General features: G+C 28.4%; 1 protein-coding gene across 1 annotated transcript; it reads left to right on the forward strand.

Moving 5' to 3' along the window:
- The first annotated feature begins 2,444 nt into the window (after positions 1-2,444).
- On the forward strand, positions 2,445-78,682 carry LOC148233861 (alkaline phosphatase-like). Its single transcript, XM_088188901.1, has 12 exons — positions 2,445-2,658; positions 38,823-39,023; positions 43,490-43,571; positions 51,527-51,707; positions 53,953-54,124; positions 54,188-54,366; positions 63,569-63,776; positions 66,137-66,277; positions 68,135-68,317; positions 69,963-70,175; positions 73,210-73,340; positions 78,379-78,682. The coding sequence occupies exons 2-12, from the start codon at positions 38,924-38,926 to the stop codon at positions 78,586-78,588; spliced, it is 1,800 nt and encodes a 599-aa protein (XP_088045027.1). The 5' UTR covers positions 2,445-2,658; positions 38,823-38,923; the 3' UTR covers positions 78,589-78,682.
- Positions 78,683-144,179: the final 65,497 nt, after the last annotated feature.

Below are 144,179 nucleotides of genomic sequence, written 5' to 3' on the forward strand. Positions count from 1 at the left end.
ATTATTATTATTAAAAATCGAAAAAAAATCTAATAATGTTAATATTCGTAAATATACACTTTTGTGAACTTCAATATTAATCAATGTTTATAAATCACTGAGATATTATATTTAAAATTATTTAAAACACTCTTAAGTAAAGTCTACAGCCTATTTTATAAATTTAAAGTCACTCGAAAAATAAAAACTAAATAAAACTAATATATAATGTATCATATGTCTTTTACTTAAATTTTGAAAAATGTAAGTAAAAAAAAATGTAATAAATGGTCAGTAATATCAAATAGCTATTAAATATATCTTGATTTTTAAATAATATTTATCATATAATAACTTTAACGTTTTTTTGCCTAGTTCATAATTAGTTATATTTATATATATTTAACATAAATATCAATTATTTATTAATTTATTTTACGAATTGCTTAAGGCATTCTTTTTAAATATATAAATCATTAACGGATAAAACATTTTCAGCAATTTAAATATAAAAAAGCACAGGATTATTTATGCTTGAAAAGGCCTTCGATACGTAATCGCATGAAGGTTTAATACATAAATTATTTAGATATAAAGCCTCCGATTATATTCTTCACATAATACGCTTATACCTGGAAGGTCAAAGCTACGTTTTTTCGCTAATTACCTCTCGTAAACTTTTAGCTAATCCCATATGAAATATCAATCAAAACTAGTTTTCACTATATGTTTTATCTTCTATTCTGTAATAATAATCTATTACATTCAGGCAGTGTGATAATTACTTTTACTTCTTGAAAGTAAAATAGGAATACACGTTATGGAAAGCAGCGTCAAGTAAATGAACTAAGGTAACGATGGTCTTAATTTAATTTAAACCAATATTTATAATTTCTTGGTATGAAATAAAACCAGATATACATTTATTTTAAATTATTTTAACAAAAAGGTAAATAAAATATTCGTTTGTAATATTTAAAAATAGTGTAATAAAAGACATTTGGACAAAACTTCCCTGACAAAACAACTTAAAAAATAATAAATTTGCCACAAAAATTATATATGTTTTAGTAACATGAAAAATGCAGATACAATATTTTTAATTTATGAATAAAGTTATATTTGTTTTTGTTGAGTCAATATTTAAAGCCTTAATTTGTAAATATCGTAAAAATATAATCCATGTATACTTGACTCCAAGCGTAAATTTAATAAACAAATCTAGGAATTTTGCTATAAAGGGTTTGCAAATAACATCATAACATATACCTGTTCGTTGTGAAGTAACACAAGTTTTAAAATGTTTTAACAATATGTAAATCACAAAAAAAATATATAAATTTAATATGTAATACACCTTCTCATAATAGTCGTGAAAATTTTAAAATGAGATTTTAAATACTTACAATGAAAGAGCATTGTAATTTGCTTCCAAAAAAATACTATGAAAATATTTTGCATAACCACACTAACCCACTAATCTCGTGTATCGGAGACAACGATAATAAACAACATTAAATTTAAGTATAAGCACAAAATCTAAAAACACATATTGCTTTAGATGCTGAAGAACACATATACTTTTTTTTATATCTTTAGCTTAGTGAACTTGAATAATCACTTTCATTAATATTTTCTTCCTTAAATTATAAAAATTACTGTATTATTTTATATTTTTTTTATTGTAGCTAATAAAAAACTTGTAAACATAAAAATAGTAATAAACCAAATGAGGAAGAGACAAATATAAATATTATCCTCTTTTTGTGGATATTTTAAAATAAAAGTCTGCTCGGCACCTCAAAACAATTATTTAAACTTTGACATTTTGATAATTACTTTCATTATTCTAATTCGACTCAGAATTGAAAAGTAACTTTTAAATTAATTAATAGTCAGACAGGCTACACAGTCTACATTATACATGTTCCTGAATTTGTTTTGTTTGGCAGAATATTAAATAGTAAATTTAGAATTCTATACACTGTATAAATCTACATATAAATATTCTTTAATATTTAATATATTTCGTCTTTAACACTGACATAATAAATATGATAATATAAAACGGTATTTCAATAAATTAAAGTCAAATATTCAGTTTTTTGTTCTCATATAATTATTAGGTAAGCAAATTTACACTTACTGTCATCCATGAGTAAAATAAATGGTATTCGATAATATCTCAATTTTCCAACTAAAGTTTTTTTACTCGGTCTCAAAAGCTTTCGATCAGTATCAACGACGATAGCGCGACCTCGCGAATTTTCCCGCACAAAATCGTAAACGTACATTTTTCACATCCTAAAGTCGGTTTTTCAAATGACATATATAAAAAAACCGCTCAGAAAAGGAGTTTAATTTGTCATCCGAGTTATCTTGTTACCCCAATTTTTCACGCCGATACGTTTGTTTCCTTACATGCGGCAGAGCTTGCGCACTATGCGCGCGGTGAAAAATTAAGCAGTGAACGTTCGACTTCCTTCAGACGCGGTCCGGTTTTTCGGTTATTCCTATTTACTCGCAAAATAACTCAAAGCGAAACTTTTCACAAGTGTGTGTTTGTGTGTGTAACAAGTTAACGTGACACAACACAATAAACAAACAAACGCCATGACGAAACTGTGCGACTTACGGTTCGAACTCACAATCGTAACAAAGTTTCAAACTTGTTTTTGAGTAAGTCTAGTTTTGTACATGTGTTAATAATACATACACTTTATTGGTTTATTATTTGAATAGTTATTTTGTGGAATTGTTTAATACTTTAAAGTTTGATTCGGAGCTTATGTATCAATTTTTTTTAAAGATAAAAGTAGGTGAATTTATAATCAGTAAATTAAAATTGTAATCATATAGAACATTGCCCACATTCTATTTTAATATTTAAAATATAATATTTATTGAAAAATCAATATATTACAACAAACATTATTTATTTAGAAACAAAAACAATATTTCTGTGTGTCTTTTTAAAAGTAAAATTTTATTTTTAATATTTAAAAAAAAATTAAAAATGACAATATTTTCAAATAATGAATTAAATAATAATTAACCTTTTAATTGTTCGTTTAAGTCTGCAATACTAATGGTAATATAGTATATTAAAATAGATTTTATAAATTTATTTCTACGAGACTTGAAATCAGATCTAACATACTTATAAATTTAAGATAGATATGGGATTACATATTTAAATTTAATACATCTGAATACTATGCGATTTATTTGCATATATTAGTCTAACACGTTTAAATTTATATTAATATTAGTTTCTTAGCCAAAATATTTACTTTAAATATATATTCTAAAATAATATATTTTATTTAACTAATGTTTAACATCAAATAAAAAATATGCTAATTGATAGATTTACAATTTATCTTTATTCGAAAAATTCAATTTTAAATTAAGGTATTACGTACATTGTACCCTTCTTAAATAATTACAATTTTATTTTAAAATATATATTTAAAACGAATAAAAAACTCAAACTTAATTTAAAAAAATCAAGACATATATGAAGAAAATTGTTTTATTTTTGTGGTGAAAAAACGATGATTTTTTAACTAATTTTTAAGCTTTGTGTACAATATGCGAACAAATTATAACAATTTGTAAGGTCTGCAATATGTAATTAATATTTCAATTATTAGTTTGCTATAACATAATAATTTGTTAGGGTTTATAATAGGGTCTCATAATTGGATGGTATTATGCAAAAGACATTTGGCCCACAATTGAGTTTTCTGCTAAAATTGCTTTAATATAAAGCATACAGCAAGATTAATATTCCATTATTAACGAACGTTCTGATTTTAAAATTATATTATATCACAAAAAGATATTTTTTTAATAACAATAACAACGGTATTAATAAATGCTCTTTGTAAATTTTCAACCTTATATTGTTACAACAAACAAAACCCTAATATGAATATAAATACAAATAACAATAATACTCGTGATTAAATTACGGTAAATAAAGCAGCGGCCAAAATAATTAAATTTTAAAACATGATCAAAACAATTCGTAAAGAATAATTTTACCCACTTTTAACGAATGAAAACCATTCAACAAAATCCAAACCAATAATTTGTTTTGACGAAAGCACACGTAAATTAAATTTAATTTACATTTCGAAACAGATATTATTGAAATGCAGTAATAAATCGAAACATTCCGCCATTGCGGTTTATGCTTTGTAGCATATATAAAATTAGGTTTTCCGCTTAAAAATTGTGTATACGATTGGTCTAAAAGCATCCTACCTAAGTTTGATGTTGCTAAAAAATGCAATACTTATTTTTAAAACTGACGTTTGGTTTTTCCTAAACAGTAGGAATGGGGTCTTCAAACATTCTTTGTGGAACAAATCTTTGCCTCAAAAATTCTTAAATGTACAGTTTAGTATATAGTTATATAATTCAAAAATATGTATTAAAATGCGTAGTTAAATAAATACAGGTATATTAACCATCACTAACCCAAATAAATATTTTTTTCCTTCACTGTCGGTCATGCTTTGTTATTTTTTATTTAATTAACAATAAAGCCTTGTACGAATAAAAAATATCCATAAAAATACATAGTCATCTATTTGGCATATTACTGATCCAGACTAATGCAAATATAAAAATAAATATATTTTATGACGAGCAGCATAGAATTGCTAGCAGATAAATGTTCTAGACTTGCTAGGTGTTTAAATTGTGAAAGGACTGATGTATAATAATTAAAATTTAGTTAGTATATACAAAAAGTTACTTTTCAGTTTATACACGTCAGTCACTTTTGCACTTTCCCGTTTCTGTGAAATGCGTTATAAATTTGTCCGACATTAATGCTCGCTAGAAAAAAAAACATTACTGCAATAAAAAGTATGTTTTATTTTATACAGTCAAATAGTTAAAATAAACTGCTAGAGTTTTATGTAAGTGTACTCGTTTTGAAAGTTGCTTTAGTGCGTCATAATACCAAGCGCGTTTAAAATGAGTAATGTTAGTAAATCATGTAGTAAAAATGCTATTTTTTATGCAGAAAAAGTAATAATTTATATAGTAGGTGAGTTTTTAAAATTCGAAACGACCATTTTATTGAAGTAGGATTCTCTAGGTTTAACCATAAGCTTAGTGTTAGCAATTTAATACAACTGATTTAGTAATTAGTTTGAATAAAAATATGCTTAGGCATATTTTCACTAAATTTAATTTAATGTAAATATTACTAAATTTTTACATTATTAATTACTTAATTATACTCAGCGTGGCAAATAGATTACAATCAGAATATTAAATGAAAGTTTATTTATTTAATATCATTGCATTGAAATTTATGGTTAATTTTAAATTAAATTTATAATCAAAAATGTATTTAAATAAATACTTCCATATTCATACAGTAATTTGAATCTTATAAAATAGAATATGTAAAAAATATATTTTAATATCAAAAATATGTTCTATAAAAATTGAATAAGCCTCACTAAAGCATGAGAAGTATTATGTGATTTTTAGGTAACTATATACCTATTTAAAATATTTTGTAATATTTACCGTATTGTCCAGGAGTGAAATTAGAGTAACGAAATCTTAGAAAGATAAAAATATTATTTATAATTTTTAGGAAATCATAATATTGTAATCAATATCATTAGAGTATTAAATTATATTGTTATATTACAAGTATTGTTTACAAATATTTTATTATTCTATATAATTAATTAAAAAAATAAAGACGTAATTTAGTTTTAATTTAAGAATAACCAATGGTTACTTTAATATTTGTAAAAATAAATACACCATATTCTTCATTAACTGTTGTAACAGTTTTAGAATTTATATAGTTTAGTATGTAAAATTCTACATTATCATTATCTTTCATTGCAATTTTATATACCATATTTAAAATAAAATGTTAAGTAAAGACTTTTGATTGATAGACATCATAAAAATTATGATTTATTGTGCTACACTTATCTAAAAAAATATTATATTAGGAAAATAAATTTATATCAAAGTGAAACTTTTATTACATAGACCATTTTTTTAATAAATAAAATCACAACTAAACTTATATTCATTAAATCAAGTATGTGCATATATAATATACTGATTTTTTTTTTAATAATAAATAAGTACTAGTAGGTAGTTAAAAGTAGCAATAACCAATCTTAGCGCAAAGTTAAGATTTAACTTATTTTAACAATAATAGCATATATACAAAAAATAATTTATAATATCAGACTTTTATTTGAGCATAGAATGTCTACATAAGTTAATTATTTATATATATGTACTTAAAATAAATATATAAAATAACTACTGATGCATAATTGAACTGCTCAATTTAAGATCAACTAAAATAAGGCAGGTGCAGGTTTGCAAAATATATTAATTAAGAAAAATATTTCATGATATTAAGACGTATTCTTAAATATATCCCAAGCTTATAAAAAAGTGTACCACGCTGGACTGTTCTAAAAAATTAAAAGAATGCCTTTAGATCTTTTTAATGATTTAATCTTATCTAAATGATAGGCACTTCTAAAGTAATATCGTAAAACATTTAAACTGGTACTGTATTTGTTATATATATTTGTTATATTCTTCCTATACAGACCCAAAATAGCATCGATTTGAATGCAAGATAATCTCTCATAAGTTTGGCTCTCTAAATGGCGAATCAGAGCTAATGAAACTAAATCAATCCGTGCTATATTTACGCTAAACAAAGATACATATACTGTGTTATCTTTTAATGGACAATTATTACCACAAGGGAACTATACAAAATATATTGGAATTCATTTCGATAGAAGACTGAAATAAAAACCTCATATTTGGAACAAAAAAAAAACATCTAAGACTTTGCAGTTTGTATTGGCTCCAAATTCAGGTTTATAATTAGAAAATAAAATAAAAATTCATGTTTCTATTATAAAACTAGCGTGGTCTTATAAAGCTCAGATTTAGGGTGTGGCCTCTATATCTAATATTAATATTCTTGAGAGATTTCAAAGTAAATTCTTTAATTTAATGATCAAAGCTATTTTGTTTGTGCCTGACAATTATATAATAAGTGACTGAAATTGTGTCAGTGTTAAAAAAACATTCAAAAAGTTATATAAACAATATCTGAACAAATTTGTTAGTAATCTATTCAGAGATAATGTTATAAGTAAATATATACATTGGCTTGTATTATGAAAAAATAAAAAAGGTAATGTATATGTATGTATAATACAAAAATTGCTTATTGTCGAAAAAAACAGGTTCTATTCAAAAAAATGTAAACATGTTGTTTTTTTGTAAGTTTTTCTTATGATTGAAGTATTTTTTTGGTATAACAATCATAAAAAATATTAGTTTGCTATATTGTATTTAATATTCAGGATTGTTTTGGGTATTATAAAATAAAATAAAAATATATTACTTTAAAAAAATTAGCTCACATAGTAAATTGTTTTAATGTTTTATCAGGATGGTTTTCTGAGGTTTTTTAAGCATTTTTTTTACATTTTATTCAGAGCGTCTAACATTACATTTTTATGGCGCCATTTCTGCTCTCGTCCATTAGTGTTACTCCCTTATAATAATAATAACATTGAGATACCTCTCTTTTTTAAGACGCGAAAGAACTTGAAGCGTTGAAATCCTATATATTTAGAGGCCTGTAAAGAAAATCGACCGCCTGAGTGTGTTTATTTTGCTTTAATTTCTGAAACGGGTCGCTTGATTAAATTGCTACAAGAAAAGGTTTCAATCGAGTCTAAACTAAAGCGACAAAAAATATATACATATACAAATTTGTTTTTTAGTTTGTAATTAAAACAATCTCTACGGCATTGTTCTAAAACTGTTTTTAAATGAAATCATCGTAGTTTCGTTTTCCACTTAAAGCGCAAATAAAACTACGTTCAAAATGTGGTATAATAAGCTAATTTGATGTTTTCTCTGCTCCTTTGCTCATTGAAAGCTCACACGCGAGAGTGCTTTAGTATTATGTATAAAAATAACATGGATATAAGATATATGTATTAACGATTCGATTTGGGTAATACATTATTTTAAAAAGCAATATCAGAATACATAATTTGTATATATGCGGTATATTCTTAAAAGCGATCATAACTCTCGTTCACAGACATTTTTTGTTTAAGAAAATTTACGATAAACTTCAGACATCTCAAAATTAATTAAATTTTTTAAGCAATATCTAAATTATGGAGCTTCATTAACTTATATAATTTATTATATATTATAGATATACTATCTTTGCTATCTTAATTATTTATACTGTTATTTTCAGAAGTAATTTAATAAATAAATTGTGTATTCGTCATCCAAGCGTCGTTAATCTAATAATTAATTATCAAGGGAAGACCTGTGACAGGTTGTTATTCTCATCAGCTTAAGAATTGAATATTTTTTTTTGTGAAAATCATAAGGCAATAAACTAAAAATAAAATCACGTAGATATTTAAAATTATTTATAAAATAATAAGTAATAAATGCATATGTTGCTTCAAATATAACATCATCATGAGCTTTAACAAAACTCTCTATCTTAGACTTGAGTATTTTCACCCTCAAGCTTTGACCAACGAGTGGCAGCAGAAGCAAAGCAACCGCTTCCCTCCTCACGCAATTCTAGTTAGCTGAAAGTACAGAATTTATAGTTTAACCCGCTGAGAAGGAGAAGGTCGAGATTTTAGCTGAGACATTTTCTACATCTTATCAACTTACGCAAAATTACATTGACCAAAAAACCCAAAATAAAATAGACCGGGCAATTAAAGATGTTAGTAAATCTCCAATAGATAAAAAATCCATTAACCAAGTCGGCATATCAGAAATTCTTAGTATTGTTAAACGATTATCAAATAGAAAGGCTCCAGGTATAGATAAATTAAAGAATGTATTGATTAAAAACCTTCCTTTTGTTTGCTTTAAGTACTTAAATAACATTTTTAATTCATGCTTATCTTTTGGATATTTCTCAATAATCTGGAAAACGGCAAAAATTCATCCGATAAAAAAACCTAGCAAAGCAGATAACATACCAATTAACTACCGCCTGATAAGTTTACTGCCCTCATTTAGCAAATTGTTTGAAAAAATTATATTATCTCGATTAAAGGAATCTCTTAATAGCAAACTCATTAATGAGCAATTTGGTTTCCGCGAAAATCACTCGACTACGCATAAACTTAATAGATTAACAGAGCACATATCTGCCGATTTTAATATGAAAAAAAGTTCGGGTCTTTTATTATTAGATATGGAAAAGGCTTTTAATACAGTATGGCATGATGGATTAATGTATAAACTTTTAAAATATGGAACTCCCTATTACATTATTCACATGTTACGGTCTTACCTGAAGAATCGAAGCTATGTTGTTTCGCTAAATAATACACTTTCGACGCCGCGTAAAATACCAGCTGGTGTTCCTCAAGGAAGTATACTTGGCCCGTTTCTCTTCATTCTATATACTAATGATATTTCAATGTTAAAAAATACTAAACTCTCAATGTACGCTGACGACACCGCAATCCTTACTAGTTCTTATGGTCTTAAACCTATTGCAGTCAAACTTCAAAAATCCCTTGAAAACTTAAAAAAATATTTTATGAAATGGAGAATTTAAATTAATCAAGACAAAACAGAAGCTATAATATTCACTAAACGTAGACAACCCTTGCCTGCACCCATTAAAAGTGAACAAGGGCATAACATTGAATGGAGAGCGAGCGTTAAATACCTGGGTATACACCTGGAATCCAGACTAAAATTCAATAAACATATAACTGAACTCCGGTCGAAAGGGCTCGGCGCCATTGCGGCTCTAAAATCAATATTTAATAGAAAAAGTGCGCTTACAATAAAAAATAAAATTCTAGTCTATAGACAATTAATCAGACCTGTTTTAACTTACGCTTGTTCAGTGTGGAGTAACGCGAGTAATAGTAATTTTAATAAACTTCAAGTAATTCAAAATAAAGCCATAAAAATAATTTATAATACACCGTTTTATACTAACCTTAAAAAACTCCACACCAAACATTTAATTCCCACCATTAAAGAATACTGTTATTATCAAACCGAAAAATACTATAAAAAAATCTCGCGAGACCACACAAACCCACTAATTTCAAGAATCGGTGATTACGACAAAGCAAAACTTAAATTTAAATACAAACATAAAATGCCTAAGCACATATTGCTTTGATGCAGTTAAGCTCATCGCAGTGTCATCAGTTTCAGGTCTACAGGGCTAGGTTTATTTACCTTTGTATGTGTTTTATTTTGTATATTATGTATTTTGTATAATTGGTTTTTCTCATCTGCTTCATTCTTTTCCAAATTTTTTTTTTTTTTTGGATTTTTTAAATTTGTAAAAGGTTTTATGTATTTTTCTTTAATTTAGTATACTCTCGTATAATTTATTATTCTTTTTATGTTATTGTATAACTTAACAATTTGTAAACAATGTAAATGGTTATGAACCAGTATTGTGCATTTAATATATCTGTATGCTATTTTACCTATGTCTATTTAAGAAATAAACTTTTATAAAAAAAAAAAAAAACCCGCTGAGAAAATGATTAAATTCTTTAGACATAGATACGGATTACCATAACTTAAATTGATGCATATTGAAAAGTTTAAATAAAAATACGATGTCTTTTGTCAAAAATAAACACAATGGCTTGTAGGTCATGACAAAATATATAAAGAAATAACAACTAAAATGTTGACTTTTCAACAAACATATATGTTAACTAATTCCTGATCTATCTAGGTGTCAGTAAATACAACACTTTTAAAGAATAGATATGTATATGTATTTATTATCTATAATCCTATGCGTATAAAAGTTAAAAGTATCATATTTATTACTAATATATTACAAAAAATATCTATTATATTATCTACTTTAACAAAAACTGTCGTAAAATTAACATATATTATTATTATCATCTATTACATCAGATTGTTGTGGCTAATCAGATCAAAATCACGTTGTTATTAAATAAAACACAGTTATTCAATGGGGTATGCTCTTAATCAGTCACAATCAAAAATCAAATATAAGACGATTTTTCATAAGAAATATTACCATTTTAATTACCAGTCATAAAAAAGTTATTAATTAAACACATTTTAGTTTATTTAATTTTCTCGCTTTGTAAACGGTTCTCCATAAAGCTTACACGTTCTTTGACGGTGGTGTTCTCAATCGTGGCGAAGTTAATTCTGTTTCCATGTTTTTTACGCTTGTACCGAAACATACGACCATTTTCGTTGCAATATTTCTCTTTTTATTAACACATAATATATATATATATTTAAAATCATCTTTTTTGTTTATTCGTCGCTATGCTGCTTCAATTCGTTGCTACATGATTTTTTATATTTCTAAGGCACGTGTTACACAAAAGCTTTTTGTATCGAGCGAATGGAATGACTCGACGTAGCAGCGATAATAAAACAAAACAACTTTTATGAAAGCATTTACTGTTGTGTGTAACACACGCCTAACGATGTTTACGAAGTACATGTATATATTATACATATTTCGATATGTATGTATATACGTGTTTGTGCTCCATATTATTAAAGTGCTGTAGCCAATCAGCAATCCGATTCCATTTTGCAGAATATGGCATTCAAAAATATTTTATCCGTACAGACGTCAAAGGAATATTCATCAGTCTGTACAGAATTAAAACCGTGTGCTATCATTTTTACATTGCATATTGTTAGTTTTCGATGAGTATTTAGAACCCTTTGATATTTTGATTCAATAAAAAGCAATATTTTAAGACAGATACTACTATATATGACATCGTAGTACACCTATTTAATATCTCAGTTCTAGCTACTAACATTTATATTATTCACATCATTTTATTCCACAGTATAATTTTAAGCTTAGATTTCCAAGTCAGTGATTCTATGGCAATTTGTAAAAAAATTAAAAAACAAATACTCCTATGTACATATATTATTATTATGAACAACACATAAACTATATAATGTTAAACAACATGCTCAACATTTAAATAACTTAAAGTTTTCTTTATATTTTATTCATATAAAATATAATTTATCTTAAATGTATTTATTGCTCTCTTTTAATAAAACATAAATTGGTTATAACCCACTTAGTAAAATATAGCACGTAAGAATAATATTGTATAAATAAAGTATATAATTTATGTTAAATAATTCATTTTAATATCTATAATATACTTCTGATTAAATATAATCTCTCTACATATATTAACTATCGTTATAAAATTAAGTTAAATTCCTTTAAAATAAAAATATTAGAATAAGAGTTATTAAATGTATAAGGACAAATTAAAAACCCTTTATTTTACTTTATATCGTGCTTTAATATTTTATGTCGTGCTTTATTATTAAATACACTACAACAGCTGTAGCCAGTGAGTGTACAAATACTGGACGGACCCATAGGTGGTCAGTGAAATACTTTCCCTCTCGATCGCAAGCGTGTTAGTATCTAGAGTGAATGAGAGATAAAAGCATGCACGGCATGCCTTTATCTCTTATGAAGTTTATCTCGTGTGCAGTTGATCCTAACACGTTTTTGACTATTCCAGCGTTACTGCGTGAAATATGAACTAACTTATTTTTTAAACCATTTGTTAACAAGGGTCTATCTGTGGACTAACTACATCTCATTTTCATGTCTTTTAAAATTAGGTTTGCACCTTAGATAAATAATTTTAAAACTTCATATATAATATAAAAAAATAAGTTTGGAACCAAAGTAAATATTTATAAAAATGACGTTTAATACCAATTAAAAAAAATGTTCTCAACATAGCTAATTAATAACAAAAATTGCATCTGTATCTTCGATGAAAATTATGATACTGAAATTTATTTATTTCTACTCGACTAACATCTTGTATATTTATTTTATTGTGATTAGATATAAGTCATTGATTGTGTTGTGACGTATTTTGTTTGAATGTTTTAATTTAAGTATATATCTGTTATATAAATGATATATGATCTAAGCAAAATATAATATACTATTTTAAAAAAGTAGCTCACATTCTTGCCAAAATTAAATTTAACCTTACTTCGGTATCAAGAAATTAATACAAATCCAGAGTATTTTAATAATATTAAATCATTAAAAAATTAATTTTACTTAAATCTCCATTTTGTAAATCTTTATTATTTTTTTTAAATTTAGATTAGTGTTTTGCAATTTTAATCGAAATAATAAATTGTGTAGTATTTGTAGGGTGATTGCAGCGCCGCGAACAATAGGTTAAATTTAATTAAATAAACAGTGAACAATCATTCATATTCACAGTGAATTTTACAGCGTTTAAAAAGATTATGCAAAATTAGTTATTACTACAAATTATAAAAAATATTAGCAAAACTTTAAATTATGAGTGCGCTAGTAAGTATTTTATTTTATTAAAAATATATCACAACTATTTCAATAAAATTACTACTAATATTCTATGATCTATGATTAAAAGACAAACAGCAGTAATTCGTCACTATAGATATATGTATATATAGTATAGCAATTTCATTCAATATATAGCACGGTAGTAGCTAATATTTATTATAAATAAAAAAACGATTATCCATTATATGGTAACGTTGTACAATAGGAGATCTGATTACATTTATGTATGGCAAACAATAAAAATATGATGTAATGATACAATGTATCGGGTAAAAAAAAGATGCTATATATTTTTATTTTGTTAAAATTACATTTGCCTAATTAGTCGAAGAGCTCAAAATAATATTATTCTACACGCATTCGATATTAAGCCTTATGTATTTGTTTATGAATATAAATAGATATAATTTTTTAACAACCGTGCGTTTACATTGAAATTTTAAATAGACATTCCACGATGTATAGAGCATACGACGATGAAGCAATTACATTAAAAATTATTTTGTACTGTGCACTATATGAATGTGTAGCTACACAAAAAATATACTTGAATGTAGCAAGGGTTACTGATAAATAACTAACTAATTTTTTCTTACATATCTTAATAACTCTAGTGTAAAAAACAACCGACTAACTGTATTTAGTCAGTCCGTTTTGTATTAAAAAAACACAATAGATTATTTTAATATTCCGTTCACATTGAGATTAATCTTTATATGTTATTTCAATAACTCTTAGTTTATGATAAAATTAAATTTAGTCGCTTAATTGCTAGAATTATTATTTATATAAATAATAGAAGCGTTACATAAATAGCATAAACATGTCGAATGCAACCAATAATCCAGGCTAAAATAATAAATATCATATAAAAGTTGGCAACTAGTTATACACAGTAAAATATAGCGATTTTGGGTCTTATTTTTAAGAGTCCCAAGGTTGCCATAATATATTGTTTCCGAATATTTGCAAGGTTATTGTTAACAAGAGGTATATAAATCCAAGACACATAATTAGAATAAGGCTTGTTATTGGAGCAATGCTTTATATTACTATAGGGTATGTAATGATAAATGTAAAGAGAGATAAATACAAAGCAAAATATTTTAATAAATCAAATGTTACCAAATAAATTTTCAAATAAAAGAAATCCATAAATGAGAAAAGTAACAACAAAGATATTTACAATTATTTATGTAGTTACATTTCTACCTTATTCTATACACGCGTGTTACCCTTTAAAATTATGATTTGTAGTTTTATTCATGACATAATTCCATAGAGGATATTAAATTGATAAATAAAATTTATGTAAGTGAAATGTATACTTTATATTGATTTAGAATGTTTTTCTCGGGCTTTCATTGCTTATCACGGTCCACAAACAAAAATGAAAACCGAAAAGCCCGTTACCAGTTTTGAATAAGGGGTCCGGCCGTAGGTATACGATTAGTCCTTGAATATAATTCGTCTCACGGGCAAACAAATGTTAATAAGGTGTTGAAATTCGAAACACGTCCATTCGACTTTGAGCTTACAAAGAAAACCCTTGTCGGAGCGAAAAGGAAACGTCCCTAGAGTAAAACACCTAATCGTAAATTTTAATTTTTCATCCTTGCTGAAAATTTCGACAATATTTTACATGTTATCGAGCCGCGGGGACGTAATTAAAATAAATGGAAGAGAATCTTGAATATCAAATATATATTATAATATGCATGGATGAAACGTTCATGACTAAAATCAATATATGATAAGGGTCTCCTTAAAGTGGAACTGTTCAAGTATTCGTCGTTTTGTAATATATTTTATTTTCTTAACGCAAAAACTTAAATCTCGCACCCTCTGAATAAATATATGCCTGGTTTAAATAACAGCGATTAATGATAAGTATTTTTAACCATTTGAGATTTTAAAAACAGCAAAAATATTGAAATTAAAAAATAAAATATTTTTAAATTGCATAACTGATTTTGTCTATTAGATCACAAGCTGTTTTCTATTATATTTTATTGACAAGCTAAGACTTTTAATCTTTGTGACAAGCAACAAAAGTATTTTACATACATCATCCATTTTTAATTAGTGTTATTTCAATGCAATAAAAATTCCTTAAATGTTCTATATACTAACTAAAATTAAAGTTTATTCATACTTTTGTCAAAAAATCTGCCCAAAAACATGCTACATTTTTAAGGCAAAAATATTTTTTATAAAATATTTTTTTTTCTCTTTTCTCCTATCGACTAGACCATGGTTTCCCAAACTATGTTCTAGTCGACACCTATTTTGGATCCGCGGAACACCAGTGTTCCGCGGATCCAAAATAGGTGTTCCGCGGAGCCTAAATAGATATTTCACAAAAATTTAGAGTAGATTAAAAAAATTGTTAGTCTTGCTAATACATAAAAATTGTTCATAAATCTGATAAAAAAGCTTGAAAATATGTGTTAAAAATTCAACATTGATGTGTATAAAATCTGGAGGGAAAAGTTTCATAAGTCGGTGTTGTTTTGTTTAACTTTAAAATTTGATCCTATTTAAACAACTTTTTTTTTGTTAATTAATCACACGATATTAGTGCTTGTTATACGAATTTTATTTATGTGACTAGATATGCTACTAGCAGTCATTGTATTTTGCATAGGCATGCACTGTTGACTAAAAAAATTTCCACAAATTTAAAAAATGTTATGAAGTAGCCGTGAAAATGATAAACTATGTAAAATCTAGACCACTTCAATCCAGATTATTTAAAATTTTGTGCGATGAAATGGGTAGTGAACATGAAGCACTTTTATTACATATTGAAGTGAGATCGCTATCCAGAGGAAAAGTACTATTAAGACTTTATAAACTTCGAAATGAATTATTAGTCTTCTTGAAAGCACAAAATAATTTGCAACATCATTTTATAATTTTTTTAACAAATCTTTCCTGGTTGATATATCTGCATATCTGGCGGATATTTTTACAAAGTGAAATGATGTTAACTTATAATTACAAGAAAAAAGTATTACAATTTTTAATATGGGAGATAAAATTCAATCTTTTGATAAAAAATACAATTTCAGATTTTATCGGTTGAATCTAATAATTTTGATTGTTTTCCTGTCTTGGATATGAATGTTTAAATGAATTGAATTTTCAAGTAAAGAAAAAAGTTTCACAAGTATTTTTAGAACACCTATATTACTTGAAAATAACTATTTCGGAATATTTTCTGGAAACTAGTAAGGACGATTCCTGGGTTCGGAATCCATTTTCCGTGACAGTAAAACCAGTGGGCTAAAGGCATTATGAGATTTTAGTTAATGACTCTGATTTGAAACAAAAATATCAGCCATTAAATGATTTCTGGGCGAGTCTGACTAAAGAGTTCTCCAAGGTGTCAAAACAAGCTCTGGTTTGTTTACTTCCGTTTTCCACGACGTATTTATGCGAAGTGGGATTTTTTAAGTATATTGCAACAAAAACAAAATACAGAAATAGACTCCACGGTACGGCAGATATGAAAATACAACTAACCAAAATTGTGCCTGATATAAAAAAAATTGTTATTTAAGAACCCAAAATCATCAGTCATTAGGAGTTTTATTTATTTGTATTTTTATGTTTATTAAATAAATTTAATAACATTTCATTAAAAACATGTTTTATTTTATTATGAATTACCCAGCCTAAAAAATAAGCTAAGTGTTCCGCCAAAATTTTCGGATTTGCCAAGTGTTCCGTCGCTGAAAAAGTTTGGGAAACCCTGGACTAGACACTTAAAAAGGAAAAAGTAAAATAACCATGTAGGAAGTCTCATACTAAATGCTTTAATAAAAAAATTAAAGTAAAAATTAGGTATATTTAATTAAGTTTAACTTATTATACGATAGTTGATAGTACTATTGTTAGTGGCAATGAAATTGATTATGCTAACAAAATATATTGGTTAGTTTTTAACATATTTACACGCTTAAGTCTACTTTTAGTTAGAACACTGTATTTTAGTAGATCTGTATATTTAGGACTGTTTCTTTATACTGACACAGTTGCAGTTACTTAATACATAATTGTTAGACATAAAACAAAGAGCACCGATCATGAACCAAAGGAATATATTCTGGAATTTCTTGAAAATATTGATATTAGATATGGTAGTTACGCCCCAAATCTGAGCTCAATAAATTAGAGTACTCCAGTTTTATGATATTTTTAAAGTTCTATATTATTTTTATCAGTTTTATAAGTTCTATATTATTTTTGTATTCTTTAATAATTATTCTTAATTTTCTCCTGTAATCCAGTACAGCCTTTACTTTTGTTACAAACTTGAATTTTCTAGGTCAGTCTTCTATCAAGATGATTTTCATTATCCGTTAAGATATACCATAGGACACGTATATTCGTTAAGCGTAAATGTAAATGGATTGATTTAATATCATTATCTTTAATTCGCGATTGCTTGGATTATTAGGAGATTATATTGCAGTCTCTTCGATGCTATTTTTGTGTCAGTATCAAATGCCATTTTTGTAGTGTCGTCGGAAAATGTGAAATTTTTTGTTAAGTTCATCCATGAAAGATTTATAGTGTATAACAAATACAGCATCGGTCCAAAAACATTGCCCTACAGCACATCTGATGATGTTTGGTACAGTTTTGTGTTTGCTTCTCCGATTTTAATTTCTTAATTTTGTAGAGTAGGTAAGGGTGCTACACTTTGTCAAAAGCCTGGGTTATATCTAACAATACAGTTAAGCAATATTTTTATTTTTACTCTTTATTGATATATAATGCTAATATATACACTTGCTCTATAGTAAAAATTTTATTTCTTGAGCAAAATAAGCAATGTTGCTTATGAAATTACTAATAGAATATAAAATATATGTTGAGAAAAACATTAAGAAGTTTACTAACAATACTGTTTTTGACCTTTGTTGTTATTGGGTCAATTATAGTGTGATAATTTATTGCCCGTTTAGTCAGCCAATTATTGTAAAATATTTTTTTACATGAATGGTTAATTTTTAAGTTAGGTTAGTATCCTAAACGATGCTAGAAACTATTAGATAAAATAATCATAAATAATATTATATTCATGTCTGAAATATTACCGTTTGATCAAGGTCTCTTTTATTTGGAAATGTTTAAGATGAAAATTTTTCAAAGTCGGATATTTTTTCCTAACCCTTGGTTATATATCGTGCGCCCGTATTCTTTATCCCTGAGACGAGATTTCTCATAGATGCGAAGGGACCCTCCGATCCGGAGTTATGGCCAGTGCTTTCCTCTATCGAGAATGGCACGCTTTCGCTCCTTCATCAGATAGTCTCCTCAAAGCATTTTATGATGTGTGCAAAGATAAGTTTTTTCTTTATGTATATGTATTATATAAGAACCAGCCTTCTGGCTGACTCGAAAGGGCCTTATTTCTTCATTTGTCATCCTATCTTCTTGGATCTTCACGCCTATTACTCCTTTGAAAAATTTCAAAGTGCTACTCTAATCCTCCAATATGCTTTAGCTGGCCGGAGACTTGTATTGAATTATATATTTTGGCAAAGAACACTATGTAAACTTTGCGCATTGATAAAAAAATATATAATTTTGAAACAAAGAATAATTTATTATTTAACATAAATACACATATTACTTTTAATAAATTTATTTAAATAATATATATTTTGCAGTTACTTAGACATTACAAAGATATTGTTATAATATGTGTATATATAATAAATATTAAATACTACATATATCATAAAAATAAATTATATAAAAAAGTTCTAAGCAATTTTTAAAGCATGGCATGCTCAACGATGATCTATTATTTTTTTCGCACATTTTAACATGAATAAAATGAAATAAAAACGACACCTAATAAATTAAATTAAGATAATGTTTCTATACGTATTGTATGTATAAATCAAAATGCACATTTTATTTAAATTTATGTCTATAATAATTAACATTATGTTGGACAATAAAATGCGATATGATCATTAATTTTTATCATCAAAAAAATCATAACGGCAATCGTTAAATAAATCACTCTTATTTATTCGTAAATCTGTACACAATGGACTGGATTAAATGATGCTTTCTAGGGGCTTTTTGTTAGCGCCAAAAAACGAAATTTATTAAACAAAGTGTGAAATTGAGACTAAGAGACAAAGGGCCATTCAATTACGCCACTCTGCCGTGCGCGAAGCATTAATTAACGGCCTAATTATTTAAAACGGCTGTCTAAAATTATTTTAATGTACGAGATGATTATGTAATTTCCGAAAAAAGCAACGCTTTTATTTCGCTTCGTCAAATCAGAGGCACGTCTGCGCTTATTTAACCTTGACTACGGACTAACATAGGGAATATTAAACAAGCATAAATTTTGCTCTGATAAATTCAATATGATTTATTTAAGGTTGTTTTTCTATTTCAAATATTTAAAAAGTTAATTTTTAGATACAAATGTTTTTTAGTAATTAAAATTAGTTGCTATTTTGCCAAAATGGCAGATAAAGATGACTTTTTAACAGATAATAAATGGTAATAATTCAATTACATTGTGATCAAATATGGGAGACCTTAAATGATTTAGTGATTTCAATTATTTATTATTATTTATTTTAATAAATTTAAACAAATCATGACCTAACAGGTTACCCCAATACGTCACGGTAGCCATCCCCAAAATATAACGTAGGATTATTTCAATTGACAAAATATATATTATTTTTTAGAATAAAGATGCGCCAAAAAATACTGTCTTCGAGATATGTAGTGAAACTTACAAATTCCATTGTTGCTGAACTAACGCAACCAAAATAGCAGACGATGAACATTAAGGACCAATCCCGTCAGCGTCTGACCACTTCCAATATTTTATTAAAAATGTAAGGTTCAGCAAAATTAGTAACAGTCTCTTATAAAGATTTAGTTTAAATGCTAAAATATTTTCATAGCCCTCTTTTTATATCTTCTGCCTTTTTGATTATTTTTCCATCCAAGAAGTGCCGCATCGATGAAAATAAATAGTAGTTAGAAGAAGCAGGATTTAAAAAAAATGGATGAGAGTTAATTTTACCACATGAGGACGCGCATTGTCATGTTATAGAACTATTTAACCTCTGTTGGCAAATATATGCCTTGTGTATACGTCCAATTGAACCCGTTGATAGTAATGATTGCTTGCTGTTACTATTTGACCAGGTTTTAGATTTACGTAATGCACAATCTCTTTGCAATCTCACCATTCACATTAAGTATATTTTATATACAGTAGACCCGGGCATTGAGATCTTAGGATAACCATTGTCTTCTACGATGCTATCATGCATCACGTATATCGCATCTCTGGTTGTCAAATTATCGAGAAAAGTAGACTCAGCCTCAAGTAGCTTTTGGAATATACGGATACACGCTTGTTTTCTTTGATCAATTTGTGTGGAGCTCATACATCTTGATTTCAAACTTTTCCACGCTTCTAAATTTGTCCATGTACTTCTGAATCAGTCTGCTTTAGTTTCTCGACTAGTTGATGTATGGTTTGAGTAGAATTTGCTTCCATTAATGCTGCTAAGACAAAATCTTTGCTGATCCCCACATCAAGGACTATTAAATTTTAATCCATCTTTGTAATTTTCAATATATTTATATAACAAACAATTTTGAACAAACTTTTTACTTAGTAAAGATTCTGCCATTTTAAATTTTGTGGCCGATTTTTCGATAAGTTTCATGCGTGGTTCAACACAGATATAAAAAACGTACTTATGCATTAACAGACCAAGCACGACTGAATAATGAATAATTTTAAGAACAATTGTCATTCATTTCAGGAAATAGAACATACTTTCTACTATGACGTTATTAAGTTATACTTATGTATAGGTACGTTGTTTAATTTACTTGCATTTTAGCATCAGTGTAAACAGTTTTAATGTACCCAATACAGAAACCCAAATGCGCTCATTGTTTATCATAACAGTCTAATTACATATGAAACTACCGAATCCGTTCAACAACGCCATTGAATATTGCGTTTCGAGCCGGTAGTACTCTTTTCAGCGGATTTGCATACATTTGTACGATAAGCTTATTATTATTGTGGCTAACGTATGGTTTGAAACGCCGAAGGGATTTGCGCCCAGATTACCTAGCGCATGATACATTGTTCCGAGTTCAAATTTGGCTAACACAATATTCATTACTTAGTTTGTGCCGTTGTTATCTGCAAATAATTTATGTCTCTTTGTGTGTAGTGCGTAATACACAATGGAGAATGATCAAAGTGCGACTGAAACAAATCACTTGTTTGTTCTTTGACATCTGGTAATAACGCACGACAATATCCGAATTAATGATGTGTGCCACGAAAAGTTTGACAGATCACACGTCGCCCCTGTGATTTCTATATATATTGGATGAAATTATTGATGGGATGATATTTATTATTAACGCAAAAGATAAAAAATAATGACAATAAATAAATATCACGTAGAGACGAGAGAAAATTGTATAGACGCAATAAAGAGCTATTTTAATTAAAACACTTGTATAAAATTAATAAATAGTTCAGTAAAACTGGGGTGTTACTATTTTTGGCGTACGTTTTTATTGAGAATAAAATAACAACTAATAAGCATTTTTACGTTACATTAGTTAATTTTCAGCTTTATAAATGTATGCAATACAACATTAATATAATTTGTATAAGTGAGGAATCGTTAGTGCCTTTGCATTGCGTCGAAAAATCATTTAAAACTCGCGTTCACTCTTAGTGACTTAAATTGACAGCCTAGCTAGACCAAATTTAACGATTGAAGTGAAAATCTAGTATCGTACTGGAATATCTGTGTCAATTTAACGTGTGTAGAGATCTCGGGGATAAACTCTTTTGTATTTGTAAAACTAAGAGTAAAGTGATAAGGGCAACCGTTCTTAATTCCATTCTAAGATTTTACGTTATATATTTTATATGCTCGTAGAAATGAGAGATAAATAACAAATATATTGTTAAAATCTTTTTAAGCTATTATAGATTACTTTGGCTGTACTAAATTCTTATTCTTATCTTATAAAACTTCTAACACGGCAAGTGTATTGCATTTTGCTTTGTTCAAAACGGACTTTTAACATAAAAGTAAGAATTTATATACTATTCAAATTAATTTCATTTAAAAACGTTAATTGCACAAAAATGAAATTTTAGCGTCATATCGCTAGTATATTCTACTCAAATATTGCTTTTAGTGGTCCGCTTAAATTCATTTTTTTATCTGTGGCGACTATCGACCACCATGAATAGTAACGGACAAAAAAAAGGCAATTGTTTCATTGTTAATGCCCGTAACCAAGAATGTTCACTGTTAATAATGAGACAAACATCATGGCACAAGAGGGATTTCTTTTGACCACAAAACACGGGTCGTTAAAAGTATCCTTTTTGTGACTAAACGGTGCGGATGCAATTAATCATCACAACAGCAAATCCTTTCCGTAGAATTCGAAAGTCGGAGCAAGCAAAACTCGCTTCCAAATATGCAACATCCGATTTCTCGAATTCTACGAAGCGACTCCAGCGATTGGCTAGGAGATCGACGCACAAGCGTGATTGGCCAGCAAGGGTGCATCCCCTAAAATAATATAAGCCCGGACTCCGACGAGGAGACGGCAGTTGATCCGCAGTGGACACAAGACCTTGGTATAGAGCCCGAGGCAGTCAAGCGAGACGCTGAGGCACGAGACAGAGACCAGACGCCAGAGAGCGGAATCAGCGGCAAACGACGACCAGCAGCCTTCCTGAGGAACCAGCTACGCGCCCCCACCTGACACTCCTGACACCTGTCGCATGCAGCTTGAGCCATCCTGAGCATCATCAACTGCACGAACTCCGACATCACGAGAAACGTCACGCCATGTTCGTCCATTAACAAACTTGTAAATATAAAATAATAAACAGGCTAATAGGATTCGACCAGGAGTCTCATTGGCCGCGAGATCAACCACCCCTAGGGTTACGCACCCTAAATATTTATAAATCTCGTATAATTTAAAAACAATGCCACATTAATATGCATATCTAAGAACGAAGACTAAAGATTTACTACTAAACGATAAAAAAATATGCCACAAACAATAAAAATAAATATGTTTTTCACTTTAAATTAATCTCAACAAAGTTGTTAATGATTTAAAGTAACAAGATATGAGAAATATTGTGTTAAGCATAAAATCATTACAAGTAAAATAGAATTCATCAATTTATTGCCACAAGATGTATTTATTTATTGTACATATTCCATTAGAATAAGATAGGTGTTATCCCGATACCATATAATATAGTAAAAACAATCGACACCAGACTAAAATAATAGTCTGTAAATCAGTGATATTTATTTTATCATTTATAAACTGGTATTACAACTTACAATCAATACATACTAGCTGTCGGTACCTCACTATCGTGAGGTACCGAAAGCTAGCGAGTGTGCGTATACCGGACCCTCAACTTTTTGGGTTTTAAATATAATTTTTGCTTCGTTCTGATTTTTTTAAATATTTAAAAAAAATTAATGGTCCAAATTGGATATTATTATTTAGGATTTTCAATAATAGACAAAATGGTTTAATCTATAAAAAACTACTAACATTTTCAATTCATTTGAAAATAGGTTTACAACTTGACTAAATATTTCCAGAAGAAAACATTTTATATTATTTATTAGATTTGAAACGTTAAATTTTATCGTTATATTTGAAACTTAGATATTTAATGATAAATCTAAATATTGCATATCATATATAAATAGGTTTAGAACTTGGCTAGATAATAATAAATTAAAAATTATACAGTGAAATCTCAATACAGCGAAGCTTACGGAACCAATGAATAAATTGCATATAACAGAATTTTATCATAAATTTAAATCTTAGCAATAAGAACTTTTTTTAGTTACACCATAAGTTGATTTATAATTTAAAAAAGTTGTTTATATGTTTTATGTGTAAATATAAAAGCCAATTAGAAAGAAATAATAAACTGAAAATATCAAGCACTTAATCTGTTACTTTAGACCAAAAGTGCGCTTTAAAAATAATAATAATTTTGAGATCTTTGTCAATTTTTATTAAAAAATATTTATATTTATATATTTTTTAAAGTAAATGATTTATCTGCGCAGCATTATATATTTTAATAATTAATAAGTGCAAAAAATTTTCACATTATTTAAAATTTAAATAAACTAAACATATTTAAAATCTATAATAAATTAAGAATATTTAAAATCCATAATAAAATAAAAAATATTTTTAAGGTTGAAAAAAATATTTTGAATAAATCTTGAAAATTTATTCTAAAACTTAATAATTTAAAAAATATTTAAATAAGTTAAAAAAATTAAATTAGTTACAAAATATTTTACAATTTTGTGTAGTTTCCTTTCAAAGGCGTCAGTAAGAGAGATTCTTGCAACACTATGTGTTTAGTAGTTGGTTGGTAATGAATAGTACTTATTTTGAAATTTTCCCCCTTTTTTTTTAAATGTTTTTTCAAGCGAAATTTTAAAAATTCTCTAAAAACTATTAATTTAAATTGCCAACGTTCGCCAAAATTCAAGTACATATTTTTTTTTTGTTAAGAGAAGCTAATAAAAATCCACATTATTTATATTATATTTTAAATACCGTATAAACTAAAAATATTTAAAAAAATATTTTTTTTAGAATTTGATGATTTTTAAAGATATATTGATAACTGTTTTACAATTTAAATCGTTAAAATCAATTTCGTAGTTCGTTCTTAAGCGCGCGGTGATATCCCGATCATGTATCGGGATATCCCCTCAGTTGCTTACATTTGACAGTTCTGTCATCAGTCAAGCGCGCGCCGGGATACAGCTTAGTGCGATTCAATAAACAGTAAAATATGTTAATTAAACAAAGCATTCTTCTTACAAAGTGTCAATTGAAGATGATTTAAAGTGTATAACATAATTAAAACTATAAATTATGAGTGTGCCAGTAAGTGTTAGGTTATATGAATAATATGTTACGGTTATTCTAACAAAATTACCATTGACTTTCCAGGATCTAATATTAAAAGACAAACAGCGGTGATTGGGCAATTAAAGGTATACATACCAAAGTTAATTAAACAAAGTAACATTTTACCCACTATATAGTATCGTTTACAGTTAATTTTCAGAAACAATGATAGATCTAATAACATTTACGTATCGCAAACAATTAATATATGACATATTGCGACTATTTTGAAGAAGATGAAGATATGTCAATCTACGTGTTTAATCCTATACAGTAACTTTCGTCAATTTTGTTCTTCGGTTGTTTAAATTTAATTTATGGATTATATTAGTAGTAATAATGTGTTCAATGCTTAACTCTTGATAAAGGTGTTTTTAATTATTTTTCAGAAGTAATGAGGGAGCAATTTGATGACTTATATGACCACAACGTAGAATTGGTATATATAAACAGAGTGAATCTTCTCATATTGAAGTCACTGTCAGCAAGTATTATCTTTAATAAAGAACATACTACATAAGTTTGATGTAACTGAATATCTTGAATTTAACTATTCCGAAAGAGGAATGAAGGCACAGAACAAAAATTGAACATATTTTGACACATCGGAATTAGAAATAACCCACTCTTAGATATTTTGGCTGTCGATTATTCCAGGTTTGCGATCACATATATATATAATCATTGTAAATTGTCGTTTATTAGATAACATCCAAGGAACTACACATTTATAAGCTGTCCGTTGGCTGATATAGCGTTCCGACAGCGCCGATTTGATCGACATTAACTTTCAATCCTCATACATACTAAGGATATATTACACGTTCACGTTTAAAATTGTGCATTAAATCGGAAGCAATGATAATGTTTATGTAATATAAAAGGAGAAATTCACTTTTGGGCCCCGGAGCCCGGCGACAGGAATTCAAAATTTGAATATTTCATTACGAAGATTGTTTTATGATTGTTTATCTAATTGAATCAATGTATTATTCTAATCCTCAACACATTATGTATATATTTCATTTTCATAGTCATAACACACCTAGTTAAGTTGCAATCCGATTATTTATAAAAGGAAAAACTCACTTTTCGGTCTCGGAGCCCGTCGCCGGGAATTCAAAATTTGAAGATTTCATTACGAAGATTGTTTATCTAGTTTAATCAATGTATTCTTCTAATCCTCAACACATTATGTATATATTTAAGTTAACATAGTTATAACACACCTAGTTAATTTGCAATCCGATTATTTATATTCAGTCAAATGACGAATTAATGAAAATTATTGTCGCGTAGCAAAATTTTATTATTAAATAAAAGCGTTGTCACGGTACTGTCTATTTGAATTCGAATGCTTATTTTTCATTGGTCGAAACTATTTGAATATTTGAATGCTTATTTTTGATTGGTCGAAACAACAGAACGCATTACCGGCGGCTCAAAAATCAATCGGAGCAAATTCAATTTTTATTTTTATTATGATTTATTATTGTAATTCCTTTGTTTACGTGTATTGTTACACACCGTTCATACAAAGCGATACGATTTACAGAGTAAAGAATTGAACGGAGAATGTTTCATTGAAAGTTATGCGCGTCCGGATTAGAACAATTATATATAAGATTACTATACAATTTTCAGCTCAAGTTAATTTAAATTATTCGTTACAATATTTAACTGTTAGATTAGGAAAATATAAGATATTAGTAAATAAACTTAAATATGGTTTAAAATTATAAATATATACTAATAACTTATTCTGATCTACAAGACACGATAGAAGGTAAAAACATTAAGAAATATAGTAATATAGGATTCTTACCCGGATCTTTTAGGTATCAGTCACTGACTTATACCACTAATCTATACCGCTAGTAATCTATGCCGCATACTATGGATATCAAAATATCTATTATCAAATCTCAAAAAGCAGTATTCAATAAAATAACTAAAATGAACGTAAGAGTTACAACTTTAAGTTTAATCTAAATATAATACAACTGATGTAAAGGTTAACCGCTATCACCGACAAATATATAATAATATTAATCACTAATTTCTATCCACCGGACACGAGTTGAAATATACTTCAGGTACTAGTACTTATACTACTGGTTAGGTTGATTTTAGATGTAATCAATGTCACAAACTGTGAGTAACAAAATGCATATTCTTAAAGGTTTAAAGTAAGTAAACCAGCCAAAATACTAAAATTAACAGAGGAGTTACAAATTTTAGCTCAATTCATACCGGTGTATGAAGTAATTTTTCGCCGGCCGATTACATTTAATATCTTACGTAATAAATCCGGCAGTTAAAATATTAAGTCGTTAACGAATTAGTGTAAAGATCAACCATTTTCAGTGATTAGCATAATAAACAAGCAATTATTTATTTAGTTTTTATTGACGTTTAACGATCTATAAACTTCATGAACAATGTCAAGAAGTATCGACAAGTTTTATTTGTGAAACGGTTATCGAAAGATTGGGTATCGAAAATTCTACACGCGTCAAGGGCCCAAAAAGGTAGCAGACGGGAGACTACTATGACGCTGGAATCAATAAACTAGTTTCTAGGCTCATGTTCAAAAATAAATAAAGGGGTGTACTAACGGTATTACAAGTCAATCTCAAAATAAAATTCCTTTTTTAGAATATTCACTATATCTATTGTTGATGCAAATTTATTTGAAACGTGGGGAGCTTAAGCGGTTAATTGATTCCTACAAAGTCTAGTTTGGTCGAATTTACCTTTTAGACCCAACCAATAATAATCTGTGCTTAAATTGTGTTTACATTCAGGTAGGGATATGTATAATATGTAAAGGCAAAATGTACAATTAGATTTACAACGTTCAAATTAGACGGAATACTACAAACGCGTTGGTCTTAGATACAAGCTTATTAAAAATTAAAATATTAGATAACATTAAAGTTTTTTAAATAAGATATGACAATTTAGATGAAAAATTATATTAAAAATTAAAATTATATGTATATCTTGATTAAATAAAATACTATTAGTGTTAAAAAATACGATAATGTATATATGAAGCTCATATTAAATTGAAACCTTTATATCCAATGGTGCGAAATATTTATTAGTACGTGGAATTCATAAATTTTGTATTCAGCGCCGCATAATCCACAAGTTGTAAATATGTAAAATGTTTCAGCATCACAAACATCATTATTTGCGTTCAAAATTCAACAATCTGCCGTGTCATATTTCCAGAGAAATTTTATTGTTCATTATTCACGTATACGGCCGAACTTTGCCCCGCAAAAATGCTACGTAGCATATTTTTCAAAAGTTTTCAATTTTCCATTCGCAAGTGACGCATGCAAAATCGTTTATAATAAAATATCAGCAAAACTTGGGTAATATAGTGCGTCATTTACCATTTCCAGTGAAATTTTATTATGATTGCTGACGGAAAATGCGAAAAGTTAGCATTCGCATCTTCCTCGCTGAGGTAAAGTCGTACTTTAGAACAGAGTACATATTACGTATTCTAATATTCAGTAGGCTCAAAAATCCCTCCTGAGCTTAAGAATTTTTAAACCTACATATTCATAGATGTTTAGAAACTATGCCTTTTCTCTTGTTGCTGTGTAATCGAGTGTTACCGAAAATAAATACACACACATACGAGGTGTAGCCATTTAATTCCCGGATTATCCTGATAAAAGGCAGCTTATGTAGCAAGGAAAACGTTTGATATTTACTTAAACCACCTAACTGTATAAACGTGTTTGAAACCCTTTAACAAAGACGTCTGAAAAAACCTACTTTTTATTCGATAGTTACATTTAAACGTCTTTCTATTGAACGGTTATAAGAGATAATCGAAATATGGGGATACAAGGTCAAGAAAATATTTTTAATTGATTTATATAATAATATATAAAATAATTAGATCACTTATTTATGTTTTATTGCCACCATGAACCTTCATAAATTTATTACAGAGTGTGATTAAAAATATAAATAATAAAATAGGCATATTTATTTTTATCGCATATAACAGCTAGTCATTAAAACCCAAACCCATTTTAATAAATATAAGCTGTAAATATGTAAGTGAACATGTAAATATATAAAAATTACATGCTGATATTTTATAAATAATTACTGCATATTAAGGTCCCATTTAATTTTTTTTTTAATTTTACAATATATTGAAAAAAATTGAAACATTAATTTTTACGTATATTTTGTACGTATCAGTTAACTTAAAACTGTCTAATTTTACTAAAAAATTTTGCTCTTAAAATCGAATTTAATTTTTTTTATTTGTAAGAAAAATAATCATTTGTGCTATTCTCAAGGACTTATATATTAGTTATTCATTAAAAAATTAAATTAATAAGTATTTAATCTTTTAATGTTTTATTTGTCTAAGTCATTTTTATATTATTTTTGGTCAAAGGTAAATTTTTCAGACCAATTTTTGATACTTTCTTATCCAATGTATTACTTCTATTTTTGTAATTATCTAACAAACTACTGCAAACCATGCGTTATACACTCACAAATTAAATGTTTTATGTATGTTTGCTTTTTTCGAACTTTTTCGAAAAACTTTCTATAGACAGATAACATAGAAGCATTCTCGATAATAGCAGTAAGGGTTGAATCGATGTTTTATTTCTATAGTGTAGTTCCAGTCGTTATTCAAGTTGCAGCCGAAGTACGAGTCTTTTGATTTTATCATTCAATTGAAACTTTATCTACGTGACAATTATTCGTCAGTGTTATATTTGAATACGCTCATATATTTTTTAAATTCAATTTTAGGTCATATTGCATATTCTGACTGTAGACCCTTAGTGCCAGTATAAATTTAGAATGGCTTGGTAGTCCTCGTGTCGTTGTCGGTATATTTCTATACATATTATATCTAGCGTTTTATTTCGCTGGACTTTTTACAAAGCCTTTTTTATGGCAATCAAATACCGCGACAACGCTTAATCAAAACTTGAATGCTGAAAGAGATCCGATCTGGATTTAACAAATCTGTTGTTTTTTTTTGTATATATTCCTTAAAGGATATTTTTAACGCATAGCTCATAATAAAATATTATACTTAAATAAAAATAAATAATATACATATAACAAAAAATTTAGTAAAAAAATACAAAACATTTTTTGTACTCTAAATGTTGAGCAATTTTTGTATAAAAATATTTTTTTAAATATTATTTTAATGGGTACGCATTTTTATAAGATAGCTAATAATAAGTTATTTATAAGAAAAAGTAGCAAATTAAATATAAGGGGCTTTAATTTTTTTTCTAATAATACACATCCAAATATTATTTTATCTGTTATCGGTTTAACGAAACGAATTCTTTAAAAAATTTTCAAGCCTTCCACTATTCTTGTAAATTGATCATATTATTGATGCTTGGCAGATCTCTAGAACAAATTATCTATTTATAACGAATGCTATATAATACTATTTGTAAAGTAAACTTCACATAAAGTAACATGAAAATCGATTAAGCTTATCTTTAATTTTTTTGTAAAATCCAGATAAAAAAAAGACTTTTACTAAATAGAATATGTATAAATAGAGATTTTAAAAAGTCGATAAATATGCAAATATCCTATTTGTGCCAACTAACCATTAAGCGTGCAAACGCTGCGGCAAACTGCCCGTCGCTAATTTTACAGCCCGAAACCGCATGCCAAAAATGCCACTTTTGCATGTAAAACGTTAATTTAAAACCTTTTATATCACTTTGTAGTGCTTCACGAAAAAATATATTATACTTCGAGCAGCATCGTGATCGTGCAGTTATTCGCTGTATTAAGTGCGGCCCAAGTTCTCAGGCCGCTCGTAGGTCATTACGGCCACCCATTTCGAATAATGTGGGTCTGCATTTCTGGAAGTGTTGAAAGCAGATAGGGGCATTACCGAACGTGTGCGGGGGCCACGTACTGAGTTATGAAGGGCGCGGACATGCCCTATTGAAACGATGCGGCATAGGGTTAATTTCGCTTCGTTGACGCTTACGAAAGCTTTCCGCTAATGGGACACTTGTCCAGATTTCCCTTTAAACACGCTCAATTAGATTATTATAAGAGCGAGATTTATGGAGTGTGTACATAATATATCGAAGTGGCAACTGAAAACTTAGAGTTTCACAGCTTGGCTGAGCCTTTAAATATTTTACCTAATTAGGTAGGCATACTTCGTTCTGACTATGTGTACTACCTACTTGAGGTTTTCAACTCTAGCAAATGTATAACTACTTGATGATTCTCAATACTCAAATACTTCTTTTGCTTCTCGAGATCAGTGTTTTTCAACTGATAGCGCATCGAAATTTTCTGGTTATCAACAAACATTTCGCGTCCATTTTAACATGTTATGCTAAATGTAAAAATAAATAAAAAACTTTTAAACATTTTCTAACAACAATAATCTCTACTTCTCCTGTATGTAGTATGTTACGAATCTATGTTAAATCACGCTAAGAAGGCTTCCAAAATAATTCGTTAATATAATTCAAAACACAGTGATCTCGCAGAAAAGCCAATAGATTTTTGAAATATTACAAGACCAGTTAAAAATTTAAAAAAGTCAAATATAGAAGATGATGATTAGTGACAAGTGGCTACATTTCGTTGCATTACGAATATCTTAAACGAAAAAATCATTATCTATTAGTGAAAAGTTTTAGTTGTCACTCTGAAAGTTTTGTAATCTAAAGCCTTTAAAAAAAAGTGGCTGTATAGTATTTGAACGATATCATTTAGAGAAAAATAATTGAGATGTGGATCAATATTACAAAGCAAGTTGTATTGGGGATAAATAAATCGATATTTTTTATTTTATTTTATTTTATTTTTTCGATTAAATTAAGACCATCGTGGCCTAACAGGTTACCCCAATGCGCCACGATGGTCGAAAGCAAATTATAAATTTATAAAACATAAAAAAACGTATATATATAAATAAATATAACAATACTTTAACATAACAAAAAAAAATAAAAAATATTAAAATTAAAAGATATAAACCGGATCAGATCCTCGTAGCTAACATTAAATAAATCAATTTTCAATGCCAGCGTATTAAGGAGCCGTATGGCCACAGCTATAGGCGAGTCGGCAAGTGCGGATGTCCTAGCCCTAACTGCCATCAAAAGAGGTCTCGATCGTGATTCTCGAAAATGTTCCGGAACCCAAAACTGGAATTCCTCGAGAATAGCTGGATTGTCGACAGCACCTTTTAGTAGTTTGAAAAAATGCTTAGCGACATACAGCTTTCTGCGAGAATTCAGCGAATCATATCCCAACGCTCCTAAAAGAAAGGCGCTGGGATATAAGAACGGATAATAACCAAATGTCCTTTTGTAAAGGTATCTTAAATACCTTTTTTGAAATTTTTTTACTAAAAGGGAATATTTGGCTATTCGGGGATTCCAAATTATAGATCCCGATTCAAGAATGCTACGAACTAAGGTGTCATAGAGGATGCGAATAACTGACGGATCGTCAAAGTGAAAGGCATTCCTCATAACAAAGCCGAGCATCTTGGAAGATTTATCACAGACGTCGTGTATGTGTAGAGAGAACCTCCATTTGCTCTCGAAAGTGATTCCGAGATCTTTAATGGAAGTTTCTCTAGTCAAAATGTTACCACCGAGATGGTAGAAATAAGCTGATGGCGAACGGGATCGAGAAAATGACACAGTATGGCACTTTCCGACACTAAAGGGCAGACGGTTAACGGAAGCCCATCTCCACAGAGAGTCTAAATCACTTTGTAGAGAGAAGGAGTCCGCAACAGATCGAATGCATTTATATAATTTTAAATCATCTGCGTACAGAAGAAAACTTGAATTTTTAATTGCTGTATTTATGTCATTAATAAATAACACAAAAAGCAGAGGTCCCAGATTGGATCCTTGAGGAACCCCCGAAGGTATATGTTTTGTAATTTAACTTACCGAATCAACTGACGTTAGTACCATGCTATTCTACTTTGATTCTACTACGATAAAGCTAAAGACTATAGATAAAAAATTTGAGTCTCCTGGAGCACTACTTCAGAGATATTTATCGTTTTTGCTTAGTATATATAACTGCATGTAAATACATCAGAGTGTTTACAGACGGTGCTGAAAGCCTGACTAGATAGAGCTCTGGTTTAGTTGCACAAATATAGGCTATTGCTTATCCAAAATTGTTCTTTATTCACTGTATGATTCACAAATAGCACCTAGCTGCAAATATGTTTTTACATGAACTAAACGAATCTTGACACTTGTTCTATGGTATAGATATTATTTTTCTAGCAATATCCAAAACTAAGACAACCTTTTTATTTGTTATCTTGACATCAAAGTGGCATCCTAAGACTTATCAATTAGGTTTTGTTAGGCTTATTTAATATTAATAATCGAACTAGTAATGTACATATTTTCTATAAATAAATTTATATAGATTATGTAAATGGATTTCGTTTAAAAACAATTGGGGTTATTCTTTAAACTCATGCACTAAAGCACCGTAACCAAATCAATTATAAGAACGAACCTGACAAAAAACTATAATTGAACTAACCACCACAATGGTCATAGGAGAAAAAAGAAACAAGTGTAGGTACATGTCGTAATTACCATTCAATGCAGAAAAAAATATTTCTTAACGGTTGCGTAAACAATACACCATCAGACAACAAAAAGCACCGTTGACTTTCAGCCCACTGTATAGTTCGACCTACGAAAATGTCCATCAAGCAAATTTCACTCTTTAGAAACGTGGACATATTTCATTGGTCGAATAAACGAGTGCAATGAATCGTTAAAGAGCTTTTCAAACTAAGATATATAAGGACAGTCTCCTCGAGTTTTCAGTTTTCTCAAGTCAAGTCAATCGTAAATTAAGATTCCACTGTAACTTGTAACTGACCCAATGCCTTAGAATACTACAAGGGTCTAATATAAGCCTACTGCTATTTCTTCTGTGTATAGGTGATATAAATACAGATCATTAAACATGTTCACCTTGACAACAATTTTAAAATATTTAAATCCATTGAGGCGATAGATTATTTTTGAGTTGGGCTTTGGTAAATTAAAGACAGACCATGTAAGATTTCTATGCAATCTTAGAGAATTTAATCTGGAAATCGAAATATACAAAAATGAGTTTTTCAAGTTTTGCTTATAGACATTTTTACTCTAATGTGATACATATTTATATTAGGTAAAAAAAAAGACCAAGCTTCCCTATACATATTTATGCAATTAAGCACTTAAAAGATAAGGATATGGATTATAAATTTTTTTTTTGAAAATCAATTACACGGTTAAATTTTCCGTTAGAAAAAAGAAATATCAAAGCATATTTTACACATTTATTACAAACAGCTGGAGAGTTCTTAATTATACATAAATCAAATTATTTATGGATATCATTTTATTCTTATTTATAAGTACTTTGATTATTACATTTACATATGTATAACATACAGGTAAATTATTAAAAAAATAACTGAATATGAAATATGTGTGTTATTAAATTTTAGCCTTAACACTGCGCAGATGTAAAATTAATAATGTGCAATCGATTCCAATGTATTTCTCCAAAATAAATCATTTTGCATTATTTTATTGTACGCTTTTATATGTATTAGTAATTTAGAGTTAAAAATTGCTACATAAAAAAATCAGCGAAATAAAACAAACAATAAAGTATAGCAACATTTATAAAATGCTTAAACAATTGCTTCCTATTTAAAAGTTATATCATTTATTTTTAACTAATGCAATGAATAAGTTTTATCGTTTATATTTCTATAAATATTTAAATAAAACCAGCAATTCGCTACTCTAATGAAATGAACAGTATGCAATACCATTGCCAGCTGACGCAACTGCTACGTCTTAGTAATTGGCTATTTTATGCAAGGCAAAACTAAGCCCAGTGTAGACAGATTTATATTCATGAATCCTTAGCTTGGTTTGTATACTTAAACATTTAATTAAAAAAATACACTTACAATAAATACTAAATAATGGGTTTTGGTTCATGTAAAATATTTAATTCAATAAAAAATATATTATCTAAAATAAATTTTGTTTAAAAATTATATTATAATATTCTTCAAATGATTTAAAATACACACCATGCAAGTATATAGGTGACGAGCACAATATATAACTGTGGCGTAGAGTATGTCGAGCTTTGCAGTTCACGGCTTCGTTGAGCTCTCGGAGCATGTTCACGCTCAGTGCTTTTGCGCTGGCTTGTCACCGAAGTTTCGACGTATTAATGACAAAATTACAATTTGGAATTATTACCAGATTGTATATAAATGTAATATCAGATTTCATGGAACACTTTGAGAGAGTTAGAAGAGCAATAGATTGAATACAATTGTGTTTCAAGATTATATATCATTATTTTTTAGTTTAAAAATACCAGTACCCGTCTGCATTTTTGTTTTTATTTACTATGTTTTAAATTACCCATATAATAAACCCATATAACTTTTGCGACTCTTTTACTGTATATACCATTCCATACAGATGCATAGAGTACGCTCGGGATAAGGATTCCGGTTTGTTATTGTGTGCGTGAACTGTGTTGGCTCAAAACAATTTCGCTCAGAATATTTAATTTTTTTATTTTAAAAGAAAATTATATTTGAAGCCTTGATATCAATTAACCCAGATATGCCCAAAAAATTTTGTTCATTTAAAATTTCATTTATAAATAAAAAACAGTGGCACGAGCTTAGTGACCTACCCATGGGACAGTGGGCATATCTGGGTTTTAAACCAATATCAACACAAAATTATTTAAAATAAATCACAAAAGAAAATCGAACTTCTGTGCCACACTGCACTTTAATGGCGAATACCAGCGTTGACGAATCAGCGACTGTCCTTAAAAGAGAAAGCGAGACAACGAAGTACTCGCTACATCGCTTCTCCCTCTCATATACATGTACACGCACACAATAACAAACCGGCATACTTATCCCAAGCGTACTCTACAATACACAATGTTTTGACAGTGGAATAGTTGTGGGAACAATATTAGGGTATGTAACAATCATCTCTGTTAGACGTTCACTGAGTTTGTCTATCCTGAATCATTACCATGTTCGCAATACTAAAGCTTAGATAAAACATATTTTGTAATAATCAGGGGACAATCTACAAACCATTCAATGCACAGGAATTGTATATGCATTATATTATAAATAACATATTAGAAATATAGCTCATCTTTTTTACATCACAGTTCTATCTACATGTTTTACATTAAAATAGTGTAATAAAATAAATTAATTTTCAAAAAAAAAAAAAATATAATAAATATATATATATATATATATATATATATATATATATATATATATATATATATATATATATATATATATATATATATATATATATATATATATATATATATATATATATATATATATATATATATATATATATATATATATATATATATATATATATATATATATATATATATATATATATATATATATATATATATATATATATATATATATATATATATATATATATTGTAGCAGAGCTGAATCACAGATTATTACAAAAAAGCACTTTGTTGCAATATGAAAATAGATTCAGTGCAAAAAACAAGTTGTATAAGTCTAAAAATGTATAATTTTCTAAAAAAAATGCATTCATTACTAAACAATTTTTTTAACGTTTGCTTATATTTTTAATAATAACTCACCGTTTAGAAAATATTCTATTTAAACCCTTTAATGTGGCTTTATGTTTATGTGATTAAGTTAAATATAAATAAATAATACTCTTGCGATACAAATAATCTCTAGGAAGTAATATTAAATACAAAGTCAGCTTTTGCGACAAATGACTAAACTCGTCAATTCATCAATTCATACTAAATTTAATATGATATATAGTACGAGCCTTTTATTGTTAGATATAGATAAACCTTTCGGCATACATATAAGACCCACGACTATCTGCTATACTTGAGACGCTTATATCTTAAAGGTAGGGGTTATGTTGTTTCTCTAAATATTAAACACTTGAGACCGCATAAAATTTCAACTGTTGCTCTTCACTCAAGTTTATTTGGAATGTTTCTCCTTATCTTATACACAAACAATTTTTAAAACAAAAAAAATACGATTTTCTATGTACGCAGATGACACGGCTATTTGAACAGAATCTTCTGGTCTTAATCAATCCCAAGTAAATAACAAAAATATAATAAAAACCTAAATAAAAATCTTAAGAGGCGGTTTAATAAAATTATTTGGAATACAACAAAATCAGGTATATTTATGAAACTTAGATTTGTCATCTTTCTAAAGCGATAGGGTAGTAATGAAAAATTAAAACTAGCGGTTAATTTCGTAACTACCGTTCCTAAGAGCTTGCTGCCATTACGGCCCTTAGACTTTATTTGGAAAAGCACACATACAAGTAGTTATATACATACAATGCATAATATTTACTATAACACATGCTGGATCGGTGTGAAGGAACACCATTAATAACAAATTTTATATCTTTAAGTCATTCATTCAAATTTATACCAGAAAATAATATAAACACTTACTCACTTATAAACTACTAATTGATAAACACGGATTATTTGTTTTTAGCGAAATTTATATATAAATAAATATGCATATATCACCTGTCTTTGTTAATTAATGGTATGTTATTTATTTATGTCTTTCTATTTCTCTCTACCTGATTTCGTTTCGTTACTAAGCTAAATAGAGTTTCATTACTAAATTTAAATAGAATCAAATAACCAGTCCCTATTATTCGCCACCTACTTAGATCAGGTGATCTGTCTCTATCAGGAAATATATGTAATTAAAAAAACTGCCCATTATAAATACTTATATACAGATAAAAGATGCGAAATTTTGTTATAAATCGGTAGAAAACAAATTATTATATGTAGCCATTGACCTTTTCTTTTATATATGCAAATGTAGATGCATATTTTTTAAAAGATTTTATAATTTCTTAAATAACGTTGAAAAGCAATAATAAAGTTAACATTTTATGAAATTGTTTTACTAATTTAAAAAAATGTATAATTTATGCAATAAACCATTAGCTTAGAGTTTTATTTTTAGATGGTAAAAAAGCATTTTATATATCGTGTTTTATTTGAATTAAACTATATATTATATGGTGGATATATAAAAATATATTCTGGATTATTTGTAGCAAACTATATATATCATATTTATTAACTTTATTATATATATATAATATATCTAAATATATTAATGTGTATAATTTTTATTTTACAGATTCACTATAAGCGGATGAAGATTAAAGTGTAAAAATACCAGTGGAAATCTCAAGTGACAGTGTTGTTTAAATATAAAAATATATTGTTTCGAAGACAATTATGGGCATTGTTGAAAACTATTGTATATTTTTGGTGACGGTTTTTTGTTCAATGCTGGATTTAACCACTACCGTAATCAACAACGAACCGCAGATACAAGGTTTGTATACACTACATTAAATATGAATCGAACTTAATTAACATTTCGTACAACTAATAATTACATTTTGCTACTTTTATTATGTATATGACAGGCAATCACCATCAATCATTTCACCAAGGTTCGCGTGAGTGTTATTAATCATAAAAAATGTAATGTATAAAACCGTTTTTCTTTGAGACTATAATGAAAAAATAACGTGATAACATTTTTATATGAATGAAAAATTTAATATGTCAAATCGTTACATACAAGTTAAATACAAGTTTGTTTCTTTAACTTGTGAGTTCAAGTTCAAAGGTCAAAGTGATATTTCGTTATAAATATAAAGTTCCGTGCACATATACAGAATGGTATAACAAAATCATTCGGATTTTAATAGTATAGAAAACAGTTGGATTTAAAACATTTCTAGCATTGCTGTAATTTAATTTTTGTATCAGCGAAAAATGATATAAAAGTATATTTTATACGTCATTACAATTAGCTTATTTATCACTATTTTCTAGCTTTAATGAATCATGATATACATAAAATATGTATAACCAATAAAAAATATAGTTTTATTTAGACTAATTTAAATAATTCATATTTTTTCGTAAAACAAATATTATTTCTAATTTACTCAAATTCTTATTAGGTTGACTTGTGTTAAAGTTATTTGCATATGCGCAGGGTCAAATTTTCATTTACTGTTTATTTTAGTTTAATTTTTTTTATCTTTTGCTTTTCAAAATTATATGTTGTATTTGAAACGAGACATTTTAATTGGCTCTGTCCCTATGTCAATTCAGATTGAATAAATACTCTTTGTACAATATGATAGTAAAGCAAAAAAATCTTTAGAGTAAAGCCATTAGAGCTTTTTCAATCGAAAAATTGAACCCAGCTTTACGGCGTCCGTCAAAGTAAACTTTAATCGGTTTGGCCGGCGGTAAAACTAAATCTCATTAGATAAAAAAAAGTAGTTATCAATGAATGATGTCTGTCTACATGTGTATTTGATTTTTCTATTTCATATTAGGTTGAATATGTGCTAAACTTCATTATTTTCAATAGTTTTTTTACTAGTTTAATTACGCAAAAAAATAATAAGTCATGTTAGTCATTATTTTACTTTAAATAAATAAGGCTGCGTGGTTTATTAAAATATTAGATTATATCATGTAAATCAATTTAAATGTTTATTTCATTTGCATTTATTTTATTTTTAAAGAACCCTTGCTGACATTTATTTTATCTAGATTTATATAAATTGTATTCATGCGGTCAAATAAATAAAAATAAAAAACAATGGCCGAAAGGAAAATCGCGTACGAAATTACGGATAGGTCCCACGAGGTGGAAATTCATAAAGTTTTATCCTTGTCACGAGAAGCTAGCCGTTCATTCCTCAACACCGCAAATCCTGACCGTACTTACTCTACGTAAATATGGCGCTACTACTAGCAATAGTGGAGATATACCCCAAAAATAAATGATTCGATTAAACCGCAACGTACTGGCGCATGCGGCCTTTTAATCAATCACACGCGGCCTGTGCACATAATAAATCACACGTATGTATGTGCGTGTGCTATATGGATGGTTCATATGTGTCTTATTATATGGTATCAATAATGGATATTAGTAAATTACTAGTATTTAGTTGCCATGTGTTTTATCAACAGAAAATATGCAGCGTTATTACAGTTATTTAATGTACGAGTAAAACTTAGAAAGTAAATATAAGCCGATAAAATAATATACTTTTTTTTGAAATATTTAATAACATACCAATAACACAAAAACATTGCCTTATTTATTTTTTAATATAGACTTTAGCATATTTAGTGAGCTTGGAAATTCGTTTATTAATTGTAACGTCATAGGAAGTCTCGCGCCTTTCTTTGTCGTTTTTAATAAAGTTCATCCATCAGTATGGTGTTTTTTCATTTTTTACTAAGTTTATCAGTGACAAAGCTTAGCCTCCTGATTTATTATTATCTTTATTTTTAAATCGCTCCTTCACTGCTAAGGACCGTGATCTTTTTGACGCGTTTCAACTTCGCGTAGAATTCTTCTCCAATTTTTTTTCGATTCTGCTGCTGGAGTGCTTCAACCACTGAAGAGCCCATTTGTATTTTTATTTGGTCAGACCATCGCATCGAAGAAATTCTTTTGCCTATTCTTCCTTTCAGACTGCCGACCACCACCAGTCTTTCCAAGCATCAAAATAGATCAGGTAACAAAATGAACCCTTGTCTCACTCAGTTTATTCGTACTACTGCTGTACTGCTACGGTATAAGCTTTAAAATATATAGACAAGATTTTTTGGGACTTCCATATTCAACAATACATCCCAAAAGTATTTCCACTTTACACAATTAAATGCCTTTTGATCTGATCATTTAATGCAATATAATAAATATGGATTCCATTCAGTTTTTTAATATTTTGTTTCATATATAACACATAATGGTGTATCCTTGTTTTAAATATAATTAATTATTTATATCAGAATTTCATCGCTTCCTGGGGATTTGTTCATCATCTGTTTCTTAATAGCTTTTTATAACTCAGGTAAGATATTAAGCTTTAAAGCTAAATTTGTTTAGAGTGCTGGATTCTTTGGCCAAGTCTGGTTTATATAATTCTAAGCAATATTATTCTTATTTTGGTATAACTTTACCAATTTTCATTATGAGGCTTTCCAAGCTGACGTTAGTTACATATCAATAGTTTTCGGTGAGATTCGTAACAAAATAATTTTGTCGATTTAAATAATTTGTGTTTGTATTCGCAATAGTCTGTTCCTGTTATAGCTACATTTTATCGATTATTATACTTAATTACTAGAGATTTTTTATGCTTCTATCCGCAGAGCAGATAGAGAAATAGTTTTTAATCTTAATAAAAGGGTTTTTGACATAAAATCCTATTAATTAGTAAGAGTGCAAATTATAAAACTCGATCTGTGCCTTGTAAAAAAGTGTATAAAAAAATTAAAATCTCCTGATTATGCCAACAGTGTTTTGGCTAAATATAGATACTGAAACTCCAAGGAAAAACGCGATATAAGTCACGTAATTTTAATAATTTTTCTAATATATATATATATATATATATTATTTATATATAGGTATAATGCTATTAATAATAGTTATTAAAATCAGTCATATTTTGGTACTAATATGCTTCGATAATTATTTGAGTATTTCGTAGAAGTCAAAGATTATTATTATTATATTCTCGATTACGAAGTATAGCGACAGATGTGCCCTTGAGGATTACGTGTGAAAAGTCACAAATAATTATTATATTTCTACATTCAACTAATATTTAGTAATATGATTTTTTAATAATATTTTAATAAAAACTAACTCTATTGATTGATAACTATAGAAAATCGCATTTAATAACACAATTTTTTTTTATTAAATATTTAAGCCTTAAAGGATAATATATACCTTTATTTACCTAAAAATAACTTTCAAATGGGTTCTTTGTATGGTTTTTAAGACACGAAAATGCTTTTAAATCAAACAATTGTTGTCTTAAATGCAGATTAAGTACATATACAGTTAGACAAATAATAATAATACTAGGTTGAATTACTATATAAATTATGTTAAAAATATATTGTACAAATCACAACTACTAATTAATTGAACATAAGCTAAACATTTCTTTCAAACAATACCTGAAACTAGAAAAATAGCTTTTGTTTCTTATTATTGTTATTCTTGAACAATAACTACAAATTAAAATCATAAATATAGTTGAATATTAACGCTATAGGTAATTTTGAATGACCTCTTTGCAGGTCCACTGACAAAAAAGCTAAATTTAGTATTTAAAACGCGTGAATAATTTGTTGTAATATAGCTATTAAGAATTTATATTAAATATTTAATGTAAGCTATAAATTCCATGTTACACATTGAAACGAACGTATGGGTAATGTGCAAATTGTAGATAAAATCGCATTTACGGGATAATTAGTAGAATGTATGTTTTTATCATTAACATTTATCCCTTTCCAATACAATTGATACATTAATATGTGATTTATATGTTAATTTTATTACTCTTAAATATAGTTGAATGTTTATAGCTCAACACTAATTTCCTCTGAGAATTTTATCGTAATTTATTATCAGGTTTTATATATTATTATTATTCAAAGCTGTTGTACGCATGTTTATAAATATAAATACATACACACACGACTCGCTCGATATTTTTGCCTCCGACAATTCTTATATCAATTTATCAAGATTGTGGATGAAAATCTTAACAATGCGGTCCAGGGGGATTATATGCGTAGGTGTGAGTTTGCACGTCACTTACCGATCGCCGAAGAGAAAAATGGCTTTGGTTTTTGAAATTTCAACCATTCAGCCAGTATCTATTGTATGCGAGAATCCTGGAAAACGCAAACGAGCCCTTTAATGGAATATTCATTTAACCGTTGTTGTTTCAGATCGAGATTATTGGTACAAGGAAGCACAGAAGGACTTAACAAAGCGGCTGCAACATTACCCGGGGGGCAAATCAAAGGCGAAGTAAATATTTATTATCATAATGACTTTTTTATAAACGTAAAATTTAAGCTATAAAATGTACATAATATATTTAGTAAATCACCTCCTGAATTTTGAGCAATGTACACCATAAAAAATAATGCCTGAATTAAATTCATATTTATATATCTAATAAATGTCATGTTTGAAAATGCGTACCTTTAATATTAAATTAGAACTTAGTGCGTCATAAGCCCTTGTCCGGTCAACGTCCACTTTAACCGACGACTTTCGGTTTAACGTCCGTATCTTATTCTCTCGTCCTTCTATATTAATAATCGCACTCGGAAGCATCGTTTAGATTTTAATTATATTTTAATACATTAATATGAATATGCTGTGTAAGCATCTAAGAAAATATTGCATTTTTTTGTGTAATATTCCAAATTAATAAGATCGTCCAAAAGCCTTTAAAGTATTTTAATAAATCCACTATAAACAATATTAAAAAATTCACGATAAACTGATTTACATATAAAGTTATTATTTGATGTAAAATATGTTGCAATAAGTTCCTAATTTTTAGATTCAATTTATCGTTTTAAAAATGAATATACTCAAAAATCATTTAAGTTACATAATGTCATATTTTCCATTTTAAAATTATTTATGTAATATTAATTTCTAATGTATTTCACTAATAGATTTTTAATGTGAGAAACTTAAAATTTTGTATTTTGAAATCACAACAAGAAATGCCTTTATCTTATGTGTTTTTTTAACATGTAAAACTAAAAAAAAGCACTATAAATAAAATATTAATAAAATCAATGTACGATGTATAAAATTATAATTTTGATGAAAATATATTTGTGTGAATCATTTTAAGGCAATTTTAATACATATTTTTACTTTTAAATATTTGATCAAAGCAATAAATTATATTTTAAATAAATATATGTGCAAGCTATAGTATAGAAATAAAATACATTTTAATAAACTCCTAAAATATTTGTTTTAATATCTTTATAAAAAAAAGTGCAATTGGTTTAGTAAGGTGTAGTTTTCCTATTTATGCAATTAATATTAATAATAGATATGCAATTATATAAATGAATAAAAAGTATAACCATTTATTGCACTTATTTTATTTCTTGTTGAGCAAAAATACACACTACTTATGAATAAACTACGTATTACTGTTGTAGTTATATTTTATAATAAAAGCTTAGATAAATTTAACTCTATTTATGCCTTTTACAATTTAAATTATTCACGTATAAAATATATATATATATCTATATTAAAATTAATAAAAAATAATATATCTATAATATATAAAAATTAATTTATATAGCTGATTATAATTTTTAAAATAGAGAAAAAGGATAGTTATAGCTAAATAAAAAACATGTTGCCTGAACCACATAACCTTCCCTATTTTTTACTACATTAGCTTCAAGTAGGTCATCTGTATTTTTAGGAAGTAGAAAAAATTCGAGCGTAAAATCGCAAATGTAAAACGTAGTATATAAGTGCTTTGTGTGAAACACTAGAAAAACACTAATAATACCTATAATAGCTGTAAGTTAGAAAATAGACATGTGTAGTCTGTTTATAAAAGTCGGTGGAAAATAACAATATTCAAACATTTTTTAAAAAACATACTGTTTTTACAGTTTTTACAAGAAATGCTAATAACAAAACTTTGACGTTTGTAATGATAGTTTTTTTTTGTATTATAGTGTTCAATATTATTATCGCACCATAACATAGAAGATGTTCCGACAATTTTACATATATTTATGCATGGCCGAATAAAAGTGTGTTATGGCCGTGCGTGGTTTTTTGTGTATAAATAACCTGAAGACGCCTCAGCTGTCACGGCGTATGGTCGTGCGTCAGCAAGGATTCTGAGGATGTAAACTCTGATAATAAAGCATTTCTATGGTTAGAGGTGTTTAATTCCGTCGAGAGACGGTGGTCCTTCGAAAAGAAAAGACGGCCATCTCCAAAGGGGAGAGGTCGCAACATTTGGTCCTACGAGCCGGATGGACCACCAGCGCTTCGCTGAGGAAGCATTCGGGGCAGCAGCAGCTGAGCAACTGCGGGGCATCACAGGGAAGCCGCCGGGTCGAGAAGCTGCGCAGACGGACGAGAGGACATTTAGGTTAGTGGTTAGCCGTTCCCCACTTGTTATTTCCTAACCTCAAACTTTTCCTTCGAGTCAATATGTCAAAACGCGACATACTGAAGCGTTCTAGGCTGCAGTCGCAGCTTAAGCGATTTGCCGACGCTGTTGAGGGCTGCGTGTCGAGAGGAGACGCGTCGGGTCTTCAAGTACATCTTGATGACGTTGTGGATGTCTTAAGGACCTTTAGGCAGGTCCAGGAGGACATCGAATACACCATAGGTAAGGTGGATGATGAAGCTACCTCGGCGTTCGAAAGGGATTATTACAAAACCATTTACGCCGCGAAAGAGTTAATAGTGCGATATGCACGGGGGCAACCCCCCCTCCCAACAGTCGCGCCGCCTACTAATGTCTCATTACCTGCCCTTCGGTTGCCTTCATTTGAAGGTAACTACAAAGATTGGCCGCATTTCTCTAGCCTTTTTCTAAATATTGTTTGCCGAAAGGCAAACATATCAGATCAAGAGAAAGTCCACTATTTGTTGACTTCGGTCAAGGGAGAAGCCGCTGAGGTCCTTCGCGGTATAGAGTCCGCAGGTCAGTCATTTGACCTCGCATGGGAGTTGTTGCGATCACGGTTCGACAACCCGAAAATTTTGGCCACTGAGCACTGGAGAGCACTGCTCAGTATTTCGACGGTTAGCGCCAGCTCCCATGTGGGGTTAAGGAAGCTGATCGATGCGGCTACGTTGCACGTAAGAGCACTGGAAGGTCTTGGGCTGCCAGTGCAGCATTGGGATTTTGTCCTAGTGCAGGTCATCGTGTCAAAATTGGCAGTGGTGCTGGCCCGTGAATGGGAAGCGACAGCACTAACAATCAAATTGACAACGTTCGAGGCGTTGTTAACATTTCTAAAAACGAAACATCAAGTGTTAGAAAACACAATTATCCCGACTCAGGTCCCCATTAAGGAGCCTAAAGTTGTTCACCAAGTGAGTCATCAGCCGTTGCGCGAGGTATGTCCTCAGTGCAAGGGGACTCACAAGTTGGGTGAGTGCCCCAGTTTCAAACAATTGCATGTCCATAAAAGGTGGGTCATCGTGAAACGAAACGCACTATGTTTTAATTGCCTGCGGAAAGGTCATAGTGCTGGTAATTGCAGATGCAGTTGCTGCTCAGTGTGTGCAAAAAGGCACCACTTTTTTCTCCATGAAGATAGGGATCGAGCAGAAGCTCCAAAAGCGACAATGTCCGCTGTAATGGCCTGCCGGCCAGGTCAAACCGGTAAGGTAGTATCGCAAATAGCTTTACTTTCGACGGTAAAATTATCCATCCGGGGTCGAAATGATTCCACGCAAGTCTGCCGTGCCCTTCTTGACACTGGCGCTGAGACGAACCTTGTATCATGTGCACTGGTTGACAGGCTGGGTTTGAACATCCGCAAATCCAGCGCCAACATAGTGGGTGTAGCGGAGTCTGTGGCCGCTAGTCAAGGCTCTGTAAAGCTAAAAATAGCGCCGAGGAAGAAAAAGCAGTGGTCGGTAATTGACGCTATGGTCATGCCGAAATTGACAGCAAAAATTCCAAGCATGGCCATCAGCAATGTACGTAGGGTCATCCCTAGATATATTCAACTGGCAGACAATGAATTTGACTTGCCGGGAGAGGTGGATGTCATCCTTAACGCAAGTTGGTTCTTTGAATCAATGCGCAGTGGGCGCAAAAGAATCAAACTTGAGGATGGGTCAGTAGTAATTCTGGCAAATTCCACATTTGGGTGGATAGTGTCAGGTAGCATCTTAGCACCGGTCGCTAAAGATCCTGCCTGCAATCTTAGCTTGGTGCAGATGGATAGGCAGTTGAAAAAGTTCTGGGAGCTCAAAGAGGTCAGTAATGACCTAAGAGCTAGTCACAGCGACAAGTGCGAGGATGAATTCAAGGGTTCAACAAGTCGTACAACGGAAGGTAGATTTGTTGTACGCCTTCCATTCAAAACTGATGACCGCACTTTGGGTGTATCATACGAGCCAGCGCTTAAGCGGTTCTTTGCTTTAGAGAGAAAGCTGGCGAAGTCTGTAAAGATTCGGGATGAGTATACTGACTTTCTTAAAGAGTATATCTCTCTTGGTCACATGTCTGAGCTTCCCACCGATCCGTCCATAAGGGACGAGGGTTACTACATTCCACACCATGCTGTGATAAAGGAAAGTAGCATCACAACCAAGCTCCGAGTGGTTTTCGATGCATCGTTCAAGTCCAGCAACGGTGCCTCGCTCAATGATCTACTGATGGTTGGTCCAAAACTACAGCAGAATATTTTTGTCGTGTTGATTCGTTTTCGTCGGTTCACGTATGTCATTACGGCTGACATAGAGAAAATGTACCGGCAGGTTCAGGTTCACGCCTCCCATAGGAGATTTCAAAAAATCCTGTGGCGATCTGACCCACGGGACGACGTAAAATCGTTCCAGCTGAACACAGTAACGTACGGGACAGCTCCAGCTTCATTTTTGTCGGTGCGTTGCCTGCATCAACTTGCAGCCGAGGCAGAGGTTGATTTTCCTGCAGCCTCTGCAGTCATAAAAAATGATTTTTATGTTGATGACCTGCTCACCGGAGCAGAATCCATTGTGGCCCTTAAGGCATTACGGTCTCAAATTGACGTCATATTGAGAAAGGGCTGTTTCACCCTGAGAAAATGGCTGTCAAACGAGCCGAGGGTGATAAGCGATCTCAAGGAGGACGCAAAGGGACAGATCTCTCACCATATCATTGAGACGAATGAGTCAACGACACTGGGAATGGGCTGGGAAACGAGAACAGATAGTTTCTTTTTTATGGCAGCGTTCCCGGAGACACTCCCAGTGACCAAAAGGGAGATCCTCAAGTCGATCGCACAAATTTTTGATCCACTGGGTCTCGTCGGTCTCGTTGTTGTAATATTAAAAATATACATGCAGCAGTTGTGGAAGGAGAAGCTTGGCTGGGATTATAAAATCCCCAGCTCTTTATTCAGCTCCTGGCAATTGTTGTACGGGGGTTTAAATGGCCTAAAGGCAATAGTTGCCCCACGCCATAGGTTTGCGCAGTGTCAGTCTACCATCAAATTGGTCGGATTCTGCGATGTGTCCACCAAAGCATATCGGAACCGATCAATGGCGAAGGGCTATGTGTGTGTCTTTGTGTGTTTTGCGACAAAGGCAGTGCACCTGGAGGTTATCACGGGACTCACTACAAATGAGTTCATGAACACCTTGAGACGATTTATCGCGAGGAGGGGCAAACCTGCCGAGTTGCACTCCGATAATGCCACGAACTTTGTAGGAGCCTCTCGTCAGCTAGGAAGGCTTATGAGATCTGCCGACTTCAAGGAAGTTCCGGCTTCGTTAGCTGAACAAGGGATTAAATGGAGATTCATACCACCACGGTCACCGCATTTTGGCGGTCTGTGGGAAGCGGCTGTCAAATCAGCCAAGCGACATCTGGTAAGGGTAGTGGGAAACGCGTCCTTAACATATGAGGCCTTCAGTACCGTCGTTGCGCAGATCGAGTCAGTATTAAATTCGCGTCCGCTCACTCCAAGTTCCAATGATCCAAATGACCTCATTCCATTGACTCCTGGTCATTTCCTTATCGGCGAGCCACTAACTGCTTGTCCCCAGGAAAACGTGCACGACGTGCCGGAGTCACGGCTGTCTCAGTACAGACGTTTGCAGCAGCTGGTGCAGCACTTCTGGGCCAGGTGGTCCAAGGAGTATGTGACATTGATGCAGCAGCGCAGCTTCAGATCGGGTTCCTCCAATCCTGACATTGGCGACATGGTGTTGTTGAGGGAGGACAATCTGCCTCCTCTTCAATGGCAACTTGGACGGGTGATCGGGTTGCAGCCAGGAGAAGATGGAGTTGTACGCGTTGTCTCGGTAAAAACGCCTAGCGGCATCACCAAACGTGCAGTCAGCAGGCTAGCACTCTTACCAGTGGAGCAGCAACAGGACACAGTGTAATAAAACAAATGTGCGTAAACATCGCTCAGGCGATGAAATTAGAAAATAGTGAGTAAACAAGAATCTTTTCAAAATAATATACAAAGCTATTTGAAGGGTAGGGAGGAAAAAATGTTCCAAACATAAGTTTTTGCAATGTTCATATGTTACGATGTTTGTACGTGTTATCTGTTCTGTATACTTGTGTATTATAATTTTTGTTGTGTATACTTTGGTATTGTTTTTCGGTTGGGAATACTCATGTGTTATAATTTCTGCGCCTATGTGGTAGAGTTTTTATTTATCCGAGAGGCGAACCTTTTTTAATAGTTAATATAATTGCGTTCAGCCAACTGTTTTTCAATAAGTTTGTTCAACTAGTGTTTTGAAAGAACAATACTTCTCCCTTGTTCAAAGTATGTACGTTCCTTCAAGGGGGGAGAATGTTCCGACAATTTTACATATATTTATGCATGGCCGAATAAAAGTGTGTTATGGCCGTGCGTGGTTTTTTGTGTATAAATAACCTGAAGACGCCTCAGCTGTCACGGCGTATGGTCGTGCGTCAGCAAGGATTCTGAGGATGTAAACTCTGATAATAAAGCATTTCTATGGTTAGAGGTGTTTAATTCCGTCGAGAGACGGTGGTCCTTCGAAAAGAAAAGACGGCCATCTCCAAAGGGGAGAGGTCGCAACAGAAGATGTTTATGAATAAAGCACGTTTTATGGTAAAGAATATTGTATGTTTTTTTTTAATTCATGAATTATTTAGCATTGGTAAATGAGAAGAGTGTACCAATAATTGTAATATATCAGTGTTTCTAAATGGCATAGAACACATATTTAATTTACGAAACATCGTCGGTTTTTAATTATTTTTGGTATGCTTTATCACAAAATTTTTTTATTAATATAAAAAATTATGAGATATCGGATCTATCAATTTTTTATATAACCGATTCGTAAAATTCTCGTCAGAGAATTTAATAAAATGCTAGGTTTTATTACTCATATATATTTGTAATTAAAAATTACTTTAACTAATGAGATAAAATCCAAACATAGATAAAATTCTAATGGTAGCTTTTACATTCAACTAGGAATGTGTAATTTATGGTTTTATGATTTTAAATTTTGCAACCATTTTTTGGAATACAATTAATTAAAAAAAAATTAATAAAATATTTGTGTTTGTAACAATTTGATAATGGAATAATTTTAGATGCAAAGCGAGCTTTAAGAATGTTTATATTTGGACAGGATTCGGATAACATAACGCGGTTATCAAACGCCAAATGTTGCCAACCCCTTTACTATTATACAATTTGGTCGTCGGCGGAAGCGCATATCCGAGTTTAAGGCTGTTCGGAATTAATGTGATTTATGCTCCACATTATCATACATATTATAACCTCAATGTTTACAATGGAAACAGAGGTACTTATTATCGTATTTATATAAAAATAAAATAAATATTCAAAGGGTTTCAACCATAAAGAATTCCATTAAGCTCCGAGGTTTACAGGTATTAAAAAGTGAATTTAATATCTTAACGCTCGATGATTTATAAATATGCAAATATTTAATTAAAAATTTAATATCACTTATAGCAGCATTTTTTTACTTTATTTAAAAGTATATTTGATTAGGGCGAGATTCATGGGAAAGCAAGGCGAGAATTTTTTTATTTTTTTAAATTCATAAGTATTTATGTTGATCTAGATAAATGTATTCATATTTATTAACTATTAAAATTGTAAAATTAAATAGTAAATAAAATTGAGAAACGCTGATCTATAAAATATATTATTTATAACGTATTTTGTTTATAGTATGTACATAAATTAATTAGTATTTAAAGGTTTTCGTTCATATTTTAGCACCGTCATAATGTTCATTGGGGATGGGATGAGCTTGGCAACTGTGACTGCCGCTAGAGAGCTTTGGATTCAGAGGTCAAAATCTGACCTAGATGCCGGATCAACTACAAACGCAAGGAGTAGAAGCGGAGAGGCAGCAGGACTCATTTGGGATCACTTTCCTGCTGTAGCTTTGGCTCAGGTTATTTACTATCACTTGGTAAATTAGAAAAGTTTAGTGACTATTTAAATGTATTTTTTGTATACACACTATGCTTTATAATTTATTATACAAGTTCCATGTCTTATTTTATTCACTCGCAATTATTGTTTCACCTTTTCATTGTATATTAATGACTTTAAGTGTAAATTTAAAATTAAAATTTTTTATTTTTGTTTAAATTTTCAAATTAGTAATTGTAAAATAAGTCACAGGAAAATTTCTCAACTTAACATTAACTATAAGCAATACTGAAAAAATCTTAAGTGAACTACACTATTTTTTGCTCATTTTTTAGAAAAAAGAGTATCCAAAACAAACTAAAAAATAACTAAGTAAATAATAAAGACCCTGATACTAATTCAATTCAACTGTGAGAGTTAAAGTTCTGAAAAAATCAATTTTAATTCACTAGAAGTACAAAGTTGCCAAGAAATTTAGTAAGAAGGGTCTAAAAATGCAATGTATTAAGCAATAAAAATAAATATTTATTATTATTTATTACGAAGCAGAATATGTCAAATATATATGAATGTCAGTGTTCAGTCAGGTAGTTCTCGATTTCTCATCAGAAAAACCGTCTTTTTAGCTAGTTTTGCATATAATTGTTATCATTAAATATAATAGAATAAAGGATTCTATATAAAAAGCATAATTTTAGCAATTTAGTGAATGCACTTCTCAACCAATTTCCTCGTTCTGAAGGATCATATATTATCACCAATTTGATTATTTTTGAATATATGCTTCTGCATAAATCAAAGTTGTTAAATGACTGACCATAATGCGCATCAAACAGACTTTTTGGGCATGTAATAGTCTCTCGTGAATCACATGAAGATTTTCCTTACCCCATATGCAGAAATTTTGCAAATTAACATACCCAGAGTAGTGCAAATGTACATCATCAAAGAAGAAAATTGTCTTAGCCAATCTGCGTAAATTTTTCGCTGCCCACGGTCTCTGGGCTTGAGTTGTTTTTTTATCGGAATTTTATACGAGGTAAGTCCAGATGCAAAATGCGCCAAAGTAAACCATAAGAAAAGCGCAAAAGCTGCAAACGCCCACGAATGGACAATTTCGGGTCTTCGGTCACACTTTCACTTACAGCATCAATATTCTCAGATTAACAGACCTTACGCTATCTCCAAAGCTTTCAGAAGCTTCAAATTTATATACTACGTTGCGAATTGTTCACCGAATTGTTATTTCTGTAGAAAAATTTAACAATTTTAACGCATTGAGCGTTTCGTAAATTTGTTGATGCAAATTAACATTTGAGACTTTGAACACGCATGATTATTGATTTACAGTGCTACCAACATAGGAAACCTGAATTGGATCACTTTTTATTGCTTTTTTAAACATCGTGGCGCATTTAAATAACCTGCTAGGAAACTGTGGTCTTAATTTAAATAAAAAAATTGTACCAATTATATGAAGATATGGTCGATGTAGAGCGAACAAAGAGGCAAAATGATACGCTGGTTCCTATTGTACGACTGAGTTTGTGAATAATCTATACTCTAAAATTTTGAACTTCTCAAATCCTAGATGATCAAACACTTTTTGTGGTGAACACACAAGTTCGATTACTAATTATCATGTTAAGGTTGCCCTACTAAATAAGAACATCTAACAAAAGCATCTTCATATTCAACACAATGTGGAGCACAAAAGCTACAATTGAATTAGTATAGAAGATTGCAAAAATCGACATTTTTATCAACTTGCTCTCTTTATTTATTACAAGATAAAACGCCACTAATTAAATTCAGAAATGAGAAAGCCAATAGTAATTATTATTAATAAAATTATATATGGCACTAATAACATACAACGTTACGATCAATAAAGCATAAATACTTTATAAACATCCCGTATTTTGAAAAGAGGTATAGAGATGTTATTTCATAGAATAAACATACTACCAACAACATTTTATTTTATCATAATATAGTTTGTGTAAATAAAATGTGGGACGGAATCTAATTATTTTTTTTTTTAGACAATTATGATTATTCAAATGTACTAATTATTCATGAAGCATATTGTATATCAAGCAAAATTTAAAATGCAAAGTCTTATTTTTTATTATTTTTGGGCTTTTTGATGCACTTCTAAAAACTTGAATTAAAATCTTCTCCTTTACCATTTTAAAAACTTGCTCTATAAAAAGCTTTTTAATATAGTTTCGAGACCTATTAATTCATTACTTTGCCTTTAGACATATAATCTAAACGCCCAAACTGGGGAGTCATCCGCTTGCGCCACTGCTCTTTTGTGCGGCGCAAAAACCAACTATGAGACCTTAGGATTAGACGGCCGTGGCAAGTTTGAGAACTGCTCCTCCTCGTCATTCAGAGTGTCGTCGATCCTCGAGTGGGCGCAGCGAGCCGGTAATATCCAACGCCCCAACCCCTTTGTCCCGAGCAAATGAAAATGATTATCCCTTGTTCCAGGAAAGTCTACTGGCTTTGTGACCACGACGCGCGTGACTCACGCCACTCCAGCGGCCCTTTACGCCCATTCCCCGTCTAGGTATTGGGAAGACGACGGGAAAGTACCTCCGGGCAGCAGGAGCTCCTGCAAGGACATAGCCCTTCAGCTGGTCGACGACGAGCCGGGCAAGAACATAAACGTGAGGATTGTTTGCTTTAATGCGGCGTAAAAACAAAATTTATAGCCGTTTTATTGTGTGTGTATACTATAGCCTGAAATTTTTTTTGCTTTGTCTTGAAATAGTAAATTTATGTGGCTTATTTTATTTTATTTCATTTGTAAATTGCATTAAAAACAAAATGATTTATATTCCATTAGTTTTTTTTCTGTTTATTTATCTTAGAAACTATTTAAAATAACATAAATATTAAATATTATTAAATCAGTTATTTAATTAAATCAATCATTTTTACTAGCAATTTACAAGTTCATACTTTTCTGTAAATCAATGCAAAGCTATTAATCTAAGTTTCAGATTAAAAATATCGTTAATTGAACTTGAAAAATAACTATAATTAATGGAGTGGTCATACATTAACTGAAAAAATATTTTTAGGTATATTACATGATCAAGACTGTCTGGGGAAAAAGAAATTATTTTTTAATTTACATTTTTACACATTATTTAACAATACATTTAACTATATTTGTTCTAAGCCACTTCCTTTACGTTAAAATTAGTATTCTATAAATCGTATCGCTCTGTATGAAATGTTTTATAATAATACACGTAAACAATAAAAAAAAATTGATAAAAATAAAAAAAATATTTCATTTGATTAACTTCCGAGACAGGGGCATTAAATTATTTCAAATTAATTTAACCAATAAAAAATTCAAATACAAATATAAAACAAGATGGCCCGCAGCAACATGATAGTTGTTTGTAAATATTTTTTATTAATTTTACAGGTGCGTTTGTTCCATTTTCCTGAATATAAATATTCGGATTATAAATTCATTAGAAACGTGATAGCTTAAAGTATGAATTGATTAAAATATGATATATAAACAATATAAGACTGGATCTTTGTAGTGAAATCCATCGATGCAATACATCAAGATTATCATTGCTTCTGAACAATAATGAAAAGCAGTAAGAGCTTATACAATAGTTATTAATATTAAGAGACATTAAATTATTATATAGAATAAGACATTGGACGTGCGCATTGGAATTTAGTTAGTAGATTTTATATATTGGCATAAAATAAATATTATATTGACGACCAAAAATATACTTGAATCGTACATAAACAATTATGTAAATTTTTTCTAGAGAAATTAATATCTTATTTACGTTAAAAAATTATATTACTTTTTATATTATTTCTATTTGCTGTTTAAACCCAAACATATATGAAAGAATTAGCGCAATAAAGGTTCATAAAACTATAATTAGCTTTATTCGTTTAAATAATTTTTATAAGTATAAAGCAACTAACAAAACAACCAACAAAAAATAATTGACAAACCATTTAATAAAAATTAAATGAAATGTTAAAATATAAAAAAAAATGTGGATGATTACTATTAACAAGCACAAGTTAAGACTCTTACACTGAAAATGTCAACAAACAGCTAAATAATAGGGTAAAATGAATAAGGATGTTTAAATGCCTAATCATTAATTAAAATAATTTTGAAAAATAACTTTTAAGACCTACATTATTATTTGAGAACAGTAGCAATTTATAAAAAAAGCTTTTGTGTTTTTTACGAAAAATTAACCCATAGAACGCGTAAATCGACTAAAGTCGCCCAATTGATTTTTTTATCTTTTTACTCAAAAATCAGTGAAAAAATTATTTTAAGGTAAAAACTTTTTTTGGTGAATAAACATAACATATCATTTTACGTTAACAAAAATAAAAAAATTAGAACATATAAACACAGAATCAAGGTAAAATTTGCATTAAAAAAACATAATTTAATATTTATTTTTGATAAACACGGCCAAAGAGTTAAAGTAAAATACGAGATGGGTGGTAAAGTAAAGTGTAATTTTGCTTTGATTAAGGGTTAATTATATTTTCAGTCCATAACTCTCAATGTTTTTGTTTGAATTTAAAACTAAATGATTATGTTTTCGTTAAAAGAAAATTTACTATTTTTTATTTAAAGTAAATCCTTAGCTTTATTTACATTTCATAACATTTAATCTAAATTTACTTTTTAACATTAGAAAATCTAAAAAAAGGGTTTCATGCTAAATTAAAATATTTTTGAATATAACCAGATATACTCGTACTTAAATATATTTAACATAGCAATAAGAGTTCTAATATACTATTTTAGTCAAGTTGGGTTTATTTTACGTATATTTTGTCTTTTGTTGAAATATAATAGGCGTAAACCTAATGCTTTTTAACGAGATAAACTTTATCAACACCAACAAGTTCGTAGTAATATTTGACTAAAATCAAACTTTTATTACGGCTTACTGACAAAATATTACTATGCCATGACCAAACTTGATTTTAAAAATTATTAATTAGAATTTTTATTTGTGAGATGAGTAAAATATAGGAATACCTAAAATATGATAATTCATCAGAATTACATTTGTATAATATATACAACGCATGATCTTTTAGACGCAATAGAATTAAAAAATTACATTAAGGTTCATATGAACCTTGATTAATCGAATTAGTTAAGATTTATATATGACTATTTTTGAAAAAGTGGTTGGAGAAAAAAGTTAGGCCACTAAATTGATTAGTATTTATTGTTTTTTAATTATATTCAAAGTATGTTGTCATTTTTGCTTGATATGTATGTATATACAAAAACGTTTGAAGTCAATAGACGTGCTAAATAAATTATTGAAATGATCCGAATTATTTGAAAAAAAGCAACAAAAAAATAAACATAATTAAATTTAAATGTCATATATTATTAAATTTAACTAAAAGTAACAAACCTTCAAACAAACCCAACAAAGTTAAAGAAGATAAAAGTTTTATATTGTATACAATTACGAATAAAGTTGTTCATTATGTTAAATGCTAAACACAATATTAAGTAAAACTTTATATAATACTTAATAAATAATTTAACCAAAAGTTCGAAAAACCTAAAGTAATAAATTAGGTCAAACGAAATCAATCGTATAACAAAAAAAGTCAACACTATTGTTTTTGACTTCAACGTAGCGTTAAAAATGTATAACAAAACTTTGCGCGTAATTCCGAACAATGTTTTAGAAAGGGGCTGAATTTGATAGCGATACAATTAGGAGTACTTAAGTTAAGTATTCTATTGTGACTAGCTGTTTATATTTAAAATAAAATTAGTCTTTAATTGCAAAAGTTTCTACATTTTTTATTAAAGAACTTTGCATTTGTAATAAATTTGTATTTAAAGGAATTTGGTTGACTTTTACCCTCTAGTAATTATCAATAATTCATGAGATCAAGAAAATGATGTACCTTAAATATTTTTTGTAAAATGAATTACAGCTCTTTGAAGTTAGTCAATCTAAAAAATATATTTCTTCACCAAATAAATATGAAAAATATTTTATGCTGTCACTTTAAACGTCTATATTTTTGTTGTTTTTTAATATAAGCTGCTTTCAAAGACCTGCCATTCTGTAGTTTATTTTGCATCAAATTACGCAGATAATCCTTTCGTATACTATAGATAAAATAATTTCAAGGTAAGAACAAAATGTTAATGGCAATTTATAGCTATATTTGTGTATAATTTAATTTTACTTAGCTGAGCTTATATGTGAGCAGCAATTAAATATTCAAATGCGTTTCTTTAACCTTTCGCGCATCATGTTTAATACAACATTAAACGTTATTGCGCTCAAACGTATTCGTTTTACCCTTTGTAAATAGATTTTCGTTTACGGTTACGTGCGACGGTAACTAGACCTCGCTTTAAATCAAATTAATACTGCCTGAATTATTAATACGCATCTCTAGAATAAAATTGTATGTGTCGTTAGACATTAAGCTCGAACAAGCTAGCTTTTCGAAAAAATAAAACACGTGCAGAATATTGTTTTAATTTTAACTTATCAAATATTCAGTGCAATCTTTGTGTTTGTTTTGAGGTACACGCTATATTTTAGACCAGCTTTAACTGATGCCAGGTAGCATTCAATTACTGTAGGTATTTTAATGCTCTAAGCTTATTATGGTTTTTGTTTTTGAAACAAATAAAAAAAAAATCTCTCCACTTGCTTCGTTTGTGTTACTAGCAAAATAAACGAGCTTTTCGTGAGAAAGCTGATTACATTTTTTTGTTTATGTCTACCCAAACGTTATTAAGTTATCTCACTTTGAATTTAGATTTTAAAATAGTATTAGTTAAAAGTTTTTTAAGATTGCATTTAATATGTATTACTAAATTATCTATTATAATTTAAATAAAGATTTTCTTTAAAAAAATTAAAAGATGTACTTCTCAAAAGTACTTTTTAAGATATTATTTCAAATAATTCCCAGGAGAAACTCTGTTTTCGTTTATAAAAAATTGTGCATAATTTTATATTTTCCAGAAATGTGGTTTTAAATGCTATGCGTTTAAAAAACATATTTCTTGTTTTTGTAATTGGCATTCTATATTTATGGATACCATGAAAGTAAAGAAGGTTTCGTGCTGCTATTTGACAGTACCTCCCCACAGATTTCACATCAAGGCTTAGTACAGACTATATCTCTTATATACGAAAGTTAATATTTAATGTATTAATCACAGTTTTTTAGTAAAAAACAATAAAATTAGACAGTTACTGTAAATTTAAGCATATTTATCAGATTTTTTTTTAAGTAAACGACACAAATGAATATCTTTATGGTATCTTTACCTTAAATAAGTAATAAGAATTAAATTAAATAAATTAAAAAGCACAAAAAAAAACAATCTTTTGTACTTTTTTGTACTTGAATATTACTAACTATTTTTGTAATATTTGTTTGAAAATATTACAGAAAAATTTGTTTTATACATAAATAATAATTCAAAATCTAACGTGAAATATTGTTTTTTAAAAATAAGCTAATTAGAAAAAGGCAAAATACGTTTAAGATATATTTCCTTTTTTGTTAAAAATTTATACTAAATGGCACAATACTAGTTGTTTTATTTGTATTTATATTCATTTTGTATTAACAGCTTAGCGACCAAGAAATCAGGCGTTAAGCTGTAAATATAAAATAAGAGAATAAGAGTCTTGAAAGAACATTGCTAAGTAGCCGTTAACGCTGGCATGAGTCCTGTGTTTTCTATAATTAAAAAAAATACTAGGATACCATCAAGTTTGCCATTATATAATAATTAGAGGTTGTAGTATAATATTTCTACGTACTATCAAATAAAAACATATTATATTATACTTATTATTTTTGTAAAAAGAGTCCTTATTCCATTGCAACGCAATGTAACGAGACGTTGCCTTTTTGGGGCACGTGAATTTTTTTTATGCTACACTTCTTAAACAGAAATAAATATCAGAGTGTAACTGTCTAGCGAGGTAACCATAAAACCAATGAAAAGAAATCTAAACATCCAGGTTGATACATCAATAAACAAAGATTTTCAACTTGAAATTTTGTATGCTATCCCAAAATTAAAAAGTAAAATAGTTTCGGTATATGAAGATAAATTAGATAACACAGTTATGAAAAAACTTTTAAAAAATATCATTTTTTATTTTTGAAATTTCATCAACATTTGGAAAACAGCAACGATTCACAGATTTAGAAACCAGGGGAAAAACTCCAATTGGGAAAAATTATCACCGTATTAATTTATGGTCATCATTAAGCAAAATAATTGAAAAAAATATTATTGCCCGTAAAAGAATCTCTGAGAAATAGAACCATAAATGAATAAATATGTAGTTTTCATTCCTAATATTTTGTGTGAATTGAAATTATTTGCAATGGTTGCAGAGAGGTTGTTTAATATGTATGTATAAATGCTTATAATTTTTTTTGTATAAACGATTTATAAAAAAAAACGTTTATAATATATAATATAAATTGCACTCACCAAATTTTTCGGCGTCCTTTTTCTGCTTACAACTGTCATTGACACATTATTCATTACACTTAAAAACCACACTATATCTTTATTTATATTTTCATCATTACACTTTTAAACCACACTATATCTTTATATATATTTATTTTTATTATTTACACTTTTTAATTTATTATAATATGTTTTGATACGTATAAAAACATTCGTCAATATGAAAAGGAATTTTACAACTTCTGCACAAGTATACTGTACTTTTCCCTAATCCATGTGCAGAACAAACACGATATTTTCTTCTCATATATTTCTCTCCACTCATATTTTTATTGGCTGATGGTTTTTCAGGGCATCCGAAAGCCTTTCTGAATCGACAGCACGGGCACGGCAAGATGTGGTAAAAACCGGTGAAATGTCTTTAGAATCGATAGATTCCACTAAACTCTGCATCCATTCTTTGGCCGTACTCATTACGAATTTAAATTTGCTGTCACAATTACAATTTTGATAGATACTGAACGAATAAAACAATGCGTATCAAAATAAATAAAAAACAAAATTTTTTGTTTATTTCATTGTTTTTTTAAATATAAGGTAACTATGTACTGATCGTCGCCATCAACAGTTCATATATTTATTATAGTAAACATTGATGTTATTATAATTTAAGACCTGTCATTCGTTATTTTTCGTGTCTATCTGACTGAGAAGTAGATATCATTCTGAAATCTCTTCCAAATTTGAGTAAGTGTTTTACCTTTTCTGCCATATTTCATCTGTAGGTGCCATATTTTTATATTTTTGAGATTCTGGCAGACCCCTACTCTTCAGGATTTTTCCACAAAGTTCTGTTTTTCGTAAAAAAAAATATTTTGCGAGTAAAATTCTATTTCAAAAATTGTCAGCATAAACACGCTGCCACTTGTCAAGGTTTAGTAGTTTCATCACTGTGTTTACTATTATTCTTTCTGCATATGATTGAGAAATTGATCATTTTTGTTGTGTAAAAAAAGGCAGAACAAACTTTGTAACGGTGTTTTATGATTCAGTTGTGCAACTTTCTTGTGTCAGTATTTAACTGAAGATAAAATCGTTAATAATACACATACATGATCATTATTTTTATATTGTCTGTGTTCGCTGAAGCAGGCTTAAATCGTTTTTGTTATTTAAAAAATATTTTTTTTAAATAATATTATACGCCACTAAAAAACTGGTATACAAGGCAAAGTATTTGGTGGAGTAGTGGCACTGACTCCTGGTTGGTCTCTCTTCGTGAATGGAGCTCTAAAGGCTAAAGTCTCTAAGGGCACAGATGGGCCCCACTTATGGCAGCGGCCTGCTATGAAGCCTTTTGTGGAAGCCTGAAAACTAAGGGAGTAAAACCTGGTGTAAGGCCAAAGTAAGTAGGCTCTTTGTTTAGTGCGTGTCCCCTTTTTGGTGACGGAGTGTGACTCAAATGCATTAATGTTTCAGTTGGCAGAGGGAAGGGGTCTTTCAGAAAAAATATACATAAATATTATTCGACAAGCCACACTTTCTATCTTATTTAAAAAGCTGTTTTCATTTGATTTAACAAAGCGGTATCATTTTCTTTGATATAGCAAATGGTCGTCTTAATAAGTTGTTGTTGAGTTTACAATTAGTTTATTTCAGATCATCATACATCTTGATTCATTAAAAAAATGCTATTCTTAATGCTATTTTCCATATTTTTTACAAATTAAAATAAATCATAATGAAAATACAGAGAAAATGATGCAATCTATTTGTAGCATACCCATTTGTATATATGTATGTATGTATTATATAAACATATAGTAATATAAGGTTACTTAATTCACTGATTAATGTTTACATCTAAAAATTAAACTTATTTATATTTATTTATATAAGTATTTTCGTTAGAATAGCAAATGTTTAAATACAAATTTATATTTATCTAATTAAATCGTATTTTTATAATGAAATATAATTTTGTTATTTTTCTTTGATAAGTGTTGTAGTTAAATACAATATATTTTACTATTATAGATAAATCACATACTATTAGAATATACCGTTCAGTATATATTTGTACTTAGGCGTGTTTGATATTTAACAATACATAATACAAATAAATTTTTAATTACAATATTCTTTACAAAAATATTATTTTTACCATTGAAATTTTATATTTATTGTAATTCTTTTATGAAACGTTTATTTTGTAATTGTTTTTTTTTGATTAAAAATCTTATAAATAATAACAGAACATATATATTATACATAATACTAAATCAGAATAAGTTTTAACGTTCTGATCTTTTATTTAATCTTTGAAACACGAAAACGACAACGCCTCAAGGATTGCTTTCATCTATTTACTAATAATATAAATTATTTATATATTTGTACGGTATTAAATTGTGTTATTTATTAAATTTATTATTGCGTATATATATTTTTTAATATAGTGGTGTAAGCTATAAAAATATTATTATTAGTACATTATTATTACTATACAAAAATGTAGCTACGATAAATTGTATTATTTTATTATGAAAAAAAGGCAATGTAAGGATTTAAGCCTAAAGATTTAATAGTATACTAACTTAATAATTATTTATTTCTTAAGATCATTAATATCAATAGGTCAAAATTTAATTTTAAACAGTGTTAAATTATGAATAATAGCTTAAGTGGGTTACAATATTTAAATTTAAAATTTATTAAGATAATGGACCAAACTTTAAATATAAAAATAATTAAAGGCGTCTTGAAGAAATATTAAAATCGTGAAAAGAATAGTGAATTTTTTCGAAGCTTTAAATGCGACTTAAAAAAATATATTATATGTCAATTTTACTGTTGAATATAATGAGTTATGTTCACTTATACTAAAACTTATATATACGTTGATAAATATAAAATGTTTGTTATTGCCTACGAGCCCCGCTCCTGACTTTGGAGCAAAGTCGCTCGCTCGCGTTTTTGCTAGATTAATTAAAGAAACAGTCAATTAGAATAGTACCAATGCCTAATTTGTTATATATATATAATAATTTAAATATTCATTAAAAGTTGATATTTATTTATCTAAGGATTTGTTATTATTCAGTCGATTACCTATAATATTATTTGTATTTTATTTGTTAGACGCTTTTAAGATTATTAATCCTTATAATTCGCATAGCTTGTAGGTATGTATATTAAACTTGAATGAACCTCTTGCTTATATAATTGTTTGAATTTCTGAAATAATTAGAGTAGTACGCATTGTGCGCTAATGAAGATATTTAGTTAATTGACGAACGCGTCGTTAAGGCTGTGGCGTGTAGTTAATTGTAAATTTTGAACTCAAGGTTATTCTGGGGGGTGGAAGGCGTCACTGGTTGCCAAACACTGCCAGAGATCCAGAGCAGCCCTCTCTAGAGGGAAGAAGACTGGATGGAAGAAACTTAATCGACGACTGGCTGAGGGACAAGAAGAAGAGGAAAGTCAGGGGCGAATACGTGTGGAATAAGGAGCAGTTCGAAAATGTAAATACTGACCACGTAGATTATTTGTTAGGTGAGAAATTTTATTATAAATATACTTGTTTTAAATGTGCATAAGTTAGTTTATTAGGTAAAAAAATAACAATTCATTTAATATAGAGTTATTAAAATACTCACAGGATACTCAAAGAAGTATTACATAAGTATTTACATTATTAAGATTACATAAGCTTCTCTTCTTATTCCACATAATAAAATTTTTAGCAATGCCATAAATATAAATTGTTAAAAAAATTGAAATGATATATTTAAACAGTATTTTAATTTCACAGCTGGTTTGCCTTATTCATCGTTATTATACATGTTTATTATTCAAGCTAGTGCTTCAGATAGTTTGTTATATTTATTTTTAGCAGACATTAGTTTAATTAACAAATTATTTATTTAATATCGCCAGTCAACAATTCAGTAAATTAGGTTAGGTGAATAAACAATACCTTAAAAAAATATGAAACTTAAAGTATGTTTTATTAACTTTATAAGGTTTCGTAAATTAACTCTGATTTGAATCTTCATTAAATTACTGAATTATCTAAGATGTTTACATCTTTAAAAACGCTTTAAAATTATTTAAATATATTTTATTTTTGTTGTAAGTTTTTTTATATTTAAAATGTATTAAATATTTCAATGTTAGGCGATCATAAAAGTATTCCACGCACTTTTAAGTGTAAACAGATTTATTGCACACAATATAGTTTAAAAGGAAAAATTATAGAGTATTGTTCTACTTTTTCCTAATAAATTTTATCGCAAAAATTTTTATATTTTTTTTAAATTATGTTTTATTACCATTTATATTGCTATACTCTATACGTATATCTTTAAATGACAAACTCAAAGCGTACCCTTTAGAAAAGAAACAGATAAAAGCGTGTACAAAGACGTGTGTAAATGAATATATCGCCCCAAGTCCAACTTTTATTGGAGCCGGGTCGTGTCCGTAGATACAGGGGCAAACGGGGACATTTTCTTCGACTAGGGTGGAAAATTGCCACTTTTCCAGCTTGCTGACATCCAACGGCACACCTCGTGGAAAATATTTTATCGCGACGAAATACCCAGAGAAACGGCGGTCTTAACGAAATACCTTAACGCTAAAGAACGGACAAAGGAAAGCACAAGATTCTAACAATAATGAAACTTGGAAGTATTCGCGTAATTGTACATATAGTATCTGTGTATAAGAGCAGACAAAAAAAACAATGGATTAATAAAATAAACCGTTTATAAAGTCAAGTTTGAAGTTAAATAGTGTTCAACTCGAGGAATGCTCGTAATTTGTCACGTTTGACGAGTCGCTATGAATTGTGTAATAAAACAAGTTTCACAGCCAGTTAAAAGTCTTTTGAAAAAGTTTATATGAACTCTGATTTAAACTTGGTTCTTGTTAGTAATTTCAGCGGATACGGAGAGCTAGATAGAATTTCAAAGGAACATTGTGAAGATGTTTCAAACTTTAGTAGATTTTCGTTATTATCGTATATGTAGAAATACTTTATAATGATATTCTATGGGATTTCTAATAAATTATAACAAACAAATAGAATTTATTTTTGATTGAGAATATTTTTCTTATGACTTGGTTTTAGCCAACCTTTTCTGTAAATCAATGCAGATAAAACACACAAACATTATACACATAAACTTCACTAAAATTATACATTACCATATTTTTTTAATACACTTAAGGTAATGAGCTTTGTATCAATTGAAGCTGTGAAAAACAAAATGATGATAAATAAAATGTATTTTTTTAATAACGGTGCATTAATATAAATCATCACAATTTATGATAAAAAAATATAAGTTCAGAAAGTAAAGGCCGTATTATTTTAAGAATACTAATCTCTAGCAACATAAAAAAACACTTTAAATTTCATTAGGGGAGGAATAAAAGTTGTTTTTTTATGGCTGAATTATGTAATCAACTGCACTGTATAGGTATAATCATTTACTTATTGCAAAAGGGTGTTGAATAAAAGAATTATATGCCTAATGTTTTAAGCAAATATAGAACATATTTATATTATCACAAATAAAATTTCATAAGCCTATTTTTTTTGATATTGTGATGTATTATCTTATATTATATACGATTAATGCATATTGTATAGTACTTTTAATTAAATAGCATAAGGAAATTATATTTAAACATAGAGAAAAAATATATTTATTTTAAAATATGATCTTAATTAGGGTCAAAAATATGAATAAGAAAATAAAAATTTATGAAATTTTAATATTTGACATCTTCGTGGTCATAATATACAACAATATTATTTTCTATATATATATATATATATATATATATATATACATAAAACGTGAGGTAAAAGTATAATACTGTAGTGATTTAATGTGTTTTTTTAGGTCTGTTCGATTATTCCCATATGAGTTTTGCAGCGGATCAACCACCCGGTAATTCTGGAGACCCTTCTTTGCTAGATATGACCATGACGGCTTTGGCTATTTTGGAAAAGAATCCCAAAGGATTTTTTCTAATGGTCGAAGGTAAGGTTTTTTTATTCATAAATTTTTGATTTTATGCCGTCGTAAATAATGCAGCATCAACATATATTTTTCGGCGCATAAAAAACGCGGTACACTTCGACATAAATATATTATAATATATACAGGTAAAATTCCTGAAAGACTTGTTTCTGAGAAATGCGTGCGGATAAATAAAATACATTAAAACTAATTTTAAATTCATTTTTATATAAATTGGATTGCGTATTGTATGTACATACATATATCGCGTCATTGTCTTGCTCAATTTTTTTTGTGGTTTATTATAGATTATTCTTAACGCGAATGCTAAATAGGATAACTTTTTTTAATACCGATTGGTTTAGTTATATTCATTATGACTATACGTTATTAATAAAATTCTTACTTTTAGTTATTTTTATATTTCAATTAAAATAATTACACAGATAGTTATAGGAAATTTCTGTTATGTTTATAAATTTAATAGACTTCTTTAAATACTATAATTAAAATATGCGTGGATCTATACAGAATAAATTTTGTGAGTTTGATAACTACATTTATATTTATATTTTGAATTGGTTAATTAAGCAAAATACAAAAGCAATCTGCTTCATAATTAAAATATATAAGAGAATACCATGATATTACATTGCGATTTCTTTCATTAACAATGATTAATTGGGAGCTGAGAGCGACTCGAATTATTACGCAAAACTGTATAACAACTTTTAAACACGTAAGCTTAATTTAGACGTGAATATTATTCACAATTATTATAATATGTATTATTAACACGCATATATACACTGATATAATACACACACACAATGCGATAGTTACCGTAATTATACAAAGTTTGCATAACGACGAACCGCGCGGAAACACTTATGAAATTTAGCGAACCGTCGTTGCTTTGATAGGCAAAGTTTCTCCTTAATCAGGTAAAATTTGTTTTTATATTTTTAATAACTAAATTTTAATTAAAACAAGTTTTAAATTAACAAAAAAATATATGATTTGAAGCACACATGGTTATTTATAAAGTTGGCAAATGTAATTATTTTTAATGATCTAATACAACAAGTTGTAAATTGGCAGTTACGTAAGATAGCAACGGTATTCAAAATTCGTTAAGCTTATAAGTATATATTGTAGATAGCTATCGGTTTTCACTTTTGCTATTGAAAAGCAATGATGTGAAAACTTCCACACCTGTCTTTCAAATCGAAATGTTCATGGTGTTCATTTTGATTAGGTCGTGACATATAATGAAAAATTGTAACTTCAATCTACTATTCTTGTATCAAATAAAACACTAAAGCAATCGATATAATTTTTTTTTACTCAACTTATTTAAAGTCATGTAGTGATGTAAGTCATTAAATGTCGTTTGTTACTATTTCACAATTAATTTATTACAAAAAAATAAATATTTTGCCTTCGTTCTTTAGTCAATATGTGCCTTGCTAATTGAGTTTGGCGACATCTTATCTAAATTAATGGTGCATATTTGAAATATTAAATGAATAAAAAAAAAAAAAATATTTTTAAAGTTTGTATACTTTATAGTATAGTTATTGTCACTTTAAAAATCATTCCCGCAATAAAAAAACAGTCTTTACTTAAAACTAATTATTTTTTACTTATAATGTAAAACAACCCTCGGATCAATCGTTTGACTTACTTTATAAAATACTACAATACGACACTGACAAGCAACAAACATTTTTTTAAATCAAAACATACAATCATAAAAGTTTGCCGACACAATGATATTCAACGACTAGTTGTTGAATATCTCTTATCCCTAATTGGCATATTATTGTGATAATGATATTTGTGAAATATAATGAGACGCAAAAAATCTTTTGTCAGGCGGTCGGATAGACCACGCTCACCACTACAACAACCCCTACAGAGCCTTAGACGAGACACTTCAGCTGGAGGCCGCCGTAAGGGCCGCGGTTTCGAGGGCGGACCTCCTCGTTGTGACCGCAGACCACGGCCACGTAATGACCGTGGGTAGCTATAGCGCGCCCAGGGATCACCCCATTCTAGGTGAGTTTCTTAAACGAACTGCTTTTAGCTTTTTTTATTAATCATTCGGTTTTGGTTTAATATACGGGCAAAGGCAAAACTTTAGAAGTTTGTCCTGATATAAAAAAATTGAAAATTATTAATCGTCATTCTGTTATGTATTTCTATGAATTTAAACACAAATAGATTTATAATATACGTACAATTATGATTAACTAATGCGAGGCATAGTCTTGTAAGAATTTGTCTTCAGCTCAAGAAACAGAGCCACGTACATCTCACATGTACTGTGATTGACATTCGCTGGCAGTCGAGTTCTTGAAAAAGATATTAATGGCGCAATTTATCACATTATCGAAATAGTATCGTATGATAGAAAAACTTTGCTGGTGTGTCAAGTTGTATTTGTTGGCTGAATGGTGATGTAGTAACTGAGATTGTTGTCGGGATGTCGTGTTCTCTTGATGCATAACTCGTGTTCTCGCGTGACCAAGTTTCACATCTTTTATGTTGATCGTTCGAGAGAGCTTTGCAAATGGAATATGAGAATGACTATAAATAAACTGCATCGCTTCTCAAACATACATTTAAAATGTGTTAACGCCTTAAGAGAGGATATGGTCCAAACCAGAGAGCTCGAAGAATAATTATAATAACGCAGGATCGAACGCATTGTCTCTGGCGTGCGTCTTCTTAAACAAATGGTTAATTTTACTGTGTCTGTGCAATATTTCCTATTGTTGAAGCTGGTTTTATGTAGTACTCAAATCGATTAATTGTGTGATTTGTGGTCTTGACTTATAGCGAATAAAAACTTTTGTAATTTGGGAGATTACTCTTTTAGATGTTCAAATGGTCGTTATGGTGACCTTCAAATTATTACTTATAGTGCTAGTGCTTAACCCGCATATTAATTATCTAAAAGAAGAGTGTGAAAGTCCAACATTCTAACAACCTTCTAAACGATAGAGAAAGTGCTTCATCGATACTTTAAAACGTTACAGAACTAATTTAAAATTTATTTTTATCTTGATAATCCAAGAATCAGCAAACTTTTCTTGTCAAATATAAAGTAGATCAAATATTCTGACTGAGTCAACGATGAACACATTCATCTTAAGATAAATCATAATTTGAGTCTTACTTGAAAACTGTTAAAGAATTCAGGTTTTGCCTGGGAGCAGCATATCCTTGTTTTGTGAAGCAAGCTATGAAATTCAAAATTGCTTAGATATTTAACATGACGTTCGTCAAATACCGCACCATAGCCAAACGTTCTTATTAGTGATAAACATGTGTTTAAAATAAGAATTTCACTACTTCATTTTGAGAAGGGGTTCCTTGCTTTCATCTGACTAGCAAAGAGATCAATACATACATATATATATATATATATATATATATATATATATATATATATATATATATATATATATATATATATATATATATATATATATATATATATATATATATATATATATATATATATATATATATATATATATATATATATATATATATATATATATATATATATCAAGGAGTATTCATTTGCAACGTGCTGAAGTTTCGATTTCAGTCTAAACTGAAACACGATATATGGTATTATATACCAAATTCCGTTGTCGGTTGTGAACATGTTGTTTAGATGTTTGTATTACAGGTGCAGATTTGAAGTCGTCTGACGTGGACGGCATGTTGTATAGCACAATACTGTACGGCAGCGGGCCAGGACATACGGCCAGGTCTTCCGTTGAAAATCCTGACGATTTTGAAAGTCAACTCAAGTCTGAAGATATGAACAGGGTTCACGCAGCGGCTGTGCCAAGGCAGTGGGCCACACACGGAGCTGAAGATGTGCCAGTATACGCCTTAGGTAAATTTATGATGAGTCTAAATTTGAATGCTAGTATTATAGTTAAATGAGTTTATTGATTATTACAATGAAATTATAAATATAAATACTAGCACTAAAGTATTATATATTTTTATTGGTTTTCAGAAGTTGAAAATGAGACGGTTTTCTAGGTCTGTTTTGATTTCTGATTTTATTTGAAATTGTTGCGAAGTCAGTTTCGCTGCTTCTCTAAAACGTATTTTGAATTTGATGCCCAAGACAGTTTGTAGCTAATGGCAGCTGATTGTCACAAGACAATTTCTTCCCTTCGGGGGTTTTTAAGGGTCCAACCTAGACTTTTTGCTCTTATTGTTATTTAGTTATGACATTAATACGGCAGTTAAAAATTTGTGTATATTCTGTATGCAGATGATTAAAAAAAATGAAAGCAGTCGATCTGCTAAAGATTATATATCTCTACAGAGTGATTTACATTTTTTTATGGAACTGGGCTTTCGTTATCCGTCTGCTCTTTGGTGTTAAAAAGTGGCAAATCGAGTAATTTTACCGAATTAATTCCCCATCAAATTATTTTAAAGGTCTCGGTGAAAACCTTTGGCTAGAAAAAAATCTATGCATGAACTTCATTTGTTAAAAATCTTCCAAAAGCCTGTAAACCAGTGCTATTATTTTAAACAGTTCTCAAATTTTCGCAGAAAGTTGTTTGTCGCTTACATTTCTTTACACTGCTAAAGGGTTTTCTAATTAATATTGAACTTTTCTCGAGAAATTCCAGCTTTGGGTTCCGAAACGTTAGAGCCACTCCGGCTCCTTAACCCTTTGAATAGTGACTTGATTTATAAAAAAAATGTTAATTTGATTGTATACACCTAAAAGTAAGTTAATTTTACTTTTTTTTTCATAATAATTTCTGTAATTTTTTATATATTATTAAATAAAAAAATAAGTGATTCTCAACGTTATATATCTTTAATTTATTTCATTACTTTTTCGTATTTTTATTATTAAATTATTTAATTTAACACTTTACATAAATTTCAATAATATATTTAACTTATTTTTTTATTTATATATTATTCGCCTTTTGTAAATCTTTTTTATCAATACATAGGCATTCAATGTTTTTTTAAAAATTTATTTGAAATATTTTTGTAATTTTCATGAATTTTATACTCTTTATTTATTAGTATAATTTTCTGTAGAAGTCATTTACATTAATTAAATTTAAAATAATATTAAACATATATAATCTTTTAAATTTATTAATGATTCAGTTATATTTTTAAATACACCCAACTTTTTTTACACAGTGGATACGTTCCACAAAAAACCGTGTAAAAAAAGTGATAGAATACATAGAATAATCGAAGATTGGTTCTCCAAATTTATGAAACCGCGTTATTGAAAAAAATATTAACATTGTAGTATTGAAAATCGTGTAATAAAATCCAAATAAATAAATTCTAAAAATATTTTTAATAAAATAATATACATACGTACGTATTTTTATTAGGGAAAAATAATACAATAGTAAAAGTTTTTCCATCTTTTCTAGGATAACATTTCGACTATACAATGACTTTTTGGAACTAATTTTTGATCCAGAAATTACTGATTTTCGGATGGAATCTTCATTATTTTTATTTGTTCTTTTTAATAGTTGTTTCGTTCAGACCTAAATCTTTACCCACAGTTGTGGAACCTTCGCCTCTCCCAAGACGGTCCAAAATTTTCAACTTATGATCCAAAGAAATAGCTCATCTCTTTCGAATTGAAATTTTGTGGGAATCGTGTTAAAACAAATAATTTGTTTAAAAATATAGTAAAAATATGTATTCATATGTATTCATAATGTATTCATAATGTGTGAAAAAAATTCGTTAAAAAAAGAGTTGAGTGTATATACTTATTTGGGTACCTCAAAACGATGAAAGATCAACCTTTTTTGTATTAATTTTAATAAAAACAAATTGTAGAAATATTTTGCGCCAATTGTCTCTTGATAAGCCGTAAAGAATATATTAATATTTATTAAAATTATAATTATTATTAAAGCTTAATTTTTATTTAAAAGTTTATTCTCTATTATTAGTAAAAATATATTACTGAATATTCTCATGTACGTTGCACGAATTCTTAGAACCGTATTTACAGTATTAAGTCACTAATAATGACGAAGTTTGGTGGTAAAAACCCATTTGTTTAACTTGTGCGAAAGCTTCATCTTTCGTAATTAGATAATGGTTCGAAGCGAGAAAGTTGTAATAATTAATACAAAGGATGCGTGGAATAATTTATTGCGCAAACGTCTAGTCAATGTATATAAGTATAGTATACTCTGAAAAGTTACACACATGTGCTTCGTTTTCTCCGGCAATTAAACAAAGCACATTTGTTCTGTGATTCTTTTGCAAACACGCGATTCTCGTGTGTAACGATTGCTAAGAGAAAGATTTATTTGGACGCTCAATTATGCTGTATCTTTGCGTAATAATAAGTAAGATAAATATTTTTATTTTATATATATTGTAAATAAAGCTTTAGCGCAGTGTATCAGAACAATGGCGAAATGTAGCGCTACAATTCTAAGATCTGAAGAACAGATTTTGTTGTAAAATTTAAATAATTTTCGGTGCATATTTTTATTGCAATGAATACAATAAATGACAATTGATTATTTTAGGAATATTGCTAGCTATAAAAAACAGTACAATCAAATAATAAAAATACTAATTAGGATTATAGTTACAAATATTACATAATCCTATTCATTATTTTTATACAATATTAACTTATGTATATACATAACATAAATGTAAATTTATTGTAATCAATACGTCATTTATAGTTTAACATTTGTCATAAAGATTAGCTGACTTTTAGGTAGCGGCCATGTATATACAAACAAGTTCTGTAAATCTTGACATTAATTTGTAAGCAATGAAAAACTTTGGATTACTATATTTTGTCAACCAATAAAATATATTTATAGTATCTTCATACTCATATAATATTTTCAGATGTATTAAAATACAATTGTTACTCTCAACAGGTCCTTTAGCAACGATTTTATTTTCGGGAACCTTCGAGCAGAGCTATATACCGCATGCGATAGCCTACATAGCCTGTATAGGAGATCAAGTTTCAAGATGTCAAGAATATCAAAATTATACTAGTAATCAGGTATGTTTTATTTAATTTTAATTCAATAAAAGAACACTTGCCATAAAATTACTATTAAAATTAAAAAACTTTTAGTATAAATAAATACGATTATTTTACTTACAAAAAAATGCTTTATTTTAATATTAATAATATATTAGTAGGTACTCAATCGTTTTTATATAGACGAGATTTTTCAGAAATGTATTATAAGGATATATAGATGTACTATATTATATAAACTTTTGGGTTATTATTAAGTACCTACTTAAAACAAACTACAACCCATATATTTTATTTATATCGTTTAATATATACACAATAATAGTAATAAACATAAAATATTAACAAGATAATTTCGACTTATGTTCCTACATGTAATATACATATAAATATATTTACATGTGTAGGTATTATATATAATATATGTATGTACTACATACATGAAGGCTTTATCAAACATCCATTGTCTTGTATACAATAATAAGCCGAAGCCAAATAGTATACAGAGTTTTCAAACAAGATTTCCTTATCAGCCTTACAATTTCGCAAGGTTTTGATAAAAGCGTACATTATACTCCTTGAAGTCTGCCAAGTTATACACATAAGAAAAAAGTTGTTCGACACGAGGCTCGATGATGAAGATTTCAAAGTTCTACCGAAATGCCTATGTATTATACAATTTCGGTATTTAGCGACCAAAGACTCAGAGATGCACGATAATCTCGTTAAATACTTGTACTGGTGTATTATCATGCATCCCACAAAGCGCATGTACATTAATATAACTTATAGCTTAAAGTTTTTAAATGAACCTTAGATGTGTTGCCCAGAGAATGGCACAAAGGAGAGAAATTTATGAGCGATTCACGTCACGTTTTCTTAACGGGGCGTTAAATCTGACGCTTCGACATCGTATGCCAATCTATATTTACAATGTGCGAAAAACATGGTTTATATTTATATTCACGGACGTGAATATAAAATTTGTCTTTTATATAAATTTCTTTATTTGTATTTTTTGGATTGCGAAATTTTACATTGGAGCAATCAAATACCTGAGCATGCATTTTGACAGACATCTGACATGGAAATGTATTAATATAAAAATAAATAATAAATAAGGTATCTCAATCTACGCAGCAAAGATAAAAACATTTATTTAATAAAATAAATCTTAACATTGATTCTAACTAGCAAAAAAAATAATTTTTGCACATTTAATCAATAAAATAATATGAAAAATAACCAATACATATATAAAATAAAATCTACAATATAATAAGTGCGTATATAAACGTTGTCATTCCTGAACACAAGCGAGATACACAAAAAAAAGTTTTAATAAAAGTATAATTTATACTATCATATATATTCATATACCTAAATTATTCTGCACTAGAATTTTAATAAAAGCATTACAAGATTTTTTAATAATAAAATATATCAAACATAAACTTGAAACGTAGTTCTTGACAACATGTATTTATGAGATTTAATAATATAAAACGTATCTTTTGGTATCAAAATCGGCAACAAGAATTCCTTAGTATTTTATTGCAAAATTTATTATTTTTTTTTATAGAAGTGCTGTACCATGTCAATTTAAACATTTTTTTAGCAATCAATGCCACGTTGCTAATATAAAATATATGTTTATGCATTATTGTGTTTTCATTAAACTGAATTACAATTTGTGCTTAATCAAAATTCAATACCTTATTTTTTCTCAGAAATAGATATATTATTCACCTTTTACCATGCCTGGAAACTTGTTCCAATGAGTAATAATAAGAAAAAGTAAATAACTAAAATAATAAATTATTGAAAACAACTGAAATAATTAAATAATAATAATAATTGAAATATTAAAATTAACTGACCACTGAACTAAAGAGAATTATTCTTGAACTGCCTTACCGCACACAAAACATCATTTAGAAACCTTCATTTATAATCCAAATTAAAATTCTAGAATAATAATTTTTTAATAGAGGTTTTTAGGCCATGCATATATACATCTTATGCTTATAAGATCTGATGGATAAAATAATAAAATGTATAAAAAAAAATTTAAATTTCACGATAGATAGTGCTTTTAAAATTACAAGACGCTGATATAATAAATTCTAATAATTTTTTGTAAGAAATACTTAAAATTTCACTTTACTTAGATATAAGTTATTATCAAATTAAATTTAATTCAATTATTTATGATTTAGTTTGTGCAAAAAATATATTATATTTCTAGTACAAATATGAGATATTAGGCGTCTAGTCGTTGTTTTTAAAACAAAGGAAAGAAACTTTACACGCGTTTTTAGAGCGTAATCCTATTACAAAGGCGTAAACATACCTTCACAAACTTAATAACAGCGTAATGAGCGTCTTACAAAAAAAAAACAGGAGCCTTGTTAAGCTAATACGAATTTAATTTAGTCCCGAATCATAAAAGACAATCGAAGGATCTGCGAAGACAAGAGGGGTATATTTTTTCGGGTCTCTCCTGAAAGTAGGGACATTCTCGGAAAATTCAAACGAAGATTATATTTATTTAGGCCCGAAACAGTTTACTCTGTTCTAGAGGGCTCGATTACAAGGGATTATCTAGCATTATGCTTCCAACTCTGCGGAAATAGAGAGCCAGATGCCGACGGAGACAATAAACGATTTTCTCTGTCTCGGAAAAGTCCCAGAGATACGCACCTGTTTTCCAGCTGGTCACTTCTGCACCGAAAATAGCACTAAATTTTCAAGAGTGAAAATTCATTCAACCTCATGAAAAAGTGATGACCTTTCACATAAACTTGCGCTACTTGTAACTTTTTTGAAGAAAAGGGTATACTTGATTTTTATCTTGCTTTCGTTAGAGCGCTGTAAAAAAAGATGACGCACAGTATAATAACATTGAATTTCTAATGGATAAAATATAATACTTATGTATATGAAATTTAATTATTAATGAATTGATTTATTACGTTACTGTTTATATACTTACACAGTTTAAATAAAATAGGTATCATACTAATGTTACAGTTAGTGTTGTACTGTTATGTATTATATAAGATAAGTTAACTAAATAATAATTATGCATTGTATTACTTTTTTGCAATGGGATATAAATTAATGCAGAATATAAATTTAAGATAAAAGTACTTTGTTTTATATAATAAGTAAACACTTTGATACAAAGGCCAGGAGAGTTCCATTCTTATAAGATGTGAAATATATTATATTGTAAGATACACATAGAAAAATCTGTGTTTAAGAATAAGCAATGTTACCTTACCATATTGTAAGTTTCTTCAATTGATTATTACAAGAAAAAAAAATACAATTTATAAATCAATATGAGATTGAAGCGGAAGTTAAATTTATCGCATATAAAGACACAACGTTTTATAGAAACTGTGTTAATTATCTTCAAATTATTGTAAGTTAAAGGCATATAATGTAAAGTTGCTTAGTTTGATGACTATTTTCTTGAAATTGTTAAATAAAAACGTCATGAATTTTTCTGGTTACATGATATTTGAATATCATGATTTGAACAATAATTAAACCACATGTTCAGTTTATGTGATAAAATATTTACATAAACATATTATATAATAGCACCCAAAATAATAAATATAAAATCATTTACATAACTGGATCGGTACTTAATTTATCAATGAGAGAGAGCATTTCATTGGCGTAATCTCAACTGCACTCTGAAGTGTTTTGAAAGTTTTTCTGGAAATCGCACTTTACTACAGACCCAGATTCAATTTCAATTAACTTTTTTCTTTGGTAAACCTAAATCGTTAATGGAATAACAAAGTACTTTTGTGAGCTATTATCGTAATGGCTGTGATGAAAACACGTAAAGGCTGTCAATGCTATATTTCTAAGTTTTATCAACGAATTGAATTATATAGAATAATTGGACTAGTGCATATGCCTGATGTAAAGCTAATTTTCTATGTAAAAACTAAACTTTTTATATATAGTGTATTATTTTTTTTTCTTTACCGTTCAAAACCTAAATAATGGTAAATAATTTGAAGCAAATACTATGTCCAGCAAGCGTCTGTAATAAAATATAATAACAACAAATTAAACGGCGAAGGTAACCGCTTATAATTCTTATTATTAATATTTTTTTTAAAATAAATTATTAAGAGCACTTGTGATGCGTTGAGCATTTTGTATGATCGTGTTGTGTTTTTTGAAACCAAACTGGTGAGATCAAATTAACGATTTATTCTCTAAAATCATCTCATTTGAAAATTAAAAAAATAGTCATGTGTAAAAGTGTTTGTTGTATATTTACATCTATTTATAATATATACAATAAATATTTTTCTTAATTTTTAAAATGTAATTATTATAATATTAACACGATTGTAAATTTAAATCATACTTTAGAATTGTGGAAACAATTTTGTATTCATTGAAAATTAATTTAATTAGGTCGAAAACGTATTTCAACTCACTGAGGGTTGATTTTATCTTTACTGTGCGACGCTAAAAATACGAGGATCATCTTGGTAAAAAAGTTGTGAATGGCATGAATATTTTACCCTATTAAAGTGAATTGTGGGTTAATTTTTTTACACCGTCAAATATTTACACGGCCATTGAGTCGCAAATTGTGCAAGTTGACTTTGTGAATTATTATTGTTTTGGTAAATATTTTTAGGTATATGTCAAGAGTCGCAAAGAGGTTCACGGCTCATAATTAAAATAATTTATTATTCAACGAATACCAACACACTTTAAGCTCCGGTTATAACAATCGTACTTTACGTAACATAATTCAACAAAGAACCTTTATTATTTATTATATTTATGCCAGTTCAAATTACTATACACATAATCTAGGTCACATCCTGATGTACTATATAAATATAAATCATATAAGCTCGCTTAATCTAAATGTTATTACACGTCGACAATAAAAGCGTTAATTGTAAATTATAATGCATATACTGCTTAATAATCCTGTATGTTACTGTTATGTATAAAAATATTATCCTATTTAATTTATTATCATTAAAATATCTTTATTTTTCAGGTACCGTCAGGTTGTCAAGAAACAGAAGTGAGGGGGTTGTCGGTAGCAAAAAACACCCCTCCCCCGGGGGTAGTTGTTGTGGCATCCAGTGTCATGTCAGATGACGTGGTCAGCAAAAACACTTCAAATAATGTTTACGTGAACGTTCCTTTCATATCAACGATTGTTGTATGTCTCATGACACACATACGAATTATAGTTGGATTATAAAAAAATCTGTTAATTAAACACAACTGCAGTACAAAAATTATAACAGTATACGTAATTTTCTAAATGTATATAATAAATATAACATTAAATCTAATATGATCGTGTTTTATTTTATAATTATTATGGGAATGAGATAAGTGAGAATTAAAAAAAAAATTAAAAAATAACCCTAATATTGATTTTTATTTTTTAATTAGATATGTGTACATATAAACTACTTTTTAATTTAAAATGTTAAATCACTTTCATAAAACATGTCGATATTTAAATAAGTAAATTTAGACAATAATTTAATTAAGCTTCATACGCATTAACAAGGTTTAGTCGACCAAGCATCATTAACAAAATTTGCGGTAGCAATTGCTTAAGTTCCATGGTCAGAAGGACAATTTAACAATTACATGAGTACATTGTGTTACTAAGTAAATACAATGTAATTTGTAGAGCGAATTTATCTCAGCATTCAACATTAATATTAAACAAATATGGTTTTTAAAATAACTATTACTTTTTTATATATTTATTTAATATTACATATTATTAAAACATTATAATGTCTTGAATAAAATAATTTACCACCGAGCAAATACATACATTTTTTTTAATATTTGATATAACAAAAAATGTTTAAAACGCGTAGTCTTCACTTCATGAAAAAATCTTTTTAAAGTTAAAAAGCATGAATACGTAAATTTAGTAATAAAAATCAAATTGAGTTTAAAGCACCTCTTCGTTGGACCTGGACTCATTTAAAAAAACTGGTTTTTAGTCCTCTAGATTGTTCTCTAATGGATCTTAGTCCCGTAAAACATATTTTATTACACATAATAAATAATTAAACATACTTAATTTGAAAAAAAATCAGAATTTTTTTAGTTTGAAGGAAGGTGTGGTGTATTTTTTTATCTTTAGTAAAAAAACCTGAGAACATCGCTTTATATAATACGTCAAAGCGGAAAAGTTCCTAGCAGGCATAAATGTATATTTATTTAAACTTCAAATTCAGCTGATTTTATAAACTTTGTGAAACTGCGAAACATCATGGAATATTTTTTTTCCATTTTCCTTTACGCTGCCAAGTCCCTGGTTTTTATCAAGAGTGGATTTCACCACATGGTGACTAGTAATGTCGTGTTATAAACTTTTCGACTTCTTTTGACAAGTGCATGCTTTTTATACTTTGTCGTGCAACAATAAAAGCTTGCTGTTGTAGTTCAGCCAGATTTAAAAGTTTCGTAATGCACAATTTCTTTGCAATCCCACCATACATACCAAACTCATTTTTTTAGAGTTTGCCTGGGCCTTAAGGTAAGTTTTCTATGTGACTTATAGATAACTACTGTCTTCTAAGACGATTGTTAATATACGAAACTTATGTTTAATTTCTGATTATCAAATGATCCAGAAAACGATATCGTAATTCCAAATTTGAGTTTTTTAAGTCATGTTTTCCATTTTAAAAAATTCATATTACATGCAATTTTTTAAAAAATGCTTACTTGTGTAAAAATTTTGTTATCGTAAATATTTTTTCATATATCAAAATGTGGAGTCCATATGTGCACAGCACATTCATATATTACGTACTCATAAATCAACGGTCAAAGCAAGAATAACTGTTAAAACTTAAATATTTTTTTTTAAATTCAGGTTAACCTTAAAATAATATAATACAAGGTCGTAAGTAGAATAATTTACAGATCTTTTATTTTTTCTCGTTCTTAAAAATACAATTAAAGTATTTAAAATAACATGCTAAGTTATTTTTTATACACAGTCGTCAATAAAGTTTAATTTAAGATTAAAAAGGATTAAGAACGATTAAAAATAAATTATTAAATCCGAATGATGTATCATATTTTTTCATAAAAGAGGTGTAATATCGATAAGCTATGTTTTAAAAATAAATGGATTAATTGGTAATTTACTAGGTATTTAAACACAATTTGTAAAATATTAGCAATTTAAATTGAAACTTTATACCCATAATGTTAATTAATTTTACATACAATCAACGATATAAGTAAATTAATTTGTAAAATGTTTTTGTATTTTTAGCTTACTATTTTTATTTTTATTAGTTAAACCTCATATCAAATCTTTCTATTCTATAGTTAATAAAAAATAGTTATTAACAAGAAACTTAAACTTAAAAAATTACATTAACTTAATTATGATGTAGGGTCGTTATTATGGAACGCTGCTGATTTATTATCCAATAATTTTCTTCAAATCTCATATATATATATAGTATAGTAAAATTATAAATATGTTAAGCCTAATAACGTGATATTAAAAACCATAAGCTTTAAGAAGTAACATAAAAACTTTAATATTTTACATTAACTATAAGACTTTAAATTGAATTAGTTATACTCGAATAATATTGTGTCTCTCAGAATATTTCGAATTTCTCTCAACGTTTCAACAATGCTTATCATATCTATATTAAAGTGTATCTTATATTAAAAATAATAATTCAATAAATAATATCAGCGAGATAAATTTGTTATTGTGAATATATCAAAGATAATATTTAAAGAAATGTATTTGTTGAATCATAATCGGAAAGCTTAATGAAACATTCTTAATAAATGTAAATAATTTGTTTATTACTTTTTTACAGGTGATCAAACCAAATATTAATTATTAAAAAATATAAATGTATAAGCTTTATCTGATATAAAAATAAAAAATTTTTTTTTTTTTACCTAGATTTTAAGAATCAAATAATCATAGTTTTACAGTGAAAAATTTGCCTTAAAAATATAATACATTCATAAATTTAATAAAACACACCGTGGTTATTTAAAGCTTTCCAGTGCAACAAGGTTTATAATATAATCTCATTCTAGCAAGTTTTGGGAGTGGAAATTTAACAAGGTTTATTTGGCCCTCGTGTGTGCGTTATTTGCGTCACAGCGGAGAAAGGTCCTGGCCGCAAGAAAGATGGATGACCTTTGCGAACAAACGGGTGTTCCAACATCGGAAAGGGCCTTCCAAAAATGCGTAAGCTTTTCCATACGAACGTGTGTATATTTTATATTATACTATGTATATTCGAGTCTAATAGGAAAGCAAACATGTCCTTTGTGCCCAGCCGCTGGGGCTGACTCTGAAGGCAAAAATACGCAAAGTGTCAATTCACGGGTGGACTATTATTGTACGTCACAAAGGACGACGTATTGGAGGTCGAAGCCACAAAGGATCCGTGATTTATGCCAATACAGTCGTTTTCGCTCTCAAAGTGTCATTGTGGTTTCTGAATAAAAAATGAGAGTTTTCAATGTGTCGTTTTGAGTGAGTTCGATTTGAATGCATTTGAATTTGTGCTACTTGGCATAAGAATGATTTTCGTTTTAATATTTTTTTCAACATTGAAAATTTAGGAAAAGGGTTAAGTTTAAATTTTAGTGAATTTGTTTTTAATAGCCTATTCCCTCCCTTTAAATTAAGATTTTTTAAGATACTTAATTAAAGAATCATTTTTCTGGGCAACTTTTAAAATCAAGTATTTTGGAAAATGTGATTTTGTAATAAGAAACTCTTTTAGCTGACTAAGTTCCTTTATTTATTTATCTTAGCATTGAGGTTAGTAAAATAGAACTATAATATAACAATTACATTAGATATTTAATTTTTCAACAATGGTTATTAAAAATCAATATTTATACAATTAAGCATAAAAAAATAGTTATATTGCAAACTTAAAATAGACATGCAGCAACCCACATTTTTTCCAGCTTTTTGTGTCTATCGCCATAAAAATCCTTGTGCTGGACAAGCTCGTTAAGAATCTGGATGGCTAAAGAGAAGCATTCCCAAGCGCTGGCGTTCTGACCGCAATATGTAAGAACAAGGGACACGATCACGACTCTTTAAAGCACTCTATAACTCGCAGCACAAAGTCTCCGAGCATTGACGGGTTGTCGACACCGCCCCTAGCTATTAAAAAAATAGATTAATTGTAATTCAACGCTTCTAGAAAAAGTACACTAAAGAAAAAAAAACGAATACGACCCGTACCCTATTTTGTTGAGATATCTTAGAATCAAGGAGTACTTCATTTTACTTTGACACCAGACAATGAAGCTATATTCTAGAAAGATACAAATAAGCGTAAGGTACAGAATGCAAATCGCAAATAAGTGACAAGCGCTCCGTATAAGAAATCCGAGTGTTTTCGACGCGTCTTTGCAAATTTTGGCGGTGTGCATACAAAATTTCCATCACTACTCAAACGGCAAAAATATGTTTCCTCCAAACATCTTCGCCTAAACTGTAAAAGAAATACTGGAAAATGTGACGATCAATGGTCCATAAAGCAACTCCACATGATTTTAAATCCTTATGTTAAAAGAGTGATTCTGAATTTGTGCGAACACCTTTTGGTCATCTGCATTTATTAAATATTTTATTATATTAATTGCCACATATATGTCGTTAATAAATATAAAAATGAGCAGAGGACCCAGAAGGAGCGAAATACTCATTAGAGTGACGATTGTCATTACTAATAATACATTTCCAGACTAAACCGTTTATTATCAAAAAAGTTCTGCAATTTTGCGAAATTACTAGAATAAAATACCAGTATATAATAAAATATTGGTATATACCAAAATACTAGTGTAAAAATCCCTGCTACAGATAAATTTTAAAATGCTTTAACTTCCTAACTATATTTTTTTTGAAGCCCTAATATGAATATATTTATTGTAATAATCATGTACTGATACTTTTATTATTGTTTTATAATATTAAGTCATAACTATTTCTGAACACTTGATTTAATTATAAAAAGGCGTTGTTATAAGAGTGAAGAATACACAAATTCGATAATATGAATGCTTTTTGCAAACTTCCTCTAACTTACTTATGAAAATTTAATTCTATATAAGACGACAACGAGTGTCAAATTAAATTTATTAGTTGAAGTTTTGATATAATAAGAATGTTAATTCTTTCAATAACAAATACCTTAATAAAATAAAATTGTCACTTTGTGGTATAAATTTATTATATATATATATATCTTAAAATACTTATGATAATGTAGTTATGTTTAAAATATGAATGTAATAAGTTTATCCAATTAAACCACAGTTTAACACATGTAAGACTACAGTAAAATATCTGCAATACAACAAAATTACTTTGGGTTAACATTAATCATGTATACGAAAACAATCGTGATGTATGTTTACCCAAAGGCGTAAATGTAATCGCGATTCGATTGATAGTGACACGATTAGCCCTTTGAGTGTAAAGGTGTCAATATTGCCAGTGCATAATTAATGCGAGCCTTGGGAACATATGTATGTGACAAACCAGGGTTTTGCAAATACATTGTGTAAATTCAGTTTCAATTTATTATTGTGTAAGCATAATATACATACATACAATTCGCGAGATCCGACGCAGATATTTTAGCGATATAAATTATTACGGTCATCTACATAATGCGAGGAAAGCGTGTGGATAAAAAAAAGATTTACACAAGAACTGAAATTATACGTAAAAAATATGCATTCATGTAGTAATTTTGGAGAAACTATTCCATGTATCTTGATATTGTGCTGTATTTATTATGCTTGTATGGAAATTAAACATTATTATATTTGCGACAAATCAGGTTATGACTGCGTAATAAAATCTTTTGTATTTAAATTCAATAAGAAAACATGATTTCTTAAAATACAAGTTATTTGATAAAAACAGCCATGAATTTGACTAAAGTTAATTTTTCGATGTCACCAAGATAGGTATTAATTATAATATGAATAAATATTATATAGATATGAATCTTAAGCAAATAATTTTACAGAACTTAAGCACAGGCGGGATGGAAAAAAAATTTTATGGCCATATATCAATAAATTACCATAATAAAATATCATGATGAAATAAAGGTGAATAATGAATATTGTTTATTCACTCTAAAGGCTATTTTTACAAATAATCGATATTATATCCATGGCCTTAGGTGTGAATGGTCAATTTAGCAGATAGAGCCCAGCTGTATTGTTTATTTGAATGGTTTCATTAGAATCAACCAATCATGATATTCCAGTTTTGATTTATCGTTTATTATATCAGCCTAATTTTTAATAGATACTATTGCTTTAATGCTCAGTAATCTTATTATTTAATATTTTAACTGTCACAGTACTATTCGTGGACATACATCTGAAGCTATCATTTTGTATAGGTACCATAACCATAGAATTGTATTTTTGAAAATATTTTTAAGCAGTTAAAATAGGATTTAGTTTACTTAATAATACATGCAATATAAATATAATTTTTTTAAGCACTTTTTTTTTTATATAATAATAATTTATATTTAAATGTATATTTTTTTATACAAATTATCTTACAAGCAAATGTGCTTATATTCCTGGTACATATTTTCACCGCATTTAAGTAGAACACCTCATTATATAAACCCTCTTTTCTGAGTGATCGCAGCAGGCAACGAATCCCGACTACATTCGTTTATCAGACCTCTCAAGTGTTTCATCTCGGAGAAAAAGGTATCATATATCCAAACATTTCGTCAGTTTTGCGCCACCCTATATCGCAACTGGGGGACATTTTTCTCTGGAATGCATGAGAGAGTTTCGCTTCTGGTAATTTAATCTCCATATCGTGAAATATACATTACATAAAATTTTATCGTTAATAGAAGGGACCTCAATGCGATATTTTATTTCGTATATAACCGCCAGAATGTGACTCGGGCACTGATAGAAACCAATAAACATCTCAGACCCTTTTGAAATTATATCACACTTACGCATACGCGCATAATGGAAATTTATTTTAGGCAATCGAGAACGTTTCATTTTTTCAGTTTTTCTTTCATTCTAGTTAAAAATAATCTAATTTCACGGTCACAGATATAAATAATATTTATCTCCCAAATTTAAATATTTGTATAAATTTTATAAGCAATAGTTTTAAAGCTTTAATATGGCATCTGTAAATAATAATTTTACACTTTTTAAGATAGTGATAAAAACTGAATAATTACTTAAAGTATGCGATTTTCAAATTTAATTTGTAAAAATAAAGCTACTTCCGTGCCATCTAGTAAGTGGCGTATGCGATAAAATAATAATCATTGAGAGTTGGAATTAAGGCCTTATAATATTTTATTGGCCTCAATAAATTTTCATAGTATTTTTTATAGAACTCAAGAATACCCAGAGTGCACACACATATACATAATATTTGAGCAATAGAAACAATCAGTAACGAAAATTTAATAAGTTGCGACAAATTTTTAAAAATATTATACATATATAATACATTCTTATATTATATAAATATAGTTTATAAAGTGCAATTGAAACATTACAATCTGTTTATATGCTTTTATTTATTTTGTATCAATAATAAACATAAAGATTTCTGATGAAATCAAAACAATTACAGTTTCGAATATCAGGGTATATTTTTAATAAATCTTATAAGATACATTGTTTAAAATTGTAAATTAATACAAGGAAGATTATATTCTAAGAAATATGTTTTGATATTAGTAAATTAATATTGAAGCATAAAGTAAAAAATATGCTTAAAGTTCTGCTTTATTAATTATTTATTTATCTACTAAATTATTCGTAATATTTTTATTTTAAATTCCAAATTAAAATTAATAATAATATAATCAAGCTAACTTAAAAATACAATCTTATACAGAATCTGACAGTGCTTTAATAATTTTTAATTTGTTATAAATAAAAAAGAAAGACACTGCAGAGGTGTAGTAGTATATTACTTTAAAGTAAATGGTAACTTCGCCGAAATAAAAAGAAATGCTGTTAGGAAAAGAATTCCAGACATTGAAAACAAATGGATCACGCACGCCGTATATGGATTGCAAGCGATTTAAAACATTACTAACGATTAAGCCTACGTCTACAGAAAGTAAACGTGTACGTCGTTTAATGTATTAATTTTTAAAAAGGTTTTTCCGTACAACTACATAAATCGTTTTTAAAAAACATTAAACGTGTACTACATTTACACTGTATGTAACAATGTAAAATCCTCATTTGTACATAAACGTTTTATTTTTTTAGAATGCATTTAAATAACTTTTTATATTTTGCGTGTTAGCAATTTTTTCTACAAAATTTATTATTTAATTTAAAAATAAGATAATAATAATAATGCGTAATAAAAATAGAATGTGATTCGTACCTAAACTATGTTTCGTGAAGCATTTATGTTCCATGAACAAATTATTTAATAGTCTGTGTATAATATAACAAACATTATTATAGTGGTTACTTTTTAAAAATTGTATAAAATTAAAAAAAAAATTTAGGTAAAAAATTAATTTAAATTATTTGCAAACTGTTGATTATTTAAACGAGTATTTTTTACATAAGACTTAAATGTAAAATCTATATAACGAATCAAAAAACTATTTTTATAGTTTTACGGAAGAAGTGTATGTATGCTTATTTTGTAATCTCGCTGCTATCAAGACACTGTAAAGTTCCATATACAATAAAGTACTGGTAAACTAAAGCAGATGGTTTCAACTTTTAATAATTCATCACGCGACGGGTTTAAAAGTATCCATAGATTTTTACACTTTAGCAATAATTTTACTATCAATCTCAACGATAAAACGTACAAAGTAAAATTTTTATTACTTCGGATAAATAGTATTTTACAATAATTATTTGAACCTCTAAGGTTTTAATTAATCAAACTATAAAGCGGTTTTATATAAAGCTATTAATCAGAGGGTAAGGAATATTTAAGATTTAAATATAAAAATTAGATTATGTTTAAGAAATTGTATCTACTTTAATTGTATGTGTCATATTTTGTTATATATTTATTTACTTAATAAATAAATAACTATTTATTTCATTTTATGAGCTTGTGCTATTAAGAAATGTATTTGCAAAAAATAAATAATAAAAAAAAATAATTCAACTAAATAAATAAATAATATATCTAAAACAACAAATTAAATCTGAATCAAAATTTTTCAGACATTGATGGGTACATATCGGTACTTTTTTATTTCAGCCATTTTTTACTTGACTATTTAGAGTTAAACGACGAAGAATGAAAAAGTCTCGATTTTGTGGGCATTTTGAGCGGTTAATCGAACGTCATCAGATGTCGTGGATTTGCAGATTCGGCGAGTAAGATTGTTGGAGCGTGGTGTGAAGCTCGTTACTGGAAGATTTATTTGGCACCCTGGCACATCTGATAGGTGTGTTCGAGTACTCAATTACACGAACCCGAGTGAGGCACTTAGATTTAATGGTTCGTGGAGCAGGCGAAGCTGATCATCTGCGATAAAGCAAGAGTGTCATCAATACAGCGTGTAAAGTGTACTCACATAAGGGGAATGCGACACGCGCATACGTTTTTTTTTTGTTGCATCAATATTTCAAATATATTATATCTTATCTTATTTATATCTCTCGCTTTTACTGGTTGTGAAAAATATTTGCGAAGAATCTAGGGATTTTATATAATATATGTTTATATGAAGATTCTGTCATACATTAAGCGCGATTTTAATCGATACCTTTACTATTTTGGACCATTAGTAAAGTTTTATAAAAATAAATAAATACAATTTGTTTCGTTTAAATATTGCATGTATTTTAAGAATTACTGGACGTTTGTTTTCAACATTTTGTTAAAAACCAATGCTTTTCCATTAGCAGAAATGTAACATTAAACTTTTTACAAACAAATTATATTTGTATTATGACTGCACTAGACATTTGAAAAGAGCTAGAAATAATAAAATATTTTTAACACAAATTATATTTTACCAAATTATAAAGAATTGTAATCTAAATATAATATTATGGCAACATTTTAAGACAGTAAGTTTATATACCGCAGTTAAAGCTCTTACTTATTATTATTATTATTATTTTATTAATTTATTCAGCTAAATAGCTAATCTTTACATCTAACAAATTTAGTAAACATATATAAAAAATACATAACAGAAATAAAAAATAAAAATATACAATAATAAAGACTTAATATTATAATTTATTTCTATATGTACGAAGGTGTTTTTTTATTCCATTTATAAAACCCGTTATATTTTTTCTGTTTCGGATTTCTCTTGAAAGACTATTATATAGATCAAAACCTCCGTTCATAACTCCCCTAGCCGTACTCGTTTTCTTATACTTAATTATCTTTAAATTTTCTCTATTTCTAGTATTATATTTATGTACATCTTTATTTCTTATTAAATACTTATTAAAATATTCTAGTAACATATTATTTTCTAACTTATATATAAATACTAAAACATTCATACTCAATATTTCTTAAACATGCAACCATTCTAATCTATCAATTAAACTTTTACAATTAGTTAATCTATTTTTATTTAAGATTACTCTCATTGCCCTATTTTGTAATTTTTGCAGCATTTGTTTGTCTAATTTATTTAACATATTTAATAGTGTTGAACAATAATTAAAATGGGGCAATATTATACTATTGTTAATTATTTTTTTTGTATTTATACTTAATATATTTCTTAATCTAGATAATAAACCTATTTTTCTACTAATTTTTTTAAATATGTAATTACAATGTTCTTTAAAATTTAATTTTGTATCAACAATAACTCCTAAATATTTTATATTATCCACTATTTCTATACTAGAGTTATTTATTACTATTTTGGTACTATTATCTAAAACATTTTTATAATTAATAAACATACATTTAGTTTTATTCTCATTTAATTTAAGTACATTATTCTTTAACCATATTTCTAATATACTTAATTCATTATTTAAATTATTTACAATTTCTTTAATGTTATCACCTATGCAATACATTAATGTGTCATCCGCAAATAGATGAATTTTACATTTTTTCACGTTATTAACTATATCATTATTATACAAAACAAATAACAATGGTCCCAATTTAGACCCTTGTGGTACTCCATAAGACAATAATTTCTCTTCAGAATATACATTATTTATTTTACCTTTTTGTTTTCTTTTATATAAGTAATTATTAAACCATCTTAAAACTATATCACTTATACCTATACTCTCCAATTTCTTTACCATTATTTTTCTGTCTATTGTTTCGAAGGCTCTCTTGAAATTCAAGAAAACTGCTCCAATGATTTTGTTGGTATCCTTAGCCAACAGCCAATCATTTATCACTACTTGTAATGCAGTTTCAGTGGAATGCTTTTCTCTGAATCCCGATTGTTGTTCACATATTATGTTTTGAGAAGTAATAAATTCCTTTAATTGTTTGATTACTACTTCTTCTATTATTTTTTCTATACACGGTAGCATGTTGATTCGTCTCATTTCATTAACTTTTTTACTATTTTTTATTTTAGGTATAGGTACAATAGTAGCAATCTTTAAATTTTCAGGCATTTCTCCTAAGGAGAGTGCTTTATTTATTAAATAATTTAATTTAGTTCCTATTATTTCCCATGTTTCTTTAATTATATTTATATCTAGTTCATCAGTACTAGTTCCTTTTTTTATTTACATATTATGTTATGAATTTCATCTAATGATACTAATTTAAATTTACTAAATTTTACAATTATTGATATTAAATTGTAAATATTTTATATGTTGGATATTTCCAACAGAATATATAATCGGTTAAAATGCAATAATCATTTATTCCTCAAATTAAATTACGGCAATACAATTAAGGTTATATAGTTTTCAATTTATAGTAGAAACTAGTAATTTGCTGTAAAATTATTTGCAATCTAGACAATATTACAAATAAATTTATTAAATTCGCTTTTTCTGCACCAAAAAGATAGTTGCAAACAAAAAAAATATAATTGCTTAGTTTTTAAGAAAATAGTGAAAATGCTTAGTGTTTAAAATAAAGAATGAGCTTACATTTTGTAAAAACGTCCTATGCCAACCATGTCAATTCCAAGATCTATTTTTGCTTCTATATTTATTATTATTTTTATTTGACAAAAAAATAATTTTTATAAAATATTGAACATAAAATTAGTGTTCGAAAAATAAAGAAATAATAATATGATAAGCATTATGCTAAACAAAGCAAAAATAACTAGTGCAAAGTACTTATATTTATTTTAATAATTTATTTGGATCATGTAGCTTATTTTTACACTACACAAATCTTAATTAATGACTAAGAATTGTATTGTTGTTATCGTATAGAGTTCTTAAGCACCCCGCTTAATATTTAGTATAAAAAAAATATAATTTTATTTTCAAAATAGCGGCAAATTAAAAAAAATTAAGTATTATAACTTTATGGGTGAAAATCCTATTAAAAAATGTTTTTTCTTTAAAAAGTGTTAAAAAGATAAATCTGAAATGGAATAAAATATAAAAAAATGGTTTTTTGCTTTAAAACAAGTTTTATGTTAAATTGATCTGACTCCCATATGAGCTTTTATGCGACTTGCCATATAATTAATGCTGTTATTTCGTTTGTTTTAAAGATTAGGACTTAAACTAGGACTTTTAAATATAATAGCACTCTCAAAACCTCTTATGATATTGTATAAAAAAATATTTTTTTGCTCCGCAACAAGGTTAGTTTTATGAGTCGATCGATAGAACTCTTAAGCACCCTGTATATGTTTGCTAGCAAAATCCGATGTCATATTTTGCAAAATAGCGGCAAATTTAAAAACTTAAGCACTTATAACTCCGTAGGTTTAAATCATACGGAAAAAACGCTACATATAAAGCGTTTAAAAGCTAAACTTGCATCGAAATAAAATATAAAAATAGCTTTTTGCTTCAAAACAAGCGATGTATCGGATACGAGCCTTTTTAAGACGCAAAAAAGTTAACGCTTTTAACATATAATACTTAAAAATCAATATTATAACACAATCAGGTACTAATTTACAGTTTTCGTAAGCTAGTCGGAAATAATTCGTAGTTCGCATAATATAATTCTATAAAAGAAAATATAGGAAGAAGTCGTCATTTTTATTTTTCGCCTATTTACAGATCTTATTTCTTAGAGTGTATTGTTATTATAAAATCAAATTACCCAGTAACACGAGAAACTGTTCTTTTATTATTTGGTGACATTTATATTGCCGTTTTTTTTGTGAATATTAAAATTAAAAATATTTATATAAATCTATAAATATGCTTTTTTTCATATTTTTTAAGTTACCTATTACAACTAAGTTATATTAATATTATTTTTTACGCCTTAAATTAAATTGTCATTTTTAATATTAGATATGGCTGTTTATTTATAATCGTTTTCTTAAGGGTGTATAACTGATATGTAATAAATATAAATAAATAAGTTACACGCTTTTACTTATATAAAGCTTATACACAATGTGAATTCAAATTAGTCAGAAGAACAATAAAAGTAAAGTAGAACATACAAACGTTCTAAAATATCCATAAATACAACCGTTGTCATACAAAAATATCATTACTCTTCAAAATCACAAGGAAAACCACTTGAAATGCAGCTAGGATTGCCAACCGTCCCAATTTTCGTAGCTTAGTACCCGTTACTCTTTTAACTCGATTGTATATGACCTCCTTAAAGAAAAAAGTAGGACGGCAATCCTAGATAAATTTCAATAATGCGAAAAATTAGCGATAAATGTGTTTTTTCTCCTATTCTAGAGTAAGCAAGTAATCAGTATGTCAGTTATAATATTTTATAACTGTTTACGGATATTTATGAACATGATTAAAATAATATAATATATCTTTGTGCGATATTTCTCGAACTTTACATAAATAAATTTTATAACCATTCTAATACATAGTACGTAAATATTATTGACAAGTTTTTAATAAATAAGTTTTGATAAACCAAACTATTATTATTGGTTTTTTTTATGAGCAAGTTAATTTAATAAAACTAGCTTAATTTACAAATAAATAGAATTAAAATTGTACATGATCATTCGACTTTGCTTAATCTGATATAAAAGACATTTGCTTATTTTGTAAAGGACAAGACAACATTGGTCAAATGCCTTAAAATACAGTATATACGAAGTCTACTTATATTATCGCATAAAGAGATGATGTCACTGCCTTAGTAAAACACAAACAGACAGTTACTGTATAACTCCCATATAGACCTTAGTGTTTAAAATATCTATCGTAACTAGGTATTTGGAACTATTGATTATTTTATAATTATAATTTTGATCGATTATCACAAATAATTGCTGAGTTATCAAGGTTAACCTACATTTTCCTTACCTCGACGATTAATTGAAATCAAGCTAGGTCGTACATATAAGTTATTGAAAATTCTAATATAATGAGCTACTTCAGAGAATACCTTATATGTATTAAAATGCTGTACATATATTACGTCGACATTTATGCAAAAAGATCACTTCTTCAAACTGCTAATAAATATTTCACATAATAAAGAAATTTGCAACTGATATGAAAATCTGTTGTCATGTAAATATTTATTGTGGTTTATATACTGCTATTTTGGGACGCAATGAATATAAGCTGAAAATATAAATAAGACGATAATTTTTATATCTTCCGAAGGGGGTTCTTTGACAAACGCTGACTAAGAGCAAGCAAAAGTTCGAAAGATTATTTATAAAGACTTAATATAATATCTTATCATAGTTATGTTATGATCCAGTGCGAAAACTTGTATTAAGGCTCGTCGGTGTACAATCATATAAAAGTTAAACAAGTAAAGTAAACTGTAATACGATATCTATTTATATAATTGCTTTTATAGATGTTTTCTTTGCGTACATTAAAGGTGTTTAAGCAGGTCATGGATATTGGTTATCTTAGATATAAGTTGCAGAGAAATCATTACTTTTAAATGCATTTACTTTGAAAAGCTGCAACTGCTTTCAATGAGCAAACTTCGACGCGAGTCTTATTCATCCTGAACTTTAGCACATCTCATGAATTAAACTTATAAAATGATATAGATTCTCAAGAAATAAATTCATGAATATATTTTCACGCAACCGGAGATATTACGATTCGGACCTTTGTTATTATAATATTACACATCCATATTTATAACCAAAGTTCAAGAGATCAAACACAGACGCCTCAGGGTCAAATCGGAAACGGGCGGGCGGACGAAGAATGCGAGTTTTCAAAGGTGATTTATTACACAGGCCACGCATGAGTGTGCCTAGAACCACTCTAAATTCAGTTCTTGGTGTGTAGTGCAAAAAAAATCATCGAATTTGCGTAGAAGTAATATCCAAAATCTGACACATGTAGCGCGTCAGGAAATTAGATTTATTCATCGTAGGCGATTTTATGCGCACTTGTGATAAAAAAATGTATGAAGCGAAAAACGAGATCTACAAGAATAAGCCTCGTCCCGGTTATGTAACGACTATAAAGTATATATTAAAAAATAAACTGGGGGAAGAAGTGTCTCATGTGCCTAATAAAAATAAACATAATTCATATTACAGTCTTTACCAAATAACAAATACAAAAATTCTGCTAGAATTTTTATTATTTATTTAAAAATATATATATTGTTAATGTGGGTTAATTCATAGGCAATGCTTGCCCTTTCATACAAAACCTATCAAGGATATTTCCTTAAATAGAATGCAAGAGTTAAATATCCAGCTATCTGAAATTGAAAATAACGACTATAAAACATAAATATAAATTTTAATTTTTAAGGAGTAATAACATAAAATAAAACGCAATTTCTTATTAGTTAATGAAATGCTGATAAAATTGAATATTTAATCGGTATAAAAAGGGTGAAATTATAATGAAAAATAGCATAATTTTACACAGTTGCTATTTTTTGTACTTGTTATTATATTAAACGCCGATTAAATGTAGCTGAGTTATTATTTCAGTTTTTTTAATGTAAGTACCTGATAACTATGTACTTTATACATATTGTTTTTTAACTAAATTTATATTCAAGTGCTTAAAAAATATAAACAAAGATTATTCTTAATAATTACACACGTAATAAAAATAATAAATTAAATACATTCTAAGAATCTGTTAGTGAATCATAAATAATAAAAAAAAGCAAATTCCTTTCGACAAGATATTAACATTTAAAAAATCACAAAGCAAATCTTAATAATATATAAATTAAATAGAAATAAACTAGAATTGCAAATAATCACACTTAAACAAAAATAATATTTATTTAAATAGAATAGTATCCTAAATATAAAAACAGAATCCTTAGAAATTTGATATTAAATTCATTGTCTTTTTTTTGTTCTAAATGTTTAGCTGAATCTAGATTTTCTGACATAAAATTGGATACACGTAATTATTCGAGTAATGAACATATTGCTTAATGTTTATAATTATTTATTTTATCGTTTAATCCAAACATAAAAAATATTACCAAATCGGGGCAGATCAACGATCTCATTACTAATATTTTATCTAATGTAGTTTTTACTATGTTATTATATTTAAATTTATTATATGATTATATTTTTAATTGTATTCTTATTTACTAAAATATTTAATATTATATATTATAATGGCATTGAGAATTAAATGATTATGAAATGTTCAATAGCATACAGAATGCTAAAATAATTAAAATTTGATTTACCCACTTATTCACTAAATATTTTTTTTTTATTATTTTATAGACAAACGTTATGATTTTTTTTTACTATTTCTATACATGTTTTGCGTACCAAACACTTGACACGATTCTTGACTGGGTTGTTCAGATTTTAACCGCAAGTTCGGTTAAGGCTCTTATCTATACGCTTTTATTTTGTATTCCTTTATTTCGGTGTTGGTAACAAAGCTTTGTTTTGCAGCCTTTGTTCGCGATATTTGCACTACGAATTTTACAAATATTTTTATATTTTATTTTAATCTATTCGCTTTTGTTAGGTATGTAATATAAATATTTATTGTAATGCGATAGGGTCTATGTCGAAACGTCGGAAGTTTCAACTATAGATTTTCCCCCTACAACGACTCGAAGGAGCCTTCGAAACCTAGCCACCTCATCACTTTTTTGATTGATGATGAAGATAACAGACTCGACAAGTTTATGTAATTATTTTTGGCAAAGCGCACCATTAAATCATGTAAAAAACGGCAAAATTAAGCCGAATAAAGGAACATGAAAGTAAAAGTAAGTTTCTTGTAATAATAATATATATCAATTTTTCAAATTACAAATATGTAATATTAGGTCAATCTATAAGATATTTTAATAAATTGAATCAAGCAATTTTAAAATAAAATATTTATTGAGAAGGTGTTTAAAAATATAAACTAATAAAAACAGCATTTTTGCTAAGATCCGCGTGATTTGAGAGAGTTTTACCGTTGCACAAATTATTTTTTAGCTTGTTGGTGACAGTAAGGATATAACATATGTATGTTAAAGGTATGATAAATTTAAATATAGAAAAAGTAGCTTTTGTAACAATAAAAAGAGTGGAAATCACTGCGTTAGAAATTATAACCGCAAATCATAATAGGCGCAAAATATTTTGTCATTAAAATAAGGAAAAAAAGTTGAGAAATTAGAGTACGTATAATATATTAAAAAAGTCCATTTTAAAATAAAATAATTTGTAGATTTGCCAAATATATATTTAATTTGTCTCTTATACATAGTAATATTTTATATAAACGCCTAGAACAATGCAGTGCACTAACAACGTACAATAAATTATTTTTTTGATGAATTAAGACAGCATTCATTTATATCAAATGTACGTTTAATATAAATAAATTCTGCTTTTCTAATTATAAATTCTAATTAATTAATTTTTTAATTAACTTTCTAACGTCAATATAAGTTTTATTTTTAACATACAACATTTCATTCACAAAACATACAGTATTAAGATTTTTTGCTTACTTAAAAAAAATATTTTAATAATTATTATTTACTCTTCATATTTCATTAATTATTATATTATATACTTTTATATATAATATAAATACAATTTATTTTGGCTGTATTTATACTTCTCAGTTATTATTGCAAAATAAAGCCTTAAAGCCTATTCATTAACTTATTTTATAATTTATATCTATTTATAGTCTTTTATATTACATAAAATTTGCAAATAAAATATTTTTTTAGCATTTACATTTATTTAAGTTAAAAAAAAATATTATTTACATTTTTTACTTCTATACCCCTAATTTTAAAAATAGTATGTAATAGAAGTTAAATATATACTCATAATTAAAAAGTTGACTGTGGTAGATTGTTTGTTGACCATCTCAACGTCCTGCCCATATAGACAGTGTCCATAAAAATGGGTGTGATGAAATAAAGCAGGTTCACACATAAGGATAAGTACAAGGATCGCATTTTTGCCACACAGTTGAAGTCACTGCTTACTAGACCTTTCCATTACCTTAGCCAATAAACTGAAATTGGATTTGTCCGCCGAAAGCTAAAAAAATATATACATATACAACACTATATATAAAACAAGGACAACGTCGTCACGTACCAGATATGTTTCTCAACAAAAGCGCGTCTAGCAAAAGGACGTCTGACACACAAAAAACTGGATTTACTTAGCCCGTTTCGTATACAGTACACACAGGAAAGAGTTATAAAATAAATCAGGTTTACCTAAAAAGTTTCCTCTTAACGTTAAGTAAATACAGATATTCCAAGAATGTGTAGAATAATATAAAACTGTAGATTATTCTTATGTCATGCGAGATGGCAACATTGAAACTTTACTGTATGATAGAGTCAAAGATTTAAAAGAGACCCTCGTTTGTCCCGAATTTATGATATATTTTTAGATAAATTATTTTATTGAAACGGGTTGCTTTATATTGAATAAAAAATATACACGTATCTACACCAAAGAAAAACATTTTACACCCAACAAAATATATAAACATTGTAGAATGCGGAGCAGAGATTCGCCTTGATCGCTTCGGACAAAACAGGATCGGATGGAAAATAAAAAGGGTATTGTACGAGGATTGAATTTTCAATTTCTCTATGTGTGTATGTATCAGCAATATAAAAATGAAATAGGTGTGTTTATCTTAAATGTAAATATTGCTATAAATATATACAAATAAATATTAGGACTGTTAAATATTATAAAATATTTACCATAATTTACCATTTATATTTAACACAATATTTATTGTTTTAATTATATATTAACTCATAATTTTATAACTCATAAAAATATTATAATATAAGGCCAGAATAGCAGTCTGTAAGGTCTGCAGGTTCAAACCATGACACCAGACTCAAAATTTTATTTATAAAAATGCATATTTTATAATTAATTATATACATGTCGCTAATTCCAAGATTTTCAGTAAAGTGATTAATACTTACATGTACTTGTACCTGGTAAGTATAGATTAACATTGTTTTAACGCACTGGGTTTTACAACGGAAGATATAATAATTAATAAAAAAAAAGATATATGTGTATGGAAAACATCACAAAAGTGCACAAATAAAAACTATTGTATTTTTAAATTGCAGGCATAGCAATTTTTAGTGTTCCATTTTGAATGATTTATAAAAAAAATGTTATTACGAATCTAACTATCTGTTTATTTATTAAGTAGTAATATGTTTACAACAACCCGCTCTTTCTATTAATTAACGATTCCTGAGGTTCGTATATTTTAATTTAAAGTCCAGATGTATACTCCAGTATAATTAGCATTTGCTCTCTATTTTATGCAATTTCATTGTTGACTTTTGGTAAGCAAAGGTTGTTTACGAGTTGTACATATTATAGTTTTTAGTTTAATTTGTGTAATTTAAAGTTTCTATTAAATAAACTAATTATTTAATTTATTTATTTATTTATTTATATATTTTAATTATTATAGGTTTGAGATTGTAAGATTGACTTTATCGACAGTTTACATTAAAAATTAGATATTTATTTAACTTTTTAATCTTTCTACAGCTTAAATACATAAATTACAATTTTAGTAAATATTATAAATAATCAGTCAGCTTAGAACGTTTACAAGAAATTTTATTATGTATATAAAAAAATGTCACATACAAATGTACATTGCAGTTCACAAATATCCCAAAGCACCATATTTAAACAGTGGCCAAGATTTAACTTTCGCTTGGTCGCTTTTCGCATTTCGCGACGTCGACGGACGGCCGCCAAATTTCGCAGTTTTCACGGGAAAGGGAAAATAAAAAGGGAAGTTTTTAGTGTGTAAGGAAGGGGAGCGGAGAAAAAAATACTTCCACTTCTCGGTTTGACGTCTACTTCATTTGCTGGGCAAATAAAGGCCTTCGTAAAAACGCACGACTTCTTGCGGAGTAGGCTTCAGTTGCCTTTTTTTACGCGCACTAAGATAATATACCTAACGTCGTTTGAGTTATATACCTAATTATGAGACTCCATAGATTTAACAATATAACTTTTATTGTTATTTATTTATATTAAATACATTACTCAACCATCACTTTGCGTTTTAGTGTAGAAGTTTTAATTGGTGCGCTTGGCAATCGGATTGAGACTTTTGTATTATTCTGTATCCGCATATAAAAGTTATTGGTTAAGATTCGGGTTAATTCGTGCCATTAAGTATACAAACAAATAAGTGCTAAATAATGGTTTTGCTTTTATAAGGTTAAAGATTATTATTATAGCATGCAAATAATTAAATGATTCGATTTGTAATAAAAAATAAACCTTTCTTCAAATTTTTTATTAATAAAATATTTAGATTTAGAATATATCGATGCTAGCTATTTTTGCCATAAAGAACAACATATTTTATTTTCTTAAGGGTTCATCTTTTTTTATATATCACATATAATTATTAAATATTCTGTAAAATTATTCGTTTTTATTCATATTTTATATGACTACCAATTATTACAACATAAACATTTTCTTATTTAAACTTAATTTTAGGCTTTAGACAATTTTTATTAATTTTCTAGTAAAATTTTATAAATAACAATCGTTATAAAACCGGTAATAATGTAGGTATATAATCTATCTTTCATTAGTTTGTAATGCATTCCTGTAAACATAGACTAACCATACGTCTAGATTTATCCGCAATTGGCCTGGTTTCAAGGTACTTTCTGAACTCCCGACCGGATCAATAGTTTCATTGTTTGGTTAATTAATAGATGGAGCAACGAGATAACTTAATATTTTTACCTACTCTTGTGCTTTTTCCACATTTATTCCGTATGGTAACTTAAATTATATATTATTGATAGTAATATTTTAATTTTTGTTAGAAAAAAATTTAAAATTCTATGATAGTAAAAGCTAAAATTTATCCAAGATAAAAAAAAACTTTTTGATAGAAATCTTTTAGATATTTTATTGTTAGTGCTGTTAATATTACGATTTTTTTACTTAAAATCGCTTGAAATATTTTTTTTAATAAAGAATAAAATTTAATTTGTCAGTTCAGTCACCAATATAGGTTTGACACAAAAAAAATCTTGCTTTAAAATAAAATATTGAATTGAGCAATCGAATACATGTCCAGACTTATTGAAATAAAGTAAACCCAAGTTTAAATTGTATTTAAAAAAATTAGAAGTAATTATTATTTAATAATTAAGTTGTTGTACCCATAAGCATAAGCAATGTAGAAACACGCAACAATTTATTCATAGTATATAGCTATTAGTAATATACAGCAATGATCCTAATATGAATAAATATTAAATTTAAGTATTTAATGATATATTTTATCAATAAAAAATATATTTATAAATATATTTTTGGGTTTTAGAACAAGTAAACTTCAGTTTTAATTCTTTTTTATGTGGAAATTTGCTTTTAAATACGACTACGGTTTCAAGACAAATTATACTCTTTAACCGAGGTTTCACTGTACATTTAGAATGGCAATTAATAAAATATAGCTGAAAAATAACGTATAACATTACATATTAATGTGAATTTTTAAAGTATATTTATTATCAGTGAACTGTTTCTACATGTAACAATTGTTTGTTAAAAATACTTCTATACATGACTTTTATAAGAAAAATGGTCATTCTGTATGAAAAGTATAGAGCAATTGTTTATAGCGACTTTCACTTGACAAAAGTATAACTTGGCTTTTATTAAGTCTAAAGTTTTACACACATCGTATTATATATCATCCATAAATATTCCAATAAATTAATTAGTAATTTTTTAATGTGAAAGTTGCGGATTTTTTTAAAAATTTTTAGTACGATATATAAAAAAAGTTAGATTTTATAGGAAAATAATATACGATGAAGTTGAGATTACAATAATTACAATACACATACTTTAAATAACCTTATCTAAATTTCTTGTTGTGCACTGTAATTATGCTTAATATACAACTGAGTAAGGATTATTATTTCATCAATTACGCTTCATCCCTCTCTGTGTTTAGCAAGCGTGTATCTACAATAGAAACTTGCTAATGATTTAATTTAATCCCCATACAAATTTGTCGTATAAATGATCGATATTTCAATGTTTAATTTATTTATAGCCCCTTTGTCAGCCAGGTATGCGGTACTAAAACAGATTATCTTATTACCAAGCGCTATATCACGTTTCCGGGATAACTTTAGTCTACGTAGTGCTCTAGGTGTGCATTGTGTCTCGCATGTTGAGAAGCATTAAGAACCACTCGCACCGCTAATGAGACCGAAACAATAGAAATGCCGATGGATCAACGCTCATCAGTGTAAGAGTCAATGGTATAGTTGACTTTATGTTCCACAGGAACCTCACAATTGGTTGTGCCGGAAGCCTTAACCGGATGCTGTCAATGGAACTTGTATGGAGAATCAAGCACTTCACTCCCGTGCTCGTAGGGTGAAACTGGGGCGAATGTGTAGGCATATACATATGCTTTTAAAAGCTTCAAAATATTATAATGTTACACTTAAAAAAAAATATTCACATCCATAATGAAAAAAAGTTTATTAGAAGAAATGATTATGTCCAAGCAAAGAAAGCAAAATTATTTTCCATTTTATATTTTAAAATAAAAAAAAATAGTACATTCGTTATAAGAATCAGAAGTCATAATTAAAAAGCTGGAAATTTTTCAAAGCTATAATTTAACTGAATAATTTAAATATCTGTTAAGGTAAATTATACTGATTTTTTAAGCACTTCTATTGCTTTTTTAAATTTGTGTGGAATATTGACTTTTATTTAGATACATTTGTAGATGATCTAATATTTTAAGTTTCCGATCATCACGTGAGCTTGTATAATTGACATGACGAATAAAGTATTTGCGACAAATTTTAGTTTTATGCTCAATAAGTAGTTCAATTTAAAAAAAAAAATAATTAACATAATAATTATACTAATTACAATCACTTATATTTTTTTCTGATTTTTACTTTACCACAATTGCTGCTATATTTGCGCTTAAATAATTTATTTTTTATTATTGTATGGCATTTAATGTTTTACTTAACGATTAAACAACGCTTTTATTTTTTTTGCGATATTAGAATAGGCTTGTTACATAAACAATAATTAATAATCCTCATTATTATACATATATACATTAAAATTGCAACTAGTCATTTTAATAAGGATATTTTAACTATACACAAATCTAAAATAAATGTATATATTATATAAGTTTATTGTTGAAACACTATACTATGAAATCATTAAATATATATATAAATGTATATTCAATAAATTTTAGGTAATTAATATTTATATTATTAATTATGTGGATACTTAAATATGTACATACATACAAATATGTAAATAATAAATGTGTTAAACTTTCAGATTATACTTATAACAAATCATTTAATCAGGGTGTTTGTTTTAAATTTATGTCTAACAAAGTTTAAAGTTCATATAATCTGTTAATAAAATTAAGTGATAAACATACCTTAATGCATTAAATATATGCTGTAAAAATAGAATATATGTCAGTTGTTAGAATATAAACCGAAATTATCTGAAAAATATCTTTAAATTACGAAAGTAAAATAGCAAGAATAGCTTCTTTTAAATAATATATTATTTTTGGTAAAATATTATGTTAAACTTAATTTAAACAATGACTTATAACTGTGCGGGCTTAGCACATTTGATATTTTTGCGCATAATACGATTGTTTTTTACTCTTCGATTGACCATCTGGATCGTTTCTTTCCTAAGGCGTGAACATATTTAGTGGGTGTGTCAAATGAGCGGTGTAATTGGCTCGGAAACATTTTCCAAAGCTGTCTTGAACTAGCATTATAAAAGATGTCACATTTGGTCATATAAGAAAAACGCAGAAGAGAGATGATATGAAGTCGCAGCGGCAGAGATGAGCCAGAAGACTGAATCGACACTAGATATATCAGCGGATAATCCAGAAAGCTGCACGAAAATAAATTACGACGAATCTGAGCCGCTACACTGACAATAATACAACTTGATACGCCAGCGAAGGCTCTGACTTCTATGACGTGCCATTTTAACTCCATCGCCTAATAGCGCTATCAAAATTTCTCTATATATATATATGTTTATAAAATAAACTGTAACCAAGTTTTCTAACTATTTGGCTGCAAAGTCACACTTTTCAACCTCAAAACGCAAAATAATTATATATTATTTTTTATTTTAATATAAAACCCAAATAAATGTTCATTTGCTCAAAGCCTACTCTAATATAGCCCCATGGTTGTAATTCAATAATCGCTAAGAGAAAGTCTGCTTGACAATACAGGCGTGATTTATAGTGAAAGGTTATATATACATATATCACCTACTTCCGCTACACTTCTGTGTCGTTATTACTAAAATCGGATGAGAAATGCGAAACTATGTTTGATAAATATTTGTGCTCGGCGGGGGTAAAAATGTATAAAGGACATTAAGGTTTCACGGTGTAGTAAGTATTACAATCTGAATTTATGACAGAGGAGAAATGCTTTATGATGGGTATTGTTGACATTATCCAAATATATGAGCCAATGATGCCCACTAATCTGCAGTTACTTTTAGGGTGAGGCATTTGTAGCAAGCTTGCCAAACATTTTTGATTTTATTTAGACTTTTTCAATTTCTAATTTTATCAAGTAAATGTTTTGTCCTTTTGTACATGAAAATATTTATTCAAAGAAATTAAAAATGATATTTTAACATCTAACATTATAGGACAGTCTAACTTTAATAGCATTTTAAACATTTAAATAAGATTGTTTATTTTAATAAATATTAAAATAACGTTCATGACATAAAAAAAAATGATCTGTTGTTACTAATAAACTCATTTTAAGTTTTTAGGAGTAAAAAAATATGTCATGCATTTAATTAAAATGTATAAAAAAACTTTTTTAATATAACAGTTTTTGATATATTTAGCTTTAATCTTATATTTCCCGGATTTACAATGCTTTGAAATCCATCGACTATGTGAAAATAAATAAAATATACGTATACAAAAACCTTTTAAAATACTCTAAATACTTAACGAATATCAAAGTAATTATATTCGTTTACCTTATTAAGTATTTATTAAAAACAATTAGCGTCAGGCCAGAGTTTAATTATGTAAAATGTACGTATCAATATACATTTTATGAAAAATATGCATCTAGATATATATTATCTTTGTTTTTGTATAAAATTAGGTAATTAGCATTTTCTACCCTAAAAACATAAAATTAATAATAAATGGCAGTATTTTGAATGTTTAATTAAGAAAATTACATTAGTACATAGGGCGTTCTTTAAAGAAAAAATAAAGTTAATTAAATAAACGACTGCTTATGACGGTAATAATGAGTGTTTTAATCTTGCATAATTAATTTTAACAATAATAAATTAATATATTGATTAGGTCTTGAAATTATATAAATTTGTTTTCCAATTTTTTATATATTTTACCGGAGATATTAAAATCGTATCTTTTCCATTATATTGATAATATGAATGAATATTTTAACTGAAATTTTGGTTAATCGTGCTGGCAAAACAGTTAATTTTTTTGACAGCTATGTCATTTTGATAGGCGGCTGAGGTTTTTGCGTATTATATTCTGTGGATTTAAAAAAATAATGTGTTTATCGCCTAATAAAATATAAGTAGTGTATATATATTTATATATATAGTTATTTATAGTTTATATTCCAAGTAGTATATTGGTATTTTAAAATTTTTCATTTTTCTCTAATGCACTTTATAAAAGAGTTTCAATATTTAATGCGGCTATGTTGCAAATAATATATGTGTTCTCAGAAAACTCTTACAAATACAGGTTCATTGAACATGATCGCGTTTAAATTTTTATATTTCAATTATGTTGAGAAGGACTTTTCGCTAGCAATTTATAAAGTTTAAATTTAAAACATAGGTACTTAAATACGCTTTGTGTCTTGGGGGATTAAAAACATAAGATGATGGAATGGAATAATATTATTCAAGTATCTATTTTATATAAATGTTCTGTGTTTCTGCTGAACAAACACAAAAAACATGAAAATATAAATATATTATTTAATTTAATAAATTTAATTAAATCAAAGTATAGCAATAGCATTTAAGTATTTGGTAATATTTATTAAAAACTAGTCATTTTATTTTAAAAATATTTATTTGTAACTTAAATCTTAATTTAACATTTTCACTACCTGGAAACATTCCTCAGTCGCGGTTGAAATTTATTTACCGTTGACATTTTTTACATCTAATATTTATTTACATTTTTTTATTTACATCTAATATTTATTTAAATTTATTTACATCTAATAGCCCAAGGGTGTTATTGACAATATGCAAACGATCCTTCAAAAACTTGTCTGTTGCTCGCGTGATGAAGTATAAACTTGCAATAAATTTTTAGAAAAAGCACTTAAGCATTTATCATGATTGCTCTTTTAAACGAAAGCATTACTAAAAATATCTCTTAATAAATACTGTTTGTAGTATATTATTTTAATGTTTATTGTTTTTTTAACTTAACCATTTATTAACATAAGATTTAAGTTAGAAGCTAAATTGGGCATGCATTTTTCTTTCATGAAATTTATATTAAGCTATTAAAGATATCAATGAAAAAATCTCTGTATTACCACTAGGGATTCTGAAGTCTCGGGTTTTTTCGATTCCCGGGACTTGAGACCCAAATTTTTAAAGTCCCGGGAATTCCCGGGACTCGAGACTCTGATTATTTTTCGTATAATCATGACAAAAAATTATGTTAAAAAATTAACTTATAATTATTAACTTTAATTAACTTATTATTATTAATTTTCATTAATTTATTATTATTAACTTATATTATTTGTGTTATAGGTACGATAGGTGAAAATTTATTGAAACAATTAAAAAAAAAAAATTTAATCGAAATATTTATATCAATATTAAGTTATAACCTTTACTTTTGTAAGGAAAAATATGTTTTTAAAAACACCAAGGCGTTTAATGATGAATCACATAGCCTGTTCCTAGTTTTTGTGGCAAATATTCTAGATGTAGAAGAAACTCTCTTGCTTTCTGTAGATGTTGGCTTAATTGTAAGCAATGATTTGAATAAAAACTCTAGATTCGGAGTTCGCTTGATAATTGAATCTAATATCTGAAACTCCTTTTTAAAGTTATTTTTTTATTTCTAGTCGTTGAAATATTTTGGTGGTTCGTGCGACAGTTGTGTTGATTTCAAATATTTTTTTTAAAAGGAAATTAACAATAATTTTGGAAGTTAATAAAGTGGCATCTCGACGACTTAGAGCTTCAACTGCCAGTTTTATAGGAGTGAGTACTTCACAAATATTTTCCAATACGTGAATGTTCGATTCATTCCAAATTTGGCCGATGCCAAGATCAATTAATGATTTTCTAATGCAATTTCGTAACTTTCAAAATCTCGAGATCATGGGTAATAAGGAATTCCACCTTGTCTTCATATCGAGACATAAATTAAGCTCGACATCAAATTCGCTCTTTACATATTTTTGTAAAATTGCACTTCGGAAAGTCCCAGGTTATTAATTTTTAAATTCCCGGGACTCGAGACCGCAAAAAATCTTTGAATTCTCGGGAATAAATTCCCGGGTTGTCTCGACACAGAATCCCTAATTACCACACATAAAATATCTCAAATACCTAAAGACTATGAATGATTTTAGCTAGGAACTGTCAAGTTAAGGTTAAAAATGTTCTTACTTGTATCTAAAAAAGTTATATTAGTAGTAGATAGAAACGAATAGTGTTATCTAGTGATGTTGGCAAATACTCGTAGCAGGTTTTAGCGCCCACGTAGACAAAATATGTATAAAAATATTTTGTTTTATAAAAGGTGAATAATGGTTATTTACCTAGGGTATGGCTATATAAAATGCAGCTCATCGGATAAAGTTATCCTCGGGGATGAGTTCGGCTTAGTGAGGCTCCATTTGTACAAATTTGCGTAACGGCCTCGAAAAACACTGTATTTTTTCGGCACCGCGTGCAAACGAGAAAAAAGTGGTTTTAAGAAGTGAAAATAAATATTTTAAAGTATCATGGGTTTTTTTTGTGTTTTTTTAACGAATAAAGCCACAGTACCGTAATAACCGCGTGTTTCGAAAGGTATTACGAGCTTAGTCTGCGGCCCGTTTGTATCGAGCTTTGGCCGTGCGTCACAGATGACCGTCTCGTTAATCCGAGCTTATGTGCGATGACCGATTGCAGAAATGTCCGGAATGGAGAAAATCCCTTAATACACTACGTACTAGCAATATTTTTTTCGCCTTGACCGCATTTCAGCTCAAAATCTAGGTGACAGCGGCTAAAACTCTATTATATTAATACAGTTTTTTTTTTATAAAGTATCAGACATACTACTATACTATGAAGCTAAGTAAAATCAAATATGTAGGAACCTTTACTATATGATAATGCCCTTTAAGTTTATTTTTAATTGAACTAATGATAACAAAAATATTAAATTATTTATCAAATTAAAAAAAATTATTCGACTTAATGTAAAAAAAAATTTTTATTACTTTGCTCAAAATAAACATTTATCAATAAAGTGTGTTTAGTGTTTACTTTTTCATGTCATTTAAAATTTAGTAGAGTTGATTGTTAAGTATTGTCTAGAATTAAATACTTGTTGGTTAATTTTTATTATAGCACTTATTTTTTTAAGTGAAACGATATACTTATTTAAAGTCGTGCTTTATGTATGCTATTTATTTCACATACAAACTCAATTATTTCCCTGTAAAATAATTATATAAGAGTAAAATTTTATGTTTAAGTAATGCTCAAACTAATTGCAATATAAGAGAAAAATTGTATTTTTGTATCCGACTCGCGAGGCGCGACTTACATTTAATTAAAGGAAATGAGAATGTCATGTAGTATATTTCTACGCTAATCGGTAAAAGTTTGTCAGGTGACTATATCTAAATATATTGACAAGAACAATAATAAAAATTTTGATTTTTACATTATAACAAATTTATAACAATATGAGAGGTATGACTTTTTTTGAAAATTATGGTGTTACATACTGTTGAATGCGTATATAAATAAAATACTTTGTATGATCAGTGTGTATCATATCTACTTGATTATATTTATTTAAACAGATGTGAGTCGATTACAAATGGTAAATACTGTTTCTTAAATAGAGTTTATAAATAAGTTGCCTAACAAACCATTCAAAATTGTACTAGTTCAAACCTTGATACGTTAGATTATTCGACGAAAACTTTAATTCGACGATATTAACTCGGATAAACCGAAAAAGTTTTTTCTTGCTTCATATTTATATACGCTTGCTAAGTTTTTTTAGCCCAGTAAAAATATTTTATTTTCTATGTTCTGAAAGGAAAACTCGCCAACTGAAGTGAGTAAATAAAGCGGTTCATAAATTGTGGAAACGGCAAAAGATATCCATGTATAAATCTGATAAAGCGACGTGGTCATTGCTTATGAATCGAAGGTCGAATTTTCGAATTTGAATCAAATCTAAAATCTCCTATATAAATTTTAAATAGATTAGGTTATTCTAGTCTTTACTAATTTCATTATTTAAGTGATATTCCATATATATTATATAAAAAAATATTTTATTGGAACAGGTTATCCTGAATTAAATATCATTTTTTCAAATTAAATTAATGAATCATTTTTAAATGTTTATGTTATTTTATTTTATCTCTCAGGCAATTACTTAATTGCATCATATGTTGGAAGCTTTTTTTAATAATATTTTAATAACCCTCTCTTGGAAGCAGAAAATATCTAATGAATTATCTACCACTTCATTAATATTTTAGTGACCGTTGTTGCTAATTTTTGTTTTTTAAAAATTCTGGCGTAGTAAATTATTTGTGAAAATATCGGAATGTAAAGTCCAGGTAAAATAAAATAAATGACAAAATACGTGCTCAGGTAGCAACGGCCAACACATTACTGATTGTTAAAACTTCAACTTAAAAAATGACATATATATATTTATAAAAAAATATACAATACACACTTTTTAATTAAAATTATTTTTACTATAATTGTAAGGTTACAAATAAAACGCTGATTTTAGATGCTTTTAAAACTGTTACTAATATTTTATTGCGTGAAAAAATTATAAGAGATATATGTTTTTCATACTAAAAATATTTTTTACAGTTGAATAGATAAATTTTATATTAAAAAATAACGTTAAAAATTTAGTAACATATTAAAGAAATACATTTTTATTTACCATTCATTTTATTATGAATTAAATACCTAATAAACAATGGCAAAATTATGCATTTTCTTTTAAACGAATACTATTTTAAAAAATAAAACTTTAAAACGGGTAATTTCATATTTTTACTTTGTATGTATTTTTAAATTAAAATAATATTAAAGTAGTTATAGATTAACATAATTAACTATTCCATTAACATATATGTGTGCTTATGTATGTATTATTGAGTCTTACAAACGTTACATTAATTAATTATTCCATTTGTTCAGACAAAATTTAACAAATATCTCTTTCTCCACAATGAACGCAATTTGAACAAAATTACTCACAATACGAAGTCATTTATTTTTCGCTTTGAAATTTTAAATCTCCTTTCATGTGAGCAAACTTTACACACGACGACCCAAATTGTGCAAATCTACATACATTTATTCTTCAATTCGCACAATTTAATACAAGTAAAATAAAAGTGCACAATGCTTGTTTATTTTTCGTCAAAATAAAGAAGCAAGTTTTCGTGTTTAATTCAATCTGATTGTGCAGTTAACGTTTTAACTGACTCGTTTAAAGTTACACGATTCGTGTGTATGTAGAGATTTTTAGTTTAGCGTCACGGTTTATCGGACTAACAACACACGTCGAAACCTCGAGTGTGTAAAAACACCAGGTTTTTCGAATAAATTCCTATCTTCGGACATTTTTCCAATACGGACCTTTTTTAGCGTGGCTAATTTATTAGTTTTGCGGCCCTGGGCCTGTTTTGATACCGGATCTCGGCCGCGCTAAATAGCCCCTGTTTATGTGCGTTTATTAAAATGAAAACCCTCGCAGACTTTTATCTTCAGTTCCTTCTTCGGATTCAATATTTCTTCCAAAGAAAATTTCCTTACCCCTCGTGGAATCCCTTATCGTGTTTCCGCCTCTTTGCCTCTTCACTTTCCCTTTAACTCGTCTCTTTTTAAATTTAATATCCTCTTCTTGTCTCCGTTATATTTTTTCTCGTCTGCGAAATATTTTCACTTTCGTCCCCGCCGTTCATACACGTCATTATGTTATTACAATATAAGAAGAAAAAAACGCGAATTTCTGGCTTTGTATTTGTCTCTACTGATTTAATTTAGCAGGAATTTTTATATATTTTATTATGCTTTTTGAAAAGAAAGCGTCTATGTAAGAATATTTTTATTCAAATTAAGTCAGACTCTGTAGTACAAAAATATATAAAATAGTAAAGAAATTTTAATTAAATATTAAAAGCTTTTTTATATACAATTAAAGTGCATCTTATCAAATTTCACTAAACTTCAATATTTACTTATATATCTAGATTATCATTTTAACATTACAAGCAGTATTAAATAAATAATCATTGATCAGTATTTTGTACTATTTGAGTATATATTTTATTTTATAATTAATATAGAAACTTGATCTGTTTATTTGAAGTTGTACAGAAATTATACAAATTTCTGAATTAAAATAATTGATTGCTACTTTTAATGTTTTTTAATTTAATGTAATAATTAACAACTAATTATTTTATTAATATATGATATACAATACAAAGCATTTTAATTAATTACTTATCAATTTTTAAAAATTTAAAAAACGAATATATTCTATTCGAAGCATTCTTTCTATTTTTGTCACAAATATACGCACAAGACCGTTATGGCTCTATGAGTTGCTATGTTTTGCACATAGGTACATCTTCACGTATAATTCAAGTTTAGAATGCTCCTGAAACAAAATTTTATTTTAGTATATCTCAAAAAATAACTTTTCGATTAAACATAATTTTTTTACAGATATTTTTATTTTGGTCTCTGGTTAGATTAACGTTTGACTTCCCAAATATTCAATTAACCACTATGCGTTCATAAGTATATACACTCTTAGCGAGCGATAAATTAATCTTGAACCTGTCGACACTCGTTTTTAGGCGAAAACTCGTGATAAATTGTCGAAATTCCCCTTCGTTCGTTCGAAAGTTGCCGGCGAATTTCGGTTTGCATACTTGTAAGAAGTACGCTTGAGTGATACGCATGGTAAATAGGCATTTGCATAATTTCTCACGGGTTTATTATTACAAAGTTATGGTTTTATCGTTGGAAACTTTTGATATTTGACCATCGTGCTCGTTGATTGACGACGGGTCCCTGGCGCGTCCCTGCAGTTTCAACTTGAATATTTCAGTTTTAAGCACGGAGTAAACATAGGGTAGCTGAATACCTTTGCCTATTTATGGTAGAATATTAAATGCCTTCATCTGAAATGTGCAAAATTGTGATTGAAAACGACTTCAAATATTAAAATAAAAGTGATTTATTCGTTTTGATAAAGTTTTTTCCGGTGTAATTTTAGATATTGAAAAAACTTTAGAAAAAGTCCAAGAATGTTAGCAAAAACAGGGTGCACTATTATATTGCCATTTATTATTTAAATTAAATTCCATGTTTTATTATAGAGCAAAAACATCATATAATTTTAAGTATTAAATATGTAACAAGCAGGGGCGGGTAGTGAGATATTTTCCCTAGAAGTGACGAGAGTGAATGAGTGCATGCTGACCGCATGCTCTTATCTCTCACTCACTCTCATAAATTAACACACGAAAGTATCTCACCGCTTGCGCTTGATAACAACGTGTTTCTTTAAAAGTTGAATATCCTATTTTAAGCTGACTATAGATTTGTTTAGAATGTACATACACAGAATACATATGCAATAGAACTTCAAGGATGTCGAGATTACTCTTGGGCCGTTTTTTTTCATACTGTACACAAATGACATTATTTTCCTTAAAAACACCTACTTTTCCATGAACACTGAAATACTAACCAATTCCCACGGTCATAAATAAATTTCAACAAGATTACAAAAATCCCTATAAAACTCCTATAGTTTGTAAAAAGTACGTTAAATACCTGGGCCATCACCGGCTCTCTAAGTTTTAATTTATAAAACACATACAATGACAGCTAGATTAGATAAATGGTGTTCTTCGTGAAACTTGTTATTAGCGATTGGCCCTTGAGTGTCATTAACTGAACGTAGGGGTGCGTGTCATTATATATATTATAGGCTGGTGTTATTTATTATAAGACAAAGTCCAGCATTATCTAAATAGAATTTTATTTTCGCAATAGGTCAGACCCTAAATATCATGTTACTTTCGTATAAGGTGATTTTTTTATTTTATTAGCCAAAACTGAAGCCAAAGTCGCAACTAGTCTCTATCAAATTCTAACACAAATAGCTTATATAGTTTCACTCTTCATTATTTACAGAGTATATATGCATTGCCCTATAAAGTTGAATGTCTATTCCAGGTTTACTTTGTTTGAAAGGGATGTATGACGTATTAGTCAAACAAAGTTTTAGATAAAACCCAATCCGGGTCGGTGCCGTAAATTGCAATGTTAATCGAAATTGCATGTTTCGACCAGGAGGCTCGCAGTCGACATTTGTTCAGGACACATTTACGAGCTGCACAACGGGTCTCAGATTGCAGTGGGAAGTTTGTAATTTAATGCCACCGCCATCTGCACTCTGCGAGTGGTATGTTTAAATTTGCTATAAATAATGGGTGAAAAAATTAAATAAATATAACTTCAAAGCAAGCTTAAAAGTTAAACTCTCGTGTCGAAAATACGCCTTGAAAGTTGTATCTGGGTAAGTTAAATATTTGTCAATCATTCTTAGCACGGTTAATGAATATTCAAAATGCTTAATTTCAAACTTTCACAAAGCTCCTTGTAGATTAGGTAATAAGTTAATCTCGTTTTATAATAGAATCAACGATGAAAAAATCAATAAACAAAATAAAATTAATAAAGTGGTTAAAACTACTATATGGGAAATTTTAAATTGTTTATAAAAATGTAACTTAAGTATACGTCGTTTGTAGGAATAGTACATCGATAGAGTTATTACTTGTTCATTATTACAATAAATAAAGAGCTGCTACATGTATTAATCAAAATATATAGCAATCTTTTTATTAACAATTTTTCTAAGCATAATATTTATACATAAACAAAAATAATATTCGATTAACTAAGCAAACTCTGATAATCTCATGTAAATAAAAATACATCTATATAAATATTTCCAGGAAGCAGAATTTTTGTTTATTCACAAATTATGTAAATCGAAAAGTAATTAAATTAAATTTTTATGTTTAAGAGTGTATTTAAAATTGTTATTAAATAAATATATATATACAAATATATTTTATATAAAAAATTAATTTAGGTTTAATGATAACATGTCAAACTATATCCTAATAATTGTATCACAGCAAAGTTTCGTTCTTATACAAACCTAGAGTTGATTTATTGTTTGCTGGTGGTTTGTGGCAGAATTGAGATTATATGCTCTAATTGGAATATCCATGTTTAAAATAACATTTAAATTATTACTTGTGATATTATATATAATATGATTATCTAATATAAGTGCGCTTTTTAAAAAAATACAAAAAAAATAATTTAATTGTTTACTTTGTTAAATGGTGTACATAGTGTTACATAATAAAAAAAAGCGAATCACCGCAATATGATCCTGCTATACTTACTTGATCGTATAACATCTTTAGATTACTACTATAAAAAATTTTCTGCATAGACAACATAAAGATAAATCAATATTTATTTATTTGATTTATAATTGATAAGTAAAAATAATTGAACCATTATCTAATAAAAAGCGACGATACTTTGCGAATAATATAAAAATATATTACTAATATTTATATTTTTAGTATTAAAATATATCTATTCCCTTGGATTAAAATTATTTTTAGTCATATTAGGTTTTTATTAATTAAAATAAATATAAAATTTAATAGATGTCACCTTGATATAAATATTTATTAAATAAATAAAATAATAAATCGCATCTATCAGAATAGCTGAAAACTTTCAAAGAAAAGCTTATGTTACGTTAGCATTTAATTTTCTGCTGGCTCGACAGATGTCTCTGTATAAAATATTTTCATATACAAAACGTTTTTACTATTTAGTTATAATACTAAAATGTTTCATTGGCTGCATACAGTGTATCATTTTAATAAAATAATATACTTATACAAATAAAAGTTTTCTAAAAATAGAAAATACAAGAATCTTTAATAATAATGTTGCAAGTTATCTCATATGCACACGCGCAAACGTTAAAAGCTCGGTATTCCGTTAAATCTGGTATGTCCGTAAAATAGTGGCCCAACTTTGCAGACATTAATGACAAATGAATCTTGAAATATGGCGTTTTTCAGCCAATAAGCGTCCCGTAAAGCCTGCACTTTATACTATCCGCCTACAAAAGAGTTATGTTGGATTTTCTACGGACGCTGAATGATTGCCATGCTACGGAAACAAATTCCAAATTTATTTTTTGTTTCTTTATTGTCTGTATCGTGCTTTAAAATACTTGTATGTTTGCTCTTTATGCTTTGAATAAATTTATGCGGTTGGTTTAGCTTTTAAGTTTTTATTTACATATTGAATATGGAACAATATTTGCGCTGTGAAATTTTAGTTTAGTGCAACTTTTCTTAAGAAATAAAATATAATTACCTAATATTTTTTCATGAAAGCAGTAAATGATGAAAAGTTGCAAAATCGGTAAGGATCATGAACATACCACACAATAGCCCTCGTTACGTTCAAGGAAAAAAAGGTAGCACATCAATAACACGCTACAATTACCCTCCGATGCTTAAAAATAATATTTATTAGTTGAGTAACGGTCGCGGAAGCAAAACCTTTGAAAAACAAAAAGCACTGTAAACCATAATATTTAACCCGTTGCACAATTCAGCCTCCAAATATGTCACTTTAAAGACATATTTCGTTGTTCGAATAAACGGGTGCAAGTATTCGCTGCATGGTTATGATTCGTCAACGAGATCTGCAACCCTTGACACTTAAAACTGGTCTACAACAAGAAGATGGCAGACAGTGGACCACACAGTCACGTTGATTAGAGATGGTGAAAAGCAAGAGAGAAACCGACATCAGCGGACAGCAAAAAGAACGCGTTACATATAGAGAAGAACATCGCCAGATTAGCAAGACCTTAGAGGACCTTCCACTTGACATCATCCTTTCACCAGCTTTTCCACCACCGCTCCGAAAAAAGTTAAACTCGCCCACATAGTTCCTCGCAATATATGTAACATTATACAATAAATTATAACCTATTTCCAACAGTGTCTTTCTGGCTGCAAAGTCACACCCCTTAGGGTTAAAAACCTTAATATGTCAATGATTTTCATTGATGGAAGTAACCATAAGATCATCACGGGCTGCTTCTGGTCAGAATCGTGGTAACATGAAAGGTTATAGGAAACAAATAGACCAAATGTATTATTGACGTAGAGGTGAGAATATCTACAGAATGAACCAAATTTTACTTTATCAATATAAAATATTATAAGTAATAAAACTTTATTACGATAATAATCATTGAAAAATGGAAACGATAAATATTTTACACTACATCATAATTAACCCGTTACTATAGACCTCATACATCGCACAACGAAAGAGAGATCTCTGTAATACATAAATAACCCTTTGTATAAGAAGATGCGATTGATCTTCAGTGTATAACCATTGTTTTTAAAATTTCTTGGATATTAAATTAATTAAATTAAGTATTACTGTTGCTTAAAAAATCACTGTTTCTAATTATCGAAAAGCCCTTTCGGGCAAAATTCTAAAATAATTTAATCTAAGCTTAGAGTCCAAGTTTACACCCAGTTATTGAACGTTCTATTTTCATTAAGTATAACTACCCTGTTCACTTTGGAGAGGCGAAGGCAAAGCACGTTAATACCTAATTGAATAAAATTTCCACCTCTCAAAACATTTGTTTAAATAGGATTTTCTATAATTGTCAGGCAATTATTGTAATTTTTTATGTCTTATTATTTGTTATGTATTTTATTCTTTGTAATTTTACTTTGTTAAAAACATTTTCTACACAGGGCATTTTTTTTCTTATTATCTTTTAGAATATTGAGGTTGAAGGGGTGTAACTTTGCAGCTGAAAAGACGCAGCAAAATCTTGTAACAATTTAGTTTATTAACACATATAGAAAAATGTAGATGCCACTATCAGGCGGTAGGGTTAAAATTGCAGGTCATGGAAGTCAAAATTTTTTTACTAACGTGTCGTGTTGTAATATTGTAAGCTTTAATGTTTGTTGGGTTGTAAAAATTGTCTTTATTAATTCTCTCGATAATTGTTAATCTCTATTTTAAGTTTTTTAAACGGTCTTAAGAGTGATCTTTTAATTAAAACAAATTGTACAGGTGGTTGAAACCCTCATACTCTCTTTCATATTAAAATTTATTGCAAATATGTTTTGTCGAACTATTATTTAGTCTTTTCAAAAGCAAAACAATAATTATTTTTATTTATCAAATAATTCTTCAAATATTATAAGATTATTATTTCCAATATTTTACTTAATTAGTAATTTAATGCATATATAACACTTGGTTTTAAATACAGCTCTCAAATTTTTATACTAAAATTTAATGACTACAGATAGATGAAAACAAATATTATTATCACTAACCTTAAAAACCATATAGTCCATCTTAAAACCTGTATATTTTTTTTTCAAAAAAGGGTTAAAACAATTTATACAATATTGTTTAAAATATATTATAATTTAGTGATTGTGCAGGCCACTCTAAAACCGTCCACCTCCTTGAAATTAAATTGCCTTTTATTTCAAGCTTATGGATTAAATAAGCTGATCATTTGGATCGTATTTTAAGTTAGTTTATTAGAGTAGATTTTACTATTAAGGTTTTGAGGTTGTACTGTTTATGTAACATTTGCACATAAACGTGATTTCTACCCCTACTTCATTTAAACCAATTTTTCACCTTTTCAATGCATAAACACAGAACCAAAATCAGAAAAATGAAAAAATAATAATTTATAACAACTTTCAGATCTTTGAAAATTTAATTTAACGATAATGAATTTTAAACAATAATTATTTATTCAATGATAAGCCTCATCCAATTGTGTAAAATGATTTTTCATATTAAACTCGCTCAATCATGTGCCTAATCTTATTGCTGCGCAGTTCAATTTTTTCTCACCATTTTTTAAATTGCTTTACAATCTTTGATTCTGACTTTATAGACCCTTTAACGTTTTTTTACGAAATTGACAGCCGCCCAGCTTGCAGAAAAAAAGCTCTCGTTCTTCTGTGGTTTCTAAAGAACTCGTTATGTAACACCCTACCTTTCAATTTAGTTTACGTTTTTCTTTTAATTATTTATTGGAAATAATCATCGTGAATTTGAACTTGTGTTCGTAAAGAAATCCACTAAGCTGTTTTAACAGCATGACATGAACAATTAATTTGTTTACTGGTGTTTGTTTGATACAGTCCTTACGAATCCAATTAGTTTAAATTCGCGCTTTGAGCTTTACTTAAATCGCAGTTAATCACAAATAAAATAATCATTTTTCACTGTGAAAAATGGTGACTTATTTGTCGCAACAGTGAAATCTCGTTAATTAAGGTTATATCATATAATTTAATTTATATTGTATTATTTTTCCTATCTAGTATAAACTACCCAGTATTTCATATATATATTGTGACACGAGCACTAAAAAGGCTTCACCATTGCTGCACTGGGAAATATGTAGCACTTTTTCACTGAGACATATAACTGATACGTATTTCTCGACATGGTCTATTTCAATTCTAACAATATCACGATAAAAAGAACCGGCTTATATTGCAAAGTGTTATTTATATTTTTTCAATATCAGCGTGTTTCTGACGACACACTTTCTCGACATCGATCTACGTAAATAATGAAGACGTCTAGTCGCCTCTTTGCCTACAACCCCCTAGAGGGTTTTCGCTAATAAAACAAATAATTGTGTCCACACATTGATGGATAATCCCCTTCAAACACGACGAGTGTCCCCAGCAACTCATCCCCTATGCATAATCGACGCAAAAGCACAGTGATTTATGGGCGTTCGCCGAACCTTTAACCCTAGGTGATATATTACCATATCCGTCAATGATAAGAACTAGGAAACAATGTTCATATTACCGAATAACGAGACAAAAAGTAATTTATTGTCGGGTGTTGTTGTTATTATAGATTCTTATCACGTATTACATTCGCGTGTAGTCATTTTTGTTTCAACGCTTTGTGGTGAAAAATAATAATAAAAAATAAGCGAAAAATGCCTTAGGCGCGCGAAAATGAAGCCATTTCCGCGTGTCTGTAATCTTCACGTCAAAAAAACTGATAAAGTCGTAAAAATGTTCAAGATTAATGTTCGTATAGTATTGGAACAGGGTTTGAGAGCCGAATGATACTCGATAATTTATATTCTTGTATATATGGATAATGCACAGATATATACATAGAAAAAGCAATTACCAAAATAAAATAAGATTAATAAATAATTAGCCTTATGCCATATTTATTAAAAATAATTTTATTTATTTAAAGTAGAACTTATATGTTACTTTTAAAGTCCAAAGTAAATTACATGTTTTGTCTAAAAAATATCAATACCAATATAGAGTTTTTATTTAAATATACTATTTTAGTTTTATAGTTGAAGCAAATAATAGTTTAAATTATTTAACTATACAGACACTTTCAAAATAATTAAATCCAAAAAGGACAATTTTTTATTTTAATAAATATATTTTTTAATATATCAAGCAAAATTAGGGAATGTATGTATTACACATAGCGAGAATCTCGTACCAGTAAATATGTCTTTACTCAATATATTATATCATTAAGATCTTTATTTATCAAAGTAAACTGCACTTTCTAATTAATTTATTATGAATTTTAACTTGTCTTTTATTACTGTTAAATTCTAATTAAACATTGACTAGTTAATTCACGATGTTTATATATGTAGATTATAATTTGTTGTAATTACTCTAATATAAATAAAGCAGTTTTAAAATTAACGCATGTAAATTAAAGATAAGCATTTTTAATAATAATAAATAAAAATAATAAACTTTATTTAAACGCTTGTGTTAATATAAATCAATAATTAAAAATTACTACGAACTGAAAGCTTATCAATTTTTGTTATTAAATAAATAGAAATTCGTTTAGAATTCAAAATCGTATTTGCTATATACAATTTTATTTACATTGAGTAAAGTAAACTTAATCTGAAAAATATGTTTTTGTATTACTTAAATCAATACAAAATAATAGTTCCATTTATTCCTTTATATTTAATTTTCATGTTTACAAATAAATAATAAACGAAGTTAATATTTTAAATATAGTATACTTTTAGTTATTTAATATTTGTTATTATATGTCAAATTTAACTGAAAAATAAACTGCTACGTTTTTGATACTATTCAAAAGAATAATGTCATTAATAATAAAGGGGTCGATTGATATAGACTAAATATTATTTAATTTGGAATTTAAAAGCGTCGATATAAATGGACTAAATACTCTTATATATGTTTAATACTTTTGAATAAGAGCTACTAAAAAGTCAGTGAATCTATTTTTTTTAGATATTTTAACTATTCTTACATGTCAATCACAATCTTAAGAGACACGTTGTATGTTTTATCAGCATTTTTATACCAGAGGTATAGTCGGTGACTCATTCCCGAAAGACCTGGGCTGGAATTTTTTATACAATGTTGGGTTTTCTTAATTTCTATTGTACCTGGAAGACCATAATTAGTGAATATTATATAATTTTAATTTTGATCAATCATCACAGATAAAGTTTTCTTAGATTTTAGTAATCTCTCGTGAAAAGAAAGACGTTGCAACAAATTTTAAAATATTTAACGTTGCCGTTCGAAGAATCAATATTGCAGTAAACGCTTAATATTTTGAATTGCTTCTTAACTTTGTCTTGATTGTTCATACTAATCTGGCTTTGTTAACAAAGCCAGATTATCGTATTATACTTCCATCACGAAAGATGCATTACAAAAAAACTTTTTTTCGATGTCGATTTTTTAAAAAATTTAAAAATAGATTTAATTTGCAGAATTTAAAAATATAAGGTGAAGCAGCTAGCGCTGATGAGGCCGCATCTAAGGAATATCCCAACATTTTAAAGGGAATTATTGAAAGAGGTGGTCATAAACCTGAACAAGTGTTTAACGTAGACGAAACAGGGCTTTATTGGAAGAGAATGCCTGATTGCACGTACATTTCAAAAACCGAAAAATCTGCGCCTGGTTATAAGGTGTCTAAAGAACGATTAACTTTGCTACTTAGTGCAAATGCCACGTGTGATTTTAAGCTAAAATCACTTTTAATATATTTGTCCGAAAATCCAACGCCTCTTAAAGGACTAAATAAAAATCAATTACCCGTCATATGGAGATCCAACAAGAAAGCTTGAATGACTAAAGCTACTTTAGAGGATTAGTTCAAAAATCACTTTTGCACAGAAGTGAAAAAATATTTGCGAGACAATAACTGAAGCAACAAGGCTTTGCTAATTTTGAATAATGCACCAGGGCATCCTACTAATTTATCCGAACTATCTGAAGATGTCATGATTGAGTACCTTCTGAAAAATACAACAGCTCTGATCCAACCAATGGATCAGGGTGCAATAGCCACTTTTAAGGCATATTACCTACGCCGAACTTTCCGACAACTTATAAGGGAAACCGATGGTAAATCTTAAATTAAAACATTTTGGAAAAACTTTAACATCAAGGATGCTGTTGACAGCATCAGTGAATCATGGAAGGAATTAAAATTAACAACAATGAACCATGTTTCGAAAAAAATATGGCCAGAATGTGTAAAAAGTACTGATGCAGAAGTTAATTGCCTTCCTGAAAGTAGACAAAACATTTTGGATCTAGCACATGATCTCAACTTTGAAGGTTTGAACGAACGTGATGTGCTTGATCTACTTGAAGCTGATAGGGAACCCCTTTCATATAAGGAACTCATTCAGTTGCAAGCAGAACCGGCATTTGATGAAGAGACAGAGCCTGTTGTATCCAAACAGCTAACTTCAAAAAAATTGTCAAAAGCTTTTTCCTATTTCGAACAAGGAATAAACATCTTTCTTGAAAATGATCCTGACGTCGAACGTAGCGCTAAAGTTTCTCGAGGAATTAACTCAGCCATTAGCTGTTATTAATCACTGAAGAACGAAAGAGACAAAAAGGCAAGACAAACAACGTTGGACAATTTTTTTAAGCCAGGCCCATCCTTACCAGCGAAAAATGAGAACGACAGTGATCTGCAGGTTACCATTTCTTCATCGTCTTCAGATTAAAGCCATTTAAAAAAAAAATATGTATGTATTCATACACATATTTTATGTAACATGAAATTGTTTCATTTTTGTTTATGGATTATTGTTGGTTTTTGGAGTCTGTTATTATTTTATGTACAAATGTATGTACTTGTTTTGTATGTATTTTTGATTTAAATGAAATAAAAAGATAAAATGCATTTTAAATGATAAACTATGTTACATATTTAACAAATTTGGAACCGATCCCATTGAATTTGTATGAATTTGTATTAGAATAATTGATTCGTTATACGGCTTTTCGCTTAGCGGCCAAGTTTCGTGTAACTTATCTAGGCCGTAAAGCGAGGTATGGGTGTATATATATTTAAACTAGGTCTGTAGGACAGAGTTACCTTTTTGAGTTATATATATGAATAGGTATAAGGCGATAGAAATGATCAGCTCACATATCAGAAAACATGATCAAATTTAACCATAAGTACTCCAGATTATTTTCTGTATATGCCTGAGAATAACTTTTTTATAGTTATTTTGATTGGTTAGCTCAGCTATTTACTAAAAAGCAATTAATGATTTTTGACTTGTTTTAACCCAATATAATAAACGTGTTTAATGAGTGTATTTAAGTTTTTTAATTCTTATTTCTAATAAATTATATATATTTTTGCAGCAAAACACTGATATTTTCCGAATTAATATTCACACGACTCGCAAGTTATCTTCACTACTATAAATTTAAAATTTTTATATACTAAATAATACAATGTAACGGATATAACAAATAAAAACTGGAAGCCAACTCATACCTTCTTTAGAATCTGCCAATACATAATTAATGTAGTATTCCACATATTGTTAATCTTTGTTATGAATAGATGTGAAATTACTTATTAAAATATATACTATGTAACATACCAATCCCATTTCCTACATACAAATAGAATTAAACTAATGAATTTTATTTTTATGTAGTGATATTTTAATAACATATTTTTCAATCCGCTTAGATTTAAATATATCACGTTTATTATTTTTACCTTTAACTTGCGCCATTAAGACGTATGGCTGTAGCTCATTAAATATATCTTAATTGTCACATTCAAATGAAAAGCTCATCCTAAATACTCCGACCCGGTATCTTAATCTTACGTTTGTGAATAGCAACAGTATAGTAAACTTACCACTGGATTTCCACATATAAATAGCTTACCACCTGTAGAAATGCCATCACCACAAGAAGACGAAAGCTCGATGGGAACAGACAATAGCTAATCGATAAGCCGCTTAGCCTATTAACCCACAAAACCGTCGTTTCATCATTTTACACAGTATCCATTGGATACATCAAGAATATACTATTCATAAATTAACACAAGAAACGTCCTTATTTGAGATTAGATTATAAAGCAAATTGGAGCGGTAGAAGTTGTTCCGGAGCCGATGTCGCCATGCAAAATTACCTTCATGTAAGTGACACGTCGTGTTGACGCATTATTCATGCCACGTTTCATACATACTAATATTACACACTTATATACATACGTAAATTTACTAATATACATACATAAATAGCTGTAGAAGATATTTAATTTAAATTTTAGTTGCTAAGCAAGTGTGGTACAGCATATTTTTTTATACATATAAACATAGCATAAATGATTAATTAATATGATAGTATTATAATACATATGTTATAAATCAATATTTAAAAATTATAATAAGCTTCTTAAAAACCAAATTTATTGCATATTTTATATTTAATAGTCTTCTATAGTTTTTTTTTAATTTACAGCTGTTATTATTCTTTGAAATACTATCAAATAAATAATTATAATTGGAGGGAGGCAAGACTTTGTTCTTCAACACGTTTATTTTTTTCTTCTTGCAGCTTAACTATGGATTTGCAGATGTATTATGTAAATTATTATACCACAAATATTTTATTGCTTACTCGATTCATACCAAATCAATTTAATACAATATTCAAGTATCTAGTCTCCAGTTTTGCAACGTATAAGTCTTACTTAAGTGCGCATTATTTGTTCTTTTTGCAATCAGACAGCTTTGACGACGTCTATTAACTTTTTCTGATGGACTCGCGTTACAAGCCTCTCTTCCTGTGCACTTTTCTTCCGTTTTCTTCCAATTCCTGCTTTTGATGTTCCATATTTACTGTATTCGTACTAAGAGATCTACGTACATATGTATTTTTAAACCCACTGAAGTATCAAAATATTTATATTATATTTTAGATAAATACTTTTTCTAAGCCAGAAAAAAACTGCTATTCTTGCATTAAAAATATTTGTCTATATTATATTAAATTACTTATTATTTTTACTAATATCTAATTTATAATATTTAAATATGTGTTACGTTTATTAATATAATTAAAAACTAAAAATTATAAGAATTTGAATTTTAGACTGCTATTTTATAAAGATATTTACGATTTTTTTAAAATTAAGTGTAGCAAATTAAGTTCGACTACATTAATTTGTACATTTAACGCATGTTTATCTTTTGCCGCATAATTATTCTCGCTGAATAAGATCTAACGACAATCATATTTCAATAGCTAATTTATAATTAATTTCTGAATCAACAAGGCGTAAATTGAATTATAAACGTTGCCTTAAATAAGAGCATATGGGAATATATTATATTAAGTGGAAATATTTTTGGAATCAACAAGAGTTATTTGATAATATGTAGATATAAGAATTTCAACGAGCATGTTATAAATACAATGTATCATTCAAGTCGTCAAAAATGCAAATCACTTCTTAGTTAAAATTTCAGAATAAAATTTGATGACAGAGCATCCCAAAACATATATTTATTTAAGTTTTCATATAAATTTATTCGTAACTTTCATAGATATTGTGATGTTTATTTGTGTTGTTTTATATTACATTGAGAGCATAAAAGAAATTGTGAATTCAATACCAAGGATTAGTAATTTAGTACAATATAATAATAAAGCAATAATTGTAAAATTTAGTAAATTTAAATCAGTATCATTAGATGAAATTCATAACATAATATGTAAATTTAAAAAAGGAACTAGTACTGATGAACTAGATGTAAATATAATTAAAGAAACATGGGAAATAATAGGAACTAAATTAAATTATTTAATAAATAAAGCACTCTCCTTAGGAGAAATGCCTGAAAATTTAAAGATTGCTACTATTGTACCTATACCTAAAATAAAAAATAGTAAAAAAGTTGAAGAAATGAGACCAATCAACATGCTACCGTGTATAGAAAAAATAATAGAAGAAGTAGTAATCAATCAATTAAAGGAATTTATTACTTCTCAAAACATAATATGTGAACAACAATCGGGATTCAGAGAAAAGCATTCCACTGAAACTGCATTACAAGTAGTGATAAATGATTGGCTGTTGGTTAAGGATACAAACAAAATCATTGGAACAGTTTTATTGGATTTCAAGAGAGCCTTCGAAACAATAGACAGAAAAATAATGTTAAAGAAATTGGAGAGTATAGGTATAAGTGATATAGTTTTAAGATGGTTTAATAATTACTTATATAAAAGAAAACAAAAAGTTAAAATAAATAATGTATATTCTGAAGAGAAATTAGTGTCTTATGGAGTACCACAAGGGTCTAAATTGGGACCATTGTTATTTGTTTTGTATATTAATGATATAGTTAATAACGTGAAAAAATGTAAAATTCATCTATTTGCGGATGACACATTAATGTATTGCATAGGTGATAACATTAAAGAAATTGTAAATAATTTAAATAATGAATTAAGTATATTAGAAATATGGTTAAAGAATAATGCACTTAAATTAAATGGGAATAAAACTAAATGTATGTTTATTAATTATAAAAATGTGTTAGATAATAGTACCAAAATAGTAATAAATAACTCTAGTATAGAAATAGTGGATAATATAAAATATTTAGGAGTAATTGTTGATACAAAATTAAATTTTAAAGAATTAGTAGAAAAATAGGTTTATTATCTAGATTAAGAAATATATTAAGTATAAATACAAAAAAACAATTTACATCAGTATAATATTGCCCCATTTTAATTATTGTGCAACACTATTAAATATGTTAAATAAATTAGATAAACAAATGTTGCAAAAATTACAAAATAGGGCAATGAGAGTAATCTTAAATAAAAATAGATTAACTAATTGTAAAAGTATGATTGATAGATTAGAATGGTTGAATGTTCAAGAAATATTGAGTATGAATGTTTTAGTATTTATATATGTTAGAAAATAATATGTTACCAGAATATTTTAATAAGTATTTAATAAGAAATAAAGATGTACATAAATATAATACTAGAAATAGAGAAAATTTAAAGATAATTAAGTATAAGAAAACGAGTACGGCTAGGGGAATTATGTACGGAGGTTTTGATTTATATAATAGTCTTCCAAGAGAAATCCGAAACAGCAAAAATATAACGGGTTTCATAAATGGAATAAAAAAACACCTTCGTACATATAGAAATAAATTATAATATTAAGTCTTTATTATTGTATATTTTTATTTTTTCTTTCTGTTATATATTTTTTATATATGTTTACTAAATTTGTTAGATGTAAAGATTAGCTATTAAGCTAAATAAATTAAAAAAATAAAATAAATAATAATAAATATCCTTTGTATGTACATTCGTACATATATGTATTTAAATTATGCATATAAATAAATATTGTGTTACGTGAGGTATATAATTTATTTATGAGAAAGATTAACGTTTTCATTGTCGACGATCGGTCATCGTTGATCAAAGAGCGCCTCTAAAGGTTTCCACCTTGATTAAATGGTACATCAAAGGGACTTTTAAATGCAAATCAAAGCCCTTAAAAAGCGATAAAAAAGCTGTATTTATAAGCGACGTTTGAAGAAAATACCGCGATTCGAAAATTGTTATTTAAGAAGGTCAGAGAAGGGAAGTATATTTATATTTAGAGAGATGCGAATATACCGACGACGTCGATTGTCAAATAAACCTTTTTCAGACACTTACATCTTAATGCCTACTAAGAAGTGACATTGTTAAATCGAAATTGTTTCTTGGTATTTGAAATTCTAAATGTTTGAATTATGTGTAATGAAAATGTGGCTGCTTAGAGTTTTCTATGTCTTTCACTAAAAAATTCTATATATATGCTTTAAAGTTTTTTGATAATAGATATAAAAATATATTAATATTAAGATTGACCAAATAATGTTTAAAGAAATGCAAGGAACAACATTTGTTCAGCTTAAAAAAAATCGTAAAAGCATATATCAAAAATAATGCCAATGGTCGCAGTGTATTCAAGGTATTTAATAATATTTAGATTTATATACTATAATAGCCATGATTTCATTATACCGCAAAAGTTAAAAAAGTCGTCTTGGGAGTATAATCTATTCTGTTTAATAAAAAAATAGTATAAATTGCATTTATATTGATTACAATTTCGGCTTATATTATATATAATAATTTGCTTAGAAACCCGGCTTTGCCCAAAATAGATTCACTCATTAAAATATATATAGTAATTATTTTTAAACTTTTAGTACAAAAAAATATATAAAATAATGTATAGAACAATCAGATAACGACAAATTATTTTATATAGTTCTCAGAACTATGCTTAAAACTACCTGCTAAAATGTTTCAGTCAAAATATGCACTTGTAAAGAATTACACACCATTTAAAGTGGTGCCCCATTATTATGGCCAAGGCTGTATATATGAACGATCCTTAAATGTCAATTTAGATCATAAATTATAATATAATATTGTATTTTTTATATATTTCAAGAGAATATGAATGTCGACTTGGACCTCTAAGTAGCGCGTGGGCTTTCTTACTTTAACTCAGATGTTATCCAAATCCATTAATTGTAGTCATAAAATTCATGCAATTTAGATTTTAAAAATCTCGGAACAAAAATATGGAATACTAGGCGAGTAGTTAATATATTCAGTTTACGTAAAATAAAAAAAAAATGTACCTTACCTCGTAATTTTTATAAATATGTTTTTTTACCTTACAAAATACATTTTGAAAATATCTGAGGCATCCGAGAGCCATTCTGTACATAAAGTGTGTTATGCGTAAGCGCGGTCTTAGAAGAAATGTATGTAAATTTGGCGTACTCCTCGCCGAGTACACAAAGGGGATTAAGTGTCCCCTAAATTCAAATTTGTTACGGCCGACGGTAAGCAGATTTTGCGCTCCGTTCGAAGGGCCGCCCTTGAGGTGATGGCTAATGTCGAGTGGCTCAGTCACGTCCGAAAGCCAAGTAATGCTCAACATTCTCGGTTACAGTAACGGTCGACCCGGTTAACCCAGCTACGGCGACAAGTGCACTATATCTGTGCACGAATCTGACTGCCCGAGACTGAAATCTGATTCCGAGCCCGGTCTTTAGAAAACCTTCAGAGAGCTTTGCAGTATATAAGCGTAGATAGGATCCATTGTGTTAAATTATAAATATTCACCCGGCATGTGTTGGAGTTTTAGAACCCTCTATGGTGAGCTGCTTTATCTCGTGGAGCTTGAGCTGAAAGTCAAAAAGGCCTTGTGTGTATGCTTTTATTTATGAGATGAAAAAGATACTCGTATACGAATATATGCACATCTGAAAAAAGGTAAATATTACATTGTCATTGTTTAAACTCTAATTAAAATATTTTATAGTTATATAGACATACTATTATTTAACTTTTACATTCTTACTTTATTTATATTACACTTACCAAGTGGTTCATTAATTCATAGAACATTATAATCAAGATTTTTAAATAATATTATAGGCAATAGGCAGCGGTTGAGCACAGCAATATCTATTAAAATCAGGGCTCGAGAAACACAAGACATACATTTAACAGTAAACACTCTTTTAATTAATAATTATCACCGATGACGATTATGAATATTTATGATATTAAAGTCATTATGATTTACTAACTATTTAAGCTTCCGTAGTAGGAGTTGAACAATTGCATTGAAAATCATAAAAACGTCCGTAAAAAGCGTGTCAAATAATGTTTAATATTTGGTTAAAATAAACCTTAATGTGATTAGTAAAAACTGCCGAAGAAAAAACGGTTCTAGGAAAGTTCACCGACCACATTTCGCAGACTGAAAAAATTGTTCGATGGATAATTCGTCGTACGGATAGTTCAACGATGCTACAATTGATTGCCGATAATTTATTTATTAAAAAACATAAAACGTTACAAACAAATTAAATTTCAGTCATTTTTGTGATCTTTATAAATAGTGATTGTCATAATTAAAAAATAGTTTACTTACAATTACTTTATTTGACTTTATTTTAAACGATAATCATATTTATGTAGCAACGTGTTAATTAAACTCGAAGTATTTAAAACATATGTGATAGTTCTTAGCAAGTGATGTCATTAACCATGTACTTGATAAATATAATCTTGTTTTTCCTGCCTGTGTGGTACTTAAATTTTCAGAATAAATTTATACCAATTACCTATTAACAGCCGATAACGAGATGTATTGAAAGACAGAGGTAATTGCTCTTCGAGATGATTAAATTGAGTCGAGGGTAGTGGCGCCGCTCTCTGATTGACACTTGTTATTAGTACTATTAATTAGATTACCGTGTTTAATATAAATCGTAAATCGTTTGAAAACTGCTTAACCGTTCGGAATTTCACTATGTTACTTTGAACTAAAAACTTTGCAATTGCATTATATAGGATAATTAATTTAAGGCAAGATTTCTTTGTCGAGTGCTAGCGTAATGTAATTTCGAAGGAGATTGCTGGCAAAACAATTTCTTTCTGCAAACTATAAAGAGCATCCGGATGGCAGTAAAATTACAGCTCGATAAGAAAGGTAAGAATAAAGGTAAATTGGCATACCAAGCGCATTCTTTATAAAATTGGAATATGCGTTAAATAAGAAAATATCTCATTGTTTTAATAAATTTCTTGTATTTAATTTAAAACATCTTAAAGAAGAAAGAATTGCCCCAACATTGGCAAATGACAAATACAAATAATTGGTCGGTTGTATACAATTAAATTTCATTGTTTTTGTAAAAAACAATTAAAATTAAAATATTGTTTGTAATTTTTATTGTGAATTTTTATTTTATTTTATATTTGCTCACATGGTCCATAAAACATATTATTACTTAAATACATAGAGAAAATATAATACAAGAAAGATTAAAAATATTACACCAAAAATATTCAATAAAGATAAAAATCATAAAATATTAAAACCAAATGAAACGCTGACATAGATCAATGTGAACTGTCAAAAGAGAACAAAACTAAAAAATCAAGAATAATTTGATTGTCGACAGCACGCTTTAGTAGTTTGAAAAAATGCTTAGTGACATAACTTTCTGTATCAGAAAGAACTCAGCGAATCGTATCTAAGCGCTGTGATGCAAAAACGATTAATAAACAAATATCATTTGATAAATATATCCTCGCCAACTCATTTCGATTCCATATCTCAAAGAAAATTATTTAATAATTTGTGGCGACCACACAAATAGGTGCAGATTTAAAAGGGTTTTTGTCTCATTGTTGATGACCGTGACCAAAAACGTTCATTTATTAACAATGAGACAAATATCATGGCACAAGAGAGATTTATTTTGACCACACAACACGAGTCGTTAAGATAATCCCTTTTGTGACATAACGGTACGGACGACGCAATAAATCATCACATTGCAAACCCTTTCCGAAGAATTCGAAAGTCTAGACAAGCAAAAAACTTACTTTCGAAAATGCAACATCCGATTTCTCGAGTTCCAAGAAGCGACTGAAGCGATTGGTTAAGAGATCGATGCACAATCGCGATTGGCCAGCAAGCGTGCAACCCCTAAAGGATATATGTCCGGACTCCAATGAGGAGAAGGCAGACGGGCAGACGATCGGAGGCACCATACGAGACGGCTGAGGCACCAGACAGCAGAGCCAGCGACGCAGACGACCTGAGAGCTATGATCTACCAGCAGCCATCCGGAGGAACCAGCTACGCGCCCTCACCGACAGACCTGATGATCACACCTGACACTCGCCGCACGCAGCCACAAGAACTCTGAGAATCGTCTACCGGCATCACCACCTGCCCCACCTTCACCCCAATCGCGAGAAACGTCACATGTAAATATCACTTAATAAAAAAGTCCATTTAGATTCACACAAGAGTCCCATTGGCCGTGAGGTCAACCACACCTGGGGCTACGCCCCCTAAAAATTTAAAATCTATAAAATTTTCAAACGACCATTTACATACATTCCGATCGCTCACGTGTTCCTCGTCATTAGCTATTATGCCATTTTTATTTACACCGAATTTATTATTAGCGACGGAATAATATATCATAGCTATAAAAATAGATGTATTTAATTAAAAAAACAAGCATTCAGTTCTTACAGTAAGTATACTGGACCTAGAAAAAAGTAGTTGGTTATTTATGTATAAATATGGTACTAGCGTGCTCTCATCCAATACTAAAACGACAAGCTAAAGATAAAGCTGCGCAACATAACTCACGATGACAAAAATAAATCATTCAATGGGGGTTTTGAAGAAGCCGCTTCCTTTCATTTGTGTGTGTGTTGTGAAGTTGATTTTATAAACACTGTTTTAGCATTTTTTTTTATCGACAACCATAAAGTATATTAAAAACTAAAACAGCATTTAAATTGGACAAGGAAATTTATAAGGTCAATTTGGGGATTAAATTGAATTTTTATGTAAGTAGCCATTAAAAAGTTACCATAATAATGTGCAATATATTAAATAATGTTATTTCTGTTGCAATTTCAAGTAACTGATCTTTTTTGTGACCGCAGTGCTTATCAATTTTACGAGAGATCGTTAAAAAATTCAAGTGCCACTCTAGTGTTTTTATTCTTTTCAATTTTAGTTAGCCGACTCGTAAAATTTTGTCGTAAAGCGTTCGTTGAAAACTTCAAGATCAGGACGCAAATTTTGCCTTGCCGCTAATTTATAATTACGAGGTTATTAAAAGGGTCTCATTTCGAAATTACACTCATACAGTGGCAGGTTTCTCACGAAACTCGCGAATGTAAATTTGATTATCCTATTTCAATTTTCGCGTCGAAATTATAATCGGGTTTTACGCCAAGTGCTTTACTGGAATTGAACACATATGTTTGCATAAACATATTGAATCAAAATATAAATATTATGTCTCAAGAATGGATATTTAATGAATACAATTTTCACATTTATACAATGATCGTTCGAAAAGCTCATGAAATTTGCTCTAATATATTACTAATAAAATATAGGAATTTTTATGATTTTATGTTTCAAGTTGCAAATATTCTTTTTTATATGAAGTCATTAGATCAATTCAATGAAATCAAATGTGTCGAGTTATATTTTGGTACCTCAATATATACACGGTCGTGTAGACCCCCTGTATCCCCACCACGTACGTTAGTAGCAAACATTATTATTATAAGTGAACGTCTTGACGTCTACTTGTCTATACTACATCGCTTGTGAGACTAAAAGTTATGCTAAATAATATTCATGTTTATTATATTTTGGTGTCAGATCTAACTAATAATCAATTAGATGTATTTTTTGTCCTTTTGTATTAATTAGCAAAAGATAATATTATTTAGCAAAAGACATTTGCTTGACTTCTTTGACAGGTCGGCAAATAATATGGTAGATTTTTTCAGGTTGCTTCTATTAACAATGTGTCAATTTTTATGATTACGTTCTATTTGATCGCAGAATATCAGTATCAAAATAATATTGTCAATGCAAGGTCACTCCTAACTATAATTTTTTTAGAGCCTCTTGGGTTATATGGCCATCGGTACAATATATGAAATATATGTATATACACAAATTTAAATCACAATAAAATAATTCCGATTCCCTGAGCTTTTCTAACAATAATATTATATTGGCAGCATTTATATCATATAAAAAATACAATTTCGCTCCATAAAAAGTAAATAATGTAAACGCGTTTCATACATTCAATTTCATACATCAGAAACATGCTAGCCCTAATTTATCGCAGACGCTTTCCTTTGTCGCCAAAATACGAAATAAATATATTTCTCCTCCGCTTTGCACATCACAAAAGGTGATTTAATACACCCCTATATAAAATACCTAAAATAAGCACATACACTCATGAGTCATTGCTTCGGACCGCGATAATAGCATTATGATATTGGCAAACATTTTATCCTGCCCAAAGGAGCTCAAAAGAGATCTCGTAATGTGCAAGCGCGAAAACTAACACGCGCTCTCACCAAATTCGATTTAGTGAGAATGCACAAAAGCGTATTTATCCTCACTCGTGAAAAGTCTCGAAAGCCTTTCTCGTCTGACAAATGTATACACTGTATTATGTTGCCTTTCAAAGCAATCTGTGCAGAAAATAAGCGTATGAGTATTTAGAGCCATTCAATTACTGGGGGTTTTGGAAATACTATTTATAGAACTGGTATTATTTTTGACGATTTTGAATGTAATTATTTTTTTTTTATTTTGTGATATTTTATATTTATAATAATTGAAAAAAACATAATAAAAAAATATGTGTTACATGTCGAAGTTTTACTCCATAATTGGTAACTTGACAGGAGAGACAAGTAATTGTGTGGCTTACTTCAGTTCATTAAAATAAAATTATAGATACAAAATTCTAAGCAATAAATAGACATATTCTTTTTTGTTTAAATAATAGAATTGTGTTAAACAATTGTGTTTGATATTACCTCTATGATTTTTTTATTGCATACATTGAAAGAAAAGTTGCGTTATTAATTTGTATTCACCCTAAAGTAAGTAACCCAATTAACATTTGATACCTAATTTATTTTAAGATTGCTCATAAATTATAATAAAGGTGAAGGTCAATATTATAACACAATTGTTAAATTCTGTAACTAGACCAAATATAAATTACAAAACATAAGTCTAGCTTTATTTTGCATTATAAGGTTAACATGAAATATTTAGTAAATTTAAACTTCCATGCCATTGTTATGCTGGTGCTTTAAAACTTATCATTATTCAGATATTAATTATTAACTATATGTTAATAATCGTTTATGAATGCACCGCATTCACAATCGCATATTTCTCTCTTGTAGTTTCGTGCTACACGCTAAAATTTTCATAATTAATACACACAAAAATTAGAGTAAAATATATTCAAAACATATATTAGTATGAATCAATTCATATTTAAGTATTTAAGATTTTGAGATAGATTAGGACTTAAAGTCTAGGTGACGTTGGGTAAATAGTAACACAGAAAAATTGCCGTCAAACGCACACACATAGCGTTGCGCTCATGCATGTTTCTATGCTACTCAAATACACACAGAACAGTATACATAATTATGTTGTACTGCCACACAACATAATATTATCTGAAAAACCCATACATAAAAGTAATTAATTTCACTTATTTTTACATATTTAAAGCTTCGTAGTTGCTAATTAAAATTAAATTATCTCTCTTAAAATTTGTCTTTTTAAATTACATGTTTTTCCCAAAGAAAGTTTTTTGAGAGTTACTATTTTTATTTTTTTTATTAGGGAAGTAAGTCACTATTACTTGACCCTTTTGGTTTCCTGTTTGTTGTAATAAATAATTATTTTAAAGAAGGCATTGCCGTCTGCTTTAAAGTGTTAAATATATAAGTGCATGACAAGCATAATTACGGCAATTACAGCTAAATGCTACCTTGCTGTTATGATGTCACTTTCAGATCTTACACTTGTTTAATCAATAAGGAATTTTAGTCAATATTGCAGCTTGTGTATTTTAATTTTGTACTTAGTTTTTTATTTTACTCATTCTCGTATAATTTAATAGTTAGGACTTAAAAATACTTTTTTCAACAATTCCATTAACGATCGATTTGGGTACTATAGATCCACGTTGTGAGCGTTAAGGAAACACATTTATAAAGGCATCGATCAGTCGAGCTCGGCCATTATTCGTCGGCTCGGGATACACATCCGCATCGTACACATGGGTATATTTAATGGCCGACACGAGGATACGAGAGAGCGAAGCTTTGGACTTTGGGGTTTACACAATAACTTTCAGTTAAATTTCGCTAATGAAACTGCGGCGAGACGCGCCCCTTCAAAACGGAAAACGGCGGCAATCTCGGAACAAGACCATAAAAGTGAGGATATCCTGCGCTGCTCGTTCGGCTACTCCTCGCCCTCGTCGGAAAAGGGTTTTGTCGTTTTACGGTTGCTTCAATTACCATTATTTTTAATTTACAACAACTCTCTCTCTCTCTCTCTCGCCGTAGATGTACGGAAAAGGAATACCCCGGACGCCGCTTGTTGTCGGCGACTAACCGGTTTGAGATGTACGATGATTTTTTATTGTTTTTCTTAGGGCTGCGCTTCTTTTTTTAGGTGAAAATAAATGCCAGGGGCTTTTATCACTTTTTCAAAGCTCGAAAGACAATTAAGAACATCGTTAAAACTGAATAAATTAGGCTTTGAGCGTAGCGTCCGTAAATAACCGCGTTTCATTGCCGAACAATAAATCGAGTTAAGGTTGATTAAAAATATTGTGCGAATAAATAAAAAGTATATTGATTAAAAGAAAAGTTCAATTAATTTTAAATCATTTAATTATTTTTATACTAGTATATTATTATCTAATTTAATTTAAGCAACTACGATATTTTACTAAAGCTAAAATGCATTTATTCGATTTCTTTAATTTCTCGATCTATATTATTACGAATCCTTAGCATGTGCTGAAGATAAAGTAAGAATATACTTGTAATTTAGCAAAAATATAGTCAGTATCTTTAAAGATAGTGTAAGTATTTCAACTTTTTATACATTTTTTAATAATTAAAAGGTCATTTTAATGACCATTGTAACAAACAAAACAAGTCTCAGAAGTTAGGCCATACTTATTTTCACAACAATGGAAAAGAGAATTCGTGATTAAATAACGGCATTATTATATGTAAATTATGAATCACCTAATAGTACAGTTAAAAAACTACTCTTTATTTGAAAAGGATGCTTGCTAAACAATTCATTTTATCATACGCATAATAATATTGTTTTTCACGCCTTGGCTACCCATTAATTTATATTTTAGGTCATAAATATATGTTGTGAGTATCCAAGAAGCTTTCAGGTTATAAGGCCGGAGCGGTGGGATTTTGCACCCCAAAAAGGCACCGGAAAAGCATGTAGCAGTTGATTAGATTAGATACATTTTACGAATGTGTCTTTTAAAAGTCAAAAAGTCTTCACTGGCATCTCAAGTTGTATTCTGTCAAGTTCTGATGGTTTAAATGAGATTTTTGTCATTTTTTATCATCATGTCAATGCGGTTTTCTCTCGGTTTGTCTCAAATGCCTCAAATATTTTCCTTCGTCTATCTCTACCGTCAGTCTAAGCTTATATCTTGCCTGTCTTCTATAAATCTGATGTGACGAAGTGTTGCATATTTTATATTACCAATTCGAAACGGCTTTGTCTAACCATAGATGCGAATATTGGTGGGCCAATTGCATCGCTTACTGTTTCCACAATGAAATTAGTTTACGCTTTGAAGTGAAACTGAAATATAGCCACTATCGAGGTCAGTAATTTAAGGGGTGGATAACAATAGTGGTTTTTGCGCAAGATAGATGAACTGTCTATTGCGCATATTGACGCCCAAAAGGATAGTTTCTACCGGTGCTTACGAGTGATTAACGCATCGGGACGAATATGCTAACAGACGTTCTGTAAAATCTCCAAATATTACGCATTTTTTTAACACTGAGTTCTTTTTATATTTTTCTGTATTTTTGTTAGCGCGGGATCGTATTTTTGTTAAAAAGTTTGAAATTATAATTTAAATGACCATAGCGATGCAGTTAGTTATAAATACAGTACAAAGCTAATAATTCACAGTGATTCGCCAGATCTATCTCGAACTAGCATCATAAAAAAAATGTGATATTTGGTCGTATAGAAAAAATATGTAATGAGAGACGCACCAAGAGAAACAGCATCAACACGGGAATGAACTATGACAAATCACAGCCGACAATAATACAACTCGGCCTGCCAGCGAAGACTTTTCAACTTGTAAGACCTATTATTATTTCAAATTATTAATATGTAAATATAAATATTTTATTAAAATAAATTGTTATAAGTTTTCCTAGCATTTGTTTAGTTGTAAAAGGACACCCCTTAAATGTTTTGCATTTATGAGCACTTCTTATGCACAAAATATTTATTTAGTTTTATAGATAAGATATTGACATAGATGAAAATATGTTTTTAGGTCGTCATTATTTTAAAGATTTTGTGTTAGAAGAGTCGGATAAAAATCGTTAAATAACTACCACTAATAAATAATTTTGAATTATGATTAAAAATATATATTATATTTATTTCTGATTTAATTTAAAAATATTAGGACATTTTCAAGCTTAGAAAAAATTAGAAAATAAATTTAGATAATACTCGGATGTACTATGCTTACTGCATAGCGATTTAAAATTAAAAATCTGATCATTCATTGTTATTGTTTTAATTTAGCCACGTAAAGACGAGCATCGATATTGAAGTGATAATATATTATAAGATCTATACGCTCTGTTTAATAAATTGTTTTTACGATAAATCCGTAAATACTCTTAAATATACTATAAATAGTTTTATTATATATAATTCAGCTAGGGTAAATGGAAAATAAATAAAAAAATCTCGGTATTGGACTAAAGCATTAAATAATATATAACTCAATAATAAACATTTGATGTATTTCATTTCAGAGAAAAAACCATAACTAATCTTCAAATATTTTACTACAGCGTAACATAAAAAGTTAACCGTAACTATATGATTACATAATACTAACGGTAAGCTATACTGAAAAATTTATATTATTTTGTAGTATATAAAACGTTTACAACACATTATATTTTAACTTGAAAGGCGACTATAAAAAATCAAATAACAATAAAAATTAGAAATGGAACAACCCATTCGTGCAACGGACGCTATAACCCCACCCCTTCCGGTGAAAAATAGTGGAAATGAAAACATCAAGAAAAGGTAAAACCTTATCGCAGAATTCGATCATCATCGTTAGTGTCATGTCTTTCAGATTCTGTATCTAACAATCTTTTAACGACGACGTAGCGCAAGGGAAAGAGGCGTGACCCTTTAAGATAGTTATCGTACAAATAACATTTTTTTCATTGGCTAACTTTAGGGGTTGATCGATAGCGTGGTATTAATATTGCCTATTGCCCCAAGTCAGATTTTTTTTGAAATATGATCGCGTCGCTGTAAAACGATTTTTTTTTGAGTATTTAATTGCGGTCTAAAAATAATATACAGCTTTGTAATTAAATTGTGAGAATGAAATTAATACACACAAATAAATAAAACGACATTTCTTAATTATATGCAAAAATAATGTTATTACTTAATTTTGCTTTGATACACATTTATGTAATAATTAAAAATAAATTGTTATGATTTTAATAATTAAATATTGTTTATATAATAGGAATTACAGGCGTATATTTTTTTTATTATATTCATAATCTAGAGCTCTATGTTTGTGAATGAGCACTTTGCTTTGATAATTTTGGTTTACAGTTAAAAATATCGAGCGTCGTACTTATAAATTCATGCCTCACTCGTGTTGACTGCATCAAAAAAATAATGCGGTTTTTCGATATAATTTTTTTGTCTGTAAGCGATATGTTAAAAAATAAAAATATAAAAATAACGTACTGTTCTTAAAAACTTAATTACATAGCTAAGTACCAATAATATTGTGTGGCAATATTGGTTTTCGGGTGGCTAGTGGTTTAGGCTGTTTATAATCATTCATAGTGCACATTCATAAGCGCAACGCTACGTGTGTGCATTAGCTACATTGAGCGTTCGACTATGCAATAATATGTTATTTTTAATTATGGCCTTGAATTACCTAATATATAGGCTAGGACGATGCGTGGATTTTTATGTGACACGGGAATCAGAAAATTATTGTCTTTTTATCCATATATACTAGTAGAGTGTAGATAAGGACATGCAATAAATTATAATAAATATGTAATATTATCTACTGGTGATCTCTTTGTCGTTGGACTGCGGAAACTACTTATATTAAATACATATATTGATCGCCTTAAGTGTAGATAAAAAGCTACTTCTGGGTGAAAATTGCCTAATTTTAATTTATTTTTCTTGTATGATTCTAATAAAAAGTTTTATTTTAAATAATCGGAATCAAAATAAAACATATTTTACTTTTTGTAAAAATAATAATATAAAGTGTAGAGTTAGCATTATGATTAATAATCTTAATACCATTTTTCGTAATGAAATATTTTTTAAGTTTCAGTTATATTTTATAAATTTAATATTAATTAAATATTTTGACCCAAATTTAATATTTAAATACAGTAATAACGGTTTTAACCCAAACGGTTAGCACTTTTAGATTGATATTATAAATATTTATGTATATTGTAACGACTCGGTATTTACTATGTCCAAATTATTAGGGTTAAATGTAATCGGTTTTAAATAATTATAACCTAAATTGAATTTCAATGTGTAAATAACGTTTTAGGTTTATTTATTTTATCATTTATTACAATTTTTATTTTTATTTATATTATAAATCATAAATATAGTTTTTGTATAGTTTAATCTGCATTCGTTAAAATAAACTGTTACGGTTTCTTAAATCGAATAAAAGTTTACATTATTCGAAATACACTTTATTGATAAAACATTTTAGTTTGTTATGTCTATACTGCCTTTTAGGTTACTTTTTAATATATTTTTATATGTTCATTTAAAATTATTAAATTATGTTTAAATAGAAACCATATTATTTCAAACAATTTTTAGTGAATAAATCAACTTGGTACATATAATATTTGCCTGCGCTATAAATTCTGTTAATATATAAACTTTTTAATTGTAAAATAATTGTCAATAATTCTTAATTTTCAGTATAAATATGTCAAATAAATAGTTTTTTAAAACCAATTTTTTTTAATACTTTCAAACATATAAAATTATGTTTTAATAACTCTTTCAAACAAAGTAAAATTTAATGGCAAGGTAACCATAAAATGTTTTATATTTCAGTTGACTTTCCACTTAACAGGAACATATATTTTTTAATAGGTTTTTGATGCAAAACTAAGAACCGTAAAAGTTATAATAATGATTTATATTAATTAATAAAAATATATTATCAAATAATCACTTTATTAAATAAAATTCACCAGTATTAAACGGAATTAATTGTATTTACGAAACGTAGGCAAACTTTACCACCACCTCTTCAAGGAGAAAAGGCCAGTAACGTATAATGGAAATTAAGCGTCATATACCTGAACTTTAAGCCTAAAATAAATGAACTCATTTTGAAACTTAACTCTTAAGGTCTTGCCGCCATTGCGGCTCTTAGAGCGATATTTAATAGAAAGAGCACACACATCAAAATAAGATAATATTATTTATTACATTAACAAAATACATATCAGGTGTGGATTGCAACTAGAAACACATATTTTTCAATTTCAAGTCATGCAAAATAAAGCCTTAAATATCAAATGAAAATTAAGGAACATTGTTATTTTTTTAGCAGAAAATACTATAAAAATATTTCGCATAATTACATTAAGCCACTAATCTCATTATTCGGAAATTACGATAAAAACAATTTTAAAATAATTATTTTAATACATAAGCACAAAATGCCATAGCATATATAGTTTTAGAAGCTATAGAACCCATAAAAATAGTTTCAGATATTCGGCAAATTTACTTAAATTAGTACTTAATCTAATGATTTTTTTTCATTATAATCGTGAAAGCTATTAACAAAATTATAAACATAAAAAAGTGGTTCTAAACCAGTCACGTATAAAATAAATATAATAGTATGTTTATAAAATAAAACATCGTATTAGAAAAAACCTTTTATAAAAAAAGATAGATTAAAAACTTCAATTAAATAAAAAATAGTGTTTCATAGATTCTTAAGTCTAGAACCATATTATAAGAATAACAGATAACCTAAACCATAAGTTTACCATAACATTTAAATTAAGACCTAAATTTAACAATTTACTAGCAACTAAATAGATTAACTTGGCTAATACATAAACATTATTTATTATAGTGTATAAAATACACTATATATTAGATTTTTTTAAGTACCTAAATGATATTTATATATTTTATAATATATTGACCACTTTTATTATTATTTTATTTATTTTATTAATTTATTTAGATTAATAGCTAATCTTTACATCTAACAAATTTAGTAAACATATATAAAAATATATAAAAAATACATAACAGAAAGAAAAAATAAAAATATACAATAATAAAGTCTTAATATTATAATTTATTTCTATATGTACGAAGGTGTTTTTTTATTCCATTTATGAAACCCGTTATATTTTTGCTGTTTCGGATTTCTCTTCGAAGACTATTATATAAATCAAAACCTCCGTACATAATTCCCCTAGCCGTACTCGTTTTCTTATACCTAATTATCTTTAAATTTTCTCTATTTCTAGTATTATATTTATGTACATCTTTATTTCTTATTAAATACTTATTAAAATATTTTGGTAACATATTATTTTCTAACTTATATATAAATACTAAAACATTCATACTCAATATTTCTTGAACATTTATCTGAATGGTATTTTGTATTTTCATAATATGATTGGTTTAACCTTGATTTAACATTCAATATAAAATATTCATAGTTAATTTAGTTTAAAATTAAAATTTCATCAAAAATAATTCATAGTTTTGGTATGTAAAAATGTAAGATTGAAATAAGGGTGAATTAAAAAGTGTAAAAAATTGATTTTATTTTTTATTAAATCTTTATTTTAAGGGTTGCGTTCATAGTTTTATTAATCTCATCTTATGTCGAAAATTCACCATCACAAATGCGTGCACGTTGCGAATTGCAATTTTACGATTTTATTTTTATCTTCAAAATTTATACCAGCCATACATAAAGGAGATAATTTGAGATATGCGATAAGGGATCCGGTGGCTGTAAATATCGGTTTTGAGAGGCAACCAGGGCTGGCCGAATTCGATAGTGAGATGTCGCCTCGAAAATTGAAATGGTAAAATACTGGGGCTGCGTCCCTTATTCCCTTTTTTCTGTTTTCTTTTCCATCTCTCTCGCTCTGCACTTTTGTATTGAGGTTTAAGACTACGATGGTGTTATATATGACTTCCATTTCCCGGCGAGCGGCATCAGGAAACCGATATAAATTCTATGGATCAATCAAGAGGTGTGTACACACAGAGGGGTTAGTCCTTTGTTTGCTGCATGGGATGCTGCATCGGCTTTAGGTTTGGTTGATCGAAGCCATAAATAAAGAGCAAATCAGATGGGCGAAGCTATTGGAAACACACATGAATTGGGCATTGTCACGAAACCTTTGACAATGATGGTACTATGTTGCGAATGATGCTTGTTAATCATAAAATAGCGCAAAGTGTGCAATAAAACCATAGTAGTTGTGACTTATTGTTGGTTCAAACTATTGTATGAGCTTATGGAGCAATTATGCATTTTATTGCATATAATTTTAACGGTATCATAGTGCCAGAGTAAAGGAATCCGCATTAAGACCACCGTAGCATCCATGAATTGCATATTTAAGAGTCTTAACACTTTGGTAAGATTTTGGTATTAGCTAAGGAAATTTGCTGTCACAATGGGCTAAAAAATCTAAAAATATACGTGTAAGACAAAAATAAAAATTATGGATCCACTACGGAGCATTTTCATTGGTGCTAAGGAATCTGAACTAAAATAATTATTTTATTCCTTATATATTTCGATGCTATCATCCTTTATTACTTCCGTTAATACTTCTGTCTAAAACTTAAAACATATAACTGGTACTTCACTTATGACTTGAAATATATTAAAGTTCAGCAAAACTCGCACTAAGAGGAGCTTATCTGAAATGACTGCTACTACCATTAGAAGCCCGAGAAACGCAGCACCTCATTGAATACAAAACAGAGCATATAAAATGCACTAATACACACTATTATGATTTGAACTATTTTAATAAAAAAAATTTATGAAAATATACGCGTGTTGATTTATTTTATTTTGTAATACTAAGCACTTTTTATTATTTGACTTCCAAGCGATCAAAAATATTTATATGTCACAGTTTTAAGCGACACTTTCAGTTTCTACTACAAAATACCATCAAATCTGTATGTTGATAGTTTAATTTTGTTAAATTTTACCGAGCTAGCGAGCAAGCCACATACATAGGGGGTGGCACAATTTGTGTGAGGCGATAAGACGTTATCTGATGAAAGCCAAACTTTTGCGGTCTCCATAGTTTGCGTTGTAAATTGCGAGAATGTACGACGATATACCCAGCCGCTATAACAGCACTGTTTACCAAAAATTCTGCAACATGTTTAATGCACGTATGTATATAATATTTAACTACGTTCTGAACTCAAATTTGGTGAGTAAACTTTTTTTACTCGACAGACAAGGATAAGCGTATACGTATATGATAAAATATTTTAGCATACGCGCGCCGACACGTCAGATACTATGGGTGAAACTTTGCTTGAGTTTCATCGCTTTCCGAAAACTTTCGCTTATAATTTTATTTTCTTAGGAAACTTGGCAGCTTCACAAAGATGCTTCCGTATCGTTGAAAAATTTCCAATGGGTTGTGCGTCAATTATAAGCATCTAAAGCGAGGTCGACTCTATTGATACTTTAAATGCCGCTGTCACAAATCTATATAATTTAATATTTATTTTGTAACTATTATCGATATAAGTAGTAGTATTTTTCAATTTCTGACTGAGTTATTACCGATTATGTATTTTATTATAAATTAAAATGTTAATTATTGATTGAAATATAAATTAAATTTTCCATTACATTTTGCTTTTTAGAAATGTTAACAATAATATTATTTAGTAATGGTTAATATCGATGTGAATAAAACTACGGCAGTTGTCGTGCCCTTGAAACCGTTATTTAATACATATTATATAAATAAATTTATTTATTATTGTTTGATATACAATATAATATATTTTATACTCAGTAAAATTATTTAATATATTTATATATTGTATTATATTTATCAACATTTTTTTAAAATTTACTTTAAAATTAAAGTCGCAATCTAAGCGTTTAATACTGATTTATTGATAATAAAATATAAAAATCTAATGTGAAAAATCGAAATTTTCGCGAATGAAAATATAAAATATGATATATTAAATTACCATCAAAATTTAGTATGATCAAGGGACGAGCCTCCCTTTGAATTGCACCCCAGTTTGACAAGAAATTTGATTTATTATATCACTACCGTTTTTCGAAGTAAATTTACCGTAAAATAAATGTACTATACCACTATGTATAAAAATACCATATTTTCGTTTTTATTACACATTAAAAATATATCAAATTTAACAGCGTGATAATTAATGTGAATACATAAATGAAAAACACACAACAGATAAAATATAAACTATACGCTTC

Source organism: Plectrocnemia conspersa, unplaced genomic scaffold, assembly GCF_051122295.1.
Source record: "Plectrocnemia conspersa isolate PC_06_02 unplaced genomic scaffold, ASM5112229v1 ptg000007l, whole genome shotgun sequence".
Taxonomy (NCBI): domain Eukaryota; kingdom Metazoa; phylum Arthropoda; class Insecta; order Trichoptera; family Polycentropodidae; genus Plectrocnemia; species Plectrocnemia conspersa.

Bases quoted from the DNA above. Each gene is read 5' to 3' on its own strand.
- LOC148233861 (XM_088188901.1), top strand. From the start codon at position 38,924: ATGGGCATTGTTGAAAACTATTGTATATTTTTGGTGACGGTTTTTTGT. The intron at 43,572-51,526 runs GTAAATATTTAT...TTCATATTTTAG, and splicing joins GGGGGCAAATCAAAGGCGAA to CACCGTCATAATGTTCATTG. The intron at 54,125-54,187 runs GTAATATCCAAC...CCCTTGTTCCAG, and splicing joins CGAGTGGGCGCAGCGAGCCG to GAAAGTCTACTGGCTTTGTG.